Below are 142,061 nucleotides of genomic sequence, written 5' to 3'. Positions count from 1 at the left end.
TTAAAAAAATAATAGCAAACACATATAGAGTACTTACGTGTAACGATTTCTGTCAAAAACTTGTTAAAAATATTAGCTAATTAAAAATATATATTTTTAAAAATTTATTTCAGAGAGGAAAGGAGAGGGAGAGAGAGATAGAAACATCAATGATGAGAGAGAATCATTGACCAGCTACCTTCCGCACACCCCACACTGGGGATCTAGCCCACAACCTCAGCTAGGAATCGATTCATAGTTTGACACTCAACCACTGAGCCACATCAGTCTGGCATATATATTAGCTCATTTAATCTTCACACCATTCCTTCTGAGTTAGGTGCTATTATTATACCCGTTTTACAGATGGAGAAATTGAGACAGACATGGATTAAGTAACTTGCCTAACTCACATAGGCAGAAAATGGGAGGGCTTGGATTTGAACCCTAGCAACAAGACTTTGAAGCTCCATTTGAACTACTGTGCTACAATGCCAGCTTAAAGTTAGGTACTAATGTAAATATTCCTACCCTGCTCACAACTGCAGAGGCAGCCTAGCAAAGGGAAAGAGCTGGATTTGGAGATTGACTTGGGTTCAACACTCAGGACTGATGCTAATGAGCGCTGAGGCTGAACCTCACCTTTCTGAGCCTCAGTTTCCTCCTCTAGAAAGAACAGCATCTGCTTTAGAAGTCCGTGTGAGAGATGTATGGATGTATGTGAAGGGTCTGGCACAGAGCAGATTTCCATTAACAAGTTACTATTTGTACTTTTTCAGCTGACTTGGGGAGGTGGCCTGCCCAAAACTGAGACTTCAGAAGAGTATTTCTTAAAAGGGAAGCCCAGTCACCTCGCTCTGGGCACACAGGGGAGGGGTGGCATCTAGTTGAAGGGACGAGATGACTTCAGAGGAGGCAGCATGAGCGAGTGATTGGGACTTTGGCTTCAGAGTTTGGCAGACTTGAGTTCAAATTCCAAAACCCAGCACTTATTTGCTTGGCCTTGGGAGATTGCTTAACCACTTTGAGTCTGCAAAATGAGAACACTAATAGAACCTTCTCATAGGGTTATGAAGAATAGATGAGATCATTTCCGGAAAGGAACACTAGGCACAGTGACAGGCACGTAGTGAGTGCTCAGCAAATGCTGCTGCCATTATTATTCACTAGGAGCTCAATGCATGAATTTGTGCACCGTGAAAGGAACTGTGGGCCATGAGGCTGTGGTGGGCTCAGGGGCGGGTCTCAGCCTATCCTCTGTGCCCCTGCCCGGCCCCTCCCACCGTGGCCTGCTGGCAGCCTCCTCTCCTGCTGCTGCCACTCCCACGTGCTGATGATGCCAGCCCTGCTGGCGCAGAGCAATTGGGGCCGGCACCAGCAGCAGGTGCGAGCGCTGGGCAAGACCATGGCAGGTGGGAGCAAAGAATTTTCAGTAACCACCAGAGGCTCGCCCCGATGATAGCAACCAGCACCTCGCCTTGGTCTGGTGCCCCTGCTCACCTGCTCCACCATCCCACCACGGCTGACGCCCACCATGTTCTGCACGCACTCCCTGGTGATCAGCACACATCATAGTGACTGGTTGTTTGGTTGTTCTGCTGTTAGGTCTATCTGCATATTAGCCTTTTATTATATAGGATGGTGGTGGGGGTATGAGTGTGATAATGAGAATAATGACCCTCCCCCAAGATGTCCATGTTCTAGTTCCTGGAACCTGTAGTTATGTTAGATTACTGGGAATTAAGGTTGCTAATCAGTCGACCTTGAGATGGGAGATTATCCTGGATTATCTGGGTGGCCCAAACTAATCATAAGGGTCCTTAAGTTTATAAGTGGAAGAAGGAGGCTGAGGGAGTCAGTCAGAGTGATGAGAGAGAAGGACTCTACCAGCCATTCCTGACGTTGAATATGGATGAAGGGGCCATGAGCCGAGGCTTACAGGCTGCCCCTAGAAGCTGGAAAAGGCAAGGAAACGGCTTCTCCTTAGCAGGAAGGTATGCAGCCCTGCCAGTGCTCTCACTTTAGCCGAGTGACACCCATTCTGGACTTCAGGCTTTCAGAAATACAAGGTAATACAATTTGAATTGTTTTAAGCCATGAGATTCGTGGTAATTTGTGACAGCAACAAAAGGAAAACTAAGTGTAGTAATTTGTTATAGCAGCAAAAAAGGATGTGGCAGGATAACAGACAGAGATGGGGCCAGAACACACAGGAAGTGGGAACTGTGTACCCAAAGGCCCTTAGGCTAGAAAGCACGAGGCATTTGGGGGGACCAGTGGGAAACACTGTGGGTCTTTGCAAAAAAAATGGACATGATTCTCCACCCTTTCCAGTATCCTCTTTACAAGGTAACTGGGTAGCTCTTCGGATTAAGGGTTGGAGTCTATTTCCCCATCCCTTGGATCTGCATTTGGCCCTATAGCTTGCTTTTGCCAAACATATGCAAGTTCTGAGTGTAGCATTGCACAATTCTATACTCACCAATGCTCTTCCTGGAACCCTGCTGCCAGTGTATGACCAAGCCCAGGTGTGACAGGCAGCCTCTAAAATGGCCTCAATGATCCCCACCTTCTGGGATTAAATACTATGTAATCCTCTCCCGCTGAGTGCTGGATTGGACCTAGTGCCTTGCTTCTAATGAATAGAATACAACAAAAGACACAGGCTGACAGTTCTGATATTAAGTTATGAAAAGACTTTGTGATCTTCCTCTCCTTCTCCCTCTCTTTCTCCCTTTTTCTCTCCCTCTCTCTCTTTCTTTCCCTCTCCTTCTCCCTCTCCCTGGTAACCTTTGAGGAACCCCAGTTGCCATGCTGTGAATGGCCCATGGAGAGGCCCATGTGACATGGAGATGATGTCTCTGGTCCACAGCCAGTGAGCACCTGAGACCTGCCAAAAGCCACACAAGTGATCTTTAGAAGCAGATCATCCCCCATCTGAACCTTGAGATGACTGAAACCTCGTCAGTTCCTTGACTATGCCATGTGAGAGGCTCTGACCCAAAGATACCCAACTGAATGGCACTTGGATACTTGACCCACAGAAACTGAGAAAATAAGTTTGTTGTTTTTAGCCCTGTAATTTGTTACAGCAATAAATAACCAATACATTACCAGGCTAGTCTGCCAGATGATTAGTGACATGTGACCCGTCTTTCACCCAGCCAACAGTCAGACAACCACCAGACATGTGAGGCCATCCTAGACCACCCAACCCCAGTGAACCTGTTAGCTGCTTGTAGACATTGTGAGTGAGCCAAGTCCAGGTCTGCTGAGACTGGTTCAGATCAGCAGAACTTTTGGCTGACCTTAGACTTGTTAGCAATAAATACTACGTTGTTGTTTTAAGCTACTGAGACTTGGGGTGATATTTTTAACCCAGAAATAGCTGATATAACCTGCATAGCCAGAGGGTTTTGTGTGCAATACGAAGTGAGCTTGGGTAGCAGGGTAGGGGCCTGGATGTGGAGGGCTTTGATGTCAGATTAAGGCATTAATTTGCTGGCAGTGGGAGGAGGTACTTGAGCAGGAGACTAAGATCATGATCAGAGCTGTGGTTAAGGATTTTCCTGTGGCAGCATGGAGGCAGCACGGCATGACTCAGAGGCAGGGTAATCCTTTTGGAGGTTGCTGTCATGAGGCAGATAAGCAGAGATGAAGTCCTGGACTTGGGTGCAGGGTGAGGAATGGAATAGAGAGAGTAGAAGTGGAATCCATGGAACTTGCTCTGGATCGAATTGATGGCAGGGCAGTGGGAACGTGGAAGCTGACACCCAAATTTTGATCCTGAGAGGCTGAATGGTTGGTGATGCTGTTGACAGAGATGGGGAAGTCAGCATGTGGGGAGGGGGAGTAGGGAGAGGCATGGTATTTGGGACAGACTGAGGGTTAAGTGCTAACGGAACCTTCTGGAAAGAGGCCCAGGAGACAGTGATTCAAGACTGCAAAGGGAGCTTTATCCACAGCCTGGTATATCAGTCAGGTCTGGGGAAGGGTAGAGAATAGCACATTCAGACGGGGCAATTGAGAAGGGTGGATAAAGGACTACTTACAAAGGTGCACGAAGAGTTTGGGCATTTCAGGAGGGCGGTGGAGTAGCTCGGGGCTAGCAGTGGTGGGGAACTATTACCCCGTAGGTCTGAGGAGGCCCCAAGGGAGGGAGCAAGAACCAGAACCAAGCGAGGGCATGGTATGGAGAGTCTGGCTGCCATTCAGAAACTCTGGCCTACAGCAGAAAATGCAGAAATCCATGGCAACCTAGCAAGCAGGACACAGGGAAATCAATACCCTGACACAGGGAGCCCTCTTTCTGTTCTGGGCACACTTTCTGATCTCCCCCATTGGCTGAGTCCAACCTGAAGTTAGAGAGCAAGGTGACCTATTGCTGCAGGTACACGGCAGCCTCACAGGACACAGAGAGGGTGGAGAAGGGCAGGGATGAACAGATGATAGCCCCTAACAAATGACATTTCCTTAGCTTAAGTCCCTGGTCGGCAAACTCATTAGTCAGCAGAGCCAAATATCAACAGTACGATGATTGAAATTTCTTTTGAGAGCCAAATTTGTTAAACTTAAACTTCTTCTAACATCACGTCTTCAAAATAGACTCACCCAGGCCGTGGTATTTTGTGGAAGAGCCACACTCAAGGAGCCAAAGAGCCGCATGTGGCTCATGAGCCGTGGTTTGCTGACCACTGGCTTAAGTCTATCAGTGACCCTGTTCTGGCAAATGAGATTGGAGAGCACATCTGCTAGGGCGTTTCTGAGCAAAGGTCCTTTCTCTTAGGGAGTAGACAGCAGGACCGGTGTTCTTATTGTGTTTGATTTGGTGTTGGAAACTGAAGCAGCCATTTTGCATCTGTGAGGAAGACCAGCCCAAGGCCACACGGACCTGCTGAGGATGGATAAGCAAAGAGACGGAAAGAACTGGGTCCTTAAGGACTTTGTGGAACTTCTCCAAGAACCTGTCCTACCTATAAGTTATTTTTTATTTTTTAATGTATTTTATTGATTTTTTACAGAGAGGAAGGGAGAGGGAGAGAGAGTTAGAAACATCAGTGAGAGAGAAACATCAATCAGCTGCCTCTTGCACACCCCCTACTGGGGATGTGCCTGCAACCAAGATACATGCCCTTGACTAGAATCGAACCGGGGACTCTTCAGTCCACAGGCCAACACTCTATCCACTGAGCCAAACCAGTTAGGGCTATAAGTTATTTTTTTTAATGAAGTAATACATGTTCTTATTTTTTAACCACTTTGAGTTAGACTACTTGTAGCTCACAGCTTCCTAATGGGCACAACTGCCATCCACCATCTCCAAGCCCTCGGGCAGGCATTCTTGGCTCCCACAGACTCCCACTGACCAAGCCCTCCTGCTGACCATGAATTTGAATAGATTGCATCAAATTCAGTGCAGAGTTTTAAATGCTTTTCTGATCTGTGATGAAAGAATAAAAAATGGGAGATGGACCCTCTGCTAGGCTGCCCTGTAGCCAGAGATGTCTTCTGGTGGTGGCACTGACCACAGTGAAGAGACTTCCATGGAGGCAGGTGGTATAGAGTAGTTGTAGGGCACAGGCCTGCTGCTTGCCAACTGTGTGACTTGGGGGCGAGTTAGTTAATCTCTCTGAACCTTGGTTTTCTTACGGGAGGAGGTAAGGGTTGGATTATGTAAAAGAAACAAACTCTCATGCAAATCCTAGACCTGAGAGGCTGCCCACAAAGGATTTCATCTTTCTCTCCTTTTTCCTTTCTCCTGCTGGGTTGGATGTGAGGGAGCTTAGGAAGGGTCCAATGGGATATCAGAAAGATAAACAATCTAATCAGTAGAAGCATGAGCTCCCAGATAGCAGTGACTTGACTTAACTCATACAAGGGCCCTCCGTGGGTTTGAATATGAATGTATGAATGAAAGAAAGAACGAGTAAGAGGGCTAGAACATGGAGAAGTTTTACCCCCAAAAAAAAGGCTGAAGGACGGCTTCGTAAAATTCCACTGATCAATATTCAGGGTGCAGATGGCAGGCCACTCAGGACAGGCTAGGACCTAGCCGCTAGGTAATGTGGTAACAGACATCCTCAAGGCTCATGGCTTCACATTCATCTGTGTTTAGACACTAGTTGGTGGGTTATCAGGGTGCTCTGTTCTTCACAATCCCTCAAAGATCTAGATGAAGGAACCGCCATGTTTACAGGCTTCCATAATAACAGCAGCAGGGAAAAGAGTATGTTGCAAACCCAACACTGTTTCTTAAATCACCTTCCCAGGAGTGCTTCACATCACTGCTGCTCATATTTCATTGACCAGAGGAAGGCTCCTGGCCACGCTTGAGTTGGGGAGCAGCGGGGTGGCGGGGTTAAAATACATGTAATCCTACTATGTGCCCAGTAGGACTGACTGCTTGTCAACTGTCCTAATAACTGCCATAGATGGAATAGGCCAGACAGGCCCTTGGGCTGGGTGTGCCTCAGATGTGGTTTGTTTGGCCTGTTCAGTATTTTAAATCTTTTTATAAGGTTTCCAACATTTATGACCTTAGGTATGTCACCAGCAAATCTATATAAAAAGTTGGGTAATCTGGTGATAGTGAGCCCAGTTGTATTAAGATCAAGTTGAGCAGATGATAACAGAAAAACACCAAATACTAGTAACAGTAGCTTAAATAAAATAGATGCTTCTTTTTTACATAAAAGGATCCAGGAGATAAATAGGCAGTCCAGGCCTAGGGTGGTAGATTATAAAAGGTCATCAGGGACACCCTGGCCAGTGTTGCTCGATGGTTAGAACGTCAGTCTGAGGACTGAAGGGTCTGGGATTTAATTCCTAGTTCAATGGCCCCAGTCAGGGCGCATGTGTGGGAGGTAACCAATTGGTGTATGTCTCTCACATAGAAGTTTTCTCCCTCCCTCCCTTCTCCCTTTCCTCTCTTCCTCTCTCTTTAAAAGCAATGGGGGAAAAAAAAAATAGCCTCAGGTGAGGATTAGCAAAAAACAAGCAAATAAAATTTGCCCAGCTGAAAATATATCATCATTCTGCTATTAAAGAGAAAGGGGGAGAACTGAGGTTGCCATAGGCACTTAACAGTCTCTGTAGTCCTGATTGTCTGGAATGAAGTAACAGATGCCTTACTTACATTGGGCCTGAGTTCACCAACTTGCCACAAACCCCACCACTCCCTAATGCCTCTTCAGCACTCAGTGTCAGTAACTGTTTACCATTGGGTTTGTGCTGGCTTTTTTATTTCTTAGTGAAATTAAAAAGAGGAAAAATGCTTCTATACCCATGTCTCTATTAAAAATCAAAAGAACAAAAGATATACCAAGAGAGTCATGTGTTTTAAGAAAAATGAGAGTGGAAGTATACTTATTTGGGGAAGAGAAAAATATTCCTAGCTGTATATCATTCAAACAAGATATAGAAAAAAAAAAAAATACACCTTAACACACCATTATGAAACAGCTTTACTCATCACTCTGGCCTGGCAGGTGTTTTACTGGTTGTGCATTTCCCTGGGAGGACAGTGGGCCTCAGATTTCCCTGGTTCGGCACAGCTCACCCCTCTTCCTAGGAAAACAGTCTAATTTTGTCCAACCTCTCTTACCCTCATTTGGAATAATCTTGCCTTTCTTTGTATTCAGAGCTTTTTTGTGGGTTTTTTTTGAGCAAGTTCAAAACCGTCTCGCAAAGTTCAAGATCATTATAACAGGCAAAAATGCAGTGAAATAGCACACCACTGTCAGTTAATTACTAAAAATCCTTTAATAGCTGACATTATTATAAATTATATACCCATTATGACAGGGACAATTGGGCTCTCTGTTTTTCTTGCCCTGCATTGGAACCCCAAACAATGCCGTCTTGTTGGGGAGAATGACCTGGATGCACTTGGAACCAAGTGGGCAGTTTACATGGGCTACCTATGCTGACCACAGCAGCCTGCGGGCCTCTGGGGACACCCTGGTCCTGGGTGGGAGCGAGGCAGTGGCCTGACGAGGCTTCAGAAGCAACCTTCTCTCCATCCCCCCCGCCCCCCTCCCCGCCTCCCCACTGCCATGTCTACAAGAGTCTCTTCCCCCAGGGCCTCCAACTCTCTCTGCCCTGTTCTCTGCTCCTTCCCTGTCTGGGCCCAGCTCACAGAGCCCCTCTTCCAGGCAGCCTCCATTGATCTCCTTCAAGTTCCAGGCACATGGTAGGTTCGTTCTCTTTTGTTTTCATTTTCATTCTTTTTTTTAAAACCCTCACCTGAGGATATTTTCCCATTGATTTTTAGAGACAGTGGAAGTGAAACGGAAAGACGGAGAGAAATAACGATGTGAGACAAACATGTTGATTGGCTGTCTCCTGCATGAGCCCCAACCAGGGCTCAAGTGGGGGAGGAGCCTGCAACCCAGGCACAAGCCCTAGCCCAGAATCAAACCCGGGATGCTTAGGTCTGCAGGCCACTGAACTAAACTGGTTAGGGCTGTTTTCATTTGTTTTTGAATCAGATACACAAAGTATATATTTTAAGTGTAAACCTTGGACTATTGACTTATGTGTATGCTAGAGGACCAGTGCACGAAAATTGTGCACTCGGAGGGGTCCCTCAGCCTGGCCTGTGCCCTCTTGCAGTCCAGGAGCCCGTAGGGGATGTCCGACTGCCAGCTTACCTCCTGTGAGCCTGGCTTCTGGCTGAGCAGCACTCCCCCTATAGGAGCACACAGACTGCCAGGGGGCAGCTCCTGGATTGAGCGTCTTCCCCCTGGTGGTCAGTGCATGTCATAGCGACCAGTCATTCCACAATTTGGTCTATTTGCATACTGTGTTTCCCCAAAAATAAAACATCCGCCGAAAATAAGACCTACTTACGGGTTTCCTTCTGAGTGAAATATAAGGCATCCCCTGAAAATAAGGCCCCCCCTAGGCTCTGTCTCAGAATGAAAATTAATTTACCATAAACTGGTCACTAGGGCGGCCCCGACTGGCGTCTAGCAACCAGTGATGTTACACGGAGTCCTGATGTCACCGCTTTGTGGAGGCGGAGCGGAAGTTGGAGTGAGCAGTGAGCGTGGGGCGGGAGAGAGGAGGAGACTTTCGCAGATGCGTGTAAAAGAACAGGAGGATTAGAGCGGACAGGACTCTGAGAAGGTGGTGAGTGCTGGTCTGTCTTGGTAACACTACCTGATGCTCGTGGCCGCCCTCATGATGACTGAAGGTTCTCAGTCAGTGGCAGACCCTGCTCCAGCCCAGATCCAGGCCCCAGCAAGCCCAGTGACAGTCCCCAGGCAGGCCCCAAGGGGTAAATGTCTGATAAAGGGGTAGGGGGGATGTCTGGTGAAGGTGTTCAGTGGTTCAGGGGTGGGGGGAGGGGGATCACTTAAAATGACACAGGAGGATCAGAGAGGGCAATCAAAATGACACAGGAGGATCAAAAGCGGTTACTAAAATGGTAATCCCCCCTCTGATTCTCCTGTGCCATTTTGATTTCCCCCTCTGATCCCTCCTGTGTCATTTTAAGTGATCCTCCTCCCCCCACCTTGATACCCCAATTCCTTTTTTTTTACCCCTAGAAATGAGCGCAAAAAGAAAAAGCTACTCCATGTAGTACAAGAAAGGAATCCTGGAAGACTCTTGGGGCCAAAATCTTACTGGTTTCTGCAAAGAGAAGTTGTTGAGTATCCGATTGGTCTGAAAATGGCAAGCAGAGTATGGTAACCTCATTGAACAAGTGGACAAGGGAAATGCTAAAAACCGCAAGTGTGGATCAGGTCGGCAACCATTATTTTCCGAGCTGGAAGACCTGATCTGTGAATGGGTTGTTGACAGGAGAGCAAAGGCTTTGGTTGTGATTAGGGCTCAGATTTAAGAATTTGCCCTTGCAATGGCACTACAGTTTGACATAGCCCCCGAAGACTTCAAAGCATCACAACCCTGGCTGGATAATTTTCTTCAGCGAAGTGAACTGTCTTTAAGAAGATCTACAACATTGTTTAGGTTGGAAGATATTCAAATTATTAAGCGAGCACTTGCATTCAAATCCTTTATTGATGATGCTGACTTCTCTAAATACAATCTTTCCAACATGATTGCTATGGATGAAACTGCAGTGTTTATGGGCCAATCATCTCAAACAACAATTGAACAGCGGGGTGCCTCCTTAGTGTACATTCCCTCCACTGCTTACGAAAGTGCACATGATTTCTGTATTTTGGCAATTCGTCTGGATGGCACTAAAATCCCACCTTTAATCATTTCTAAGGGCAAGAAGGAAAAGATTGAACGTGTTTTGGGTGTTTTTATTCTTGTAACTGAAAAAGCCTGGGCTACACAAGCAGTTATAAGGAAGTGGGTTGATTTAATGCTGCCGCTTGTTATGCGAGGGAGCCAAAGAGGTCTACTAGTCTGGGATGCAGCCAGCACTCACCGCGCTAAAGACATGAAGACATTTCTTCACAAAAGAAAAATAGATCAGATAATGATTCCCGCAGGAATGACGGCCTATCTCCAGACTCTTGATATTGCAATTAACAAGCCACTCAAAGACAATTTGCGCATGGAAATTAATGACTACATTGAAAATAGAATGGAGAGAAATCAGCGTGGAAACTTTGTGAAACCTAAACTGCAAGAAGTTGTGACTTGGGTGAAGAATTCGTGGGAGAAAATCACTGACAGTTGCATTGCAAATGCACTGCGAGCAGGCTACCTTGACAAGAAGTACTCATTTAAAGACAGTGCTATTGCTAAACATGAGAGATTTGGTCCACTGATTCTGAAAGAAATGGAGTCACAAGAAATTCACCAGGAAATTCAGGAATTGGATTGTTATGATGATGTTCCAGAAGATGATGACATGATTGTCATTGAATAAATGAGTAAATTCTTGATACTATAGGATTCACAGTTTGTCTGGTTTGTGTTGACAACTACCGTACTACCGTACCCTATACAGGTAATAAATTTCCTTTATTTTCATTTAACAATAAATGTGTACTGTATTCTTCTTCATAGAAAAATAAGACATCCCCTGAAAATAAGACCTAGCGCATCTTTGGGAGCAAAAATTAATATAAGACACTGTCTTATTTTCGGGGAAACAGGGTATTAGCCTTTTATTATGTAGGATTGTGTAACCCCCCCTTCCTAACCAAGACGTAAAACATGGGTCCTCTCTTAACTAAAAAATGTTCCTGTGCATAAGAAACTCTGGTTTAGTGGGTCTGAGATAGCCCAGGAGGTCAGGTTTACTTGGTGGGGTAGGTCCGGTATCCTCTTCATTATTGCCTCTTTAGGTGAGGGTATAACCTTTAGAGGCCATCTGGTCCCTTTATCTCAAGAACCAGTAAGGTTCTGGGCACCCACAGGGGGTGGATCCAAGCTGGTACAGTTTGAAGCTATTTTTAAGGAAAATAATACTCTTTTGGGTGCAGAGCCTTGGACAGACCCCTCTACAAGTAACATTTGCCCTTTTTCCAATGCACCCCTGGCAACCAGTGAGAGTTTGTGGTCTTAGATGGTGACAGGGTGAGAAGCTGTCTGATGGACAAGACAGGTTATTCTCCAGCTCACCCCTCCATCCATAGGAATAGCCATGGGGATGTTTAGCCTTGCCCATATTAGGATCACTTGGGGGAGCTTAAAAAAGCAATATACCAGCCCATAGCAGTTATTCTGACTTATAATTGGTCTTGACGGAGGATTGAGTTTTAGTACTTTTCAAGCTCCTAGGAGATTCTAACATAGTTAAGGCCAGTGGTCGGCAAACCGCGGCTCTTTGGCCCCTTGAGTGTGGCTCTTCCACAAAATACCACGTGCGGGCATGCACGTACAGTATGTTTGAAACTTCGTGGCCCATGCACAGAAGTTGGTTTTCAGCCTGGGCGAGTCTATTTTGAAGAAGTGACGTTAGAACACTCAAGGGGCCAAAGAGCCGCATGTGGCTCACGAGCCACAGTTTGCCGACCACTGGTTAAGGCCAAGAACCCCCGAGCAGTGTCCTGACTCCACACTTATACCCAGAGAAGCCTAGTGACTACCTTCCACCACCACCACCTTCCTTCCCCTCTCCTTCTGAGGAGAGGACTCCTGGCTGTGGTGTCATCAACACCAGCCACATCCCTGGCCCACCTCTAGGGTGCTTCCTCCATCCTGGGGACAAATCAACTGATAATATTAGGGATTTATTAAGCACCTTACGTTCTTTTTTTTCTTTTTAAATATATTTTATTGATTTTTCACAGGGAGGAAGGGAGAGGGATAGAGAGCTAGAAACATCGATGGGAGAGAACCATCGATCAACTGCCTCCTGCACACTCCCCACTGGGGATGTGCCCACAACCAAGGTACATGCCCTTGACCAGAATCCAACCTGGAACCTTCAGTCCACAGGCTGATGTTCTATCCACTGAGCCAAACTGGCTTTGAGACGTTACATTATTTCTAATCCTTGCTGCAACACTGCATGTCAGCAGGGAGGAAACAGCTTGGGAAGCCTCGTGATTGCCTTCAGAGCCCCCGTGGGAATTGCTGGAGCCAGATGAAGCCCTTGTGTATTTCCCTGGCCAGGCTGCTCCTACTTATTGAACACCAGCCAAGCCCAGGTCCCAGGCCCAGGGCATAGTCCAGGGCATACCGATCCATTAGACACAGTGGACACAATGTATAGCATAGTATATACATTGTTGTTAGCCACCTAGGGCTCACGATAATTCTAGGGGGCCCATGAAATGTTGCAATTTTGTTTGAAACCAGAAGAAAAAACAACAACGAATAATAACAAGAAACTCAGCCTGGATTACTTTGATCTTTATGCGAATACACTTGTTAAAAAATATATGTATTTTTTAATGGAAGAGGGACCCATGTCGCCAAAACTGTCGAAAGCCCATGGAAGCCATGATGCAGCCCTGTACACAGTCATGGGTTCTGAAGGCCCTTCCCAGAGCATGGCTAGTGCTAGTGGGGATTAAGGCAAGAAATGTTTATCACATACCTCTGTTCACCCCGCTCTGGGAAGTAAACAAGAGCATAAAGCCTGCCTTGGTCTGGCTCGGAAGAGAAGATAAACACACAGGAAGCGAAGAGCAAGACAAGACAGGATTCACTCTCCAACTGTCGTCAGTTCTTCCATCTCTTCTCGTTTTTGTCATTTCATTTGTCACTTAGGTCCTGCTTGCAGGTGATCGAACTGTTTCATGTATGTAAGTATTCAGCCATTTAGTCTTTTGTTATTTATTCCTTTCTTCAACAAAGGTTTACTATTTTAAGAATATATATTTTTTTATTTTTAAACTTGATTTCTTTTGAATGGCTAGTTCAGCCGATGGTGCAAAACTTCAGAATGTACTGAAGAGTACACATCAAGAAGGCTGGAGGCAGGAGAGAAATGGAGGCTTCTTTTTGCTAACCCTTTGGTCCTGTTTGGACTTTGTATAAGGTGCAAGTATTACCTACTTAATAGAATGATTAAGACAAACAATCAAGCAAACAAAAAACCCAAAGTATGGGCTGAATGGTTAATCTCCCTCTGATCTGGTTTCTAGCAACCTGGTCCCACCCCAACAGACAATTATCTTTCCCAGTTTCCAGTGTATCTTTACAAAGACATTTTCTGCATACGCAAGCATATATGCTTTGTAAAAGGTTTACACAAATTGTAGCATAGTATATACATTGTTGTTAGCCACTTAGTGTTCTGATCTTTTGATACTGAGGGCTGCCTCTTTCTCAGTAGCTGGATGATCTAGCATAATTTATTAAACTTGGTCCTCTATTGATAAAGGTGATTTCTAGTTTCTTTCCTTTTATTATAAAGTAACATTCTGGAGCATAACTCCCACTCTTTAAGATGTGCATTATTTAAAGGTATAAAGACACGATGTCACTCCTGGGTAAGCACATCTGCATAGTGTATGTATTTATTAAGTGGAATTGCAGCATCAACAGGTGTGGGTGTTGCTGCAGGGACAGGATCTTCCTGTCCCTGGCACAACTTCTATAGAGAGACCAATTTGGCCCTATTTATCAAACATTAAAATCTCTTTCCCCGAACAATTTCCAAGTCCCTCCTGGGTGCTAGGCCAGGGGTTCGGACATGAGGAGCACTCAGGCTGTGCTCAGAGGCAGACTCATCATTTCCAGCCCTGGGAAGGAGGGATGTATAAATGCCAGGACAGTGCAAGGAAGACAGACTTGGGCCTGCCCTTGGGAAGAGAGAGAAAAATGTTTCTTAGAGGAAAAGAAGGAAGGGCATTCAGGTGAATGGACCAGCATGTGTGAAGGCAGAAAAGCAGGGTTCCCTGCACTCAATGCCTTTGGCCAGTAGCAAGGGCCCCAGAGAAACATAGCCAAGCACCAAGATGAGCCCATCCCTGGGCATCATCTCTTCAATGAGAGCTCCCGTATCACCCCGAGGTGGAGGGAGGGAGCCTCTTCCAGGGCAGGGGAAGGGGGAGTGGTCAGGTCAGGTCTGGGGTTGTGGTCTGATGCTACTCACAGCAACGGTGGCATTCTTTAGAAGTCTCTCATTTCTGTCCAAAACTCATAGGAACTTTGCATTCTATTCCCAAATATGTCTGGGTTAGCTTTAATATTACAAATGGAACATATTATAACTATAATATACAAATACATTTCCCAACATCTTTGGGTAAAATTAGTTCTCTAGAAAAATCTTTTGACTTTAAGAGCCACGCCCCCCAAGCCAGCCCAGATTGAGAAGGGTGCAGGTAATTCAATTTCACTGTAACAAATCCACAGCTCTCACCTTGACCTTTGTGCTACTGCTTCCAGCCCTCTCAACAACCAGGAGGCTCTATTTATCTCATCATTGGGTGTTGTCCTGGCCTGTGGCATCACAGCAGAATGACAACAGCAGCTTTAAATGCTTTACATTTTGTGAGTATCTCGATCAATACTCACAAAGACCCTACGAGGTAGGTACTATTATTATTAATCCTATTTTACAGATAGGGAAACTGAAACTCAGAAAGGATATGTAAAGTGACCAAGGCTACTGTGTAAGAAGCAGAGTCAGGATGAGGACCTAGGGGTGTCGAACTCAATCAGAGAAGGGGCCAAAATCTAAAATCCAGCCTAAATCGCGGGCCGAATGGTTTACTGAACAGTCATAAACTGACAATGTCATAAACTGACAGCGGAGTGCAGTGATGACAGCGCGGTGCGGGTCACATTGCAAGGCCTGGCGGGCTGGATTTGGCCCGCGGGCCTTGTGTTTGACACATGTGACTGACCTCCTGCACTACCTGCACTGCTCAGCTGGGGGCGAGAAGCCTTAAGAACTGCGATAAGGGGCAAAGAGCCTTGGGAGTCAGCAGACCTCTGCTCAGTTTGCTGCTCCCTCCAACTGACCCTGTGATCTTGGACAAGCCATTCTCCTTTCCTGGTCCTAGAATCTACCCAGGCTCCTCCTCTCCGCGCCATGGTGCCCTGCCCTCCTGAGAGGTTACATAGATAGTAGAGGGTGAAGTGCAGCCCAGGGGTGTGACCAGGAGCAGTTGGGAGGGAGGTTTCTGTTGGTTCCCTCACCTCGCCCACTTTCCTGCTCCAGGTGGCTTCCCACAATGAGCTGCTGAGTCCCACAGTGTGTTAGAACTTTACTGGTTTAACTCCCACCTCGGTCACATTTTATAGATGAGGAAATTGAGTCTCCTACATAGTAAGTAGTTTCCAGGGTTAGTTTAGTGGCTTAAACTGGTAATTAATGATGGACTGCATTCCATATAGCCAATCATAGCCACCATTTATTGAGCACTTATTAGATGCCAGACACTGTGCTAAGCATTTTAATCTTCAAAACAACGTCCCAATATTATTATTACCAGTTAAGTCTCAGGCTCCAACTCTGTAATCTACCACCTGGGAATAATAATAGTGCACTATTGGGGATTATTGTAGGAGGTGAAGGAAGTTGCCCAAGTCCATAAAGCTAAGAGGTGGCTAAGCAGGATTTGAACACAGGTCTGTTGGGTTTAACAAAGTAATGGTTCAGAACCATTCCTCTGGATTGCCCAAGCACAGGCTCTGTGGAGTGGCACTAGTGAACCAGAATCCATTCAGAGAGGCTATGGTAATGGTAATTTCCTCTGAGGGAAAGTAGTAAAAAGTCAAAAAATAAACAAACCTAAAAGTGGGTGAGATTAGGGGTTGGTTAAACCAGTATTCCCAACATTTCATGTATCCCGGTGGTTCCTAGGATAGTTTTAGGTGATGCAAAGATAAACATATTTCATATATTTATTTTAAAGTGATAAGTATAACTAGCACGTTTGTGACTTCATGGAGATCACTGCTTACGGTAAGGCTAAATACAGGTGGTGAGTTGATTTTAAAAATTAAGTGAATAAGCATCAATAACATGTGCATACTGTTCAGGTGTTCTCTCACACTCTCGGATATGTAACAGCAAATCATGCTGGTTCTCTCTTCAAATACATTCACTTCTCCCTAACCCAGTAGGGCCTCCCCTGGACCACAGCAACAGCCTCCTTCCTACGCCACTGGCCCTCTGCGGTCTATTCTTCACACGACCACTAGAGGGAGCCAATTAAAACAAAGAGGATCATGCCCCAGCCAGGAACCTTCAGGGGCTCCCCAGCCCACTCAGAGGACAAGCCAAAGACCCAACAACGTCCAGTATGAACCTACTGTCTGCCCTCCAGTCTTTCTTCCATCTCACCACATCTTTGTTAGTTTTGGAACATGCTGGGCATGCTACCATCTCAGGATCCTTGCTGTTCTCTGTGCCTGGAACATTCTCCAGATAGCATCATAGTGATTCGCCCATCACTGTCAAACCTTCCTCAAATGTCACCTTTTCAGAGAAGCATCCCTGAACCACACTTTCCCTGAACCACACATATCCTCTCCTAACAGTCCTCTCTCCCCTTCTCTGCTTTATTTTCGATCTTTGCACCTTGACCTTCCAAAATACTTTATACCTGATTACTTTGTTTATGGTCTGTCTGACCTCCCACTAGACCCCCTGGAGCTCAGGGATTTTGTGTGTGTGTGTGTGTGTGTGTGTGTGTGTGTGTGTGTTTGCTTAATGCAGGATTCCTAACACCTAGAACGCAGCCTGTCACACAATGGGAGCTCAATAAGTATTTGCTGAGTGAGTGAACATAAAGTTCCATTCATACACATATGCATTTTTCAAGAGAGAGCGAGAGGGTCCATAGCATTCACCAAAGTCTCAGAAGGGTAGTCTTACCACCCAAGGGGCTCCCAACTCCCCCATTTTGGCCCATGTTGGCCAAGTACATTTACCTTCCAAAGGGGCCGACTTAGTCAGTTGGGGCTCTGGTTATTTCGGACAAGAATGAATGAGTTGGGCCCTTGTTTATTCACCAGCCTCCTGTAAAGTGGGTTAGGGTGAATCAGTCTCCCTGCCCATCCATCTGACTGTAGTGAGCGGTGGCCTCGGCTCCCTCTGTGATAGCTCAGTTCATACCCGTGGCCCCTAGAGCCTGCCTCTTCCCACCAAGAAGTAAGTTCTGCCCTGCAAGTTTCTGTGCCACGCCTTTTATCTTCCCAGCTACAGTGGAAACTTCCCAAGGGCAAAGAACCGCATTTTCTTTTCTAGGAACAGGCAATAAGTAGTACACTTACCTCAAGTAGCCCTGGGTTCAAGTACCAACTCTGTCAACTATTGGCTGTGTGACCAGAGATGAATTCCTTCACCTCTCTGTTTCCTTCTCTAAAAAATCTGACTAGTAAGAATAACTTCCTCTTTATGTTGATGGGGGGATGTGATGAGATGGTGCCTGTAAGTGTTTGGTGCAGGATGATAATGAGCATGGAGCTTGGCGAAGGGAGGGATTTCAGTTCAACCACGCAACAAATATTTACTGAGTGCCCACTGTGTGACAGGCACGGTGCTAGTGACTGGGGGGGGGGGGCGGGGGGGGGAGAAAACAGATCAGGTGCTGTCCTTGTGAGTTAGCTTCTTTGAGGGTACAGACAGAATGGCATCCAATGGCCTGCTTCTGACTCCACTTCCTTAGTGCTGCTGTGGGGTGCCTGTGCCTGAGAGTTTCTGCGTCTCTCGGGGCTTGCTTTGTAGAAGCAGAGGAGAATGACAAGGAGTTGTATGGCTCTGAACTGTGAGAAGCACCGTCTAGGGGAAGCACAGGATGCTTTGGGGGGGAATGGAATAGTGGGAAGGGTGCGGATTTGAATCTGAGGGGTTAGAGTTACTTCTTTGTGTTTACTTTGTTAGTGACTTGCGGCAGGCACCTGAGGAGAGGCAGCTGGGACCCCACCTTCCACCTCTCCTACACCCCGGGGAATTGGAGCTTGTTCTCTGGAGGGTGCTGTGGAGCTGGAGGTCAGAGGCCCTGCCCTTCTGGGCCCCTGCGCACACACCCTCTACTGGCCATAATGCAGCCTGTGCTAGGCCGGATGGGCCCTGGGAATGCAAGGACCTTGGGCTGACTGTCACTGTTCTTCCCTTCCAGATGCTATCTCCCCTCAGAAGCAGTCTTCCTGTAAGCCTGTCCTAATTTTGGTAACCACCTCCAGCATGGTTCCTGTTCTCATTTCACAGAGGAGTACCCTAAGGCTTCAGAGCTGAGACAGGTTAAGTAGGCTCAGTACTGAACTTAGGCCTGGATGACTCTGGGTTCAGCACTCTTCCGGCTCATCCAGCTGGCACCCCCCCACCCCACCACCACCACATCTCTGGGTGAGCAAGTACTTGATCCGAGTTACTGCCCAGGGAAGAAGGCTGCTCTGCCAGGAAGGCCACTGCTTCAGACTCCACCGGACATCCCTCAGGGCAGTCCCTCAGGAACCCGGCAGAAAGGGATGCCACAGTATCTCAGGGAGTTATGGGGATGGAGGGGAAGGAGCCACAGTTCACAGATTTGCCCCCAGGGGTAGGTGCTGAGCATTTGTGTTAGCTGATCACCCACCTTTTGCCTGCTGTCCCATTTCCTTTGCTTCTCATTAGACACACACACACACACACACACACACCCTTTCTTCCAAACTGGCTGAGTTCAAATTACACCTCTGCCACTAACTACAAGCTTGGGCAAGTTCCTTAATGCCTTTGCACCTCAATGTTCTTATCTGAAAACTGGTGGAACAATTATACTTACCTCCAAAGCTGTGTTGTTCGGAGTCGGGGGCCTTACCCCGTAACACTGATTCAGCAGACCCAATGGATCGCATTTTGAAAAATCACTGCCCCAAAGCATGTGCTCTGACCACTTTCTAGCTGTCGGGGGTGCGAAGCCATACTAGCTTAGTATGCCCCTCTGGTTTTATCATTTTAGCATTCTCAACACTATTTTCATTTCAACAGCAAATTGAAAGGGCAAGTTCCTGTGCCCCGGTTTCCTCATCTGTAAAATAGAGATAATAGTTCCTAACCAGGGTTGTTGTGAGAATTAAATGACTAAAATCTTTGTAATGCTTCCAACATTGCCTTGCCCATAGTAATGACTCTATACAATGAGCTATTATTATTGTAATCAACAGCCAAAATAGCAAATGCCCTGATAAGAAAAATACTTTACATTACATTGAGTTTCTCCTTGTATTTTACCATGCATCAATTTCCCCTAGTACGGGAGGTGACTTAAAGGGGCTTCTGGAGTGTGCCCCCCCCATTACCTTGTCTTCTGGGTACTGGTTACACAGGCATTGTGTTCAATTGTGAAAAATTCATCCTGCTGATCACTTGCAATTTGTGTACTTAAAATGCACCATCTCCTAGGATCTATCTGTGTCTGTGAACAACGCTAGGCAGGCTTCATCCCCATTTTTACAAACAAGACACTGAGGCCAAGACAACTATTTTGATTTGGCCAAAGCAGTAGGGGATGATGAGGGTGGGGGAGCCTCTCAGCCCCGTGCTCCATTCGGGAGAGCAACTGCCTCTACCAGGGAGCGCGGGGCGAAAAGTACCTGGCCCCAGGTAAAGCTCGCCAAATGGTTCTGAGCCCTTCCTGCAAATCCCCCTCGGGCCCCAGTGTACACAGGCGCCGGATGCTCGCACGGACGCCCACTCGCAGGGTCAGCTCTTCGCGTGGGCAACCGGAAGGGAAACCCCCAAGCGGGAGCCCCGAGGGCGCCCAGCCCCGGGCCAATGGGAGTAGCGGAATTTCTTTCATTCAGAGAGGGGCGGGCCTCCGGCTCCTGCCCGGAAAGGGGCGGGGCGCTGTGCCGGGGGCGGGGCCGCCGCGCTCCGGAGAGAGGGCGGTGCCCGTCCCGCGGCCGGGCCAATCGGCGCCGCGCCCGGAGGGGGAGGGGGGACCAGGCCTTTTTTCCCTCCGCGCGGGGCCAATCCGGACTTTACAAGCTTGAACTTTTGCCACCCACGGACGAGCGAGCGCGCCCGAGGAGGTACCCCGCCGCGCCGGCTCCAGGGCCTGGAGCGGCCTTAACCCTTCCCGCGCCGGGCCCGCGGACGCCACCGCGCCCCCAAGCGCGTCCCTGACCCTGCAGGACCCTGTCCCCAAGGCCGTCCCCATCTCTGTGGCGAAATGTCGCTGGAGAAAGCACGACCTCCACCCACACCCCCTCCCCGGGGTGCGGAGAGTACACTGGGGAAGGGGGAGGAGGAAGCATCAGCCCGGAGGGGGCCCGGGAGCGCTGGCTCCGAGGCCGGGCGGGCTGTGGCGGCCAGAGGATCTCGGCCGACGGAGACGCTCCCGCCTCCACCCCACCACCCTCAGCAGCTCCTTACCCCGGGCCCCTGCGTGCGGAGCGGGCTACGGCACCCCGTTTGGCCCAGCAGAGCGACCCCTGACTTTGCTCAGGGGGTGTGGAGACCTCGGCCATCACGGAAGATCCCACTACCTCTCCCTCCCCCCCAAACCAGCACCCCCTGTTCCTAAGAGACGCAAGCCAGCAAGGCTCACACGCACACCCATTTTTATTGGCATTCCCCGGAATGGAGTTTGCATCAACTCTAACGTGCAAGGTGTGTTTGTAAAACTTGTGCCCCAGCCAGAGAAAGGCAAAGCGCCCCGTTTGCGTCCGAGACCCCGTGGGTTCGCGGAGCCCTCGCGTCCCCCGCCCGTGGTGTGTGTGACCGTGTGTGCTGGGTGTGTGCGCGCGCGTGTGCTCGCTCGCATCCGCGCCCGCGGCGCACCGCGAGCCCGCGGGCGGGCGGCGGGGGCGGGCAGGCCCGGGGCGGGGGTGCCGGGGCGAGCATGGGGCGGGGGGCGGGGGGCGGGGGCCGGGGTTCGGCCCGCCCCGGGAGCCGGCCCCTCGGAGCCGCGGGCCCTGCAATGGGACGTGTTCTCCTTTAAGAGTTAAGAAACTTGAAACCTTGTTTGCGCAACAATCAGCGCCGCGGAGCCGCCAAAGTGTCTAGACTGGCATATGATGGGAGGCAGCCAATGACTCCGCGGCGCTCCTCCGGGGGCCCTCAGTGTGCGTTTGAGGAGAACAAAAAAGAGAGCGAGAGAGAGAGAGCCGAGCGGGGGAGCGAGCGAGGGAGCCGCGCCGAGCAGAGAAAGAGCCGCCGGGCGCTGCCGCCTCGCTGGACGCCGCCGGGACCGCGGGGCCACCGGGAGGCACTTTTGGCGGCGGGGGGAGGGGGAGCGACCTCTGCAGCCGCGGCGCCCGGGCCGTCCGAGCGCCTGCGGGGTGGGCTGCGACCTCTGCCTCGGCGGATTGCATTTTTTAACTAAGGATTCCCAGCAGCTCTTTGGGATTTTTTTTTTCTTTTCAGTTTCCACTCATGTGTTGACACTCGTGCTCGGGAGAAACACTTTTAAGTGCATCTAGCGCCTGGGACCTGAGACGGAGTTGGCCTTCGTGCATGCAATTCCAAGGATTTTTTGGGTTTGTGTGGGGTTTTTCTTTTTCTTCTTTTTTTTTTTTTTTCCTTTTTGCAGGGAGTCAGACGAGAAAACAGAGTATCAGCAAGCCTGCCTTTCGGATCCTGCAGGGAAAGCCCATGTAGTTAAGCGCTTGAGTTTTTGCAGGCAGGGAGGGCTTCCCAGGCACACCTTTGGGGGGTTCGGCGCGAGCGAGCGCTTTGTGCTCATGGACCAGCCGCGCAACTTCTGAAGGCTCGCCGGCCCATGCGGGGACTTTCTGGCGGCGCGCCGCCCGCGGTCCCCCCCGAGCGCCGCCGGGGCTGGAGTTGCTGAGCAGCCCGGCCGCCGGGGTCCATGTAGCCGCGGGCCGGGCGCAGACTTCGGCTCGGCGTGCGCGCGTGTGCTCCTCGCCGGCCCCCCGCCCGGGGAGCTCCCTCATGTTGCAGCCCCGCGGCGCCCCTCCGACGACGGGCTGTGCGCGGTCTGCACGGCGGCGGTGCTTCATGTGGGGCTGCGGCCCGCGCAGCCGGCGCCTCGCTGAGGGAACGGACCCGCGGTAACCGGAGACCGCCTCCCTCCCACCCCCGGCGCCCAAGGATATCGTATGTTCAGGTCCAAACGCTCGGGGCTGGTGCGGCGACTTTGGCGAAGTCGTGTGGTCCCCGACCGGGAGGAAGGCGGCGGCGGCGGCGGCGGCGGCGGCGACGACGAGGATGGGAGCCTGGGCAGCCACGCTGAGCCGGCCCCGCGGGCACGAGAAGGCGGCGGAGGCTGCGGCCGCTCGGAGGTCCGCCCGGTAGCAGCCCCGCGGCGGCCCCGGGACGCGGCGGGACAGCGAGGCGCCCAGGGCGCGGCGAGGCGCCGGCGCGCGGGGGGCCCCCCGAGGCCCATGTCGGAGCCGGGGGCCGGCGCTGGCGGCTTCCCGCTGGACGTGGCGGAGCCGGGAGGCCCCGGCTGGCTGCCCGAAAGTGACTGCGAGACGGTGACCTGCTGTCTCTTCTCGGAGCGGGACGCCGCGGGCGCGCCCCGGGACGCCGGCGACCCCCTGGCCGGGGCGGCGGCCCCGGAGCCGGCGGGCGGCGGGCGGAGCCGCGAAGCCCGCTCGCGGCTGCTGCTGCTGGAGCAGGAACTCAAGACGGTCACGTACTCGCTGCTGAAGCGGCTCAAGGAGCGCTCGCTGGACACGCTGCTGGAGGCGGTGGAGTCCCGCGGCGGCGTGCCGGGCGGCTGCGTGCTGGTGCCGCGCGCCGACCTGCGCCTGGGCGGCCAGCCCGCGCCCCCGCAGCTGCTGCTCGGCCGCCTCTTCCGCTGGCCCGACCTGCAGCACGCGGTGGAGCTCAAGCCCCTGTGCGGCTGCCACAGCTTCGCCGCCGCGGCCGACGGCCCCACGGTGTGCTGCAACCCCTACCACTTCAGCCGGCTCTGCGGGCCAGGTGAGCGCGCCGCCCCGGGCGAGGGACGGGCTTGGGCTCGGGGTTCCCCCTCCGGTCCCCTCCCGTGGTCTTTTCATATCGGACCCCTCGGGTGGGCAGAGCTGGGGTGGTCCCGTGGGGGTGCCCCTGGGTGGTGGGAGCTTCAGTGGAGGCACCTCGCCCTGGCCCTGCCGGGGAGGGGATCTGGGCACACACATCAGATGGCAGCTTCATCGGCACCAGCAAACGTAAAAAGGGACACGGTGGAGTTTTCTTTATGTAGTTTCTCAGGCTCCAACTTTACAGGGAGAAAAGGTAGGCCCTAGGAGAAGCCAAAGATTGCGATGCGGCCCCTCATTGACCCCCAGTTTGTGCTCAGGCTGTAGCATTTGTGCGCATACGCCTCTATACCTAAGCTGTACTTTCTTACAACCAAGTGCAAGAGTTTGTTGTGAAGTTGGGTGTAGACAATCCGTGGCTTGAGTCAAAGTGTTTGCAAACTGTCCCATTTGTTCCTTTGGAGCAAAGCTTTTTCAGGGTAACCCCTCTCAAGGTGGGTACCACCCTCTTGACCCGATTGCTCCCAGCATCCCTTGCGTGTTAAGTGTGAGGGCTCTCCATCATCATCGTTCTCATTTCTGTGTCCAGCTTTCGTGTCCAGTTGAGGGTCCTGGGGGCATTTGCGAGCAGGGGAAGCCAGGTGTTTTATTACATCGGAGCAGTGCTCCCTGCCTTTGTTCTCTTCCTGGGACTTCCTGCACACACACACCCTCCCCCGCCCAGCTTACCTGGGGATGCCCTGGGTGCTTTAGCGGAGGTGAGGACAGGCGGAAGTTCTTAGCAGGTCAGAAGCTTGCAGGAACACACATTTTAACCTGTAGCATCTTTGAGGTGGCTTTGGAGGTTCTGCAGGGGTGTGCCTATCAAAGAGTTAATTGGATGTTGGAGGGCTCTGAGTTTCTCCAGTCTGGCCCCTCTGGAGCCAGCGAGCACCCAGCCTGAGGGTCCATAGGGGGTCAGATCACAGGTCTCCTGCCTCCCCATGTGGAAGGGAGGGGTGGGCCGGTGAGTGTGCCTGGCGGTAGTGGCTGGAGGGGAAAGAAGGTGCCCCAGTGGTTTACGGAAGGGGGTGGGTGGGGAAAGGCAGCATGATTCGGCTGCCCTGCTGCCCACATGGGTTGTCATCCCAGGCCTGATTGAGGAGCTTTGACTGTCCCTGTCCTGTGGCTCACGGCTTTCCGTGCCCCTGGTTCCTCTTTCTCACAGCATCCCCTGGAAGTGGCTTCCTCCCTTCTGCTAGCCTGTCTCCTCTCTGCCTCTGGGGAGGGGGCCCTGTCTGTGGTTGCCCTGTCCCTCTCTGGCCATCATTGTTTAGTGGGATATCACTGGTGGGGCCCACTCTGCTATTTTAGAAAGCCCTGGCAGGTATTTCCTCTCTCACCATGTCGGTCTGCCATCAGATATTTGTTGAGCACTTACTCTGTGCCAGACACCGTGCTGGATGCAGTAGCAGAGAGAGTGGAAATACGAGTAGGATCCCTGCCCTCGAGAAAGACGGTCTTCCTGGGGAGTTGGGGTGGAGATGGGGGAGAAGGGCCAGGTCGGGGGTGTGAACTATCAGAGCACTATGGGGTGTGTTTGTCACAGGGCCCCCTCCAGGAGCCTCCATAGTTCTAACCCGGAGCAGGCCTTGGAGAGTGGGTAAGGGGGTGGGCGTTGAGTAGGAGGAGGGGCAGCTGAGCATCAAGATGCCAGCCAGGCAAGCTCAGGTGTGTGTGTGGGTGGGAAGGTGGGGAGTGAAAAAGCTGGAGACAACGGAGAGGACCCCCCCTTACCAAGGATGATGGTGGGTTGTCCCCCCTCCTTGTCTGCGGAGTCGTCTTGGGCGTTGATTGAGTTCGGTGGACCTGGGCAGGTACACGTCGAGGGACACACTGCAGTGGGATGGTGCTTAACCACAGACTCGGTCCTAGGCTCGGCTTGGCCAGTGACAGGACTTGACCTTGGATGAGTAACCTGCCCTCCTCGTCCCTACTGGTCAGTGGGGGTGGCTCCAGGAATATTCTCCACCTCTAATTCTAGACTGAGCACTGGCATCTGACTCCCTTCCTGCTCCCAGAAGGAGGCACTATTGCAGGGGCTATGTCTGTTCTTTCTCTTCCCCAACCCAAGGGGCACCCCCTTTTAAGCTATCCTGGGGGCTTTTGGGAGGACGGGTGGTCTTGGAAGAGTTTCAGGTGGACCCCATCCTGTTGCTTCACTCCCCTGCCTAATGGCATGGGCCGAGGAGGAGACTGGGACCGAGGACTGGGGAACCCTTTGCTGCCCACCCCTCCCCCACCAGCTGGCCGCCAGCCTGGCTCCCAGAGCTGGGCGGGTGCATAGCTGGAGCTCAGTCGTGCGAGTCCTGATAAGGAGACTGCTCCTTCCAGGGCTCTGGGGGAGAGGGCTGGGGCAGACAGACAGACAGACAGAGAGTGCACTGGAACACCCAGCAGGCCAACGGAGGGGCATCCACCTGGTGCCAGTCACGTCAGTGCCCCCTCATCCAGACAGGGACCCCCAGTGACAGGACCTCCCTTTCTGGGCAGTGCAGGCCCTTGCTGCTCAGAGCAAACCCTGTTCCACTAGGAACTTGCTGTGGGTCATCGGGGCCAGTTCCCTTTGGGTGTCTTCCCGTCTGGGGCGTGGTGAGGGTAGGCAGAAGCCCCGAGGTCTGACAGGCAGATTTCAGATGACACTGGCCTACCTGCCCTGCCCTGCCCTGCCCTCTCCCTCATGGCTTGTCTCAGAAAGGGGGTTCCCTCTGCCCAGCTCTGGTGCCTCCCATCCCCCGTGGGAGTCGATCCCTAGCACCCCCCCCCCCCCCCCCCCCGGGTGTCTTGTGTGTGTCTTTCTGTCCAGGGAAAAAGCCCAGTCCACTGAGCTTGGTGCCTATGTGGACGGAAATGTGGAGAAATACTTTAATCACAGTTCCAACCTGTGTTTATAGAGCTCCTTTCTCCTGAAAGTATCCATTAACTTTGGAATAAATCTCCTGCTCTTTGCTTCACCACGTTTTTTTTTTTCGTTTTTTTTTTTTTTTCTGTAATTATATTCAGTAAATTACTATTATCCAAATTGCGCCAGGGAAAGAGACAGAGTGAGAGAGAGAACTTCTAAACGACTGTAGGAGGCCGCCTAGGAAAACACAGGGTTCCCAGGCCAGGACGACAGGAATTAGAACGGGCTAGAAAGTTTTCCTTTTATTTGGCCTGGCATTATCCCTTTGAAATGAGATCAATTTCAAGTTGGGCTTCCAAGCCCCCGCCCCACCCCTCTGGCCTGCCCGCCCCGCTCCTCGGAGCTCCTCCTTGGAGGTGAGGAAGGGGTGATAATGTGCAGTTTGCCTCTCGCTGGCGCCAGCCGGCCGCGCTGTTTATCTGGCTGCCGGGGGAATCTGGGCAATTAGGCTCCGCCGGCCTTAAAGCGCCAGGAGCTCCCTTTTTGTGTCTCCCCACCCTGGGGCTTGGGGCTGCGCCTAAGGCTTCTGGGGGAGGAGAGGACCGGCCCGGGAGGCTACCTCCCCGTCCGCAGCCACACTTGGTACGGTGGAGGCTGGGAGGCCCAGGGAGGTCTGTGCAGCCTTTCCTAAGCAAGAGGCTGAGCTGCAGGATGGGGGGTGGAAAGTAGTGCCCCAAACAGAAACTTGACCAGCCGCTGAGAGAGGCTGTGAACTTTGCTGGCTCTAGAATTCGATAGACACCAAAAGGCCAGGTATCCTCGGGGGACTGACCAGAGGCAGGCTGGGCTGAGCTGGGCTGAGCATTAGTCTCCTGGAACTGGCGGCCCCTGGCTGACTGCTCTCTCACTTCTGGAGGAAGTTGGAGGAGATTCCTGAAGTTGATGCCTGAGGCTAGATGTCTGAGAGAACTGCAGTTTCTGATCTTCCTGCCTCTCTTTCTCCTCCTTCCTCTCCTTTTCTCTCTTTCCCACCGCCCCTCCCCCCCCATGTTCATTTCTTTCATAGGGGTCTGCAGGACTCTTAAAAGTTACCATTTTTAAATAACACAACGTTTGCAAGCACTAAGCTTTTAAGAAGGGAGTGAGCAGAGGGCCTGAGGGCAGCCCCCACCTTTCTTGTCTAACCTTTTGTTTTACATATCAAGTGTCTGACCTGAGTGCCCACCTTGCTCACCTGATTTAATGTCCTGGAGCTCCATTCTCCCAGACCCCATGGGGCCTGGATATATGGAAGTGGAAGTGCCAGTTAAAGGTTACCCAGGCCTGGCCAGTGTGGCTCAGTGGTTCAGTCCTTTGAACCAGGAGGTCACAGTTTGATTCCCAGTGAGGGCACATGCCAGGGTTTTGGACTCCATCCCCAGTAGGGGGCGTGCAGAAGGCACCTGATCAGTTATTCTCTCTAGTCAGTAATGTTTCTGTCTCTCCCTTCCTCTATGAAATCAATAAAAAAAAAATATTTTTTTTTGAAAAGGTTTCCCAGTATTGTTCTTAGCACTATTCACAATAGCCCCAAAGTGGAAACAACCCAGATGTCCATTAGCTGATGAATGGATGAACAAAATATGATATATCCAATGGAATGTCATACAATGGAATATCATTCAGCCTTAAAAAAGAATGATATGCTACAACGTGAATGAACCTTGAACACATAATCCTAAGTGAAAGAAGCCAAGACACAAAAGGTCATCCATGTATACATTTGTGTGAAATGGTCAGAATAGGCAAAAATCCCCGAAGAGAGGAAGTCGATCATTTTTGATTGCCTGGATGTGAAGTTTGGGGGTGATGAAAACGTTCTATAATTAGGTAGTGGTGTTGGTCTCACAACTCTGAATATATTAAAAACCACTAACTTGTATACCTCAAAAGAGTGGAATCTTAAGAGTGTGGATGATGATACAATTTTTCAAGAAAAGGTAACTTGATACTGGTCCCCAACTGGCCTCCCCTTTTGTATAATTGAAAGAGTAACTTGTACTTTTCTATGTGGCCTTGGGCTGGTCCTTTATCTTGCTGGATCTCAGTTGCCCCATCATTTAAAAGAAGCTGAGTTGGGTGAACTCCAAGAAGTTGAGTAAGGCAAACCTCTGACATTCTAATTCCTCCTGCTGGGGGTGAAGTCTGTAGAAGTGAGTGCTTTTTCACTTTTCACTTGCCTGGTATAGAAGTGAGTAACTGGCTCCCAGTCCCCACAGTGGTTACAGTTCTGTGCAAATGGCCTTGCTGGTGTAAATGGGGGCCCGGGAAAGTCTTTCCGGGAGTTTTGCAGTTCCCTGAGGCTGGTGTGTGTGACATTTCAGGTTTGTAGATGCTTTCCGTCTCACTCATGGCGTTAGAACCCTTCCAGCTCAGGCGTGGCCATGGGTGGCATGTGGCTTCTGCAAGAGACACTGAGGTTGATGACGGACAGTGGCTTGACTCACCACTGTCCACTGCTGCCAAGTTGCACTTTTGGGGACATCTCTGGGGGGCAACTGTACAGAGCCTCCCACCTTGTGTGGCCTGGGCCTCAGCCTTTCAGATTTTTTGGTAAAAATATATTTTATTGATTTTTTTTTACAGGGGGGAAGGGAGAGGGAGAGAGAGCCAGAAACATCAATGAGAATCATCGATCAGCTGCCTCCTGCACACCCCCTACTGGGGATGAGCCCGCAACCAAGTTACATGCCCCTGCCCAGAATCAAACCCGGGACCCTTGAGTCCGCAGGCCGATGCTCTATCCACTGAGCCAAACCGGTCAGGGCAGTCTTTCCGATTTTTGCCAAAGGAACCTTAACACAGTGATTGCAGTCCTTCTGATAAGTTGGTGGGGTAGTGTGGAAAGGGCCTGAGGCCGGGGGTCAGGAGACCTGTCTTCTACAGCCAGCTCCCTCTCTGGCCCTGAGGGAGTCACTTCCACAGCCCAGGCCCCAGCCTTCTGTCCAGTGGGAGCACCAGCCTCATGTCTCCTTCCCCGTGGAATGCTTGCCCTACCTGTGCTTTGACCCTTGTCCTGAGAGGCTGCCTCTCACATCTGGTCTCTCCCTCCAAGTCCTGAGGACCAGTAGGTGACTCCTACTGAAGGCAAATAACTCGCCTCTTTGAGTCCTGGTTGGGGTCTCCCGTGATCACTTTGGCCCTTAAGTCCTCATTATCCACACCTTTGTCCACTGATGCCCCCAACCGGACCATTATCCTCATAACTGTTGTCTCGGTCCACAGATGCTCACTGAGCACTTTGTCTGCGGATGATGTGACTTAGCCGGGATGAAGGGGTGGACGATGGGGTGCCTTTTGATTACCTGTCTCGTTGGGGTGTAGAGCAGAGTCAGCCTGGACTCAGATCTTAGTTTTACTATGATGGGCTGGGAGACACTGGGCAAGTCAGTCTTCTCTGTAAAATGGGAATATTGACCATTTTGTCTCTGAGAAAGGATAAAATAAAAGTAAATGCCCGATGAGCAACTCTGTACCTAAGGTCCAAGAGAATAAAATACAATAAATGAAATTGAAAAGGCCTGGCATGGAGGCACAGGGCCGTCTTTCCCTCCTAGTAGCTACTCCATGATTCACTTCTCCTTCTCCCTGAATACTGTCCACAAAAGATGCCCTGTGTCTAGACCTCGGAGCCTCCACTTTGTTGAAATAATTTCTGACTGGAAAAGCCAGGGTGGGGAAGAGCTGAAGCTGCATAGGGTGTATGGAGCAAAACAAATGCTCCTACAGCTAATTGTGCCTTATTATAATTACGAAAAACACTTATTACCCCTTGTGTCATTACTGATACCTGCCTAATAATAGTTATTACCACTTTACTACCACTGAGAGTTTGTTTTAGTTTGCGATTTGATGGTGTTTAGTTTCATTTAGGGAAAATGAAGGGTCATTTCATTCATGCAAATTGTTACTTAGTTTAGCAAATTGTTACTTCCCCTAAAGCAAGAGGCTAAGGAATTCTTCTGAAGACAAAGTATATGTTTTCAAGGAGGAGTATTTTAGGCAAATGAAAGGAAACCAAAAGAAAAATGCCTTAGACAATAAGGAATCACACACGGCCTGAGCTGGAAGGCAGTAGAGAGCTTGTGTCCCACCCCTTGGCTAAGTGGGGGGACTGAGGCCGAGGGCTGGCAGTGACTGGTTTAAGGTCTCACATCTCGGTAACTGGCATGGCTTCTCTGGTCCCAACCAACCTTGCCCTCCTTGCCGCAAAGAATGGTACTTCTAAATATATATATTTTTATTGATTTTTTTTTAATTCTTTTATTTTTTTTAGAGAGAAAGGAATAGAGAGTTAGAAACATCGATGAGAGAGAATCATCAATCAGCTGCCTCCTGCACACCCCCTACTGGGGATGTGCCCGTAGCCAAGGTACATGCCCTTGACTGGAATCGAACCTGGGATCTTTCAGTCTGCAGACTGACGCTCTATCCACTGAGCCAAACCAGTTTCAGCAAGAATGCTACTTCTAATGCAGCTTATGGGAAACGAGCTTCTGTGTCAGAGCCTCTGCACTCAGGCTCCATTCTGCTTAGAGTTGCCAAATTTAGCAAAATAAAAATACAGAATGCCAGTTAAGTTTGAATTTTAGGTAAACAACACCTACCTTTTTAGTATAAGTATGTCCCAAATATTGTGAGGGACATACTTATACCAGAAGCTATGCCACGGAAATCCAAAATTCAAATTTACCTGAGCATCTGGTATTTTATCACGCAGCCCTGGCTCTGGCTTTTCCCTGCACCTGTGTTTCTCATTACAATAACAGCAGTTAAGTGTTTGCGGAGGTATTTTTCTACAGTACCAAGAGCTGTGCTAAGCGTTTTATATACATTATCTTCTTTCACCCACCTGGCAAACCTGGGAGGTCCATATGATTATTGTCACCGTTTTATTTATTTTTATTCATAAGAAATTTTTCTTATTGATTTTCTTTTCTTTTCTTTTTTTTAGAGAGAGAGGAAGGGAGAGGGAGAGAGAAACATCAATTGGCTGCCTCCTGCATGCCTCCTACTGGGGATCGATCCTGCAACCCGGGCATGTGCCCTGACTGGGAAATGAACCAGCAACCTTTTGGTGCACAGGACCATGCCTAACCAACTGAGCCACACACACTGGCCAGGGCGAGTGTCACCATTGTAGAGCCGAGGAAACAGGCTCCAGGAAGTCACTTGCCCAAGGCCGCACAGCCAGAGGTGGCGGAGCAGGGATTGACCCCAGGTCTGGGCAGGGATGCTCCAGTGGATTTGGGCAGCAGAGGTGATGGGAGGAAAGGAGGGCTTCCTGTGAGCTGGGTTTGTTACCGGAGGGAATCCATAATGAAAAGCTTGTAGAAGAATCCCCAGGGTGACCTCTCCCGCCCTGGCAGTGACATGCTGTCTCCTGTCTTCCAGAATCACCACCACCCCCCTACTCTCGGCTGTCTCCTCTCGACGAGTACAAGCCACTGGGTAAGTGTGTCCTCCTTCCGACCCTGGGGGGTGTGTCCGTCCAGGGTGCCCCTTCATTCCAGTGCCCAGCCTCCGAGCCCAAGGGCTGGAGGGGCGGGGGGAGGGGGCCGGGGGGCCAGGGGCGGGGCGGGGCGGGACAGGCCGGCCTGGCTGCTTCTGAAATGGGGAGAAGTATTACAAACACACCCTCAGTGGGGCGGACGCAGACAACCTCTCCAGTGGGCTATTTACATCTCAAAATTCCTCCGCTCGTCATTAACCTCTCTGTGACCTTTAGAAAGGGACCTGTGGGAGATGAATGGGTTTGGCCTTAAGCGTCTCATCGGAGGGGGGTTGGTATTGGTCTCTTTTCCTTTCTCTCCCTCCCCCAGTCTTAGGTTATTATCCTTTGGTGTGTATTAATTGTTACTATGACAGATAGGTTGAGCAAGAAGTCCCCGTGGAGAGGAGCTGTAAGGTTTTTTCCCCTTCCGAAGCCAAAAAGTTTACCTGGGCAGGCACCACAGTTGGGACATTTAAGAAAGCACTTGCCTTGGCACACGGAGCCCCTGGCACAGGTAGAATGTGTTCTCTGCAAACTGTGGGGCCAGGCAAGCTGCTGGTCTTCTGTGTGCATGTGTGTGGTTTCCAAAGTGGGGATGGCTTGTGTCCTGGCCCTCCTGTGTCCTCCAGGGGAGAAGGCTCGCGGTGTGGTGAGTCCATTTGGCCTCAATAGCACCAGGAGAACAGCTTGGTGACCCAGACAGTTCCCACGGGACTTGGTTAGACTTTAGAAGTCTGATGGCGTGGCAGTGATGCTAACACATTCCACCGAGTGACCACAAAAAGTGTGTGTTTTGTTTTGTTTTTGGTAAAGGCTCTTCTCAATAGCGTGTGTCAGCGTTATCTGGGAGGTCCCTTCTAAGTGTCCTCGGCGCTCGGGCACCCAGCCCCGTTTTCCTTCCAGGCCCTCCTGTGGAGGCACAAGGGCCCACCGGGTCCCTCCGGGAGTCTGACCTCCTCTGTCCGGGCGGACGGAGGGTGTCCCGTGATGGTGTGTGAGTCAGAGGTTCAACGACAGCATGCTCCTCTTTGTTTTTCTTGTCAGATGGTCGTCCCATGGACGGAGGAGCTTTGTTTAGCTTTCTGGGGAACAGGAAAGGCCATCTGGCTGGACTCGGTCATTTCATAGACGGGGAAATAAAGTGAGGGGTAGGGAGGGCCCCCCAGCTAACGAGCATCGACCCAGCGCCGCCCCCTTTTCGGCTCACTGTTCCCCCTTCTTCCCTCACAGGCTTGTCTCAGCATTTCCTACGTTAGCATAATTGCATGAGTCGCTTAGAAGGTCCCTAGTTTCATTAGAGGAAAAAAAAAAAAAAAGCACACCCTCCAATGTTCTTAGTAAAGTAGTAAACTCAGCTTGAATGTCAAGGATCATTGCCCTGAGGAATTGTGGGCTAGCCTGTGATGCAGGACGCCACTTAGCCCTGCAGAGTGACCATTTGGAAGTCAACAGGTGTCCCGGTTATTTTACGAATGGGACAACTGAGGCCTGGAGAGAGGAAGTGACACTTGCTGGTGGTCATATAGCTCAGGGGTCTGCAAACGACAGCTCGCCATCTGTTTTTGTAGGGCTTGCGAGCTGTAAGCATGGTTTTTTCCATTCTTAGATGGTTAAAAAAAATCAAAAGAAGAATAACATTTCATGACATGTGAAAATTGCACGAAATTCCAGTTTCAGTGTTTGCAATAAAGTTCTTCTGGAACACAGCCACACTGCCCCGTTACCACATTGTCTGCGGCCGCCTCCACGCTGCAGTGGCAGAGGTGAATAGTTGCAGGAGAGGTTGTGTGGCTCGCAGGTCTGAAAATACATGCCGTTGGGCCCTTTGTAGAAAAAGTTGGTGACCCCCGATTTTGCTAAGAGTGGAGGTGTGACTTGAACCTGGGGGTTCCGACTTCTAGCGGGGTCTGTCCTTGGGGCTGGAGCCGTGCTGGAGATGGGGAGTGTTCTTTTTCTACAGCAGCCCAAAGACACTTCAGACTTGTAGGGCCTCTCTTAGAAGCACAGATGTGAGGGTTTGCAGAGTGCATTATGGGGACTTACTAGCTGCAAAAGGTAGAAACTGCCGGTTGTTGTCCCTGGGAACCTCACAGAGCTGTCTGTGTCAGACGCACAGTGGTTCACTGAGAGATGGGGTTCAGCCTGTGATACTGGGACTCGGGGCGCTGCACTCTTTGGGAACATCAAGTATCAAAAGGAACAATCTTTTAAGAAGATCCTACTGAGGCATTGAGGCTATTTTTTTTTTTTTTAAAGAGATTTTCCCATCTGTCCTTATTTTCCTCCAGGTACGTTTTACCCGGATAACTTTTTCATGCCCTGATAAATAGCCCGAGTTATTTTTTGTATTATTTTCTTTTCCTTGCATTGTTGCTTGTTGGGAGCCAGCAGAGTTGAGGCAAGCAACTCAGTCTTAAGGAAATAGAATTAAGTTCCTTCTAGCAGAAGTTATGTGGTGCCCTGAGGGCTTGGCCAGAAGATAAAGATTAACCTGCAGCTTAGCATCTTCTGTCTTCCTGCCTCTTCCCCTTCCTGATCCTCCCCCCTAGATGGCCCAGCCTTGGAATGTTGCACCTTGGAATGTCACACCGCCCCTGGCAGTTAGCCAATCCTGTGTTGCCAGGTACCAAAGACCCCCCTGCATAGGCAACCCTGCCCCCCTTTGTTTCTGCTGTATAAATACAGCCATTTCAGAGAATAAAAATCGGAGCTTGATCAGAACCTTGTCTTGCTCCCATTCTTTCGCGTTCCTTGTTTGCCTCATTCTCTTAGGTGGTTCCTGCGTGCCCCCCGTTGTTGTCCCGCAGGCCAGGACAGTTGCTGTTGCATAAACAAAAAGTCAGTTCACTTCTAAGCCTCTGTGATCACATGATTCTAAAAACAAAATAAAACTCAGAACACCCAGTCAGCATCTGGCAAGTGGGAAATAAAAAAAAAAAAAAAAGAAAGAAAGAAAAGAAAGAAGAAAAAGAGGGCAAATTGGTTAATGTTTCATCTTCCCGCTCTCCCAAGCCATGTGGTAAAAGGAAAAAAAATCCTGCAGGATCGAATGGAATCCTAGCCAGCGAGGGCCCGGGCCCCAGGCTGGCCGCTTGTCCTCAGGAATCCCTAGCTTGGGCGCCTCTCCTGAGCCAGGTGCGACCGGCCCACCCAGCCCTGCGCTGTGCTGGGTGAGATGCCGAAAGTGCTGCAGACCTCTCAGGGCATGCCTCTTCCGACTCCTGGGCAGGCCTGTCCCTTCACAGGGACCAGCACCCCATCACTGGTAGCAGGAGGCACAGGCCCAGGGAAAATTTTCCAAGTCTGCCTGCCCCAAAAGGCATTGGCTTATTAAGCGAGCAGCTCAGTGTTCAAAAAAAAGAAGAAAAAAAAAACGTGCAAAAGATTTTCCTTTTCCCATCTAACGGCACTGCAGACTGGGGAAAACAAATAATGCACGCCATATGAAGCACTTAAAACTACTCACACAAAAATGAACCCCTTAAAAAAAACAACACACAGTCCGGGCATTGAAAGTCGCTCTGTGAGCAGGTTGGAATGTTAGGGAGTGGAGGTGAGGAGAGGAAAAAACTTAAATCTGGGAGCAAACGCTTGAGCCCTTAATTAGAGGGGTGTAAGCGGGACAGAGGGGGGTGGCTGGTAACTTGTTAAAACAGTTTCCCCAGCTCCAGCGAGAGGAAGGAAGGAAGGAAGGAAGGAAGGAAGCAAGAAGGAACAACTTCAAGAATTTTAATGGTTGTAATTAAGTATAGCAGCTATGAATTGTTTAGGGGCTTAATTTAACCGTACCCAGGGAGGCTCCAAGTTGCTACTTGCTCGGTCCCCAGAACTTGGGTTATTTCTGTGGTCAGAGCAGTTGCAACTTTTTCAGGTACCAGGGCTGCAGTCGTTGGCATTTTCCAGAAGAATTCCAGGGCGGGCTGGCTGGCTGGCTGGCTGGCCGGCCGGCCGGCCTGGTCTCGTACAAGTTTGGGACAGGGTCACAGAGTGGCATCCTTTGGGAGGGACACCCTGCCCCTTGCAAGCACTTGCGTGCACACACGTGCACACGGATGCATGAGAAAGCCGAGGGGGGAGGCACGCCCCAGCGCCAACTAAGTTTTCTTTCTCTTTCCTCCCGTAGATCTATCTGATTCCACATTGTCTTACACTGAAACGGAGGCCACCAACTCCCTCATCACTGCTCCGGGTGAATTCTCAGGTTGGCACTTTTTTTCTTTGCACGCTGCTGTTGTGTTGAACTTTGCAAGAGGGGGCCAGATGGGCGTGGTGCTGGATGGAGGCCCTTTTGATATCCCCACTCCTTTTCTTTCCCCCTTTCCTCTCAGCCCTTCGATGGGAAGACTGCCCATCTCTTCATCACTGGTGTTCTTGGGGTTAAGAATGAGACCTCAAAATGGTAACCTGAAATGTCTATCGATCCACCTTTTATCCAATTGTCTCTACCTTGTCTTGTGGGAGTGAGTAAGGCCCGGTACAGCTCTTCATCTCTCATCTTAGCAAGGATCTTGTTCTCCCAGCTGCTGTGAGGCAGCAAATGGGTGTGTGTGTGTACATTCTCTTTATGGGTTTCTCCTCTCGTCCGTCCCCCACTCTGGGGAAGGAGCCATGTGAGGTGTCAGGAGAGGGGGGAACGGCGTGGGGGGAACAAGCTTTCAGGAGGGTCTGGGAAGGAGGGCGTTTGGCAGAGGCCGGTGGTTTTCCCGTCCGTCCTTGAGCAGTGGATGCTGGGCTCCTTTGCAGAGAGAACACTAGTTTGGAGCTCCCACCCCTTGCAATTAAGAGTTGGCCATAGGGACATTCCAAGAATGTCTGAATCAAGCTTCCCATAGGAAATAAGAGGTTGGTGGTGACTTGGGGGGGCATGAAGGGCCAGGAGGGACTTGGGTGCCAAGGTCTGTGGGAGCCTTTGGGAAAATGGCAGGTGGTGCGCTATGAGGGCAGCTGGGCCTTGTGGCCTGGCCCTGCGCTCCATGCGGTGACAGCCCCCCAGGCTGGAGCTGCATGGCTGGATCTTGGCTTGAGGGTTTCTGCCTGCATCTGAGCTGTCTTTCCTCTACCCCACACCCAAGTCATAATAGCAGCCACAGTGACCAGAGCTGTTAAGTGTTTACTTTGGGCCATGGTCTGTGCTTGGGCCCTTTACCTGTATCATCTCCGAACAGCAGTAAAGGAACTTGGCCGGGGCACCTAATAGCAGAACCATTTGTCACTGTGCTCCTAACCACTGTCCTGTCTTGTCTCCCTCTACCACCCCCCCCCCCCCCCACACACACACTTTTCTGCATGCGCCTCTGATAAACTGAGTTTACACAAAGTTCTGTCTGTCGTTCTTGCCGCATTCTCCCCGTGACTCTACCCGAAGCTGGCTGCCTGGCCACTTCCCATCGGCAGACCCCTTCCCATCCATTCTCTGTTCCACCACAACCGCGCAAGATCACAAGACTGCATCTGTTTCCAGGATACAGAAACTAGACGCTGGAGCAGGAAGTGACTCGTGGAGGGTCACATCAGTGGGACGCGTGGCACAGCTGGCACTGGGGACGAGGTCCTCTGGATCTTCCTCGCCCTCTGGTTTCTGGTGGTCCCTCTAGTTGGGCCCCTTTGTTTTCTTCTCTGCCTTTTGGCCCTGTTTGGTTATACTGCCTTTTCCTGAAAGACCTAACCCGATGAACTCAAGGACTAAACATTGTGGATGTTAGGGAGTGGAGGAGAGGGCAGAGATGAACCCATCTTTTTTCCTCTGTGGCTGTGGGGATGAAAGCTACAGATAATTCTGAAGAAGAGGATTAAAAGTATGTCTGAATGCATGCTTCTGTGTCCCTGAGTGTGTTTAATTTTGTGGATCACATTAGCATTGGTTGGATGGATAGTAGGTAATTTTTTTTACTTCCCCCTACCCTCTATCATTAATGGTGGAAACTCCATTGTGTGAAAATGTGTTATAGTTCATGGTGTATTCATAGTCATAGTCTCTCTTAAAAAAACACACACAAAATATTTTGTTTGATTTCAGAAAGTAAGGGAGAGGGGGAGAGAGAGAGAGATGGAAACATCAAGAAGAATCATTAATCGGCTGCCTCCTGCAGGCCTCCTGCTGGGGATCGGTTCCGCAACTGCGGCCTGTGTTCCGACAGGAATCAAACCCTGATCTCTCGGTTCATAGGTCAGTGCTTCACCACTGAATCAGTGCGGCCGAACAGTCGTAGTCTCTTGATCTCTGTCTCCCCAGAGCGGGCCTGGTGTGTGGCTCAGGCAGGAAGGAGCAGACTCCGTAGCACCTGCTCGAGGCCCTGCACCCATCTGGTTTCCAGGAGAGGGCGCTCTGGGGGCTGGAGATGGGGGACGGGAGGAGGGGTCTTTGGAGACCCTGGGGCCATTGTGTTTGGCTGCCTTTGGGGTCCAGTGGGTCCCTGTTAGTTATCCCAGAGCAGTTTTTGGTCCTGGCCACAGAGAAAGCCCCTGCTGCTCTCCCCTGTGGGCCAGGACTCCATGGTTCTCATGAGAAAATTTGGCATGCAGTGGCTCTCTAATTCTAAGGGGTGGTGGAATTGGGGAGGAAGTTTGGGATATCTGGTGGGGGAATGATTACATGGGGCCTGATGGGGGTCATCCAGACCCCTCCCAGGGACCACATGCATCTCCTCCTGCTCCGGGTTTCACTTCACTGTTCAGCTTTGCCAGTTGACTTGTGCTGTGAGACTCTGGGGACTAATGGCCTGGCACCGCCCTGCCTCCAGGGAGATCACAGACTTGGGGCTGTGGTGGCGGTCACACGGAAGGACAGGTCACACGGAAGGACAGGCTCCGGTTGGGAAAAGGCCCAGAGCTGTGCTGGTCTCCGGGTGATGAAGGCAGGAGTCATCCAGCAAAGATGGAATGCACGGTTGTGCCCAAGGGCAGGGTGGGAGGGGAGATGGCAAAGGTGAGGGGAGGAATGTGTGGGCCAGGGCCAGGGACAAGGTGTCTGATATTCAAGGACAGATAATACTGCTGTTGGTGACATTTATTGACTCACTACTTATCACCTTGCTAAGTGCTGATCATTCTTCATCTCTTGGACTCTGTCACAACTCAAGAGACTCAGATGTGATTCTCCCTATTTTATAGGCGAGGAAACTGAGGCTCATTGTTGGGCCAGCTGCCCAAATTCACACATTTGTAAGTGGCAGATGTGGGATGGGAGCCTGAGCAGTGACTGCCCAGCTCTCCCGCCCTGAGGGCCCTGCCTAGCATTCTACAGCACGGGTTCCCATCCCCTACTGGGAGTCACACGGAGAAGGGGGGGGGGGCAATATAGAGTGATCAAAGGAGCCTGGGGGCACCCAGGCCCAATTGAAGTACCAAGGATAAGAGCGAGGAGCTGGCTAGAGGTCCAGACTCTGCTCTTCAATGTGATCACCAGGCAAACCTTGCAGACCGCCCAGAGAGCTGCCTCCGCCCCCTCCGCTGCCCAGCCCACCCTGTCTCCCTTTGTCCGGAGAGCCTGCCCGGTCTCAGGGCCTCGGGATGGGTGTCCTACTGGAGTGGGTGTTTGCGACACCACGATGGAGCGGCCCTTGTTTGTCTCGCACAATGACCGTCCCAGCGCCTGGGTGGGGGCTGTCTATTTTTATCCATCCCAAGGTCTCTGCTTCACTTTCCCGTCCTGTTGTTGAGGCCACTTCAGAAGGAATGGTGGGAATTTTGAGGCTCAGTCACAGCCGGGTGGGCAGGAACGCATCAGTGGCGGGTGGGCAGAGCAGGGGTGGCAGACGGGAGACACTCTTGTTTTAGCTCTCTGCTGAATATGGACACAATATTCTCACCTCATATCTACATCACCTCCAAATTTAAATCCTAGAGCTTTGACACTCTGGGTTCCTTGCCTAAACTGTCTAATGTCTCCTCCAGCCATTTTGCTCTCTGCAAAATCTCCACCCCTTTCCTATTTCTTTGATTTCAGATTAGCTCCAGGAGGAAAAGCAAGCTTAGCTAGTTAAATTCATACTAAGGTGTAAGTGGCTGGTAGGCAGCCCTTCTTAGCAATTTAAAGGCAGACTGTGCCACGATTCAATGAATTCCAGGATGAAGGGCCATGTGGGAATGGCCATTCTGAGGAGGAGGGCTGAGGGAAGAAGGCAGGTCCCCTCAGCTCTTCAGTGCTCTAGGCTAGAAAAGCAGAAGGAGCAGAACACAGGAGCTTTGTGCTCTGTGCGACAAGGAGCAGCCAGGCCAGGCTGGGTGCTGGGTGCTGGGTGCTGAGCGAATGAGTTCTGGGTCCTTCAGTGAGAGGCTGAGCAGAGGGGCTGCTTTAGAAGCTAGACCTGCCTGACTCGGTGGTGGTGGTGCAGGCCTCCTCAGGATCCAGTGACTTATCGCTGGCATCCTATTCTAGTGCTTACAGGGTGACAGTTCCGGGGCTTTATTAAGCAGCTATTGCGTGCCAGCCATGTGTAAGCTGCTTGTCCTGCGGACCGGGCTGTCCCTTTTGCTGACCTAGGATGTGAGAACTGGATCTCAGTCTGTGCAGCATACTGGTTTCTTTAGAGCCTCCTCAGCAGGGCAAGCCCCTCACTTTAAAGGGAAGGCCTGGGGAAGGAAGGGGGCTGTGCAGGTACACGGGGAGAGTGGCGTCCCAGCTGGATTTCCTCCACCAGCCAGACTGGAAGTTCCTTGAGGGCACAGATCCTTCTCTAAGGATTCTTACGTTTTGTAGGTTGACAGAGTTTGGGAAAACAGAGGCTCAGGTTAGGAGAGTGGCTGAGGGCCACACAGCAAGCATAAGCAAGCAGAGCCAGTTAACAACCGAGGTGACTCCATGCTGCCCACCCACCTGCCACCTTTCCTCCCCGTGGTCCCTAAACAGGTACCTTCTGGAGTCCATGCTGTCTGATGTTCATCTTTAGTGCCTACAGGAGCTAGGAGCAGAGCATTGAGCAGTATTGTCTCCTGCTGCTTCCTGAGTCTGCGGCCCGAGCACGCTCACCTCAGATGCCCTCATCTATCAGGTCCTTGAGCTCTTCGTTCTCCAAAGCGTTCAGTTCAGTTCAGTCAGTATGTGCCGAGCCTCCATAGCAAGGTGGACTGAAGAGCATGGACTGTGCACCAGAGGGCCCTGGGTTCAGGTCCCAGCTGTGCCTTTTCCTGTTGTAGGAATTTGGGGCAGCCAGGCCCTGTGCTTAGGTCTGGGGGCACAGAGATAAAAATTATGTCATCTCTGCCCTCAAGGTACTCACGGACAGGTAAAGACAAACGATAGTAAGGAGACGTAGTGTAGAAACGGGCTAGAGGAAGAGGGGATTAGTGATTGGCTCGGTGTGGTGGGGAGGTCGTCCGGGAAGCCTCCCTGGAAGAGATGACATCCAAGTTGGTTTTTACAGGATGAATAGGAGTCTCCCAAAGAGACAAGGTTTGGGTGTGGGAGATGTTCCAGGCCCAAGAAACAGCACTTGCAGAGGCCTGGAGGTGTGAAAAGCCTGCTGTTAGAAGCCCGAGGACGTCAGATGGGTTGCAAAGCAAAGCACCGGTGTTGATGGGAGACAAGGCAAGAGGAGGCCAGGGCCTGGGTAAATCTGTTCAACACAGTAATACCCAGAGTGCACAGGTAGGCGTCCAGCTCGGTGAATTTTTACAGACTGTTCGCACCCTGGACAACTCTGCTGTGCGCGATCATGCTCAATCCTGACACGTGAGCGTGCTCATTGCCCGTGGGCCTACGGCTGCTGCATGTCCAGGGAGTAGGGCAGGGGGTAAAGGTTTAGGTAAAAAGAGGGTTTTGCTTGGTTTTGGAGGGCAAGAAGGATGTTGTGCTTGGAGTTTGGGCCTTCTGGTGTCCTGACACAATTAGATATGAACCTAGATCAGTCGCCCTGGGTTAGGAGCTGACCCTTGGGGATGGCCCATACCCGCTCTCTCTGCCCAAGTCAGGCTCCGGTCTAGGGGTGGTGGACCCTGAGCTCCTGGCCAGGACCAGCTTGCCGCTTCCAGTTCAGAAATGGTCTCAGACTCCTTGCCACCTCTTAGGGCGGGGGTGGGGGAGAAGGAGCCTAAAGTAGTAGCATTTGAAACTTGCATCAAGCCTCTGCCTTGCGTTTTTTAGCTTTGACCAACCAAAGGAAAAAAGAGCCTTCGTCCCTCCTTAAGACCTCCTGGTGTTTCACAAAGGGACCTGTTCTTCCTGGGCCGGCTGTGTGAAGTTGGAGCAGAGGTGGTGAGGGTGAAGGGCAGGAGTGACAGAGGTGACCTCAGCAGTCCTGGGAGGCACAGGTGGTGATGGAGGGGTTCTGGGCATCCTGGTTGGCCATGAAGCATATGGGGTTTGCCACAAAGCCAGAAGGGGTTCCAGGCCTGTTCCCCTGCTGTGATCTCGGGTAAGCTCCTCACTCTCTCATCTCAGTTTGCTCAACTGTACATGGGGGGGCCATTGGGTCACTGATCTCAGGGGCTCCTCGATACTTGTGTGTTCTAGGCCCAGGGTACCAGGTCCTGAGCCCTGAGGGGTGTGGAGAACTGGGGCTTCTGGCCTACAGCATCTTAGCTTGTCGTCATTGACCCAAAGCAAAACTAAAGTCTGGGACAAGACCATGTGGAGGGAGGGGAGGATTGGTGTCCTGGATTTCCGCCTTTTCTAAAACGCAAAAGCTTGGGGAATGGAGTTGGGGGTACCCTGGACCGATGAAGAATCCAAGGCTCAGAGAGGGAGATGGACTCGCCAGAGGTCACCAGCTTTTACATCCTCTGGGATCTGACAGAGACCCCAGGGCTGGTATGTTTCCTGACTATAGGCTTTGGGGTGACAGGCCCATGTGTTGAACATTTGTTAAGAACCTACTGTATGCCGGTATCAGGTGATACAAAGTGAAGTACGCCTGGACCTTACCCTGGAGGAGCTGACGGTCTAGAAGGGGAAGTAGACAGAAGCAAAGAATCGTGAGTGATTGTGTTAACTGCTGTGGAACTGTGGGCGTGGGTTAGCACCGGCACAGACATGAGAGCAGGGGACTCTGTTGGGGTGGGAACGGCAAGAAGACCACGGAATAGACAGCTGTCAGAGCAAAGGAACAGCTTGTGCAGAAGCAGGGCATGTGTTCTTAGTTTGTTTGTGGCTAGAAGGTTAATATGTGCGAAACAGGAGAACAGGAAAAGGTGAATCCAGGGAGCGTGTCTTGAACTGGTTGGAGTGGGCTGGATGAGGGGGACTGTCATTGGGGCCAGGGAGACTCTGGGATGTACTTGGTCCTGAAGGGCCTTGGACCTTGTCAGGCATCCAGCATAGGGCCCACTCCCTAGACAGAGGTCACTGTGGAATAAACGAATGACTCTTTGCCTGGGACAAAGGATGGTTGCTGAGAGATCCAGAGAGAGACAACATAAAAAGATAAAGATAGAGAGATCATAGCACGTATTAAAGAATCATAACCAACACAGCTCTGTGCCAGATACTCTCCAAGTGCATGTCATACACGCATTCATTCATGAAATTCTCCACACAGCTCTTAAGAAGTAGTTACTTTTTTTAAAAAAAGATTTTAAAAATTGATTTTTAGAGAGTAAGACACACACACACACACACACACACACACACACACACACACCATCGGCTGCCTCTTGCATGCTCCTTGCCAGGGATGGAGCCAACAACCCAGGCATGTATCCTGACTGGGAATCGAACCGGCAACACCTTGGTGCCCAGGATGATGCCCAACCAACTGAGCCACCTCAGCCAGAACTTGAAGTAGCCACTTTTATTAGCCATGTTAGAGGAGAAGTGATTGAGGCCCAGAGAAGTTAAATAACTTGCCCGAAGTCACCCAGCCAGAAATCAGTAGGACTAGGATTTGAACCTAGTTAGTCTGGCCCCTGTTGGGTTCCCTAGTGTCTGGCATGGTGCCCTCTGTGTCCCTGCAAGATGTAGGACTCACACAGTTCTGGCTCCCCGGGGGCTTCTGAGTCCCTGGTTACCCGGATGCAGTGTGTGCCGTTGTCACCAGGCCTCTTAGCAGCTCTGCTCGCAGGATGGTTGCTGGATGAATACCTGAATCCCTCGTGAGACGGTGGGTGGGTGGGTGGGCTTCGGAGAGGGAGCTGTTGGGCTGAGGGGGAGCCTGTTCCTGCCCAGGGCTGCTTGACTCTGAGTTGGAGGCAGATGGCCCTACACTTTGGGCGGCCTCCATCACGGGGGGAACCGGCAGGTTTTCTCAGGAGACCTGAAATTCCAGAAAATGCACTTGGTTGCATCCAGCCTAATCACAACCATCTGTCTGCCAGGCCCCCTGGCTCGCCCTCCTCCTGTCTCTGCTGGCACGCTTTCCTGGGCGTCTGTAACAATCGGGAGCTGCGCTCGAAAGTTTCCCTGTCGGGGTAGAGCGGCTGTTGCCAAGAGCTTCTTCTTTGATGCAAAAAATATATCCCGAAGGTACTTTGTCAGATGTTTTTATATTAAACATTCTCCCTCCGTGGTCCTTGGCCGCCAAGGGAAGCAGAGATACATGGCTTTTCCAGTTGCCCTGTGTCCACAGGCCTTCCCTCACACACCCCCAGAAGTCAGGGGCTGGTACTTCTGCAAAGCAGGGGCTGCGCTGGCCTGAGGGACGGATGCTACCCTCACCCTGGGGTAGAACAGGTCTCAGGTCTGGAGCAGACATCCAAGCCACCCTCTCAGACTGTAAAGCGAATCACTGCTGAGAGATTCTTAAAAGGAGAGGGTAGCTCAGAGATAGGAGCCTGGGAGCCATCTCGACCTCCCTGAGTGCCCAGGGTTGTGCCAGCACTGGGCAGAGCTGGGAGAGCTGGGCGCTGTCACACAGTCACGTGGCCTGAAATCAGGAGGGATTGGGCCAGGGGGCTCTGTGGCTCCTCAGCAGCCCTGGGAAGCAGCTAAGGGGAGGGGCTTTGCTAGCCAGATGTGATCAGCGGGGGATGTGGGGAGAGGGATGGAGGCAGAGTACAGCTGTTCTGGCTCACACTCCGGTTCCAGCCTTTTGGGCTGAACGGGGTGAAATGGGGCATCCAGCAGGCGCCTTTGTAGACAGGCTGTGTCCGCATCAGCCATCAGGGTGTGTGAGCCCCTGGAAGTCCCCAGCTGTCTCCCCTCTGCCTGTCTTTACTCATCCCCTCAGCCCTCTGTCCACTCTGCATGTCGGGCTCGGAGGGCCTACCTTTCTCAGCCTCTGTGCTGGGGCCCAGCCTTCCACTCAGGGGCGGAGTGGTTTTCTGCCAACATGTCAGCTCTGGGCCTTCGATTCTCGGCCCCTCCCAGGCCTGCCCGCAGGATCACAGGGGAAGAGGGAACACTGTTGCTAAAACAAGGACTCCAGGTTGCTCTCCGAGGGCAGATGTTGGGAATGGGGCTGGGGGGAGGGGGGGCTTGATGCTGAGGGCACAGGCAGCGTCTTCCCCACGTGGCGCCCAGCTCAGAGCCTGGTGTGCAGCGGATGTTGGGGTTGTGTTTGTGATTCATAGAGAGGCCGAAGCTTCTCCACACCCCGTGACTCTCAGCTCACGTTATCTGTCTCAGGCTCAAGGAGACCCTGATTTTTCAAGGTGGAGGAGCCCTATCTCCAGAGTCTCTGCTGCTCTTTGATCCGAGAGAGGACCTGAGGAGGGTAGAGAGGGCACAGGTGTGAGGGTCATGGTCTCAGCCCCTTCCTCACAGGACAAAGGCTGGAGAGAACCCCAGGGGCTTCCTCTTAAGGAGTGACACACCTGGGGCCAGGAGACCCAGGTCCCAGGCCTGGCTCTGCCTCACGTCTTTTTGGTGATCTCAGATTGTTCCCATGCAGCTCCTCCATCTGCAAATGGGCCGGTCAGTCTTATTTATCCTCAGCCCTCTTTGCCCAGAGTCCCGCGAAGGCTTTTTAAATGGCTGAGACCCCATTCCAGAAGTGGTTGGGGAAGACTGGGCTTCAGGATTTAAAAAATTTCCCGTGTGATTCTTAATATGCAGCCAGAGCTGAAGACACAGGTCTGAATGGACCCAGAACCTGGAACCTAGAGCTTCCAGCCATCTTCCCCTCCAGGCAGGAGCCTTTTCTGGGCCCCAGCCTGTACTTTGTCATTTCTGGGTACAGGCACACATGGCATCTTAGGGCAGCCTGCTTTGTGAGCTGCCCGGCTCTGGTCCCTTCCGCTGTGATGCGTGTTTTGGGGGTTTGGTGGTATGTGAGTACCTGTAAGGTCACGTCGGACTGTCCCTCTGAGCGTCACCAGGTCCCTGCATGTTTGATTCTTGCCACAACCTGGTGTTGCACTTGCAGTTTTCCGGGGAGAAAGCTCAGCCTGGAGGGTGGTGAAGTGATTGCTCAGAAGGTGGGCGTGTGGAGATGTGGCTTTTGTCTCCGCAGGAGGGCGGGCTCTCTGTGATTGCTCTCGGAAGTGGAGCCAGCCCCACCTGAGCTCTTACGCCCTCCTTGTTATCCTGACACCTCCCCTGGGTCTCAGTAGCTTTACTAAGAATTGAATGAGCCACTCCGCTCTGTCCAGACCTGCTTCTAGCCTTTGGAGTAGTAGGGTGTGTAGTAAAAGGTACAGGTGACAGGGGGGTGCTGGGGATTCAAGACGCCAGGGGTGGAAAGCCCAGGCTTTGGGGCCAGACAGACCTGTGGTCTAAACCACACAGCCTTCGTTTTGCAGCCTCACTTCAGCCCACTCCTGACACGTGGGCTGGGGAACACCTCACGGGTGCTTTGGAGACCCCACAAGTGCCGTCGACAGCACAGTGCCTGGCACACACCCAGCTCCCAGCAGGTGGTAACTGAGTGAATCGGTAACTAGGTATTAGCATGAGGAAGAGAATGGCATGAAGGAGAAGATACCTTGGGATCTAATGTAGCCCTAGAGAGAGGCGGGTGAATGCTGCTTCCAAAGTGAAACGTGTGGGCCGGGGCAGAGCTGGAACTGATGGAGGAGGGTTTCACCAGGCTGAGAGGGAAGGGCACCCTACGCCCGAGGAACTGCTGGGCAAAGGCAGGGTGAGGCGAGATGGTGGTTGTAGGAAGGGGAGCGATCCTGGCAGGGCCGGAAGGAGGAAGGGCCTTGAATGCCCTCTCAGGAAGGTCCAGACTTTCCTCTGGGGAGGGCCACAGCGACATGCCCCAGAAGTCCTTTTGATTGATAGGTAGACTGACTGCAGCCTTGGAGAACAGGTTTGTATGACCCCAGAGGGTAGAGTTCTGTAAACTCTTTATTGATGTACAAGCATGTCAAGCTCTTGGCTGCATGCGACCCACGAGTATTTTTGCGGCCCAGCCCAATATAACAGTCTATAAGAAGCGTTTTAGCAAAAATTTTGTAACTTAATTTTTACAATATCCTGTTACACATAATTATTAATCACGAACTACAATGTTCGCTAGTGACTGATTACTATAATGGTGTTGCATTCATTTCCCTCCACCATTTCTCTCCACTAATACTGGCAGCAAATATTTTAGCAGCCAATGGCCATGTCATTAGTCTTGTACTGACTTGTTTGGTGTGTGCAACAGGGACTTTTGCTTTTGGAGAACAAGAAAAAGAGGTTTATTTGCATTGCACTTATTAATTTGTGCAGTTATTCAGTGTCTGGTAAGTCAGTGTTCAGGAAATAATGTTAATTTTTATTAAAATGTTCTCTTTTGTGTTAACTATTACTCATTGACTTCAGCTCTTTGTATTCAGCATGTCTCTATTGAAATAAACCTATGCTTCTACGAAAATGGAAAATCTTGTTTTTTGCGGCCCACATAAACTTAAACCTTGTTTATTTGGCCCGTGTCAGCCTTTGAGTTTGACATGTTTGATGTACAATGTGCAGAAAGCACAAACATCGCAAGTAAACAGTGTTTTCATACCAGACGTATTTGTGTGACTGCTGCCAGATCGAGAAACAGAACGCTGTGTCGGAAGCCCCCTCTCGGGTCCCCTTCCAGCCGCTCCCCAGCACCCGCCCCCCGCCCTCCCTGGGCAGCTAAGCTCCGTTCTGACCTGGAGCACACCAGAGATGAGTTTTCCTGTTTTTGAGCCTGGTACAAATGGAAGTATACACCATGTTCTTATTTTTTTCTTTTATTTGTGACATAATTGGCATGATGTTGTATTAATTTCAGGGGTACAAAATCATGATTTGATATCTTACATATTGCAAAATGATTACCATAATAAGTTAGCTGCCATCACTACACAGATACAATTATTTTCTTGTGATAAGATCTCTTAGGATCTACTCTTAACAGCTTTCGTATATACCAAACATCTGCGCTAACTGTAGTCACCGTGCTGTCGATTAGAACCCCAGAACATACTTACCTTATTCCTGGCAATGTGCACCTCACACACACCATTCCCTACCCCACCGCTGGCAACACCGATCCTCTGGGCTCTTGTATGTTTGCAACGCCCCTCCGAATGGTTGGGGCGTCTGTGACAGCTCACTGCTGGGTAATGTTCTCTGGGCACTGACCACGGTTCTCCTACTCTCATCTATGCATTTCACTCCTAAAGGGCCCTTGGGGGTGGGTCCCATTTTCTGGCTTCTATCCATGATGCTACAGTAACCATTCCTGGGCAGGCCTTTCTGTGGACATGAGGACACGCTTCTCTTGGGTGTGTGCTTGGGACTGGATGCTCTGGGCTCCCCGTTAATCATGAGGTCGGCTTTAGTCCACGCTGGGCCGCTGTCCAAGGCCACGGTGTTCAGTCAGGAACACTTCTAGGGGCGCTTCAGTTCATTCCGCCCGCTTTACCGAGACCTTGAGAGGGGCAGGGCCTGCCTGTCCTCGGCCCCACAGCTCCCAACGGCAGAGCTCAGCCTAGACCTGGGGTTTCCACCGCAGTGTCCAGAGCCTCTGCCCACATGGAGGTGGTGCCTGGAGCAGCCGCGCCGCTCCGAGGGATTCTGGTCCTGGACTCCTCCTCCGTCCTTCACCCCGAGGCTGGATTTTAGCTCCACATCCTTTTGGAAGGCCCTGGGCAGTGCACTCTGGAAAAAAACAAAAAGGAGAAAAGAGCGAAAGGAAACCAAACATGAGAAGAGAAGCGTGTTTCCAATAAACCGGGCCTTTCCCCGGGAGCCAAAACATGACCTTCCTGGGCCCCGGAAGGGAGCAGCCGGCCGGTGTGCTTCTCTGGGTGCACCTCTTGCTGGGTGTCGGGTCGGGCCTCTCCTCCTGCACCACCCCCAGGACACACAGACAGGCATTGTCTCTTGGGGCTTCGGGTCCCTGGACTTTGGGGTGGCATGCCATTTTTCCGGCGGGGCTGGCTCGGCCCCGGGGGGCGCCTCTGACAGCAGGCGGCCCGGGCCCTTCGGAGGGAGAACAGTGTGTGAGTTACTGTAAGAGATTTTCTCCGCGCGCCCACCCCCTTCCTTTCTTGGGTGCTTTGATGGGTTGGAGGTGTTTATAGGCTTGATCCACAACGGAGTTACCAGGGTTTTCCACGGAAATAACTTATTAAAGGGGCCGTGCACACAGCGGCATTGAAGTCTGGGGAGGGGTGCGCATCAAAGGCGGCCGGCGGCCCGGCCAGGCAGCGGCCCGCCGGACTGGCACTCCAGACGAGGCCAGGAGGGGCAGGGAGGGGGCGGCCGGGGCTGCAGGAAAAACACTTGGGCTTAAGAAAACACTCGCCAGACAAACCCAAATTCAGATCCATGGGGAAAAAAGGTGTGTGTGTGGGGGGGGCGGGGGGGGGGGAGTGAAAGCCCAGCATCCCAGGCCAGCCCTCTGCCGGAGCCTCCTGTCCAGATGTGGGCACACATGTGGGTGCCTGGCTGGCGTGCGGTGCCTGGCTTCGTGCTGTCATGCCCGGCCCAGCCCTTGGCCCTGGGCTGTTCCTTGGGAGGAAATGCTAAGGCTGAGGGCTGCCTGCTGCCTTTTGCCAGGGAAGGGGGGGGGAGAAGTGAGGGGTAGAGAGGTTTTCTGATGTCCTGCCTTCCTGATAGCTCCTCTCCTTTGATGTCATCACACCTGATTTGCCCCTTGGAGCTCATTAAAAGCCTTCCTCTTCCAGGAAGCTGTCAGGAATTGCACAGCCCCCAGTGGCTTCTCTCTTTTCTGAACTTACAGTATTTTTCATCTCTCTACCACTCCCTTTGCAGTAAGTTAACTGCATTGAGTTTATCCGCTGCCCCAGCCAGACGGAACGAATGCCTTCCGGTCAGGGCCTGGGCCCGCCCATGCCCCTCAGGGAAACTGCTGCCCTGGTGCCCGGCAGTGCCCTACCCTCTGCAGGAAAACACGGACTGGAACCTGCAACTCAGTCTAGGCTCTTTCACAGCGATAATGGCAGTAGCAGTAGGAGAAGTAATAAAAATGGCTAAAATCTGAAAGCAAAGCATGTGGCGGACACCGTGTTTTTTATTCGTGCCGCCCATGCAGTCCCAATAAGGTAGGTTCTGTTAATTACTTACACACGTTTTTCGGATGAGAAAACCGAGTCTTAGAGAGGAGACGTAATTTGCCCAGGGTGCCAAGCTGGTAAGTGGCAAAGGCGGGGTTGACTCTAGGACTTGTGTCCTTGGACAGGTCGCTCTGCCTGTTTGGGCCTGAATCACCCTCACATTCTTTCAGTGAGTTTGCAGGCCGATTGGAGAAACAAGACAAGGCCTCATGAGGCTGCATATGGTTTGTTTTGTTGGGTTTCCTAAGATACAATCTACATACAGTAACACTTTTTGGAAGTGCATCATTTTGTGGATTTTGATGGTTGTGTTATCAAGATGGTGGACATTTCCATTGCCCCAGAAAGTTCCTGGTGTCCATTTATGGTCAGCCCTCACCCCAACCTTTAGCTCCTGGTAACTACCATCTCATTTCCATCTTGATGATTTTGCCTTTTCTTGAATATCCTACAAGTGTCATCATACAGCAAGTAACTTTTATTTTTTTCAAATAGATGTTTATTGATATCAGAGAGGAAGGGAGAGGGAGAGAGAGATAGAAATATCAGCAAGGAGCAAGAATTATTGATTGGCTGCCTCCTGCATGCCGCACACTGGGGATGGAGCCTACAACCTGGATATGTGCCCTGACCAGGAATCGAACCATGACCTCCAGGTTCATAGGTCGACTTTCAACCACTGAGCCATACTGGCTAGTTAGCAAGTAACTTTTATTATGCTCTTTAAAAAAACATAACTCAGAGTAATAATTTGAGATTTATCTGTGTTGTATGGATGAATGTTGATGTTATTTCCAGTGTTTTTGGTTATAACCATTTGTGTTTAGGTTTTTGAGTGAACCTAAGTTTGAATCACTTGAGTAAATACCTAGGAGTAGGATTGCTGGGTTTATGGTTAAAGGTATGCTTCACTTTATCAAAAACGGCCCCATTGTTTTCCAAAGCGATTGTACCATTTTGCAAACTCATCCACAGTGTGTGAGAGTTCCAGTTACTCCATATTCTCACCAGCATTTTTAAAAAAAAAATATTTTTTACTGTTGATAGTATTACAGGTATCTCCCATCCTCCCTCCCCCATTACTCCCCTTACCAGCATTGGATAGGGCCAGTTTTTTTTTATTGGGGTTATTGTAACAGATGTGTAGTGGTATTTCATTGTGGTTTTAATTCACATTTTCCTAATGACTAATGAGGGGGAACATCTTTTCAGATACTTATTTGCCAGCTGTACTGTACATCTTTGGTGAAGTGTCTGTTTAGATCTTAGCACATTTTTTATATTGGGTTGATTTCTTATTAAATTTTGAAAGTTCTTTACATATTCTGTCTATCAGTACTTTAAAAGATATGTTTTATAACTATTTTCTCCCAGTCCATTTTCATAATGGAGACTTCTGAAGAACAGAAGTTTTTAAATTTTCTGAAGTCCAATTTATTATTAATAGTTGTTTCTTTTCATGCTTTTTGTGTTGTATGAAGAACATTGCCAAACCTAGGGTCACAAAGATTTTTCTCATAGAAATGAGAAACTTTTCTCATAGAAATGAGAAACTTTTACCAATACTGCACTATCTTGCTTACTGCTGCTTCACTCCATTAGCATGAGTCCTCTTTTTCAAAGTTGTTTTGGTTATCTTAGGCATTTTCATTTCCATATTAATTTTAGTGTCAGCTGTGGATTTATACAAAAAGCCTGCTGGAATTTTGATTGGGTTTGCATTGAATCTATATAACAATGGGCAGAATTGACATCTTGACAATATTGAGTTTTCAACTCAATGAGTATGGTACAGGCTCTATACATTTAGGTCTTTGATTTCTCTCATCAGAGAATATAGGTCTTGCACATTATCGCTACATTTATACCAGTGTGGTTCACGCTTTGTGGTACTAGTGTACGTTGGAAAACATACTGTAGTTATTTACTAGAATATAGACATACACTTAATTTTTATATATTGGCCTTGGGTGCATGTGGTTTATTTTATTTTTATATGCATGGGATTTTAATGGCTCTGGTGCTTTGCATTGGGCGCCATGTTTCAGGGGAAGAGTTACAAAATGGAGAATTTTTTCTCCTTGACTCTCAGAAACATCACTTCTGCCTCCTGCCATTCCCTAAGACAGTGTTTCCCAACCTTCTCTCATGATGAGAATCACCTGGTGGAGTTGTTAAAACACAGATTCCTGAATCCCAACTAAGAAGTGCTAAACTAGAATTTTTGAGAACATATAGGTAAAATTGCATACCTAACTTAGTGCTCTGTATATAAAATCTGTCTTAGAGCACTAGTTAAGTATACAATTTTACCTATATGTTCCCAAAAATTCTAGTTTAGCACTTCTTAGTTGGGATTCAGGAATCTGTGTTTTAACAACTCCACCAGGTGATTCTCATCATGAGAGAAGGTTGGGAAACATTGCCCTAAGATAGTCAAGTGTGAATTTGTCCTACCGAGTCAGATGTGACGTGTGGGGTGAGTTGCTTAAGGCTTTGGGTGTCAGTTTCCTGTCTGTACAATGGAAGGCAGTGGAGAGAAGTGGATCAGATGACCTGGTGGTGAGGTCCCTTCCAGCTCTGAGCTTGGTGTTCACCTCAACTCCAGGCTGGGAGGTCGAGAAGAGAGCTGAGTCTGTCTCAGGGAGCCCTCTCATTTCACAGCACTGAGAGTGTACAGCACTGGCCTGGGCTCGCACAGGCCCCCTGATTGGACGGGGAAAGACGGCACAGCGTGGTGCGTGGGAGGTGACACCACTGCCACAGCCAGGAGGGAGGTGGGGAGCAGGGGGAGAGGCTGGAGAGGCAGCCGTCCGTGCTGCTGCCAGAAGGCGGCCGGGAGCTGTGACCCTCAGGCGCGGCCAGTTCACGTTTGGCTGTTTTCAAAGTGGAAGAGCACTGTGCTCGGGTTTTGGCTGACCTCACCCCAAGTGTGGGGTTTAAAGGCCTTTGTGACTCTTTGGTTTGGAACAGGGTCTGGGCATGGCCAGGGGAAAACACTGGAAGCCAGGAGTGCTCATTCCCAGTGCTCTGCCTCTGGGAGGGGGAAGCAGCCTCCTCTCCCCCTGGTCACTGCGGGGGACCCGGGAGCCTGCAGAGTCTGACCCGGGAGGAGAGGGGAGGGAGGGCAAGAGCCGTCTCGGCCATAGAGGCCCCTGTGGCCATTACCTAATAGAGCCAGGAGCAGCGCTTGGCATTTAGTGCTCATTATCTTTGGTTTTCTGGCACCTCTGCGCCTCTGTGAGTTATCACCCCATTTTACAGATTAAGAAACAGACTCAAGTTTCACTTATTTACTCGAGTCACAGAGGTAGCAAGTGAAGGAACTAAAAAGCGAGTGTGGATGGGGAAGGATTACCGATGAGCACAGGGTTTCCGATGAACTAGGTAGTGGGGAGGTCTGCATAAATTGTGAGTGACTTAATGCCACTGAACTGTACACTTCGAAGTGGTAATTTTTATATTATGTGTATTTCATTAACATCATAACAAGTTGGTGTGCCCTTTTCCTCAATCTGTGGTACCTCCTGCCATAGCAGGCTCTTAGGCATGGACAGTGTGGGCCCTGGCAGCTATGCCTCCTGGTTGGTGGGACTGCCCAGGGTCCAGGCAGAAGGGCGGGCAGGGCCTTTGGCCAGTGGGTAGCCATGACTGGGCTGGCCTTCCCACATCAGCCCCCTCTTTAAGGATAGAGAGAAACGTAGACCCCGACCGCATCCCCAAGAGGATGCTGGGACCTGGCCCGAGAGCTCTTGATCCACACAGAAGAGGTGGGACCTGGGGTGACCAGGGCCTGCTGGCCACCAAGGCCATGCCATAGTCCAGGGCTGGGCCGGAGCCAGAGCGGATGGCCTTGTGCCGCCTGGTTGGCCTCTGGTCCCTGTTCCTTGGCATGGATGGGAGCTCTGACTCTTTCCCCCACAAGAGCCTTCCTTCCCCTTTGGGAGGAAAAATCCGGGAAGGAAGTCAGAGCCCAACTGCCCATATTTTTTTTTAGAGATGTGTAATGAAGGATGTAGGGGGAAATGATATGAGGTACGTATTTCAGCCAAACAACAGGCAAATAACTACATACAGGGGGCTAAATGAAGCAACCCATGTGATTGTTAAACGAGTGAACTTTAATTAGGTTGAGTTCTTAAAAGCAGAGTATGAGATGCAGATTTGGATGCATGTGATTTACTGGGAAGGGGATGGGGGTGTTTGCAGGGGAAGCCGATGAGGGGAGCAGGATGGGGCAGCGGGCATTTGGTTTCAGCTGGAGTCCAGCTCAGCCTGACCCACGGGGAGCTGGTCACACCTTGAGGCAGGGGTCAGCCGTTTGCTCCCATGTTGGTGGGGGAGGGGTGGGAGCGCTATAATCACCTGACCCAGGACAGTTCTCCCATAAAGGGCATCTGTGAACCAGTGGCAGCCTAACCTCCTGGTAGCTGGGGCTAAAGGGAACCTGGGTGGGGCATGTAACAGCATCCACTACATGGATTTATATAGAACTTGATTTTTACTATTAATTTTTAGTGTGTTCTTAAAATTTTTTCAAAATGAAAAATAAAATCTTGCCCAGCCTGGGTGGCACAGTGGTTGAGCATTGACCTATGAACCAGGAAGTCACGGTTCGATTCCTGGTCAGGGCACATGCAGGGGATGTGGGCTCCATCCCCAGTGTGAGGCATGCAGGAGGCAGCTGATCAATGATTCTCTCTCATCATTGATGTTTCTCTCTCTTTCCTTCTCCCTGCCTCTCTGAAATCAATAAAAATATATTAAGTATATGTTTATATATGTATATCTATCTATCTATCTATACATAGATATATCTCTATCTATCTGTCTATCTATCTATATGTTGTTTTTAAAAGAAAGAAAAAGAAAGTCTTTACTGAAACAAGGTTCTGAGAAGGAAGGAAGGAAAAGGTAACTTCCACCCACTGAGTGCCGGCTTTATGCCAAACAGCTCACTGCGTTCTCTCACCTGGCTTATTTTCCTGCGACAGATGGGGAAGTTGAGACTCAGAGAAATTAAATAACCAGCCCTAAGTCTAGGATTGGCAGATTTAGCAAATAAAAACACAGGATTCCAGTTATATTTGAAATTCGGATAAACAACAAATTTGGGCTATACATTGAAAAGTTTTTCACTGTTTATCTGAAATTCAGATTTTAACTGGGCATCTTGTATTTTATCTGACAGTCCTACCTAAGGCACTTCGTTGTAAGTGGTGGAGAATCAAGATTCATAGACACTAAAGCTTCTGTTTTTTCAACCCTAATGGGTTCGACACTAACCAGAGGTTTTGGAGGGAGTTCTGGCCAGGGCCTCCGTAAGGTGCTGCCTGAAAGCAGACTCCGTCAGGATCCTCTGGGCCGCTTTGAAGATCACTGATGCCTGAGCGCCCCGACCGGTGAAATGAGAGCCTCTGTCGGACAACCCCCTCCTGCCCGCAGTCGTTTTTAAAAGCTCCGCAGGTGAATCTGACATGCAGCCGGGGCCAAGAATCACTGGCCCAGACTGCCAGGTCCCCTTGTTCCTCACGTGGGAAGGAGCCCACCAGAGACCGAGAGCGAACCCCCGTGCCTGGACAGTCCGCAGAGCCCCGCCCTGGCGTGGCCCAGCAGCTGGGGGAAGCAGGGAGCCCCTTCGTCACCCTCTCCAAGTCAGCATCCTCCCGTGGCCGGAGCAAGTCCAGCCTGGCACCAGGTCCCGCCCCACACTGCCAACACGCTGGGGCTGGGCTCTGTTCCGGAGGTCCGGCTCCCGCCCCTCCTCACGGAGCCTGCTCTGACCCTCACGCGGAGCTGTCCTCTGTCCTCCACGGACTGACGGCGTAAACTCCGCGACGGCGCTTCGTTCCTTTGCAGGAATGAGTGAGGGGCCCGCTGGCCCCTGCATTGCTACCTTGGTACGTCTCCACGTCTGAGGGTGGAGCCTGGCATGGGCAGGCACTTGGCCCATGGGGATTGCATTGGAGAAAAATGGCAGGATCTTGTGAGAACGGGATCCCGTCTTGCCTCCTTCCCCTCTTGTCTCCAGTAGAGTTCCCCGTTCCCGCTGCTGCTCCCCTGGGCTGGCATCTGCGTGTGTTTGCCCGGAGCCTAGGCCCCGTGCAGCCCGAAGGTAAACAGGTTTATAAGGACTTGAGGGAAGAAAAAAGCCATGAGCCAGGATGTTGTGCAGTGCCAGCGCTGGGCCTGGGTAGCTGGAAAAAGGCCCCTTTGGCAAACCCGGAGCCTTGGAGCCAGGCCCCGGCCAGCCTGGGCCGATCCGCCGCTTCCCAGAACTCCGCCGGATAAACACGGAAGCGGCGAGCGAAGCCTCCGCCTTCTGGAAGGGACCACGGCCCAGGAGGAGGCCGAGGGGCTGGGGAAGAGGAGGAGTGGGGGACTGGGGACTTGTTTTCGGCGTATTAAAAGAATTGCTTTTTAAAAAAGAATTGTGATAAAATACACATACCATAAAATTTACCACTTGAACCTAAGTGTACAGCCTATTGGCATCAAGCACATTCACCTTGTTCTGCAGCCATTACCACCGTCCATTCACAGAACTGTCTTCATCTTGCAAAAGGAGAATGGTTTTTTTGTTCGTTTGTTTTGTTTTGTTTTGTTTTAAAGGAAAATGGTTTTTTAATGCCTCGTATTAACTTCTGTTGAAAATATTACAGTGAGGCTACTTTACACTGGCTGGGGGCACACAAGGCTAAGGGGCTCTCATTCTTGTGGGACAGATCGGGCCAAGGAGCCAAGGAAAGCTGAACGTGCGTGAATGTGGAGGGCCCAGGTGGATGTGTGCCGGGGAGGGGGCTTACCGGATGGGATAAGAGTGATGGCACACACGGGCCACTTATGTAAATCTATCTGTTCATGCCATTCCCGTGAAAACAGCGCGTGAAACAAGTGCCGCGGTGATCCAGGAGGTTTTCAGAAAATAGAAAAAGGGCTCATTCCATACGGACGGCCACGCTCAGTTCTCTCTCTGTCCCTCCGGAGCCTGTCTCCATCGTATTTTCACACTGTCTCCATGCAGTGGCGTAGAAGATGACATTTTCCTCTCTGCCCTTCTCACCTAACGTCTTCCTGGAACCACTTTTCCATTTCCACCCCCGGGCTTCCCAGTGTTCACACAGCTCTGCTTTGTCCAGGGAGCCTTCCTACCACTCATCCTCTCCGAGGGGCCGGCGGGTGTGGGAGTGCCGGCCACACTGGGGGCCAGCCAGCAGGCTCAGCTGGGTGGGCTGAAATGGTGACATAGGCCAGACACTTCGGCAGCTTGTGGGCATCTCCGTTCTTGAGCAGGGTTGTGGACAGTGGATGCTGGATTATTTTCGTCCATGAATTACATTCACAGGCATCCCTCTCTGGGTCCTGAATCACCGATGGGGAGTTAAGGCTCTCATCTGGCTGCAGATAGAACTCCGGTGTGGATTGTTCAACCAGCTGCCTTCCAGTCAGGAGAGGTGGCCAGTGAACCCGTGGCCTGTGTGTCCATCTTCCCGAGGCCTCCGATGGCCACTCCGAAGTCCTCCTGGGGAGAGGCTTCCCCGGGCTGTCTGTCTCCCTCATTCTCTGCACAGCTGGGAGGGCAGGCCAGCTAGGAGCTGCTTGGGGATGCAGGTGTGCAGAGCTCGGGACCCTTGGGGGGAGAGAGGGCTCCAGCAGGGGCATCATTTTGGTTCATGCGAACTACACCTACGTTTCTCAGAGCAGCATCTGGCTCATCGTGGGAAATTTGGAAAGCATGGAGAAGTGCAAGGAGGAAACTCCCATCATCCTACCGTCTAGAGAGAACCACTGTTAACATTTTGGCTTACTCTGTTTAAATCTTTTTATTTCTGTTAAAAAAAAAAAATACGATTTTGTATCCTGTCTTTCCCCCTCAGCATTACATAAATATTTCCCGTGTCATGAACGCTCTTCGTAAACATGGTTTTCGATGGCTGCGTTCTAGTCCGGCCTATGGATTGAGCAGGGCTGACTTACTAGCTCGGCCGTTGGACACCTGGCCTCCCAGGTGGGAAGATGGACCCAGGCCGGGAGGAGGGCTCAGCCCCGGGGCCTCCCTGACCACTCCCTCTGGGCTGTGCTGCTGCCCGCCGGGCCTGGCCAGGGAGAGGTGGACACCCGCCGTGGGCGGCGCTAACCACTCCCTCCTGTAAGCGTTGGCAGCCCCGGGCATGGACGGGACGGCCCCTCCAGAAAGCCTTCTCTGGCCACTCCAGCGTGGGGTGGCCCGTGGGCATGGGCCCTCCTCTCCGAACGCCCACTGAGGAGGAGCCCTCACCCATGCTGCCTGGATTGTGTGTGCGTGCGGGGCGGGCATCGTCCCTGCTCCGCTGGGCCTCCCTCCCTCCCGCCCTCCCTCCCCCTCCCTCTCTCTCTCTCTCTCTCTCTCTCGCTCGCTCGCTCGCTCGCTCGCTTTGTAGAGGACCGGCTTCCGAGGAAGGCCTTGCCCTTCACTCACTGGGCGACCGGGCAAGTTCCTTGAACACTCCGCGTCTTGGTGTCTGTAAAGGCAGGTGATAAAAATGTATCCTGTTTGCCAGCGTGCTGTGTAAACGAAGAGAGAGAGTGTATGCCCGGTGCCTCGTGGTGTCCAGGGACCCGGCGGGCGCTTGATACGTTGGTGAGGGTTATTCTTAGTGGCAGCAGCGAGATTGTGCCGCCCTGTCAGCTCCCCTCCCGCCCACGGCAGCCAGCCGCCCCGCGGGGGGAAGTTAACCTGCGCCGCGTACGGTGGGCGCAGCTACCATGGAGCGAACCGTCTCTGCTCCCCTTCCTCCTGCCACGCTCCGGCTGGGGAAACTGAGGCCGCCCTGAAGCTCCGCCCACACTCCGTGGCTCTTGGCAGAGCCCGGGAGGGTGGCGTAGGAAACTTGTCTTTGGAGATTCGGGAACACACTGGATACATCAGTTGGCGAGCCAAGGAAATTAGCAGTAACGAGCTCATTTCGATAGCAACGAGCTGAGTCTCCCTCCAGCTGCCAGACATTTACGAGGCTGGCGGGGTGCCGGCGGCCGGAGGCCTCCAATGGCCCTCATCCCTCTGCCTTCCGGCTGGAAAGAATTCGTATTTAAAAAATAACAATAATAAAACAAAAACAAAAACCCTCCATCTCCTTTTGCCTTCTGGTTCCTCGGGTCCCAGGTGGCGCGGTGGCGGGTGTCCCTGCCCCACGCAGGGCAGTCTGACAGAAAGGGGTCCCCTCCCCACCTCATCTGCTGGAAGGTCCGGCCACACCTCCCCACGCTGGCCGAGGGGCTTGGCCTCGCAGGGACTCTCTTAGGGAAGGATTACTAGAACTTCATTGGGATCCTGCAGGAGCCTCGGGTCCTTTTCCTGCTCTGGACCTCAGTTTTCCCATCTGCACAATGGGGATGTATAACTGTGGGGAACCAGGGTCCAGGGTTGAGGGCTTCCAGTCCTGGACAGGAACCATGTATTAAGTGCAGATGCTCAGTCCCCTGAATCAGAATCTTCAGGGCAGGGCCTAGTAGAGGACGCTTTGAGGGCAATTTTAAAAGTGAAGTAAAATTCACATACTAACATAGAACTCACCATTTTAAAGTGCATAGTTTGGTGCTTTTTGGTGTATTCTCAGTGGCATGCACCCATCACTGATACAGAATTCCAGAAGGAATGTTGTTGTTGTTGTTCTTCTTCTTTTTAAGAATTAAGGGAGAGTTTAGATTTTAGGATTTGTTTGTTTTGAATTTTTTTTTTTTTTAAATTTGTTTCAGAGAGCAAGGGAAAGGGAGAGAGAGATAGAAACATCAGTGATGAGAGAGAATCATTGATTGGCTGCCTTCTGCACACTCCCTCCTGGGGATCAAGCACACAACCTGGGCATGTGCCTTTGACCAGAATCAAACCTGGGACCCTTCTGTCTACAGGCTAACGCTTTACCCACTGAGCTAAACCGGCTAGGGCAGGAATGTACATTTTGAACAAGAGATTCCAGGGCCGCAAAGCGTCCTGAGGCGCGGGCGGTGGGCGGACCTGGAGCAGATGAGGCTGCTTGCTGCTCGGTCCCCCTGGGAGAAGCAGCAGAGGTCCCGGGTCTCTGAACTGGGGTGGGGGGTCTCAGAGAGGAGGGGCCAGGTCCTCAGAGGGGTGGTCCTGTTTCCCCCCAACTTCCCAGGGAGCAGAGGCTCCCTCCCATCCGTGGGCAGTGCGCCCACATCCTGCTATCCAGTTAGCCTGGGATTCTGAGGGCAGCTTGAGCATCTTGGGCTCACAGCCAGGACACACACAGAGATGACCCTGGATATCCTCACCCCCCCCACCCCCCGCCCCTCCCCGGACACCCTTCTCCACTTCCTCAGCCTACCCCGAAGGGCGTCGGTGTCCTCTGTGGCCCCTTCTCCGGGCATTAAGGGTGAAGTTCTTGGAATCCCACCCATGTCGCACCCTTCGAGAGTTCCCCTCCAAGCCACTTGGGGCACCTGGAAACTTTACCCCCTAGCAGAAAGGTCTTTGTGAGGGCCCCAGAATGGAACTGGGGGGGGGGGGCAGGAGAAAAGTTACTGTAGTTGCCACTGTAGTAGTTGTCAGTAAAGGGGCACGTTCTCTCGGGGGTTCCCTCGCTTCCCTGAAGATGTGCTGCCCTGGAGAAGGGTGTGTCCGGTGTCTTAGGCAGGCCCCTCCCCCGGGTGTCTGGAGAAGGGTGTGTCCGGTGTCTTAGGCAGGCCCCTCCCCCGGGTGTCTGGAGGAGGGTGTGTCCGGTGTCTTAGGCCCCTCCCCCGGGTGTCTGGAGGAGGGTGTGTCCGGTGTCTTAGGCAGGCCCCTCCCCCGGGTGTCTGGAGGAGGGTGTGTCCGGTGTCTTAGGCCCCTCCCCCGGGTGTCTGGAGGAGGGTGTGTCCGGTGTCTTAGGCAGGCCCCTCCCCCCGGTGTCTGGAGGAGGGTGTGTCCGGTGTCTTAGGCCCCTCCCCCCGGGTGTCTGGAGGAGGGTGTGTCCGGTGTCTTAGGCCCCTCCCCCGGGTGTCTGGAGGAGGGTGTGTCCGGTGTCTTAGGCCCCTCCCCCCGGGTGTCTGGAGGAGGGTGTGTCCGGTGTCTTAGGCAGGCCCCTCCCCCGGGTGTCTGGAGGAGGGTGTGTCCGGTGTCTTAGGCCCCTCCCCCGGGTGTCTGGAGGAGGGTGTGTCCGGTGTCTTAGGCAGGCCCCTCCCCCCGGTGTCTGGAGGAGGGTGTGTCCGGTGTCTTAGGCCCCTCCCCCCGGGTGTCTGGAGGAGGGTGTGTCCGGTGTCTTAGGCCCCTCCCCCGGGTGTCTGGAGGAGGGTGTGTCCGGTGTCTTAGGCCCCTCCCCCCGGGTGTCTGGAGGAGGGTGTGTCCGGTGTCTTAGGCAGGCCCCTCCCCCGGGTGTCTGGAGGAGGGTGTGTCCGGTGTCTTAGGCAGGCCCCTCCCCCCGGTGTCTCCAGGCCGTGAGACCCCGCGCAGGGTTCTGCAGCGCTGGTGTTTGTGGTCTCGGGGCCCCATGGGCTGTGCGGCCAGCCCCTGGACAGGAATTGGCAGCCTCAGGAATGGCACCCGGCCATAGGGCTCTTGCTGGTTGACCCTTCCCCCAGGGCAGGGGTGGCAGGCTGGCGCTCTGCCCTCTCCTGAGGCAGCGCTTGGCTCTCAGGGTCACCATCGGTATGTCTGACCCTGGCCACGGCCGGTTTCCCTATTTATGAAGCCCTGTGGGTCAGAGGACAGGGCCTTTGCTTCGGACTGCCGGCCGGGATCCCCGGCCTGAGACCTGGCTTGGCCTCTGGGCCTGGGTGCTTTCACTGAGCTCTTGCCTGAAGCCTTGGTCCTGGGGGTCTTTTCCTTGGATTCCCCCTCCTGGAGGTCTGGCATGTCGGAGGGGCTGCCCCTCCACGGTCAGCATGTGGCAGGCCACACCCTGGCTGTGTGACCTTTTCCTCTTGGGACCCCAGTTCCCAAACCAGGTCATAGCTGGCACCTTCCATGAGTCACCGCTGATCTGGATGCGGTGGCTGCCCAGGGAAGGCTGAGTGAATGGATGGATGTGAGCCAGAGACCCTGCGTTCCTATTCCCGTGTGGTTATGAGTCCCCTGCAGTTTGCAGTGAGAATGTAGCAGCTGCGAGTTTGCTTTTAGAAGGCTTGGTGGCTCGGTGGCGGGGCAGTTTTCTCCCGGGGTTCTATGAGCCATTCCCACTAGGTTGATGTGGGGTGGCTGGTGCTGGGGTGGATGCTGGCCAGGGACCTCTGGGCTGGCATGGAGTCAGTTTCTGCATCTACCTGATGAGGCTTTTGTGACTGAAATGAGATGATTACACTTAACACCTGTGCAGGTATTATCTTTCTAGCTGTCAATCTCACTGATGTCCTCCTCATACAGATGAGGAAAGGAGGTTCCCAAAGACATTAAAAGGCTTGTTAATACCGCCAGTTAGCGAAGGAGTAAAGACCCACCCCAATTGCATTTCTTCTCTCTCTCTCTCTCTCTCTCTCTCCCTCTCTCTCTCTCTCTCTCTCTCTTTTTTAAAGTAATACATGATTAGTGCAGAATATTTAGAAAACAAGAAAAGCACAAAAGAGAAACAAACTACCCTTAACACTTCCACCCTGAAAGAAACTCATTTTTATTTTTTAATTATCTTAGAATATTAATTTTCCTGTGACCCTCTTCCTCAACAAAAAAGCGGGAAGTAGAAATCAGCCATATGCATATATACACCAGAGGCCCGTTGCACAGTGTTTCATGCAATCGGCCTTCCTTCCTCGGCTTCCAGCACCGGTTTTCCTCCGGCACCCAGGACCCAGGCCTTCACTCCTGCCAGAGTCTGCCATCTCCGTCTTCGCTGCAGGCTCTGGCAGGCTGGTCTTTGCTGCAGAGTCCGGAGTCTGCAATCTTGTCTTCGCTGTTCACTCCACTCCTGTAGATCCCTTCGATTGTCTCTTCCACCTCCCATAGCAGGCGCCCTGCCCCGCCTGGTCTCTCCGCACCTAGAGCAGCTGGGCAGCCACCATCTTTGACCTTCTAATTTGCATACTCACTCTGATTGGCTGTGGGCATGTCGGAGGTACTGTCGATTTACATGTTTGACTATTCTTAGGTAAGATGGTATTGCCAGATGTGAAGAAGGGCATTATTAAAAGTGATACATATGACTGTTTGTAGCTCCCTTTCTTTCTCTTAGCAATATTGAGAACATACCCTCAATTCAACAAGTATTCTGTGATCTTTAATGGCTTCTTAGTTACACCGTCTCACGGATGTGCCGTTTACTTACCAACCCCCCAGGGGCCAGGACATTTAGGTTTTAACGCGTCGCAAACGCTTGTGCTTTCTTGGTGAGCATCCTCACGCGTGCACCTCCTCCTGCGTCCCTGGCTGCTTCTTAGGATGAATTCCTAGAAGTGGGACCGCTAGGTCAGAGGCCATGCACACGTAAGGTCAGAGAGCCCTCCGGAAAGGCTGCATCCGTTTTCCCTCCCAGCAGCCGTGCAAGAGAGGGCCCGGATCTCGTAACTCACAACCCTTGGCTGTTTCCAAACCGCGAGCCCAGAAAGAGTTGGGGAAAAAAATAAAAAAATAAAAACCACCGTGCTGGGAGCGACTTCCTGCCAGAGGAAGGGAGGCATTTGGTAAATAGTCCACTCCCAGCTCCTGAGTGGATGCTCTCCGGCCTGCCTGGGTCAGGCCGTGTGGGAACACGCAGGAGAGCCGAGCCTTCCCCGCGGCCCGGCCTCCCTGGACGGGGAAGGGGCTGGACACCCGAGCGGCGACGGGGGCGTGAGCCCGGGGCCCGCGAGGTCAGGCCGGGGGCAGGGCCGCGCCGCCCCGCCGCCTCCGTCCCTGGCACCTGGCTCGGGGCTCTCTCGGTGCTCGGGGACCAGCAGTGTGGTGAATGCTGTTGAATAACAAAAAGCAGTTTCTTAGCCGTGGAAGCCTACGCGAGCGCTCTGGAGTAGGGCCTGAGTCTTGTTCGCAGCTGGCTGCACCCCGAGCCTAGAACAGCGACCCTTTCCCACAAACACTGGCCGGGACCCAGTCCGAAGGCTCCGTGGGACAAAGGACTCCAAGGGACTCCAAGGAAGTGATGCAGGAGTGGTCCAGATCACCCCGGAACATGGGATGCGGTTTTTTTTTTTGCTTTTTGTACACCCTCCACCCTTCTCGTGGATGCCGGGGTGCACCCGACAGGGAGTCTGGGTGTCGATTTCCTCCCCTGTTCCTGTGTGTGACCGGGGCAGTTGCCTCACGCTCTGAGCCTCATGTTCCTTAAGGGACTAGATTTTGTTCTCAGGGCCCCCTTCTGGCTCTCAGGCCAAGAATCTGGGTACCTCTGGCCAGGAGGGTGCCAGGTGGCAAGACTGTGGCCCCACACATCCAGCAAGAGCGGGGCCCCCCCTCCGGGTGACCTCTGGGCCAAGGACCGCCGCTTCCCAGCCGGATCCCCACCACTGCCGCCCATCCCAGCCCTCCGCGGGGCTGGTGTCATGTCCCTGGGGAGGGGATATGGAAATAAGGTGATCCAGCTTTTCCCCAGCCCTGACCCTCTGTTTTGAATAAGATTGCGGATTGTTTATTTGAGAGGAGAGGCCCCAGCCAAACATCCTGCTTTCAGAATCCGAGCTCCAGTCTCAGTCCCTCCACCCCGCCCCCTCCCCGGGAGGCCCTTCTTGTGCAGCCCCCAGCCTGGCAGGCCTCTGCCCCCACCCCACCCACTTCCTGGGCCTGACAGTAAAACAGCTCTGGGTGGCTCCCTTCTCTCTTCTGTCCTGTTCCCCTCCACTTGGTTCCTTAAGTTCCCCCTCGGCTGAGGTTAAGAGAAGGGCTTCCCCCTCCAGGAGGGCGCTTTTCCTTGGTCAGAAAACACTGTCCCATTTTGGACTTGTATCCTCAAGGTCTCAGTGCTGAAGCCGTTTTGTTGGTGTGGACGCCGAGCACCAGAAAAGTGCAGCTACTGGCTCAGGGTGCATGGCACAGAGCCGCCTAGCCGCCTAGCCCCAGCCACGCCTCCCCTCCCCTCCAGCGTGCTGTGTGACCTTGGACAAGTCCCTTTCCCTCTCTGGGCCTCAGCTTGCTGCGCCACACAGTGGGTGGGTGGTGGATGACCTCTCAAGTTCCTTTCCTCCTTGCTTGTCCCTCGCTATGTGAGTATCCCGTGGCATCAGGTGAGGAAGGAGGCCCCTTGCAGTGCCTCCAGGGCCCTGTGGCACCCCCACCCCTCCCTCGCGCCCCACTTCCCGCAGCCAGTTTGGAGCCGGAGACAAAGGCCTGCTCTGGGAGGAAGGTGCGGCCGGCAGGGATGTGTGCTGGTGCCTGGCTGGCGGGGCCCTGATAAGAAGCCGTGGCTCCCTGTGAATCAGCTGGAGGTGTTGGGGGCAGGGGGCAGATAGAGCTGGCTGGCACTGGTCTCACCAGCCTGCTGGGCCCGCCCCGCCAAGGCCTCCCCAAGCTCTGTCACACAGGGGAGAGAGAAGGTCGCATGACAAATGCTGGACTTGCAGAGAGCAAGGGAGCGGCCGCTGTGCCGCTTGTGTGACTCCTGCACTGTTACGCGCGTGCAGGCCTGGGGCTTTTCTGGCCTCCACAAACCTGGGGCTGCCTGGCAGGCATGCGACCCCGGGCTCCCCCCGGCACGTGGCGCAGTGTGTGGATGGGACGGGTGCAGCTTCTGGAAGTTAAAGGTCTCCCTTCCCAGCGAGCCAGCTTTGTTGCACATCTTCAGGGACCCCCTGACTTCAGCTTATTGTTCCTGCTGCTGACACCGAGGCTCCCAGTGCCTCTCTGGATTTGCACTGGGGTGGGAGGGGAGTTCCTGGTATTGGTGGAGAGGGGGAAGGGCGGGCTGGGGACTGGGATCTGTGCATACTTGCTTACAAAAAGTTGTTGGCTCATTCAGGGAAAATGTCATTTTGGGACACCCTCTTGCTATGTGGGATGCTCAGACAGTGACTGCCACTTCTGGCTCTTGCTGATTTCATGCTCTTGTTGGGTACGATCATCAAACTGCTCAGGTTCAGTTCGACAGGAGCTGACAGGTAAGGCAGAGAGGGCTGGCTTCTGGCTTCTGATGTGAATGGTTACGATGATCCCCCAGTGAACTCCGCCCAGTGTAGGGCATTCTGATCAGCATTCAGTGTGAAGAACTGAGGACCCCGGAGGTGGGCGTGGGGTTGGGTTCCTGGAATCTGAAGATACTGGCTCTGAGGGTTAATCTTGTTCCAAAGCATAAATAAGGGAAGGGTACATTTAAGCTACTTTCTGAGAGATACTATGCATTTGGGTATTCACTATGTCAGTTAAGGGCATGATGGTACCAATACACCAAATTATCTCTGCCCTGACTTTCCGTTTACAAAGAACAGTCCAGTTGGTCTTCCTTAAGAGGGCCCAGCCAGGAAAACAGAAATTCTTTTAAAAAAAATATACTTTATTGATTTTTTTTTTTTTTAGAGAGAGAAAGGGAGAGAGATAGAGAGCTAGAAACATGGATGAGAAAGAGACATCGACCAGCTGCCTCCTGTACACCCCCCAAAGGGGATGTGCCCGCAGCCAGTGTACGTGCCCTTGACAGGAATCGAACCTGGGACCCCTCAGTCCACAGACCGACGCTCCATCCACTGAGCCAAACCGGTTTCAGCAAGGCAGACATTCTTAGCTCCAGTTGGCAAGTGGGGAAGACTGAGGCTTGGCTGAGGTTGCCTGCCTTGCCGAGGTCATGAGACATTGGGGTGTGGAGGGGCCTTGGGACTCTGGCTGCGGAGGCCTGGCCCTTGCTGCCACATGGGCCCTTCCCTTGAGAGCCTGCCTCATCTGCTCCTGCTGATAAGCCTGTTCTTTTTTTAAAAAAATTTTTATTTTATTTTATTGATTTTTTTAGAGGAAGGGAGAGAGATAGAGAGCTAGAAATGTCGATGAGAGAGAAACATCGATCAACTGCCTCCTGCACACTCCCTACTGGGGATGTGCCTGCAACCAAGGCACATGCCCTTGACTGGAATCGAACCCGGGACCTTTCAGTCCGCAGGCCGCTCTATCCACTGAGCCAAACTGGTATAGAGCCAAACTGGTTTCGGCAGTAAGCCTGTTCTTGACTCCCCCCCACCCCACCCCCATCAGCTCCTGAGCTGCCCCAGGCGGGATCCAGCTGGTGTTGGGAGATCTGTGGCCCAGTCTGCCGGGTGTTCCCTGGGGGGCCGAGGGGCTCGTGGTCAGGGATTCACAGAGATGCTGTTGGCGGAGCCCACCGGGCCCTCGGCCCCTCCCGGCTGCCCACCGGCACTGCTGCTTCCCCTGAACGGTGTCCATGGAGGTGGTTAATCCAGGCCAGCCTTCCTCCTCCACCGCGGTTTTCCCTCCGTCACATGCACTTACTAAAAGCTGGGAAGTGAGCAGTGTACCTTTGAGGATGGTTGAGCAAAACACCCGACCTTAGAATGCAAGGCAAAAGTGGGTGACTTGGGGATCCGTGGACACCGGGAGTTTCTGGAGCGGCCACTTCTGATCCAACCACTGTTTTCCTTCAAGGGCTGGCTGCCTGTGCAGGAACCATTCACTCACCCTTCTCTCCCCTGCGGAGACGGCCTAAGAGTCTTGGAAGTCATCCGGGTCCCCCTCCCTTTTGCCCTAGCACTATTTGCGGGGGAGGGGCACACATAGCTACCCCCATATCCTAACCTCCTCCATTGCAGCCGGACCCCTCCCTGAAGGATGGGTCCTGCCTAGACTCCATAAATCACCCTGAGAGCACATTCCGTGGGGGATTTGTAAAATAATCAAAATATTTTGGGGAAAAGACCTTAAGATTACTTATGGCTATTAGTGCAATCCCATATATTTTGGCACCAAACATGGCTTAATTGAAAAAATGTGTGTGCTTGGTGATTTCTTTCTTTCTCTTTTTTTTTTTTTTTTTTTTTTTTTTTATAAGGAGTAGGCCCAGAGAGAAGAGTGGTTAGGAAAAAAAGCAGGGAGTAATTAAATATCAAAAGGGTTTGTGTGGAGGAGCTGTTTACGGAATTGTGGAAAATATAATGCTAAATGGAAAGTAAGCCCTGCCTATACAGTCCGGGATTATTAATAGAACAGAGTTACCACGGACATAATGAACCTTTTAAGGGACCTGGGACAACTTTCCCCGCTGCAAAACAAGCTTCCTTCGAATAGCACCATTCACGCCGCCAGGGCATTGGGTTACAACAATAAATAAAAACGAACAGTGCCCCAAGAAATTCAAGGAATGCGCAAACGTTTCAGTGATTTAGTATGAGAAAACACTACTTAAACATTTAATTGAATCGCATACTTTCATCTTTAAAAAAAACGCGAGCTTTTGAACTGCCACCTGAAGGGATCTCTCCCTCCGCTTCATTAGATGGCGGGGCTGGGGGGGGGGGGGGGGCACGCCGCCCGGCCCCTCCCGGGTTTTTCCCCTTCCCTGCTGCGCCCTCACTCACTCTCCCCGGGCGATGTCAGGAAAAGGCAGTTGGACTGGAGTTTCCTCGTAAAGCTATCCGGGGAGGCCCGTTTGCGGTGTGCTTTTCCGAACGCCGTGCCTGCCAGGGTACGGTGTTAGCTTTGGGTGAGTCCCCGCCCCTCCCCGGGACTCAGTTTCTCCCACAGGGCTTGGATGGGAGCCTTGGGAGAACTTTGTCACGACACACACGCTCGGTGCCCGGTCTGATTCAGCAGGTTCTCCGGGTGCCAAGGTTGTGCCTTCCTGGTTAAAGATTACTGGAGTCGCTGCTCTTCCGGGTCTAGGAATCCAGAGGGTAGGGACACAGTGGCCATTGGGCACCTCCTGGGGCTGGGCCATGTGCTGGGGGGCGGGGGAGGGGAGGGAGGAGGGCACTAGCTGTGGGTTACCTCATTGGATCCTCTAGGATCTAGGGACTTGGCCGTTGTAAGTGCGGGAGGTGGGCTGGACCGATCCCTGCCGAAGGGGCCTTTGCGGTGTGTCCCGGCGTGGGGTCTGTGTGGTGTGTGGACAGCGGAGCGGGTGAGGCCTGCTGACAGGCTGGGTTTGGCGTCTGTGAGGAGGAGAAGATCATGGGTCGGCGGCACATTCTCAGACTTGGCCCGGGGCTGTTCTTCGAGGTTAATGTGTACACAGGGGAAGAGGCACGGCACTCCCTCCCAGGTTCACCGCAGCGGGGACTCCAGGTCTCCCCTTAAAAATTAACCGGTGGCCCTTTGTCGATTGCCTGCTGTGAGCCGCTGCGGGAGAGAGACACGGGGGCCTCTCAGCCCTGCCCTCGAGGGGCTTGTCTTCTGTTTTCACACACAAGACAGAAGAGCTGTGTGACCTTGGGCAGTCGTTTCTCAGTAAGAATCATGACCTTTGTATCTAGATGCCTCGGAAAAACCCCTGGTGCCCAACGCCTCCTTTTTTTCTGAGTATATTCATCCACTGTTTCATGTTTCCTCTTCCAGCCAGACGGGGGGCTCCTCGGGACAGGATGAGTGCTCCGTGTGGCCAGTGAGTCCGCAGTGAACGAGGCAGCTTAGGTTCGTTCTGCTCCGTTTGCGGGCACCTCCTGGGAGCCAGCCTGGGCCCAGGGCCGGGGAGGAGACCCAGCCCCTGCACTGTGGCACCTCCTGTCTCTAGGAGTGCGGGCTGGGGACCAGCTACTGTAAGTTACGATTTGTTTGGTGCCGGGGCAAGGTATCCTTAGTCTGGGTGTTCCTAGAAGCAGACCCTGAGACGAAGAGTTGGGTGCCGTTGATTGGGACAGGGGGCTGACTCAGGAGACAGCAGGGGGAGCGTAGGGAGGGGAAGGAAAAGAGTGGGAAGACCAGTATAGGGAGTGTTATGAAGCCAGTTAACCTCTGGGGGCACTTGGAGCTAAAGCCTGCAGGGGACTTTGGGAAACAATGTAATTCACCTCAGCATGGTCCCATGTGAGAGGCGAGGGAGCCGGGGTGTTAATTCACCACGCCTGGGCCCTATTCCTGGCCCTTCCCGGCTCTCAGGGCATGTCCTCGGACAAAAGCAGGTGCTGGAGTTTGAAAGCTGGGTCGTGCTCTGAATTGGTGAGGGCTGAGCGCCCTCCATATCCCTGGCCCCAAGCGGCCCAGCGAGCCCAGCCACTGGCCTCCCAGGGCGGTAGTTTCTTCTGAGCAAAGAGAGCCTGGCAGCCCCTGCCCTTCGCAGCACACGCGTGAGACTGGCCCTGTGTTCGAGGTCCTCCGGGGGGAAATGCTTTGCCAGTTCTGGGCTCTGTGCTGTGGGCGGTCAGAGGATGACGGTGGTGACCGCAGCGCTGCACTGTGCTCTGGGACCAGGCGCCAGGGCCTGGAGGTCGTCTTGGCCCCAAGGAAGCCACCGAACCCACCTTGCTGGCTTATTGTGACCCTAGAATTAAAGGGTAGGCCACCTGGTACCAGGCACATAGATGCCCACGAGATGGCTGCTCCCACTCCCGTCCCTCACAGGCTGACCACACGTACGGTACCCTTCCATCGGACTCCCGACGTGCCATGTGTGTCCCTGCCTCTCTCACAGCAGGACACGGAGGCCCCTAGGAGCCAAGACCAAGACGAGGGTCTGTCTCCCGAGTCCCTGGGCGACATTGCTTTCCTGACACGACAGGTGTGTGCCCAAGGTCAAGGCGGACGGCAGAGCCTGCCTGGGGAGGGGTGCACCAGCCGAGCTCTCTGCCCGTGGCTCTCACCCCCCTGGAGCAGGCTGTCGCATCAAGATGCTTAGACTCGTCAGAACTGGAGGTTGTGACCTGTGTCCTCCGCGTGCTCAGTGCCAGGCCTGGGTATCCGTGCTTGTGGGGCTCTGGCCGTCGGCCACTCAAACCTTTGTTTTGTTGAGAAGAGGAAACAGTCCCAGAGACACCAGTGACTTCCTCAGGCCACAGAGTGACTTCAAAAAAAAAAATAAAATTATTTATTGATTTGAGAGAGGAAGAGAGATTTGTTGTTCCACTTACTTTATGCATTTATTGGTTGATTCTTTTTTTCTTTTTTTAAATATATTTTATTGACTTTTTACAGAGAGGAAGAGAGAGGGATAGAGTGCTAGAAACATCGATGAGAGAGAATCATCGATCAGCTGCCTCTTGCACACCCCTTACTGGGGATGTGCCCGCAACCAAGGTACATGCTCTTGACGGGAATTGAACCAGGGACCTTTCAGTCCGCAGAGCGATGCTCTATCCACTGAGCCAAACCAGTTTCGGCTATTGGTTTATTATTGTATGTGCTCTGATCGGGGATCGAACCTGCCACCTTTGGTGTGTGGGGATGATGGCCAGGGCACACGGTGATTTATTGACGACTAGAGCTGCAGCTGGGCCCCTCGTGGCCAGCTTGCTTTTCTTCCTACTCCTTCCATCGGAGGCTGCTGTGTCGGATACATTTTATTATAGTTGCTTATAAACATAATAAAAACCCCTTCTGTTTAATGGTTCCTTTTTTATAAAAGCAGTTTACAACCCAGCTTTTCACTCGGTTCTAGGAAAACCTTGGAAGGATGAGCAGTGTCACCCATTTTCAGGCTGGACTCACTGAGGCCCGGGGAGTTTGCCAGAGCAGGGATCTCTCCTGCCCTCCAAGGGACTCTCGTGGGTCAGTGAGGGGCACCTCTGGCTTGCTGGTCACTGCTAGAAGCCACACCCCCTCTCTGGACATGGTCTCTGCCCTGAGTTCTTTCACTATGGTAGATGTCTCAGGTCACTCCACCAGTCAAGTCTCTTTTCTCAGCATGCTCACAGTTTAATGGAAGTAGACGCTTATTGAAAAATTACATTTTCAGAAATCTATACTAACGTGCTGAACAGATTGCTATGGGATTGCAGCGGAAATTGCCATGGTAAGTGTGGGAGAGCTTCATGGAGGAGGTGACGTTTATCGCTGAAGAGGGACACAAAGGAGAAGGTGCAGGGGGTGACAGTAGCATTCGCCAAACACATACCATGTACACTGTGCTTTACGTATGTTGTTTATTGAGTTCCTGCAACAGACAGGCTCGGGGGGGCTGTGTAATTATTGCCATTTGGCAGGTGAGGTTGTTGGGCCTTAGATGGCTGCTTTGGATTGCCTTCAAAGCCCCTTGTCTTCCCTCCACCTTCTGCAGCCTCCCATACCCCCGCCACAAAGGCCCCAAGGCCTGAGCAGATCTTCCCAGCCCTCTTAGGATCTGAGAACTGCCAAAGGGGATGAGGCTGACAGTCCCATCAGAGGGTGTGCACAGGGTGGGAGTGGGCGATCTCATGGCCAACAGCCTTGTCTCCTCCCCGCCCGCCCCCCCCCCCCCCCCCCCCCCCCCCCCGCCCTGAGTCGTCTCCACTGCGGGATCTGGGCCTTCAGTGAGTTGGGCGTCTTTAAGGATTCCCAGGGTCTCCTTGATCCCAGAACCTCAGCATTGCCCTCTGGCACCATCTCGCCACCTCTCCCCTCCTCCTGCCTTAGCTTCCTTGGGAGGCCTCTGACACATGCACCCAGGGCAAGCAGGTGTGGCCAGGGTAGTCTCGGCATGTCCTCTCACAATCTGGGACCACTGGCTCCTAATTTCTCACCTGCTTGCCTGTCTGATCCCCCCTAACTGCCTCCCCTCTCTCCCACCAGCCTGATCACCCCTAACTGCCCCCCCCCCCCCCGGCCTGGTTGCCCCCAACTGCCCCCCCTCCCCCCCAAGCCTGGTTGCCCCACACAGCCTGTTGTTCAGTTGTTACTGTGATGGTGTCCTGGGCAATTTGCATATCCCTCTATTACTATATAGATGTTTTTCTTTTCCTGCAAGGGCTTTTGGAGATTTGTGGGGAAGGGAAGGGGCCCCAGTTGGGTGATGCTGAGGCTTCATTTCCTGGCCCAGCCTGAAGGCCCTCCTGCCTTCACCATCAGAGCTGTGGAAGGCAGCATTTGGAGGGGGAAGGAGTTAGGGGCTCCAGCTCTGGGTCAAATGACATCCCTGCCACACTCACCTCCATGGACATGGTCTCGTGTGTCCTGCTCTGTAAAGGTGGGGATAATGGCAGTCCTACCTCAGGGGAACGAGTTATGCACATAGAGTACATGTTTCATAAATGGGTGATGCTGCTGTCTGGTCCTCAGAGACAAGGGGGCGCTTCTCATCCCTCCTTTTCTCTATCTGACTGTTCTGGCACCCTCAGCCGCTCTTACTAAGTGGGCCGGCCGCTGGCTTGTGCTCTCAGTAAAGGCAGGGGTTGAGATCAAACTCTTACAGAAAGAAAGGTCAGCGTTGGCCAGGCTGCAGGTGACACTGCCTGGGGGTGGGCAGGCTCTGGTTGGGCTGCAGAAAGGTGTGGCCGTGGTTTGTAGTTTGCAGAGGTCACACTCACTTCTCCCGACCCCTTCTGTTTATACACCAGCACACACAGTCCACCCACATGCCTCTTGTGCTGTACGACTGGTGGTGCTCGGTAGGAGCTCAGTAATGCATGTGCCCATCTTATTCTCTATCCCTCTGCAGTGCTGTTACCAGGTGGGTGCCCTCTCTGCTGGGCATTGTGGTGTGGTGCGGAGTACGTGCCTGCTAGCTGTTCAACACAGAGTTGGGCACTTTTCAAAGATTCTCTTTCATAATCCTTGTTACATTAGGGGAATACAGCATAGTTCGTTACAATCCCCATTTTACAGGTGGGTTCACTGAGGCTCAGAGAAAAGGCACGTATCAATTTAAGGAAACAGTTCAGGGCTTAGAAGTCCATTTAGGACAATAGTGCAAGGGACAAGATGGGTCCTTAAGGCTCCCTACAAAAGTAGCATGGGGAACGGGGCCGGGGAGGGATGGCGCTGTGGTTTGGGGGCACAGGGAGTTTTACCTCATCAAGGAGGTATGACTTCATTTCGGGCTAGGGGTAGGCGGCTTTATTCTTGTCCCTAGTCCCCCTTCTGCCACTTGCTTGCTGTGTGACTTTAGGCAAACGTCTTTCCCTCTCTGGGCCTATAAGGACTGTACACTTAGTCCATCTATGGATTTTGGCAGCAGATCAGTGTGCAGAAAGGAGCTCTCTCTATTAGTTTCAGCACAGTCCTCACTCTTCCAAAGCTCCTTAAGGGAGTGGGGATCATGGCCTAGCTCTAAGGGTCACCTTGTGTTATGCAGTCACCACCAGGCTAGGAATCTGACAGGCATTCCTGTTTGCTCATTGCCTGGAGGAACCAGGCAGACCCCACCTGCCCTGAACCCGACAAACTATGATTACTCCTGTACCTGGGCCTTGGGTCCCCTTTTGGAGGAGAGGAGAGGAGAAGAGGGAGGGGGGGGGAGGGGAGGGGAGGGGAGACAACTTGGATCTGTGGTTTTCAAACTGTCAGGTGCTGCTACAAAGCATGAGGCATGGGGTAGCTGCTGAACTTTTCCTTATTTTATTTTTAAATTGTTTTTTATTGATTTCAGAGAGAGAGAGAGAGAGAGAGAGAGAGAGAGAGAAACATCAATGAAGAGAGAGAATTATTGATTGGCTGCCTCCTGCATGCCCCACACTCAAGATCAAGCCCGCAACCCCTGGAATATGCCCTGATCAGGAATCGAACTGGGACCTCCTGGTCCATAGGTCAATGCTCAACCATTGAGCCACATCAGCTGGGCCCGTATTTTCTGTCGTATAAGACGACCCCCCCTAATTTTAATAGACCGCCTCTCTGACTCTGGCCAATCTGAGCAGGCTTTTTTCCGTTTCAAAAGTCGTCTTATATGCAGGAAAATACGGTACTTTTCCCTATTTTAGATCCTGGAACTAATGGCGAGATTCTGTATGGTGAAGAAAGAGGAGTGCGTATTCCACCTGCTAACTAAGAGAACAAATTTCAAGAACCAAGTACATGATCCATGAGGACATTACGATGCTAAGGTCACCCTTGGATGACCCTCAAGGGAACCTCCGAGGGGAAAGATGGCGTGCTGGGTAGAGGATGAAAGGCTGGATTCTGAGTGTTAGAGGCCGGGTCTGCAGTAACGCACCAGCCCATGAAGCTCCCACTGCAGCCATCTGATGGCCTGCAGTCCTGGTCCTCCCTGGGCTCAGGAGGAGGAGCCCACACACAGCGCCTCCCTGGGCGTCGCGGGTGCTCTGTGTTTTGCAGGGTGCTCACAAATGGCTTCCCAGCACTGCCTGGGCAGGGGTGCTGCTGTGACCACCCCATTTTGAGGATGAGGAACTGAGGCTCGGGAAGGAGACCCGCCGGAAGTGAGGGACTAAGGGAGTGGCCGAGCAGTGGGGATGGTGAGGTTAGGGGGAGGGGAGATGGGGGGGGGTAGGCCTGGGCTTGGCTCCCACCACAGAATGGGGTTTCAAGCTTGGGGGACCCAGAGTGGGGTTAAACGGAAAGGTCTACTGGAGGAAGGAAAAGATTCCCAGAATTCTGTGCTTCAAGCCATTTTGGTTAAAAAAAAAAAAAAAACTAATTAGAGGTGACAATGGTGACTTTGTGTGCTCACTTTTTCCTCCCTTTTCCCCACACCTCCCCCTTCTTTCGGCCCCTCGTTTGTTATATCCATGGGAAAACTAGGTAACGTTATAATTACTGAAAATATTGTGGGTCTGTGGAAGCTAGGGGGAGGGGCGTGCCCAGAAGTGCAGGAGGCCGTTTAAAGAAGAAAAAAAAATTTTTTTTTTTTTTTTTTTTTAGGTTTTATTTTTTTCCTTTCGTTTGGAAACGGAGCTCTTTGCAGTCATGCTGTCACAGTTAAAATAGGGTTTAAATTACAGGCCAGCCCGTGGCTTTTCCCCTTTCTTTCAGAATTTTTGCCAACTTGCAATTTACTTAATGAAATCCTGCTATTCCGTTTAACGGGGATATTTTTTGCAGATGTTGATTTAACTTAGCTTTGCAAAATATGTGAACTGTACCGTTTCTTTTCCTATTTTTAACGGTTTCGGGATTCTAGTTCAGCAGCTCCACCGGCTCTGCCATGCCAACGGCGGTGTTTACTCCCGTCCCTTGAAAATATTTGTTTTCCATTGCTCTGTCTGCCTTCCCCTCCAGCCCACATACCCTCCAGGAGGAGAGGTCCCCTGCACTCTAGAATCTTCCAGTGGAGACGTAGTCAGGTTTAGTCATGGGTGGAATTGGAGCTGAAGGAGCTGGGAGGGACACCAGAGCTGCTTACAGTCTAACTCCCTTCCTTGTTTTGGAAATGGAGGGTCAGAGTGGGAAAGTCACTTGCCTAAGTCACACAGCAAACTGGGAACAGAGTGGGTGTATCAGGTGGGTCCTCTGGACCGAAGTGCACGCTGGGGGTATTCTTGCTGTTTGTTCTCCCTGTGAAGAGACCTCCTCCTCCTCCTCCCAGGGAGCTTTGAGTGTGACCCTCATGCTGGGAGGGGAGTTCTGCTTTATGTCTGTCTGAGGCAGCTATGGCATAGTGGGAGCCTCTGACCCCCCCACCGAGAGTCACGAGACTAGCTCCTGTGACCTGGTTGAATTGTGTGATCTTCCTGAGCCTCAGTTTCCCCACTTGTAAAGCATCGGTGATAAGTGTCGTCTTTGCCTGTTGTGAGGATCTAATGGAGAGGGTGGTGTCTGGAGGGCTATGTCCAGGGAATGCCTTTGTAAAAACAACTCTGACCCCCAGGGGGGCACCGGAGAGGAGAGAGAGTCTGGTGCCCCTGACCCGTGTCAGACATGGCAGGAAATGCCCGTTCCTCCTCCAGCCGCCCTTTCCTTAGCCAGGAGTCCACCCGGAACCACGGGGACAGGCGTCGGGAAAGAGTGGACCGGTTGTTTAGCTTAGCTGCGGGGCCAAGGCCCAGAGATGGCAGGAGACACGCCAGGGCAGAGCCTGAACCCAGGGCCTCCCTCCTCCTGGCTGCTGAGGGGAACCCAAGCCCTCGGGGTGGGTCTGACCCTACCTCCCAGGCTGGGGCTGCTTCCTCTTAATCCGGGCCCCTCTCGGGCCACGTCCCCAGTCTCTCCGAGGTCTTGCCTGGCCCCGGCATCACTGGAAAGGGCTGGAGGAAACTGGAGGTGGGGCTGCAGGGAGCGCGGGGTGGCCTCGGTGCCGGAGGGCGCCCGGCGGGGCCTGCCCAGCACTGCATTCCGCACACACTCCCTGGATGCCGGAACGGCCGCCGAGCTGTGAAGGAAGTGCTGGCAGGACAACAGAGCCTCTGGTGGAACTCGATGGGCCCGGGCACTGGGGATTAGGTCTCTGTAAACGTGGAGCGGGCCTGGCCGGGGCCAGGAAGGGGGCGGGGGCAGGGGGGGGGGCTGCCTGGGCGCTTGGTGACCTCAGGGAGCAGTTTCCGTGGCCAGAGGGGCTGGTCTCTGGTTCGTCTGAGAAGGTCGGGGACACTCCTTGAAGCAAACTCCATGTTATATAAACTCTATTTATATAAAGTTGTTGTCTTTGTGTGTGTGTGTGTCTGGGGGTGGAGGTGGTGGGAAGGAAAGTGTGACTGGAACTTTTTTTGACTGAAGCATTCGTCATACAGATCCTTGTGTACCCTTGGCTCCTACTCCTTTAAAACTCTCCTTTTTATTATTGAGTATAAAGTAGTATGCCTTTATGCAAGTACTATAGTTATATTCTCTTTCTGTAGAATGCAAGATGTGCGGATAAAGCAGAAGCCTCTTTTTCTTACCCATCAGTACAGTTAACTATATTCTAAAACGCAACAGGGTGAAAAATCAACAAAGCGTGGTAGATTTAAAAATATATATGGCAAGTGCAGACACTGGTGACAGTAAATGTGACAGAAGCTCTTAGGCTGTGTTTCTGTAAACCCAGCTACATGCTGGATGTCCAGAGGAGAGACACCTAAACAGAATTACATAGACAGTTGAAACTAAAGAGAATGGAGGAAGGGGAGATATACTAGTCAGTGCTGAACAAAAGCAAGCAAGTGCAGTAATATTAATAGGAGGTAAAATAATTCCAGCATTATTAATGCAGAACAGCATTGAAAGGAACAAAGAGGTACACTTTGTATAGATCAAGGTTGTCAGGCTTTTCTATAAAGGGCCAGGTAGTAAACATTTGGGGCTTTACAGGCTGTACAGTCTCTGTCCAAACTGCTCAAAGCTGCCGTTGTGTCATCCACAGACAACACAAAAAAAAAAAAAATGAGCTTGGCTGTTCCAATAAAACTTTATTTATAAGAACAAGTGGCGGGCCAAATTTGGCTTTGGCTGACTCCTGGCATAGATCAAAGCTAAAATGTTCAGGAAGATACAATAATCAAGGATTTTCACATACCTAACAACATAGCTTTGAAACATCTAAGTCAAAAATGAATAGAAATAAGAAAAGAACTTGAGAAACCCCCAGAAGAATGGGACTTTATAACACAGTGCTTCCAAAAGTTGACAGATCAGTAGACAGAGAGGATTAGGAACACTGTAAACTTGTTGGTAGGTGTGTATTTGTAGATGCTTGTCCCACTGTACTATGTGAGATCTTTGATCACCTGTTGAGTAATTTTTTTTTTAAACTAGAGTAATCTATCTCTAAATGGGCTTGACAAATAAAGATAAGGACAAAACAAAATAGAATTCTGCTTTCTCAAGATTGCTATGACTATTTGGGGTCTTTTTTGGTTCCATGTAAACGTTTGGAGCAGATCTGTAAAATATGCCATTAGTGTTTTAATAAGGATTGCGTTGAATCTATAGATTGCTTTGGGTAGTATGGACATTTTAATGATAATTCTAGCAATCCATGAACACACTATATTCTCCCATTTGTTTATATCTTTCTCTATCTCTTTTTTCAATGTCCTGTAGTTTTCCGAGTACGGTCTTTTATCTCCTCCTTGGTTAAGTCTATTCCAAAGCATCTTATTTTTATTTTTGCAATGGTAAACGGGATTGTTTCTTCAGTTTCTCTTTCTAAGAGGTCATTATTGGTGAATAAAAATGCCATGTATTCCTGGATGTTAACTTTGTATCCTGCTACATTGCCAAATTCATTTATTAAATCTAGTAGGGGTTTTTTTTTGTTTTGTTTTGTTTTTTTTTTGAGTCTTTAAGGGTTTTCTATGTACCATATCATGTCATCTGTGAATAATGTTAGTTTTACTTCCTCCTTTCCAATTTGGATGCCTTTTATTTCTTTTTGTCTGATCGCTGTGGCTAGGACTTCCAGTATTTTCTTGAATAAGAGTGGTGAAAGCCACAGATATCCCTGTGTGGTTCCTGTTATTAGCAAAACAAAAATAGGTATCTTGAGTGTTGGGTGCTTCCCACTGTCCTAGAGTTCCCACTTCTAAGATTCACTTGTCTTTTAGTATTACTCACACCCAGCTGTATATCATCCTCAATGAGCTAATGGTCAGCTGGAATGTGCACCCACGGAACAGTGCAGTACTGGTTGGGCCCTGACCCTTTTCGCCCAGCACCTTCCCATGCCTCCCTGTGCACACTGCACAGCACAAGGGCTCAGACCCCGTCAGACAGCCAAGGTCTTGCATGGTCTGGCCCTCTTCACCATCTGAGACTCCTCTTTCTCCACGAGCGCTTCCCTGTTCTGTTGTCTGGCCGCAGCGCGCTGTTTTCTCCTTGTCTTCTCCTGCCCCTGCGCCTTTGCCCGGGCTGTTCGGGACCATCACTTTCCCTCCCCTCCCCTTCCACGCCCTCTGCATGGCGCTCCCCTGCCCTCCCCAGGTGGCTTTGTGGCCTGCCTTTCCTCGGCTCGCTGCTCCTTACTGAGAATGCCCTTTTGCAGTTGTGTCCTTTCTTCCCCTGGGCTCAGAGCTCTGAGGGCAGAGCTGTTGTCTGGCGCCTGGGGAGCCGCGCTGTGTGCAGCTTAAGCTCTGGGCAGTGCCTGTGGGAGGAAGGCAGCCTCCGAGGGGGGGCGCCCGGCCTTCCTCCCGCAGGAAGGTCCGGCTGGATGTGTGAGCGCCCCAGGACCACCCTCTTCACCAGGGGGTGACCTTGGGTTGGTCAGGAGGCTTCCGTTTTCTCCCTCATCTGTAAAATGGGATAATCGTTGGGATGACCAGTTATTAAGTTGTGTAGTATCTGGTCACTGGGGTGTAAAAAAAAAAGTCATTAAATAACATCTACCTCCTAGGGTTGTTGCGGGAACTAGATGTACCTCATAAATGGTGAGCTTGCTGGACATGTCAGCTATTCTTAGCAGGGTAGTCCCCTTCTAACGATGCTTTGTTACGATGCTTTGTTACGGGTGCTTTTGATCCCATTCCAAGGAGAACCCGAGGCCCAGGGTGGCTAAGGCCACTCTTCCCAGACACACAGCCAGAAAGCGGCAAAGTGGGGACTTGAACTGAGGTCCTTGATTCCAAATCTCACGGAGAGAGGGGCACACTGTCCGAAAGGCCCGTCCTCAGACACACCAGACACCCTGAGGCAGGGCCATCGCGGTGGCTCCAGCGTGTCGCTCTCCCTGCGGCCTCCTGGCCTGGCGCTGGGACCGCCACGTCCGTCTCACTCTAGGAAGTCGGTTTGGTTTGGTCTCCTTCCTGCCCCTGTCGTTCCTCCCTCGAGGAAGCCAGCGCTCCCGCTAACATGCCAGGCTGTTGAACCCTCCACTTGTGGGATGGTGACCTATCGGAGCCAGAAAAGGGGCCTCTTAAATCTTGTTAAAAACAGAGGTTCCTGGGCTCCACCCAGGACCATGAATCAGAGTCTCCAGGGGTGGGGCCTGGGAATCTGGACTCAAGGGCCTGGAGTTGGGGAATGGGGATCACTGGCTCTCTTAACCCTTCTCTCTTCCTGCTATAGAAGCCCCGCCTGGGGGAGGCCCGGGGGGTCTGGGGAGCCTGAGAGCCCTCTGTGGACTCTCACCTGGGCTGCACCTCCCCAGCACAGTCCCCGCCTCTCCCCCCCACCCCCGCCGGGAGCTCCAGAAACCCCGTACAATGGACGCGTTTGCGAATGGGTGTGCAGAGACCTTCTGGAAACGCAGGCTCCGCTTGCAGACTTCCTGTGTCTTACAATGTTATCTTCAAAATAGGAAACTTTGCCCCGTTTTTGCAACGCACATCCTTTGCCTGAGAGTCTGTGGCGGCGCTGGCCAGCTGGGGCGGGTCACTTCGCAGGCAGAGGCGGGGAGTCGTTCCGACAGCGACGCAGGAAGACACTCTCCCTGCCGCTGCCCACAGGCACCAGCACACAGGCCCTTCTGCGAAAATAGTTCACGTCGGGCAGACGCGCCGGCCTTATTTGTTGTTCCTTGAGCCCAGTGGTGTTCAGGACCAAGTCATTCCTCAAGAGACAGGAGTGGCCCGGCCCTGGGCTCTGGCAAGCGACTTCTGCCCCCTGAGCCTTTGTTTCCCTTTCTGTAAAGGGAAGAGGTGGGGGGTGAATGATCTCTAGCTCTGACATTTAGCAATTCCCCAAGAATCCTTTAGATTCCCCTAAGTTTCCTTTGGAAATAAACATGATGCTGCTGTTAGTGTGTTCCACAACACCCTGTAATTTTCAGGAGTAGCATGCCTCTCTCACCCTCAACTCTAAGATACTCGCTCCCATGACCCACTGGGGTGGCGGGTGGATTCCCCAGGTGCCAGAGTCTGTTTTGAACGGGAGCAGGGAACTGAGCCTCAGAGCTCACAGTCTAGTGCCCACTTCCTGTAGGCCAGCTACCAAGAATATGTATGCTGTTTCTTTTATTCCCCTCAGACTGGAAATCTCAGGGAGGGCGGTTTTTGTTTGGGGGGAGAAAATATATGTGTATAGCCCACCTAATAATTTGGAACTGACCTGAAGGAATGATGATTTAAAAAAAAAAAAACAAGACTCTCTTCGATTTCCTTTGACATCTCTGTTCGTTTCTGTTGACTTCAGCCTCCGGCCCTTCCCTCGCCACAGGATTAAATTCCTCCAGGAAGCCTATGGGCCTGTGGGGGCTGGAGCCAGGCCAGGGAGACCCAGAGCCACCAGTCTCCCCAGAGTGCCTCTGTCCGGGCGCTACCCCGAAGCCGCCGGCACTGGGACCCCTGGGGAAGGCAGAGCCCCTCCAAGTGGCACTGACTTTGAGCAAGGAGCCAGGCCCAGCCTCTGGGCCAGAAGGTATTCTCCCTCCACCTTCCATCCCCTGGTTTTGGAGGTGCTCAGCACACAGTAGGCGTTTAGTGAGCCTGAGAGAGGTGCCTCCTAAACAAATGTTCTTCTTGCATCTCAGTGGCACTTCTGTTGGCTGGACCCCAAACCCACAATGAGCGGTTCCTGAAAACATCCTGCCCACTCTTTCCCCTCAGGGAATTCGCTCCCAGGGTTCCAGGGTGGGGCTCTCTGTGTCCAAGGCCTGGGCAGGGCAGTGCTTGTGGCTGGGTCAGAGCAGTCAGGAGGGGGCGCCTCGGAAAGGTAGAGGTGGTCAGATGCTGGCGTGAATGACCTGCTAGGCTGTGGTTCTTGGTGGGTCTTTGTAAATGAGTGAGTCGGTGTGTCTGTTTTATCGTAAAAGCCATGAGGAGGGAGAGGGTTGAACCTAGTGGATGGATGCTCAGATTCCATATGAACAGAAAAGATCCTTTAGATCAAACTGTGGGTCAACTACCAAACCCATGGTGTATGTGGTCCATCTGGTGGCAGGATGCATGATGTGACAAGCCCCAGCCTCAGTGTTTTAAATAAATATATACATATACACATTTATGTATATTTATTTATTGTTGTTTTCAGAGAGGAAGGGAGAGGGGGAGATAGAAACATCAATGAAGTGAGAAAATCATTGATCAGCTGCCCCCTACTGGGGATTGAGCCTGCAACCCAGGCATGTGCCCTGATCTCCAGGTTAACTGGTCAATGCTCAACCACTGAGCCATACCAGCCGGGCCTCAGTGCTTTTGTTGTTCTTACCTAATAGCGGTTTTTGAAGCCCAAAGAAGTTGGTGGGGGAGGGAGGAAGAGGAGCTGCTGGGACACCCGGCTTCCCTGCCTCACAAGGTGAGTCTGCCCCCAGGGACATGAGCTGGGGAGCAGCTCGGAGGCTGCTTCTGTAGCCCAGTGGATCCTGGTAGTACAGACGAGGTCTGAAATGCCCACGAATTAGAAGGTGGAGGGTGAATAAACTTCTGACTCTCTGCCTGAGGGCAGGGCCACTTGGAGAGAGGCTCTGCCTTCCCCAGGGGTCCCTGTGCCGGCGGGCTTCGGGGTAGTGCCAGGACAGAGGCACCCCGGGGAGACTGGCGGCTCTGGGTCTCCCTGGCACGGCTCCAGCCCCCACGTGCCCCAAGACTCGGGCGGTTGCTCCTGCCTCGGTGGCCTTGGGGACCTGCCCAGCCGGAACCTGCCATTCCCCCGTCAGTGCCGCCTCCCCAACTTGGCAGGGCCTTCTCCTCGCGCTGGAGCAGCCCTCGGCATTTCCAGCTTGGCCCGCCGCCCGCCGCTGGGGCCTTGCAGTCTGTCCGTCGCAGGCCAGGACCAACACACCCTCTCAGCTGATGGCCGGCTTCCCCGCTCGCCTGGGGCCTCTTCCGGCCACCCCACGCTCCCCCAGCTTGTCTGTGGGCCTCTCACCTTGCTTGCTCCTCCAAAAAATTTAAGTGTCGCTTTCTCCGGGGGAGAGAACGTGGGGCCTGGCGAATCTGTGCATCACCAAGGAGGCCATGCACGTCCCTGCCGCATCTCCTGCAGTTGACGCCCGAGGGGCCTCTCTCTCGGAGATGCCCCAGTTGGCTGGGTGCCCTGGACACATGCCCTGGGAAGCGCTGCTTCTTTAAGGTGGGTTTAGAGATAACCGGGTGGCGTGTTGGTGTGCAGGAGCAGCCAAGGGCTACCCTACCGGTCTTTCCCGGGGACACTGGAGGCTCAGCCATCCAGGCGGCTGCCTTTGCAGTCACACTGCACGGGGCCCTGACCACTCAGCGACTCCTCACCAGTTCTGGGGAATTGGGCGGACGGTTGCGGAGAACACTGTCTCATAAACCACGTTTTGGGATTTTTCAAATACTGTAAACTATGATGCTAACCGTTAGAGGTCATTCGGAGATCTGCTGTAGTGAACAGATAAGAGCAATTTGTAATTGGTTGGTCCATTGTTTATACAGCGCTAGTAGGATAAACAGTTCTCCTGAACCTTGTTTATATTTTGCATTTGTTTATCGAAACTATTTTTTTTTTTAAACTTGAACCCAGCTGCTTTCGGAATTATTACAGTCTGGATTTATGAGTCCTAATTAATGGTGCTTTATTGTATGTGTACAATAATTTATCTTGGCAGTATGCGTGCTTTATCCAAAAGCAGCCTCGGTGCTTCCCGGCCCCTGTGGCTCAGTGGTTGAGCGTCACCTATGAACGGTTCAGTTCCCAGTCCGGGTACATGCCGGGCTGCGGCCTCGATCCCTAGTAAGGGGCGTACAGGGAACATCATTGGTGTTTCTGTCTCTCCCTCTGCCTTCCTCTCTGACATGAATAAAAATAGATTTAAAAGATAAAAACAAGAGTGTCACTGTTATAGGAAGACTGGGGGGACAAGTTATTTGTCCTACCAGATCAAAAGTAGACCTGTTGCAGGGAAGATAAAGCATGAGGTTTGTAAGGTCTTTCCTGGACCTTAAGAGTTTGAGTCCCCGGGCTTGACTGGCTCAGTGGACACTCCAGGGGAGGTTCACGTACGGAGGGTGTGTATGGATCCGGTGGGGGATACTTGGTGGCAATTTCCAATAACAGACATTTATCCTTTTTTATGACCTGATATATTCCTTCTTCCATTTTTGTCTTACATTGGGTTATATCTTGCCTTTGATATTCATCCAGCTAGCACCGACATCAACCTTTTAGCATTACTTCTAACTAGGAATTAAAGATCCTAATTATTTTTTTAAAATATATTTTATTGAATTTTTATAGAGAGGAAGGGAGAGAGATAGAGAGCTAGAAACGTCAATCGACGGCTGCCTCTTGCACACCCCCTACCGGGGATGTGCCCGCAACCAACGCACATGCCCTTGACCGGAATCGAACCTGGGACCTTTCAGTCCGCAGACCGACGCTCTACCACTGAGCCAAACCGGTTTCGGCAAAGATCCTACTTATTACCCCATATCAGCCAAGGGTTCAGCACTGGTGTTAGGAAAATTGTGCTCTGATTTCATGAGTGTGGTCCCTCACAAACCTGGTTTGTGGGGAGTGGAGGGGTAGTATCTTTCACACCATGGCGGGTCACCTAGTTCTGTTGATCCCAAATTTCTCCTGGGTGTTTGTCCATGCAAAGGCCTCCCAGAGACTCGACCCAGACATAGAGGGGCTCACACATCCATCCTTCCCCTTACTACCCCGAAGACACCACAACAGCTTTAATAGCCCTGACCTCCCCGTAGCCTCGCCTTCCCTCCGCTCACCAACTGCCCGTCACTTCTTCACCCAGTGAGGATAGTGAGCCATGTAGTGAGAGATGGCTGGCCTCTCTCTGCCTGGCCTCTGGGTTTGCCTCTTAGCTTTGTTTAAATATTGGTGTCTCCCTTTGTGGCTAGTGAGAAGTATCAGGGGGGAAGGGTGTACCAGGTACCCCCTTCCCACACACACACACACACACACACACACACACACACACACACACGCAGGTCAGGGGATGGATCCCCCATTTCACTGACTTCCAGAAACAGGCATGTTGTGGTTTTATGATGATAATGGCACACATGTTGGATCGGTCCTGTGGGATGGATTTGGGGAAAGGAGGCTTCTGGGTATTTGGATTTTCTGCTGTTATTTTAAACCGGTTTTAAGTGTCCTTTATTGCAGCCATGGCCACAAGATAGGGCTGGGGTGTTGTGAGATGTTTGATGTAACTGAAAGGGCCTGGCCTGCGAGCTCCCCACTGAGGAGGAAGTGGTTAGGTGGCCAGGAATGTAACCTGTGCCTCCCAGATTAATTAATAATTGGGAGCTGGCCCCCAGCCAGGCGGCGGGAGATACAGTGAACAAAGAGTGGTTAACTGCAGTGGGGGAAGGAAAAGTTTGACTTTGCCTGTGGCTAAGAGGGAAGTTCACAATGGCCATGATTTATGGGCTGAATTACTTGGGATTCTCCTTCGTGGCCCCAACGTGGGCCTGTGCTCCAGGAATGCTGACAGGGGGCCTGCAGGGCCGTTTGTGCCTGCTGGGAAGGAAGGAGGAGAGGGTGGGGGCGGCGTGGCAGGCGCCAGCCTCGGTGGAGGAGGGCAGTCACACCCGGGGGAGGGGCTGCCTGCCTGCCGTGACTGGGTTAGGCGGGCAGTGTGGTGCCTCCCGGGCACACTCTGCATGGGGAATGGAAGGAGGAGTGGCTGTGGACTGGCTGCTCTGGGTTCACACTCCTCCTCATGGGCTGTGTGCCCTGGACAAGGGGCTTATCCCCTGCACCTTCAGTCCTCCTTCGTAAGATCATACCTGCCTTTTAGGATTGTCCTCGGGGTTCAATGTATGGGTAGTTGGTGCTCAATAGCAGCTGGATTCCCATACAGTGTTTCCCAAACGTTTGACATATGTGTACCCCTTCTATAATTTTCGTAACCCCCTCGTACTCATGAGAACATAGAATTAGGCGCAGCTAAGCACGGTGCAGTGCATATCCCCACCAAACCCCGGTGCAACGCGTACCCCCACCAAACTCCTCCCGTGCCCCTGGGGGTGTGCCTACCACACTTTGGGAAACACTGCGGATAGAATAACTGGAAAGGGCACCTGCAGCCACTCTACAAACAGGATCCTTACGTAGCAAATCTCTGCCAGTGTTTGCTGGCCCGTGCACACCAGGTGCACGCTGCTTTGTACGTAGACCCGAGACTTTTCTACCCTGTCAGGAAAGGCAGGCATTCTGTGGATTTGGGGGTTGAGGCATGGGGCTCAGGTTTGTGTCTCTGCTAGCCGGAGGGACCTGACGGACTGGCTGGCTCCCTTTCTCCTCTGCACCTCCCTCCCCAGATCAGGCAGGCCATCCCTTTTCAGGCGTCTTGGAACTTGGGCAGGGATGGCCCCGCAGCTTTAAGCCGCTTCCACTGTGCACAGTAGCACAGCCACAAACAGGAGGCGGGGTCACCGAGGGTCACGGGGTGAGCTTCTGCCAAGCCCGTGGGTCATTTTGCAACACTTTTGCATGGAACATTTGAATTTTATGTCACTGCATTGTTTACAGCAAATATTAGTGTTTAATTGTGGCTTAATGATCTCTCCAGTCAATATTAGCTTTCTGGTTATTATAAAGTACTCCTGTGTGTTCCAGAAATACACAAGCATGATCTAGGCAACCCTCACTTGTAAGAAAAACCCAGGTGGAGAAGTCTGCCTTCACTGGCGTGGAATATGCACTTTTGTGTCATAAAAGGACATTTTAAAGGAAATGATTTAACGCAAGGTTTATTAAAATTGAATTTCTTTGCCGCTGGGACTTTAATTTGGGGTTGTTTTCCCCGAAGTGCATCTTTAATGTAAATAAGGCAGGTGTATTTTGACTTGCAAAGGTCACAGGACACTGTCTTGTTGGTAAGCGACAACAGGCCAGTGTCGGATAAGGCATATTTTTGAGAGCTTTGCAAGCAAGAAAGCCAGCCCCCCACATTCTTCTTGGTTTTCCACTCAGAGACAACATGCTCCCTGTTCCTTCCCCCTCACAGACATAGCAAAGCAGAGAAATGAAACCACCCCCATCGCCAGAGGAGATGGCTGCAGGCTGTAGGTGATTTTTTTTTTCCTCCCAGCCGCTGAAACAAACCTTGCCTATAGTGCGCTCATCCTGTGTCCCATGGGCCAGGCTGCTTCTCCCTCCCTGCCTGTGTCCTGGCACTGAGCATCAGGGGTCACATCTGTGGATGGGAGCAGTACTGCTGCTGCACCTTTTTCAAACACAGGGACAACCTATGACTTCCCATGTTAAGACCACCCTTGTCAGGCGGCACAGCCCCCGGTCCCAGGGGAGCAGGGACAGAGGTGAGAGCAGCCTGATCTCAGGCCAGCCTGCCCCTGTGGGGGGTGGAGACACCCTCCCGATGGCGGCATCCATGAGAAGATCACGGAGGGGATTCAGACCCAGGGACTGCGGGAGGCTTTTCAGACGAGGTGACATCGGGGTCTTGCCGGTTGAGTAAGCTCTGAAAACAGGGGAGGAAGCTCATGTTCCTGGAGTGCTGGTTACCGTGTTGGGCCTTTTACTAATCCCCGCCATCCCTCTGGGTGAGGAATGAAGTGAGAGGAAACCAGTGCTGAGCAGGGCCTGCGCAGCAGGTAGGCCACACGTGCCTCCCGCAGGCCGGCGCTCAGAGCCGCCTCCCCTCAGTTAAATGCTCTGCTTTCACCGTTGAAATTCTGGATGGTTTTCAAACAAAGAGCCTGCTGCACTTCCCCCTCTACCTCCCACTCACCTTCCCGCGGTAACAGAGCTGTGAAGATTTGCACCAGTTCGCCTCTCTGCTGCCTTTGGTCTTGGGGAGCCTTACAGATCCAGAGACAGTGGGATGGACAAAGTGCACGCAGAGTGGGGTGCTAAGGGACCCTGATAGCAGGAGATGACGAGGCCAGGGATTCGTGGGGGCCTCCCCTGGTCATCCGCTGGGATGTTTGTCTACTATTATACTGTGGCAGGTTCCTGTCCCTCAGCATTGAGACAGGCTGATGGAGGGCGATTTTGAGGTACTTTGCTTTTATGGCTCTATACTGGGTCCAAGTAGAAGTCTGAGGCAGGAGGTTTGCTAATGAAACTCAAATTGTATTGGGGAATTAAAAGAAAAATTGAAGTGTCCCAAGTTGTCCTAACTCTGGGAACCTGCAGAGCAGGAATGTTCCTTGAAGCACAACACTGCTGTCTGCCACCGACCTGCATCCATCCCTGCCCCTCCTGCCTGCACTGTCCCCATCTGAACCCCCAGAGGGCCAGCTTTGTTCTCTGTGGTCTGGGAGTCAGCAGGGAAGTCAAAGTTGGATTGAATCCGTGAACTTTGGCACTTAGAGCCTAAGATGAAAACCCAGACTCAACTCAGCACCCAGAAGACCAGCCAGGGGCCTGGTTTGTGTGTGAATTCAGGAATTCAGCCATCCAGTGCAGACCCCCAGGCAGGGAAGGTCTGGAGCCCCTCCCCTGATGGGGACCAACGTCCTTAGCTTTATCAACTTCTCTTTCCCAGCCCCTGGGGCCAGAGGGTCTCTGGGTAGGAAAACAAACAAACACACCGAGTCTGACTTTCTGATAAAACAAAAGAGGACTTGGAATGGGAGCAAAGTTCAGTGAGGCCTTTTGTTGCTGAAACTGGTTCTAAAAATGGGGGCTGATTTTATAAGCTGTTTATCCCCGTCTCTTCCCTCAGACACTTGTCACCATCCTTCCCTCCCAGCGCACAGGAACCCGGCAGTCCTCTGGGGTTTTGCAGTCCACAGGTTGCACCCAGGGGAGAAATGCAAAGGCCCCTGTCTCTAAGCCTAGATAAACGTGAGTTCAAATCCCAGCTTTGCAGCTTCCTAGCTGAGGACTATGGATGTGGAACGTGACTTTCAGGCCTCGGCGCCTTAAAATGGGAAATGACTGAGATGAGTAATTTAAAGTGCTTCATACTCTGCCTGGTATTTGCTAAAGGTTTATTAAATGTCAGCTGACATTATTATTATTGTTGTTGTTGTTGTTGTTATTATTATGATTATTACTGGCTGGTTGGTTTTATCATCACCACCACTACTACCACTGTTACGATTTCCCCTTGGTTCTCAACTCCGTTGATACATCTTATCTTTGCAGGTATTGTTACCTAATATGAATACCCTTATGAAGCCAAACAAGCTGAATCAATCTAGTAAATAATTTACACAAATAATATATAGAGGTAGGTGTACAGTGGTAATAATATTAGTAAAAACAATAGTAGCTGTTACTTATGGAGTGCTTTGCTTTTTTGAACCAGGCATTATTAGACACACTTGAGGTAAGCACTGATTGCACTCCCATTTTACAGATTAGGACACTGAGGCCCCAGGGGCGAAGTCACTTGCCCAAGACTTCACAGCTGGCGAGTGGCAGAGCTGAGCTTTATATGCAGGCAGTTTGGCTCCCGGGCCCACGTTAATCCAGCCCTGTGCAGGAGATAACCAACCGATGGTCCTAGCCATGTGGCTAATTTCTACTGTGACCTTGGGAAATCACTTTAGCTCTTTGGGCCTCCGTTTGTGCATTTGCAGTGAATTTTGGCCACATGGACTGCACCATTTTTGGCCTTCCTCCTCCCTCCCCTCTGCTCACTGACATTCTCCTTTTGCATTTCTGTTTACTCTCTGTCTTGGGGCAAACCCTGCCACCAGCACATTTGCGGCTGGTTGACTGTCTGGTAAGCATCATCCTTGGCCTCAGGTGACCAGTGGCTGGAAGAACCCCCAAGGTGGACCCTGTGTATGCGGCCGTGGTGGCCAGACCGCCCGTGATGTAATGACCGATTAGGAACTTCCTCTTGGAAGCCTGGCTTCCTCCAGGAGCCAAAGGTGCTGGCTCTGAGGTGGGGGGTTGGGGGCGGGGGGCGGGAGCAATCAGAGGAAACTCCTGTCAGCTGGGCCCTGCTTTTGGAGAGAGTTCAGCAGAGAGGCTTGGTCTAAGAGCTGTTGACCATTAATGGGGCCTGTGTACATTCCTTCTGCTTTTACTGCGGGAGCCCAGCGAATAAAGGTCTGATCGCCCCCTCCCTTCACAAAGAAAAAAAGAAAAGAGCCTTTAATGTTGCATCTTTGGACTCACTGCAAAACCTGAAGCCGTTTCTGCAGCTTAAAATGACAAAAGAAGTTTAAGTGGAAACTCCTCCCCCCCCCCCCCCTTTAAGTGTGATAACAAAAACTACTTATCTACAGGGGCGTTAGGTTAACCAGATGCAGGGCCCCGTAACTATTCCCAGGCCTGGGCGCCCTGGATGAAAAAGCTGCCGGTGGGACTGGAACTTGAAGCCACAGGCATGACGGGGGACAGAAGAAAGGCGTTTTCCAGGGGGACCGGAGCCCCAGCCGGGCTTGTGGAAAGGGGACTGGACGAGCCAGCCCTGGGTTTCCCTCAGGCTCTGCCACCGCCTTGCTGGATGATCCAGGGCAGGTCACTGACCTCTTTGAGCTTCTGTCTCTGAATCTCCCTTCCCAGCTCCCCGAGGGGTCTGGGGCCGCTCTGCCCTCGCTTCCTGCTCATTGAGGTGCGGCTGGGCCGACCCTTTCCACCCAGACCTGGGAGGGGCAGGGGGGCTCCTGGGGCCCAAGTGGGGCATGGAGCTGCGGCCCAGGCTGTGGACATAGAGGAGCATGGGGTGAGGTGGAGAGGCCAGGACCCTGGAGACCGAGAGGACTCTGGCTGGCCTCCTGCAAACACTGAGCCTTTCTGTCTAGCTCCCTTAGAGTCAGTCTACTCTAAGGGATCAGAAACAATCTCGGCACGTCTTAGGTTCCCTCCACAGGATGGCGGGGGCCAAGGCGGTCTGGCCAAAGGGAAAGGGGGCGGGGGGGGGGCGGGGGATCCAGAGGAAAACAAGCTGCACGCGTGTGCTCCAGCGTTTGGAGCGTGCGGCCCACGGGGGAGCACACAGGAACGCTCCTGCCCTTTGTTTTGACAGAAAACTGCTGATTCGAAGAAGCTACAGGCTTTTCTTGGGATTTCAGCTCTCCCCGCCTCCCCCAGACGGCACTCGGCCCCCTTGGTGCCTCAGCACCCCCACAAAATTACATGTTGGGCTCACAGCACCCTCCCCGGGCAGGGCAGAGCGGCCAAGAGGAAGGAATGCCAGCCCTCGGAGGGGCTGGCTCCAGTTGAGGGGAGCGGGCCTATTGTGAGCCTGTCTCCTCCGGCCCACCACAGCCAGCCACCTCCCTCTGGTGGCAGGAATGTGGGCACCACCAGGAAGCTGAGCCACCCCTGCCCTGCGGCCTGGAAACTCAGGGCTGTCCCCTCCCGGGCGGCCACAGAGCCCTGCTGAGCCCCTCCACCACCGGAGCTGGCCTGGGCAGAACAGTTTTACTTTTTAAATTTTAGTTCTTTCCTGGCCTCATACCCACGGTGAAATCCACAGCTCTTAGGTGTCTAGGTCGTGGTTTTTTACAGTGTGTATACCTGCGTTCCCAATGTACCAATCGGGATTTCAGACATGTCCATCACCCCACCCACCCACGCATGCTCCTTCCCACTCATCCCTGCTCCTCAGAGGTCATCCCTGTGCTGATTTCTGTCACTGTCGGTTAGTGTTGTCTATTGGAGAATTTCATACGCATGGACACAAATAGCACTTCTGTGGGCTGCCGGCGACCCAGGCTTCTGCTGTGCATTGTTATATGTTTCAGCAGTTTTTTCCTTTTTATTGGTTAGTCACACCCTATTGTATGGATGTACCTTGCTCTTTGTGTTTTTTTATTTTTTATTTTTTATTTCACTCTTTTGTTTTCTTTTTAACGTTTGTTTTGCAATGACAGTTTATATTCAGTATTATTTTGTATTGGTTTCAGGGGTACAGCATAGTGGTTAGACAATCAGATACTTTACAGAGTGACCCTCAGGTGGTTCAGGTACTCACCTGGCACCATGCATAGTTATTACAATACTAGGGGCCCGGTGCACGGATTCGTGCATGTAGTGGGGGGGTGGGGTGTAGGGTGAGGGAGGAGGTCCTTCAGCCTGGCCTGCACCCTCTTGCAATTCAGGTTCCCTCAGGGGATGTCCAGCTGCCTGGTCCCGGAATTGGCAGTCCGACACCCCCCAAGGGATGTAGCAGTGTGTCCAGCTGCAGGCTGCCAGGGAGGAGCCCGAGCCGGGGCCAGGAGCCGCACTGCTCACACTCATCCGGCCTGCTACCACCTCCCAGTAGTGCTGCTGCAGAGTCAGGAAAGGCTCCTTGTCGCTGCAGCTGTGCTCGCAAGCCGTGAGCCTGGCTTCTGGCTGAGCAGTGCCCCCCTGTGGGAGTGCACTGACTACCAGGGGGCAGCTTCTGCATTGAGCGTCTGCCTCCTGGTGGTCAGTGTGTGTATTAGCGACTGGTCAACCAGTCGTTCCAGTAATTCGGTTGTAATAGTCACTTAGGCTTTTATATATATAGATTATTGACTATATTCTCTATGCTGTACTTTACATCCCTGTGACTTTTTTGTAAATACCAACCTATACTTCTTAATCCACTTACCTTTTTACCCAGCCCCCCAAGCCCACTCCCCTCTGATAGCCATCAGTTTGATCTCTGTATCTATGAGTCTGTTTCTATTGTATTTGTTACTTTGTTCTTTAGATTCCATATATAAGTGAAATATGGCATTTGTCTTTCTCTGTCTGATTCATTTCACTTAGCATAATACCTTGTAGGTCCATTCATGCTGTCACAGATGGTAAGATTTATTTATGTTTTTTAAGACATGCTTAGAGAGAGGAAAGAAGGGAAGGGAGAGAGAGAAACATTGATGTGAGAGACACTATTATTTGCCTCCTGTATCTGCCCCAGTCAAGGATTGAACTCACAATTTAGGTTATGTGCCCTGTCCAGGACTTGACTGGTATCCTTTCCTTCTGTGCACAGGACAACACTCAACCAACTGGCAAGGCAAATTTCATTCTTTATGACCAATGCTGCATTGTATATTTGTACCACAACTTTTTATCCACTTGTCTGTTTACATATCTTGGGTTCTATATAATAAAGAGGTAATATGCTAATTAATTGTCACGCCCTCAAAGATGGTGGTGCCCAGTCCCCTCAGCCCCGCTGTGTGCTCTGGAATCCCTCAGTCCTCTCAGTCCCCCAGCCACCCAGGGCTGCCAGAGGATCAGGTAACCAGGGCTGGCCGAGGCTTGCACTGCCGGCAGTGGCAGCAGTAGAGGTGTGATGGGGGGTCGCCTTCCCCTGATTGCCGGGTCACCTCCCACCCCTGAGGGCTCCCAGACTGTGAGAGGGGGCAGGCCGGACTGAGGGGACTCCCCCTCATCTAGTGCATGAATTTTCCTGCCCGGGGCCTCTAGTTATAAATAACGCTGCAGTGAACATAGGGGTGCAGATATTCTTCTGAATTGGTGTTTCGGGTTTCTTCAGATCTATATCCAGAAGTGGAAACGCCGGGTCATATGGCAGCTCCATATTTAATTTTTTTGAGGAAACTCCATACTGTTTTCCACAGTGGCTGCACCAGTCTGCATCCCCACCAACAGTGCACAATGGTTCCCTTTTCCCCACATCCTCACCAATGCTTGTTGCTTGTTGATTTATTGATGATAGCCATTCTGACAGGTGTGAGGTAACATCTCATTGTGGTTTTAATTTGCATTTCTATGATGATTAGTGACATTGAGTGTCTTGTCATATCTATTGTGCATCTGTGTGTCCTCTTTGGAGTAGTGTCTATTCAGGTCCTCTGCCTATTTTTTAATTGGATTGGTCCTTTCTGTTCATTTGTTTGTTTTTTGTTGTATTTGAGTTGTATGAGTTCTTTGTAAGTTCTGGATATTAACCCATTATCAGATGTATCATAGGCGAATATGTTCTTCCATTTGGTAGACTGTCTTTTCATGTTGATGGTTTCCTTTGCCGTGCAAAAACTTTTTAATTTGATGTCGTCTGTTTGCTTATTTTTTCTTTTGTTTCCCTTGCTTTAGGAGATAATATCAGAACAAAATACTGCCAAGAGAAATGTCAGCGATTTTACTGCCTGTTTTCTTCTAGGCATTTTATAGTTTCGAGGGGCACATTTAAATCTTTAATCCATTTTGAGTTTATTCCTATATATGGTGCAAGAAGGTGGTCTGGTTTGTTTGTTTTGTTCAATTTTCCTAACACCATTGATTGAATAGACTGTCTTTACCCCATGATACGGTCTTGCCTCCTTTGGCATATGTTAATTGACCATGTACTATATTGGTGTGGGTTTATTTCTGGGCTCTGTTGTGTTTCTTTGAGCTCTGTGTCTGTTTTTATGCCAAGGATGTACTTTACCACCTTAGTCCATTTGAGCTGCTGTAACAAAATACCGTAGACTGACTGGGTGGCTTAAGTAGCACATTTATTTCTCACCGTTCTGGAGGCTAGGAAGTCCAAGGTCAGGGTGCCAGCAGATTTGGTGTGTAGTAGGGGCCCATGTCTAGGTCATAGATGGCTCTTGTTGTTGCTCCTCACATTCCGAAGGGTCAGAGAGCTCTGCATGCCTTCTACAAGGGCACTGATCCCGTTCACGACCCTCAGGACCTCCCAAAGGCCCCACCTTTCCAAACGCCATCACACTGGCGTTAGGATTTCAACATGTGAATTTGAAAGGGACATACATGTGCAGTCTGTAGCATCCATTCTTCTGTTGGACATCTGCGCAGTTTTCCAAGATTGGGTGATGATGAGTAGAATTGCTGTGAACATCCACTAAGTCACAGAAACTTAGAGCTGACTGTTTCGGAGGGAAGACTGTAGCCAGGAGAAGGAGGTCGCCTTCCTGATCAGAGCCAGGAGGCGGGACACCTGGCAGATGAGCACCAGACTGCGCCTCTCCTCTCCTCCTCCCCCCGGAACCGTCCCAGCCGGGACCCAGCGTCTGGCTGGGAATTAGGCCAGGCCCCGAGCAGGGGTGGTGAGCAGGAGTTTCGGTCAGAGCTCGGTCATCTTTGATGTTGTTCACTCGAGTCTGACTCCCCAGCATTTATTTGCAATTAAGGAGCTGGTTCCTAATTAGGCTGATGGCTAGACCGCAGCCTTGGAGCCAGGAGGAGAAAAAGATCTTCTGCAAGAGACTGTCCCCCTGCGCCCTGAGTGGCAGCTCCGGCTGCAGATGGGAGGTGAGGTGTGGAGGGCGGAATGGGGCTTTGTTTCATTTTGGGGGTGCCTGCCCTCTCACTCAAAGACAGCGTGCCAGCTTCTGTCAGACACTGCAGGAGATATGAATACACACACGTATGTATGTACATGTGTGTGCAGTGAAATAGTGCCTCAGCAGTACACCTTTGTTCTAGACATTTACTCATTGCTTCATTATGTTGCTTCTGAATACCCATACCCAGGCTGGGAGCTAAACCTTACCAGTTCCCAAAGGGCATTGCTGTCCCCGGTCCTATGGTCACCTCCATGGTGGTGACTGGGGGCGGGTCATACTCCCAATGCCCCTGGGGATCCCTGGTCTCTGAAGAGTCAGGCCGGTGCTGGGACCAGTAAACAGCCGGCTACTTCTTTCTGCACCCAGTTGTCTGCTGCTGGGAGTTTCCAGAAAACCCACAGATAGGCTGTGTGCATGAGGCACTCAGTGATGGATAAGCCTGTTTCCAAATGGGGAGACTGAGGCTTGTCCACAGCCACACATGTAGTCCGTGGTGAGAGCCTTATGTAGGTCTGCCTCAAGGCAGTCTATCGCAATTCCGAAACCTTTAGATCCTGTGACAGCATTAGCTTAGAATTCTGAGGTGCCAAGTTCTGGTCCCCGTTCTGCCACACCCTACTGCATGTCCTAAGGCGAGTCACCCTGCACCCAGGGGCGCCATCTTTCGGGCACAAGGACATTGGATTCAATCAGTGGTTCACACAGGCTAGTTTTAGGACTAAGTTTTCATTGGTCAATCATGAAAGAAATAAGAAAATTTCTTATAATCTAAATGCAGTGATTTTCAATCCTTTTCATCTCATGGCGCACATAAATCAATTACTAAAATACTGCGGCATACCAAAAATATACATATATACCCAATATATCCAAAATAGGTGTAATTTTGATGCCCTTTTTGCTCCAAAGTGACTTTAAAAAAAAAAAAAATCAGGTGCCTATACTTATATATAAAGGTTTATAGCATCAAGAATTAACTAATCAGATGCAACCTTATTATGCAATGTGATCAATAATATGCAACTCTATTATATGACCTATATGGTTCAAGAAAGGGCATTCACACCGGTTGGCTATTGTCACTTTTGTTTTGACAATCTAAAGGAAAATAGGTCAGTGCCCCTGACTAAATAGTTGGGTAGTGCATGTTTTTAAAATTGTTGTAGCACATTGGTTGAAAATTGCTGATCTAAAGGTATTAACTTTAAAATTTCTGACTTTTTTTAATATCAAATTATACTTCTGTAATTTTGTTAGGGTTAAGTTACACTTTTAAAAAATATTCCCCCCCGTTGATTTCAGAGAGGAAGGGAGAGCGAGAGACAAACAGAAAACCAATGATGAGAGAGAATCATTGACCCATTGCCTCCTGCACACCCCGCACTGGGAATCAAGCTCTAAACCCGGGAATGTGCCTGACTGGGAATCGAACCACGACCTCCCCATGCTGGCTGGGCAAATTGCACTTCCTTTTGTGCTAGTGATATTAGATGGGGATTCTTAATGTCATGACAAAATAAAAATCTTGGGAATTTTTAATATCATGACAAAATAAAGCATTCCCAACCTCTCTGTTACACAGTGTATTGGTTTGGGGCTCCCTGGATAAGATGCTGTCACGGGGGAGCCCTGAGACCCCAAGAGCTGGATGGGGATGGGGATTTCCCCAGAACATGGTGCTGGCTCACCAGTTGGCTTGTTCTCAGATCAGACCTGCAACTCAAGGCCTTGCCCACCATCCCCTTCGGCCCGGGCCATGGCCCCCACCTGCTGAGCAGGATTCTGATGGGGGTGAGGATGGGGGTGAGGACAGTGTGCCAGCAGTTGAGATGTATTTTATCTCTTTCCCTTTTAGTGGCTCCGAGAGCACAGTAGGGACACATGCAGCCTTGGGCCAGACACAGAGAGAACTGAGACCCACGCCTTCCCGCGGGAGAGTCTAGCCTAGCCAGGGCAGTGACACCTGCTCAGGCCGAGGAGGGGCTGAGCCTGTCATTGCACAGGAGGGAGGGGTCAGAGGGCTTTTCTGGGGCCTCAGTCCATCTCCTGGAATTTGGAAGACTTGGCCGGGAGCCCAAGCCTGAGGAGGTGTCCCCTAGTCTGCTCAGCCAGAGGCCGGGGGTGTCCAGGCAGGGTCCCTGAGCCAGGGAGCTGGGGCGGGCAGGTCGGACCCTCGGCAGCCCTGTGAGGTTTGTCCCCAAACCTCACATTTCACCATCCCTGTGAGGGAGGTAAAGCCACGAACACAGGTCTTGATTGGGGGGGGGGGGGGGGGGGGTTACAAATGATCAGGGGGCATTTGGCTTGGCTGGTGGGAAGAGGGGACAGAAAGTCCCATCTGGCCTCGGATGGAAAGCCTTATGGGAGATGGGAGAGAGGAAGTTCCCACCCCCACCCCGTCCCAGGATCCTCACCCGGACTCCCCTCCCTCCAACGGGAACCTGCTTCTCTCTCTTGTACAGTGGAGCAGCTCACGCTGGGGCAGAGGTGGCTTTTCCTGAGCCTTATCTGGGGAAGGGGGGTGGCGTGGCAGGAATCCTGCACTCTGACACTGCAGGGAGTCCTTGGGGAGGGAAGGACTTTGTTTGGGGGCGGGGCGGAGTGACTCACAGGCTGTGGGTAAGCACCTCTGGGGCACACAGACCATGAGAACGGTCACGGTTACAGATAGGGACACTGAGGCTTAGGGAAGGGGGGACCTGTTCAGTGTACATGGGATTTTGGGGGGAGTCTGCCTGGGGTGTGGAGAAGCACTCCAGCCTGGAACTGGTGCTGGCTACAGGACTCAACAGTGTGTGCCCTCCGCCTGTGAGGGCACCTCCCCGGGCCTCAGTTGCTGTGCCTGTGAAATGGGGTGATAACAGAGGCGAACCAAGGCTGTTGTGCAGAAGGCGCCCAGCTTACGGGAGGCACTGAGGGGCTCCTGTTGCCTGTCCTGTTGCCCAGAGTTCTCCAGACAAAGCTGCTTTGCTTCTTCACCTCTTTCTGCCGAGAGCACCATGACATTCTTTGCTTGGTGAGGAGGTCAGTGCTAGAGTTTGATGGCCAGGCTGGGATGGTGCTCGGGAACTCCCAACCAGTGCCAGACGGGCAGGTGGGTGGGTGGATGGAGAGGAGCAAAGGCTTGGGTGTTCCTGGCTGCCCACCTGCTGGGACTGGCCTCGTGCCCACAGCTTGGTCATTCACCATGGGATCGAGGTGTCTGTCCGCTGGCTAAGGGGCAGGTCAGCGAGGGCAGAGAGTAGGGCCTCTTTCCCCACGTGACAATCAGCCGGACCCATCGGGCCCTGGACGGAGGGTGTGAGGTAAAACGATGCTGCCTCAGGAGCTGGGCTGGGACCTGAAGCCAGTCCTAGAAGGAGGGGCCTGCCCTTTGGGGCTGTGCCCAGCACAAGGCTGCAGCAGAGCTTCCTGCTGGGTAGCTGGGTGGAGGAGGTGTCGGGGGGCCTGTCACCCTGCTGCCCGGGGCTTGTGGGTAGGGCTGAGCTGACTGTCAGAGCTGACCTCGCTCGGGCTCCTTGGTGAGGTTGTTAGCAGGGTTTTTTCTCTGGTTTAGTTGGACTTTGGTCAGTGTCTCTTGGAGAACAGGAGCCATAGAGCGAGCGCATTTGCTGTGTTCTCACCAGGCCTCCAGCAGAATTCTCCCTCTGAGCGAAAGCCCTGGCCAGGGCCCGAGTGGGGAAATGTCACCTGGCCGGGCATCCTGGGTGCCCACCTGCTCCTCAGAGCTGTGAGCTCAAAGGAAAGGAGCAGATGCTAAAGGGCTTCTGAACCTGAGAAGCTGCCCGCTCAGGAGAGCAGCGAGGATGGGGCTGCGCTTCAAGGCAGACTGCAGCGTGCGTGTGTGTGTGTGTGTGTGTGTGTGTGTGTGTGTGTGTGTGTAGGGGGCGGCGCCCTCCTGTGTGTTAAACTTCAGGACAGCCTGGCACACAGCACGTGCTGCTGACGTCTGTGTTGACGGCTAGAAACACCCCCCAGCCCCCACCGTCCAGGCAGGAGCGCCAGCTCCGCCCCCGCTTCCCCAGCCCGAATAACTGACACCCCGCGCCCTGTGCTTGCCCCGCAGACGCCAGCATGTCTCCGGACGCCACCAAGCCGAGCCACTGGTGCAGCGTGGCCTACTGGGAGCACCGAACGCGCGTGGGCCGCCTCTACGCGGTGTACGACCAGGCCGTCAGCATCTTCTACGACCTACCTCAGGGCAGCGGCTTCTGCCTGGGCCAGCTCAACCTGGAGCAGCGCAGCGAGTCGGTGCGGCGGACGCGCAGCAAGATCGGCTTCGGCATCCTGCTCAGCAAGGAGCCCGACGGCGTGTGGGCCTACAACCGGGGTGAGCACCCCATCTTCGTCAACTCGCCGACGCTGGACGCCCCCGGCGGCCGCGCCCTCGTGGTGCGCAAGGTGCCGCCCGGCTACTCCATCAAGGTGTTCGACTTCGAGCGCTCGGGCCTGCTCCAGCACGGGCCCGAGCCCGACGCCGCCGACGGCCCCTACGACCCCAACAGCGTGCGCATCAGCTTCGCCAAGGGCTGGGGGCCCTGCTACTCGCGGCAGTTCATCACCTCCTGCCCCTGCTGGCTGGAGATCCTGCTCAACAACCACAGATAGCGGCCGCCGCCGCCGGGAGGGCCCCTGCCAGAGACACAGCCCCCACGGACGAAAACCCCCCCCCCCCCCCAAATATCATCTACCTAGATTTAATATAAAGTTTTATATATTATATGGAAATATATATTATACTTGTAATTATGGAGTCATTTTTACAATGTAATTATTTATGTATGGTGCAATGTGTGTATATGGACAAAACAAGAAAGACGCACTTTGGCTTATAATTCTTTCAATACAGATATATTTTCTTTCTTTTCCTCCTCCTCCCTCTTCTTTTTTTTTTAAGAAAATGATACAGCAGAGCTAGGTGGGAAAGCCTGGGTTTGGTGTATGGTTTCTGAAATATTAACGCCCAGACAAAATGCTAATACCAGTCACTCATTGATAATAAAGTATTCGCATTATAGGTTTTTTTTTTTTTTTTTTTTTAAACTGTCTTCTTTGTAACAGAGAGGGACATGCATGGTGGGTTTCTGGCCCATCAGACATTCTGAACTTGGACCGGTCCCTTTGCCAGGTAAAGAGCAGAGGGGATAAACTGAAGAGGGAGGAAGGGCATGCTTTCTTTGAAGACCACAGGAGTTCCGTTGTTCCTTCTTCCCCGTGGCTGTGGTGTGTGTACAGGGTGGGGGGGAGGAGGAGGGAAAGGGGGCGGTGTTGGGGCCCCATCCCAGACGGAGGATGGAGGCGCCTGCGCTGGCCCAGAGGAACGTCCGGTCGGATGGTGGGGACTCAGGCCCACGCCTCCCGTCTCTGAGCACACACAGGCCGGAGAACACTACTCTGAGGGGGAAGCAGGTGGTGGCCTTAGGCTCTCTTCCCACCATGGCGAACCCCGGGTGATGCTCCTCCCCGAGCCGCCCTCCCACCCGCCTCTGGGCAGCTCAGCGTCTGCCCACTGGGGTACACTCGTGAGGTATGCAAAGGCAGGTAGGTGGCTGCTTTTCACTCCATTACGGGAACGAGCTGAGGTTCCGGAGGGGGAATGGCTCACTCACGAGGCAGATCTAGGTTAGAAGTTGCATCTCCCTGTAGGCCCAGAGCCATGTCCCATCAGTTTCCTCTGATGAAGAAGATTCAGAAGGAAAGCCTCCTTGGCCAAATAAGAAGGGGAGTGTTACGTTGTACAGTACATCCTCCTTGGAGAGTTACACAGCGTAGTAAATGCTCCGAGGAGTCCCGTGGCTTCTCTGTTGCTGTGTAATAAATTGTCCTAAAACTTTGCAGCTTGAAACAGCTAACATTTTTTTATCTCACACAGTCTCTGCTCTGGGGAGGTGGGAGCAGCTCGGCCGGGTGGCTCTGGTTCAGGGTTTCGGGAGGTGGTGGTGGTCTGAGGTTGAGTGGGGGCTGCAGGACCCATTTCCAAGCTTATTCCTGGGGCTGTTGGCTGAGGCCTCACCATGGAAGCCTCTCCATCTGGCCTCTCAGGAGATGGCTTCCCCCTGAGCACCCGACCCCAAAGAGACCAAGAGCAGAGCTGTCACCTCTTACAACCGCATCTCGGATGTGACATTCCATCACTCCTGCCTATTCTGCTGGTCACCCAGGCCATTCCTGCTAACGTGGAAGAGGTTACACAGGAGTGTGAATGCCAAGAGGTGGGGGTCAGAGCCACTGTGTCCAAAGAAATGGCTCATTTCACTTCGTTTCCGAAAGTGATTTGCCAGCAGACCCCACCCCTGTCCCTCCTGTCCCCATAGGAAGGCGCAGGAGTGTTGGTTACTGCTGACAGCTGGCATGCCAGGGCCCCTCATCAAACCCTGCCCTGAAGATGCTCATCCAGATGCCTGCCTCGCTGGTGTGCCCTTGGTGTGGGGTCCGTGGAGGCACCCCGGGCTCACACAGCAGGATCCCGGGCGAGACTGAACCAGGAGCCAGTTCCGTGGGGGAGCTGAGGAAAGGGAGCGGGGCCTCCCGGGAAGACTCGGTACTTCAGGCAAGTTGACAGGCAAGGAGAGGCAGAGGGGGCAGGAGCAAAGGGGCAGTGCCTTAGGAGTGGCAGAAAGCAGGAGGCATCCATTGTGTAGAGGAGGCAGGAGAGGGGAGCCTTCAGACACGTGTGCCTGCACTCAGATTCCAGCTCCACCGTTGACAGGGTGACTTCAGAGACTTCTTACGGTGCCTCGGTGTTCAGAGAGTAAGATTATTCCCAGCGGAGGAGGAGGTGTGAATCGGAAGAATTAAGCACATCACGTGGTACCTGGTTCATCAACAGTGCCCGTCATCTGTTACCAGTACAGGGCCCGGGCTGGAAGGGCGGTGGATGTCATGGACGCGGGTGTGTGTTTTATAAATGCTAACGGACTAAGCAGGCACCCACGGTGTGTGTGTGTGTGTGTGTGTGAATTAGTATCTGTGTCTCCATGACAGCCCCCAGCTGGCTTCCCTTACAGGCCCTCAGAACCCTCCCCCTCTCCCCTCTCCTCGGGCCCTGGGCTCTGGGGGCTCTTCTGCAGCGTATTCTGCCCTCTCAAGAGTGTGGCAGCAAGAATGCCTGGCTGGGGTGGTGTCCCCTTGATATTGTAGCACAGAGTCAGAGAACATCCCCCTGGGAAAGGTTCTTAGAGTGCACCTAGTTCCATTTCTCAGCCTTGGTGTGAGGGCGTGATGATAATTTGCATATTAGCTCTTTATTATATAGGATAATTGAGTAATGGACACAATAAAGCTTTAGGGATGTCTAGAAAAAACACACACAATCATACATACAGGCGAGTCCAAGATGCACTTTCCTTAACATCTTATCAAACAAAAAAAACCACAAAAACCTATTCATGAGTTTTTGTAGAGGAGAGAAAAAAATCTCTTCCAGAGTTGGCCAGATTCATTAGGTTGTAAAAATGGGCCGCAGTTTGATGTTTTCTAAGGATTGTATTAGAAGCAAACCCTTGAAAATGGCTTCATCACCCCCACCCCTGCTCCGTCTTTCCTTTCCTGCTCTACCTATGGAACTAGGGTGGTTGTGATTAATGGTCATGATGACAATTATTTAGACTCCTTAAGAATCCCCTGCTTTGTGCCGCCCCAGATAGAATATCATTGAATGTCAAACCCACATCAGAAAACACACACAACCCAAAACACATCCGACCTCCAGAAAGCCGAGTGGCACCTGGTCTGGCTCCCGGGCCCTCTTTAGTCTGGGGATCTGAAGTGGGGGTGGGGAGCCGATGTCAGCTGACCCCTGGGGTCACTCGGCTCACCTGGGCCCAAGCCAGCATCCCTGCCACACCCCCAGCCGGTCTTGCTGAGGGAGCTCTTGCCACAGTTCGCATGGAAGAAGAACAGGCTTGAGCCACATGGGGTTTGAAGTGAGAGATTGTCAGTCCACATGTTTGGGATCCGTTATGAGTCAGATTCTGGAGATTCCCAGGGTGCTCCTCAAGGGTGGAGGGCTCTGGCTGGCCTGGACCTCGCCCAGTGGATGATGTCATCAGAGCCCTCTGTGGTAATTTCTAGGCCGTAGGGGTGGGCTCCCAAGGGACTATGAGAAGCCAAAGCCTTTTGAGCCGAGTCTGTTCTTGAATTTGCCGTGATTGGGGGAAGAGGAGATGCGGGGAGCTGAAGTCCACAGAGCCACTGAAAACCAACTTGGCACAGAGAGATTTCCCCGCCTCTCCCGTCAACCTTACGCCCAGGCTGCTGCGAAGGAGGATGCAGGGGTCAGCTCTGGAGAGAAGTGCAAGGCTGCGGACGTAGGTTTGAATCCTGCCTCCACCATGTTCCACAATGTATAAACGGGGGCATGTTATGTGTTTCCTCTGGGCCTTGGTGTTCTCATCTGTAAAATGGGGATGGCGTCCTCTACCATGGAGGGACCAGATGAGAAAGACTGTAGTGTTGGGAGACTATTCTCCATGGGCCTCTCGGCAGGTCTTAAAAGCAGAGGTGCCGAAACTGGTTTGGCTCGGTGGATAGAACATTGGTCTGCGGACTGAAGGGTCCCAGGTTCGATTCCTGTCAAGGGCATGTATCTTGGCTGCGGTCACATTCCCAGTAGGGGGTGTACAGGAGGCAGCTGATCAATTATTCGCTCTCATCGATGTTTCTGACTCTCTATCCCTCTCTCTTCCTCTTTGTAAAAAAAAAAAAAAAAAAAAGATCAATAAAATATATTTTAAAAAAATAAATAAAAACAGAGGTATTGACGGCCTGTGTTCTGGGATGTATCTTCAAGGATATTTGGTAGCCAACAGCCTTAGAAGACAGACAGACAGTGTTTCCCTCTGGTGCAAAGGGCAGGCACGTTTACTGCCTATTATAAAAGATGTGAGTTCCCTAAGCTAAGGCTTCCCTCCCAGAAAGCACTCCGCCAAGCGTACCCGTGTCACCTGTCTCCCATGCTGCTGGCTGTGCCATGAGTGAGAGAAGTCTGTTGTCTCGGTCCCAGGAGTCTGTGTCTTCGGCCAGCTTCCAGGAAACAGGGCAGGCTAGCTTGTCATCTTGGAGCTGGGTGAAATCTCAGATCCTTCACAGATCCTGGCCACTTCGGGGATGCAGATGAAATGCTGACACAGACGTGGCTTTCTGGAAGAGGAATGAGGAGGACCTCGCAGGCCAAATAATGACATTTGGAGGGACGTCCATGGAAATCGGTAGCAAATATGTTGGCCAAACTGTATGACCCAGTGGGCAGTAAATGGCTCTCCCTTGTCTTTTCATGAGGAGGTGTGGGGAGGTGGCTGCAGGCTGAGAGCTGGGAAGCAGGTTCAGAGACAGCTACCCACAGAGTACCCTCGGTGTGGCCACCTCACCTCCTGGTGGGAGGACTCCCTCACCAATGTGGAGGCCAGCCTCAGTGCCTCGCCTGCAGCAGACCAGCACGGGGGTTCGCCCGGGCGGGCAGAGAGGCTGCTGTTTGTCAGACAGCAGCCACCAAGACGGACACCCCCACGGAGCACGGTTAGAGGGACATTTACGACGGCTCCGGGCAGACACCCGAGGGGCCACTGGAACGTTTGAAACATCGGGACTTTTTAAAAACGCCGCGGGACACGGGACAAATTGTTAAAAATAGTGAAAAATCACTGAAACCGGTTTTGCTCAGTGGATAGAGTGTCTGCCTGCGGACTGAAAGGTCCCAGGTTCGATTCCGGTCAAGGGCATGTACATTGGTTGCGGGCACATCCCCAGTGGTGGGTGTGCAGGAGGCAGCTGATAAATGATTCTTTCTCATCGATGTTTCTAGCTCTCTATCCCTCTCTCTTCCTCTCTGGAAGAATAAAAAAAATTAAAAAAAATTAAAAAAATCAATAAAATATATTTTTTTAAAATCATTAAAAATTGAGACTGTCCCGCCAGAAGTGGGACGTCTGGTCACCTTATTCTTGGGGAAATTTCCCTGAGACAACTTCTCAGAGAAGAACATCGGTGGAGAACGGACTGGGATTGGGGCTCTTTCTGCTCCAGCGTGGGTTTGTCCTGATGGTGTTCACGAGGTCTCTGTGCCTGTCCCACCACCGTGTCGGTTCTGCAGAACCCAAAACGGGCGTGGCCGCTCTGCTGAGAGGACAGAGACCAGGGCTGTTCTCACAGCGCTGGCCAACACTGTCCTCGGTGCCGCTTGCTACGTTTGTACTGCCTCTCAGGTACAGCCAATGACCTGGCTGCTGTGTCTGCCACGCGGAAAGCAGGCGGGCACCCTGAAAACACCCCCCTCCCCCCCAATAGGGTCACAATCTGTGAGAATGAGGTGAGGCTGCTGATTGAACTGCGCCGGTCACTCCTCTGGGTGCCATTGTAGGCGTTTATTCTCTTCTGAGACCAACTGGCATGCCCTCCCCCATTGCTGCCTGGACCTGGCACCCGGGCAGACGGAGCCATGCCTGTGCCCCGAGAGACCCGCCCAGGTAAGGGACTCCCTGTTTCCACGCTGCCGTAGCTCCTGCCGAGAGCTGGCCTGGCTGTCTCCCGGTGGCCCGGCCCTGCCGGCTGAGAGCAGATGGACTCCCATGGGTGGGGGCCTCTCTGCTGCAGACACATGTTCAGGTTACGGTGTGGCTGTCCGGTCTGTTCAGCGTATTCCAGCCACAACACCGTGGCCCTGGGAGCTAACCTGGGCCGTGTTCTCAGCTTTCTGGATCACGTGCAGTCTGTTTATCAGCCACGATGGGCTGACAGTCGCGGTGCTGGACCACCTTCCCTGCTCCCTGCTGTCTACACAGGGATGGGCTTGTCAAGTCTCAGTTCTCAGCTCCGCAGCCTTCACCTCCTCTCTGTCCGCACACCGGAGGAAGGCAGCTTGGTCACTGAGATCACCCACCCTGGGCCGCCTCCTGCGTGGCTGTCAGAGAGGGATGAGGGGGGTGCGGTTTATACAGACCTACTTGGAAAACTGGAGGCTCCTCCCTACCGTTCCTGAGCATTCCCTGAGTGGCCAGCCTCATTCATGCCGACTATGCTTACTAGTTTGGTCAAAAGAGGATTCAAACTGAACTCTGGTTATATATATATATATATATATATATATATATATATATATATATATATATATATATATATATATATATATATATATATATAAAATGTCCTATCACTCTGGTGCCCAGGCCTTCTGGGAGAAAGTTCTGTATAGAAGTGGGGTTGCCTGGGGAAAGGGTGAAGTTGTAGCCACTGGAAGGGAGCACACTGCTTCTGTGGCTGTTTAGGAAGAGGAATAACCCAGCAGCCAGGGTGGGAACATCTTAGATGTCAGGGCTTCCTCACAGAGGACAGCGCCCCGGGCAGGTGGTGGGTGGTACGAGTGCCTTCCATTTAGCTGACTGCTGGCTTGGTCATCCCTGGCCAGACAGCTCTGACATGACTTGGTTGCCATTTCCCTTAACCTTCCCCCAGACCGAATTTATGAGAAACAGCATGAGGTGACCCCAATTCCTGCACTTCTGATGCAAAACACCTGTCAGCAGCACTTCTGGACGCCTACCCCACCCCACGCCCATCGCTCACGCCCGCTTTGGGGCTGAAAAGTGCCGCCTGAACGGCAGCATTGCCAACAGGATGGATTGGGCGGATGGGTTTTTGGGGGGTAGTCCCTCCAAAGACAAAGTAGCTTGTTACCGACAGTAGAGAGCTGATATGCCATCAGTTCTCTTGTTGCACGTCACATTAATGCCTTAGTATTAGTGGGATGACGCCTGCTTTGGAGATGGAAAACAAAAGTTCAGAGAAGTCAAGCGTTTGCCCAAGGTCACACAGGCAAGTGGTGGTACTGAGTTGCAACCAGTTTGCCTGACTCCTGTTCCGGTGCTAAGCTCCGCCTCACTGTCTTTCCCGCACCCAGCGTGCTGGGTCCTTCCACGAACCTCACAGACCCGGGGCCGCAGCCTGTCATGCCTTTTCACCTGTGCCCTGGCTCTGGATGTGTGGCTGGGAGGCTTAGAAGTCTGAGGGAGCGTGAAGCAGCCGGTGGGCTCACTACCACCTTCTCCCCATAGTGGGGTCTTCGTTTCTTCATCTGTGAAATGGATCTGAGACCTGCTCAACAGACTCGTTGCACGGAACAAATGAACCCAGGAGCTGGAAAGGGCTGTGGGAAACTGGAGGTCCTGCTGTGACCAGTGATGACATGGCCCAGGAGGAGAGAATAAAGGCTTGATGGAGGGCCTGGGCTAGAAAGAGAGTAAGAGGAAAGGGCCAGCCAGACACAGAGCCTTGTTCAGGGCTCCCTTATGCGTTGTTTGTCAGTTGCAATGTTGCCTGCCTTCCTGTGTCCGAAATCCTGGACATTCCTTTGGGTGAAGCAGTGCCTTTTCTAGACACTCATCCTCCCCCGGCCCGTGTGGCTCAGTGGTTGAGTGCCGACCTATGGACCAAGAGGTCACGGTTCAATTCCTAGTCAGGGCACATGCCCGGGGTGTAGGCTCGATCCCCAGTAGGGGATGTGCAGGGGGCAGCCAATCAATGATGCTCTCTCATCATTGATGCTTCTATCTCTCTTTCCCCCTCCCTTCCTCTCTGAAATAAATAAAAGTATAATTTATTTTATTTTATTAGGGAAAGAATGGGAGGGAGGGGGAGACATACATTGATGTGAGAGAGACACATCAGTTGGTTGCCTCTGGCACTGGCTCCAACCAGGGCCAGGATGGCACCTGCAGCCCAGGTGCATGCCCTTGACCAGCATCGAACCCGGGACCCTTCAGTCTGTGGGCTGAACACTCTAGCCACTGAGCCAAATGGGCTAGAGCTAAAATTATATTTTAAAAAATAAATAAAACATTCATCCTCTGTAGAGCGGTATTGTACGGTACAAACTGGTATAACATGCCCCTCTCAGGTGCCGGGAGCCTTCCACACACCGTCTGATGGAATGCTCACCCTGGACAATCACACTCACCCTTTGGGTCCCTCTTGGTAGATATGGAAGCATGAGGCTCAGGGGAGCTCAGTGATTTGCCTAAGATCTCATGGGAGAGAAGGGACAGAACAGAGCTTTGACTGCGATGGCTCTTATCTCAGGGCCTGGTTGCCTTTGGATGCCTTGGTGTTTTTATATCTTTAGGTTTTACCCCAGGGAAGCCAAGCACTCCGAAGCTGGGGCCTTTCTAGGGGGCTTCCTAGCCCAGGGAAGCCTCCCCCTCCCCAATGGGTGGAATCCCAAAGCGACCAGAGATTGAGCTCCTTTAAGGAGAGGCTTGCAGACTAAGGGCAGCCGCAGCCCATGGCGCTGGGAACACCATGGTCTCCCTGTGGCATTACCACGGCTGCCTCCATGCTCCGCCGCCTGCCGCTGGAGCACTCCTTCGGTTCTCTCTGAGCTGCGGCCAGACGGACCTGCCCAAAGGCAGCCCTGGCCGCGCCGTCCTCCTGGCTAAGCCACCGGCTGGCTGCCCATGACGTTCAAGCCCCTTGGGGGACACGTGAGGCCCTCCTTAGCCTGCAGCCCTCATGCGCCCTCAGCCCAGCCAGCCACGTCCCCTAACCGGGCCCAGCTTATTGTGGCTTCACCAGGTCCTTGCTTGGGCTGGGTCCTCTTCCTAGGTGCCCTTCGCCCACTCTGATGCTTAATCATCAGACTCCTTCCTGTTCATTTACAGTAGTGATCCTTGTGAACACTTACTGTATTTGTGACGAAATGTATGCATGTGGCACAACATGGCATGGACTAGCAACTGTCTCCTCCCGGGCAGGTCCCGGCCACACAGACCTCCTCGGGCACCCTGGTGCTTTTGTACCTTTTTTTTTTTTTTTTTTTTTTTTAAATTAAATATATTTTATTGATTTTTTACAGAGAGGGAGAGGGATAGAGAGTTTGAAACGTTGATGAGAGAGAATCATCGACCAGTTGCCTCTTGCACACCCCCCCACTGGGGTTATTCCTGCAACCAATGTACATGCCCTTGACTGGAATCAAACCTGGGACCTTTCAGTCCGCAGGCCGACGCTCTATCCACTGAGCCAAACTGGTTTCAGCACTTTTGTATCTTTTAATACGTCCACTTCTGAGTGCTCTGGCTCCCGTGTTTTTTCCCTGGGACCCACCCCTAATGGCTGTTCTCTCCACCGGCACCGATCACCTGCCCCCTGAGCCCCACACACACCAGACGCCTCTCCAGGGGAGCCCTGGGCACATGGGCTGTGATTGTCTGTTGACCGGCCCGATTTCTGCTGTGTTGGTTTCCGTGTTTCCGGTGGGAGACAGAGGCCCTGATACATGGTGGAAATATGTTAAAGGAATCGCTGGAGGACTGGGATGTCTTCGGGGGGTGACGGCATAGCAGCATGAGGGAATATTTGCTTAATGAGTGGTGCTGGGGGAGCGGAGGAGATGGGGGGTGGGGTGGGGAGAGCATAGCTACGTCTTCACCTCACACTACAGAGCAGAATAAATCCCAGATGGATGAGCCTGGAAATGTGAAAACAGTGCAGTGACTGGTATACAATGTTCATGGTGCTGCTCTCTGGATGGCCAGGGCCTCTCTAAGCTCAGCAGTAAGGAAAGAAGTCATCAAGGACAAGCTGTGTGTATTTGTGCACTTAAAAATGGAAACTTCTGTGCATCAAAACGTCCATAAATAGAATCATATAAAACAAATGTGTAAAGAGTGCATGAAAATAAAAAAAAAAAAATTCTGAAAACCTCCATAGAAAAAAACAGGGGGGACAGTGGACATGAAAATTAATAACAGGAAAGTGTAAGTGTGTAAGTATATGAAAATACGTTTAACCTCATTGGAAAACAAGAGATTCCATTAAAATAGTGAGAAGTTATTTCTCACGTATTAGTTTGGCCAAACTATTAAAAATAAAAATGTGGAGCCTGATGGGGCCGAGATAAAGCGAGAGGAGACAGACGGTGTTTTCCTGTGCGGATGGCTCTGTGCACAAGGCGGCTTTCAGGACGCCTGTTTCTCAGTGCAGATCAGAAGCCTCAACAATGCTCATGCTTGCCTGGCTGGTGTGGCTCAGTGGTTGAGCATCGATCTGGAAACCAGGTCACCCATTAGATTCCTGGTCAGGCCACATGCCCCAACTGTGGGCCCAATCCCCAATGGGGGGCGGCAGGAGACAGCTGATCCATGTTTTTATGTCTCTATCCTTCCATCCTTCCTCTCTTAAAAACCAGTAAGAACATTTTTAAAAAGGCGTATGCCCTTTGTTCCAGTAATTATGCCTCTGGGGATATTTCCTGAGAAATATTCTTTTTTTTTTTTTTTTTTTAAGTAACAACAAAATTCAGAAACAGTCTAAGCATCCAATAATGGGGAGTTACAGAAATGATGGCATACCTATGTAATGAAATACTATGCACCTTTAAAAATCATGTTTAACTATTAATAGCTGTGCCTTGGAGAATGGGAGGCGGTATCAAGGTGCCACTGCTCTTTTTTCTCTTTCCGCTTTCTATTTTCCTGGACTATCCGCCTTACCATAAGCATGTGTTATTTTTATAAAGAAAACGATCATGCTTTAGAATATTTTAAATTGCAGGCTTCCCCCACTCTCTGAAAGGACAGCGTTCCTATGAAACCTTCCACAAGCCTAAATGGCATACAGCAAAGCAGCAGTCACTACTGATTTAAATGAAAATGTTTTGAGAGTTCCCAGGCCCAACATTCAAGGCTCGCACAATGTCTTAATTTTGTTCACCGTGATCAAAACACTTAATTACATCCTTACGAGCTCATTTAGGCTTTTCAGATACCTTAAGACACATCGCGCTAGCGGAGGCACCAATCAATAAAGCCCAGATGCTCGCAGACCCAGTTCAAAGCTGTCTGTCTTGGTGCTGAGACTCTGTGTGGTCCAGGCAAGGGGCTTGGCGGGGCCACGCTCGCTGCTCTGGATGCTTCTGCTTCTATCACAGCTGCTGCAAAACCAACACGGATCACTACCTTTACCTTTTTTTTGTTTTTGTAAAAGTAAAAATCCTCTTTGGATTTCTTTTGGTTAGCAAAAACAGGTAGTAATGTCATTCATAAAAGTGAGGTGGCATAAAGCAAACTTTTGAAAAGCAGGGGCATACCTGCATAGGGAAACATTATCATGATGCTGGATGGAATGAAAGCAGATAATAGCCGAAACCGGTTTAGCTCAATGGATAGAGAGTTGGCTTGGGGACTGAAAGGTCCCGGGTTCGATTCCGGTCAAGGGCATGTACCTTGGTTGCGGGCATATCCCCAGTAGGGGGTGTGCAAGAGGCAGCTGATCGATGACTCTCTCTCATTGATGTTTCTAACTCTCTATCTCTCTCCCTTCCTTTCTGTACAAAATCAATAAAATATATTAAAAAAAAAAGAAAGCAGATAATAAACCTACATGTACATACTATAGTACTTCATTTACATGTGTGTAGATCATGAGTGAGCACTGGATTCAGTCCTTGTACATATAAAGTGCTGAATATATTATTCATCTCTATATTTTAATAGTAATGCATATATATGTATGTAAAATGTAAGCAGTCAATATATCTGGGAATATGGTGGAGTTAGGGATGCTATTCACATTAAAAAAAACAAAACAAAACAAAAAAAAACCTTTCTCACATTTTTTAAATTTTCTACAATGAATATGTAATATCTTTATTACACTAAGTTTGTTGTAAGTTATAGTTAAGAACACACACAGATTCTCCACAGTAAATATTGAACCAAAAGGGATTTGGTGTTAAAGCTCAATTAAACTTTTATAACTGCCAGTGTTCAGATTAACTGAAGTTTGTCTGTATCAAGTGACACTAAATGGACCCTCACATTTGTATCATTTAATAGTGCACGTCCACACCCGGCTGCCTCCCTCACCCTCTGCAGCAGCCCTGTAAGGCACTGAGATACGGGAACTCAGCAAGGCATGATGGGAAAAGTATACTCACACACACACATGCACACACACCTGGCACACACACCTGCTGTGACCGTGGGCAAGTCACAGTGTGCAAGGGCTTCGACCTCATATCTAGATGACCCGGACACAGCACGGCTTTCCCAGGGGCTTCCTGGCCTCCAGGGCTTGGTAGGCACAGAAGGGAGTTGGCAGGTTTCCCTGCGGAGGAAAGGAGGAGAGGAGAGGGAAGGAGCACGCCCACAGGCCGCAAGAGCGGACGGGGGTGTCTCATCTCGTCTATGTGGCTTTCAGAGAGGCCTTCTGGCTGCTGTCCCTGAAGACCCCATAGTGACTAGCGAGGCCCCTGCTGCTCCTGAGACCATAGAACCGCCTTTCTCACCCCCAAAGCGGATCTGGCCAAGAGGTTACCTTTTCCTGGAAGAACGAAAGAGAAAACCATGTTCTACAGATGCTTCCAGGCTGACTGCTTTCTGTGCCTTCAGTCATTGGCCTATGTGTGTCTTGTTTCTGGGGGCTCAGGAGGCAGAGGGTCTCAGAGCCTCCGTGAGAATTCCCCCAGCCCACAGAGAGACTAAGAAATCCTTGGGGGGAGCAGGAACAGCACAAGCAAGATTATGGGGGCGGCACTGCACTGGACATGTTGGTCATATACATGGGAGGCCAAGCCATAGAAGAGATTTGGAAAGAATAACAACAACAATACTAAATAACAACTGTCATTTATTGAGCACCTATGATAGGCCGTCTCTTATTTCACCTAATTATCCCATCACCCCTGTGAACTAGATAACGTCATGTCCATTTTATAGATGGTGAAGCTGAGGTTCAGAGAGGTGAAACAACCTGTTCGGATACTTGGCAAGAGATGAATGGCAGAGTTGGGATTCAAATAGCAGGGCTGGTTCTCCCTCCCAAGCTAATACCCAGGCCTTACCCAGCGTAGGATATCCTAGTGGGAGGTTTCAAAATGATTGGATTGAATGAGTACCTACCGAATGCCAAACCCTGGCTTTGGTGATCTGTATATGGTGATCTCATTTAATTTTCAGAACAGGCTTTGTGGGGCATGTACGATTATTCTCATTTTACAAACAAGAAAAGTGGAGGCTCAGAGGTTTGTCCAAGGTCACACTGAGACAAATAAAGGCCTTTTGAGGGAAGCACTGATGGGGAGATTGAATCTGGAGTAACCTGGGCCCAGGACCAGGGCCCCAGAGCCAGAAAGGACTAGGGAAGGGGTGGGGTGATTGGGTGGATCCTGTCTCCACCCACAGGAGGCAGCAGAGTGTCCAGGGGTAGCTATGATTTCAGACAAGCCACCAACCCAACCTCAATGTCCTCGTCTGAAAAATGGGGCCACCAACACCTACCGTGCAGGGTGGTCATAAGACTAAATGGGATGATGCCCATGGCGTTCTCAGAGCACTCCTCAGAGGTGCCTGACAAAAGCGAGGTCCCTCTCCTCCTCCCCCCCACTTTGCCTTTCCTGCTGGTCTCTGTCTGTCAGTCCGCACTCTGGGGGCCTTTGTAGAACCAGCCTGGCGTTCTACCCTGGCTCTCCCTGACCTCGCACCCGTGTGCCACAGGCTTTACAGGGCGAGAGTCAGCTGAGCTGCTCCCTGACTCGGTGACCTTGTGAGCTCACTTACCTTCTCTGGGCCTCAGCTGCACTGCCTGAGTGGGCGGGGAGCAGGCGGTGCCGATTGGACCGTCTCTGGGGCTTCCCATCCCCATGTGAGCTCCTCCCCAGCTCTCGCTTAGCCTGCACCACCTTCCTCCTGAGCCTGCCCACAGCGGCTGGGGGCTCACGCCCTGCCCACTGCCCAGGCACTGCCCCTGAAGGCTTCTCCGAGGGTCCCTCCCCACCACGATTCAGGTGACAGACCCGCCCTTCGTTCTCCTACAGCCCCGGGTAGAGGCCCTCCCACTCGGGCAGGGGACAGGGCAGTGACTCAGCCCCACCACCCCCTCCTCAGACTCACACACTCACAGTCTTGCTTTTGAAAAAGGGAGGTTTTCATTTCTTTCTTTCCTTCTTTCTTTTTTCCTTTAAGCACTCTTACTTATCCGCCCCTGGGCTGTCTCGTCCATGGGCCTCTGAGGACTGGGCCAGGAGGGTCCCACCATCAAGGCAGTCTGTGTGGCCCTACTATGTGTGGTGGGAAAGAGGGCAACCTCTGGAGGCCCTCGCTGGCCCCCTATTATATTGGCTTCTATTAACTCGAAACACATAGCACATCTATTACACAATAAACCACAGCTATTTCATGGATCAAATTAAGTTTTATTTGGGCAAATTACAACCTTTCCTACAGTCGTGCCTTTGTGAGGCCATTCCTTTTTAATAAAAGCAAGCGTTTCTGGGGCTGGCCTGCCCGGACCAGCACTCCGTGGTGGGTTGGGGGCTTAGGCCAAGGCTGGCAAGAGGATGGAAGTTATGCGTGCAAGTGTGTGTGTGTGTGTGTGTGTGTGTGTGAGTGTGACCGTGTGTGAGATGGGAATTTGGGGGGCCCTCCTTGGGAATGGGTTTGTCCACTTTCTCCCCATCCTGACGTTGCCATGGAAGCCTGCGGAGAAGTTCTCATTAAACAAGAAAAAAGCATCAGCGACAGCAGCAGGAACGCATTTCCCGGAATCCGGGAGGAAGCGTGAGTCACCGGCCTGCTAAGTGAGCTCTGCGTGGCCACTGTGGCCCCGAGCCCGGGAGGCCTGGAGCCTGGGGCCCGCCAGCAGGACTGCGCCAGGCTGCCCGCATAGACATGCCTGCTGCCCAGGCTGACGCAGGCCCCAGGAATGCAAACAAAGCTGGGCGGAGGGGCCTGCTGAGGGCTGGGGCACCGGGCCAGGCAGGAGGGAGCAAGCCTGGAGAAGAGGCCTGCGGAGGGGCCTCGGCCTGGCAGGCTCCTCTCCCGTGTCCTTGGAGCCTGGGTGCTGGGAAGGCCCCGGCCTCTTGGTGTGACCCGGCCCATCACTGCAAGCTCAGGCCTGGCCTCGAGGCTTCTCCTCGTGGGGCAGAGGCTGGAGCTCCCTGCATCAGAGGTGCTCAGCATCAGTCCTGGGACCAGCGGCGTCCAAATCAGCTGGGACCTGGTCAGAGACGCAGATTTGCAGGCCAGATCCCAGACCTACTAAACCAGACGCTCTGGGGGTCGAGTCCAGAGGTCCGTGTTTTAACAAGCCCTCCGGGATGGATGCACACTGTACCTAGAGATCTGTACGTCAGCTTCCAACTCACAGCTGCTGGTTATTCATTCAGAAAACTGGGAGGTGATTGATATTCCCCGGGGCCTGGGGCTGGGCTGTCTGCTTCACACCCGCTGAGTCCACCCTGAGGTCAGGCTCTGTGATAACTGCTCCACTTTACAGGTGGCATCAGTGCTATGTTTCGGCCAGAAGCCAGCATTCTTGGGCCTTGGAGGTGATGGGAGATGCTGGGCTCAACTGGTACAGTTGGTCCATGCGGGGTAACTGGTTTTGTAGCCGACCTTTCCCTGGGTAGCTTTCCTTAAATGCTCTTCCGAGGCAGCCCTGCCCCCGAGAGGTGGCAGCAGGGGAAACTCTGCCTCTGGAAGTGGGGAGCACAGAGGCGATTAGGCAGGGGAGTGAGAGGAAGAAGAAGAGAACAAGCCAGGCTGAGAGACCCAGGGGCCTCTTGAGCAAACAGGTCCAACTTGAAGGCTGCCCCGGCCAAGGAAACAAGGTTGAATTGTATGTGGGCCGCAAAAAGACAGAAGCTCCAATTTTCATAGAAACGTAGGTTTATTTCGATAGAGACGTGCTGAATACAAAGGGCTGCAATAAATGAGTCATCCTTAACATAAAATAGTAGGAAGTTTTAATAAAAATCAATATTTTTTTTCTTGAACATGAACTTACCAGACACCAAATAACTGCACAAATTAATAAGCGTAACGCAAATAAAGTTATTTTTCTTGTTCTCCGAAAGCGAAATATTTCCTGTTGTGCACCCCAGACAAGTCAGTCCAAGACTAATGACGTGGCCATCGACTGCTAAGATATTCGCTGCTAGCCCTGGCTGGTTTGGCTTAGTGGATAGAGCATCAGCCTGCGGACCAAAGGATCCTGGGTTCGATTCCAATCAAGGGCATGCCAGGCCAGCTGAGTCTGAATCTGCATTTTAACAGGATCATGTGCACTTTCTTTCTTTCTTTCTTTCTATCTTTTTTTTTTTTTTTTAATATATTTTATTGATTTTACACAGAGAGGAATTGAGAAGGATAGAGAGCTAGAAACATAGACCAGCTGCCTCTTGCACACCCTCCACTGGAGATGTGCCTGCAGTCAAGGTACATGCCCTCGACCGGAATCGAACCCCGGACCTTTCAGTCCACAGGTCAACGCTCTATCCACTGAGCCAAACTGGTTTCGGCAGATCATGTGCACTTTCAAGTTCGAGAAGCATAGGCTGGGGCACATACGTACATTTATCCCAGAGTCTCTTCTTGCCTCAGAGAGGGAAGGGTAACGGGGTCTGGGATCTGCACCAGCCACAGCCCAGCAGCCTTTGGGCTTGGGCTCCCACATTAGCACAAGCATCCCTTCAGACCCCTCTGGAGCCCAAGGGCACTGGAGGGAGCCTGCAGCCCTGAAAGCTCAGAGCCAAACTAACGCAGCGGGAGGGCCTCTCCCTGGGCCGGTCTGCTCTCCCCAAGACCAAGGGTCTCTACTTCCTCTATTCTCTCCCTAGAAGGTGGGGTCCGGGCTCCACCTCAGGCTCTGCCATTGAGACAGACTGATTCTTCTTATAACCTTGTTGGTGCCTCAACCTTCCTTTTTTTTCAGTAGGGTAACAGTATTTCCTAGGTCACGCATTTTGGGCGGCTAATTAAATTAGTGAATATACATAAAGTGCTGAGGACAGTGTTTGGCACATAACTCCATTAACATTAGCTACCTGCTTTCAGCTTCCTGCTCGCCCTCTTCTGGTGGCCCTTGGGCTGAGGCAGGCTGGAGAAAAGTTAGTCCTGACCTGTGAAGAGTTGGTGCTAAGGCAGGCTCCTGTGATGGGGAAGAAATGATACCCCGTTTCCCCGAAAATAAGACAGTGTCTTATAATTAATTTTTGCTCCCAAAGATGTGCTAGGTCTTATTTTCAGGGGATGTCTTATTTTTCCACAAAGAAGAATACGGCACACATTTATTGTTAAATGAAAATAAAGGAAATTTATTACCTGTATAGGGTACGGTAGTACGGTAGTTGTCAACACAAACCAGACAAACTGTGAATCCTACAGTATCAAGAATTTACTCATTTATTCAATGACAATCATGTCATCATCTTCTGGAACATCATCATAACAATCCAATTCCTGAATTTCCTGGTGAATTTCTTGTGACTCCATTTCTTTCAGAATCAGTGGACCAAATCTCTCATGTTTAGCAATAGCACTGTCTTTAAATGAGTACTTCTTGTCAAGGTAGCCTGCTCACAGTGCATTTGCAATGCAACTGTCAGTGATTTTCTCCCATGAATTCTTCACCCAAGTCACAACTTCTTGCAGTTTAGGTTTCACAAAGTTTCCACGCTGATTTCTCTCCATTCTATTTTCAATGTAGTCATTAATTTCCATGCGCAAATTGTCTTTGAATGGCTTGTTAATTGCAATATCAAGAGTCTGGATATAGGCCGTCATTCCTGCGGGAATCATTATCTGATCTATTTTTCTTTCGTGAAGAAATGTCTTCATGTCTTTAGCGCGGTGAGTGCTGGCTGCATCCCAGACTAGCAGACCTCTTTGGCTCCCTCGCATAACAAGTGGCAGCATTAAATCGACCCACTTCCTTATAACTGCTTGTGTGGCCCAGGCTTTTTCAGTTTCAAGAATAAAAACACCCAAAACATGTTCAATCTTTTCCTTCTTGCCCTTAGAAATGATTAAAGGTGGGATTTTAGTGCCACCCAGACAAATTGCCAAAATACAGGAAACACATGCACTTTTGTAAGCAGTGGAGGGAATGTACACTAAGGAGGCACCCCGCTGTTCAATTGTTGTTTGAGATGATTGGCCCATAAACACTGCAGTTTCATCCATAGCAATCATGTTGGAAAGATTGTATTTAGAGAAATCAGCATCATCAATAAAGGACTTGAATGCAAGTGCTTGAGTATCTTCCAACCTAAACAATGTTGTAGATCTTCTTAAAGACAGTTCACTTCACTGAAGGAAATTATCCAGCCAGTGTTGTGATGCTTTGAAGTCTTCGGGGACTATGTCAAACTGTGGTGCCATTGCAAGGGCAAATTCTTGAATCTGAGCCCTATTCACAACCAAAGCCTCTGCTCTCCTGTCAACAACCCATTCACAGATCAGGTCTTCCAGCTCGGAAAATAATGGTTGCCGACCTGATCCACACTTGCACTTTTTAGCATTTCCCTTGTCCACTTGTTCAATGAGGTTACCATACTCTGCTTGTCATTTTCGGACCAATCTGATACTCAACATCTTCTCTTTGCAGAAAGCAGTAAGATTTTGGCCCCATGAGTCTTCCACGATTCCTTTCTTGTATTCCACGGAGCAGCTTTTTGTTTTTGCACTCATTTCTAGGGGTAAAAAAAAGGAATTGGGGTATCAAGGTGGGGGGAGGGGATCACTTAAAATGACACAGGAGAATCAGAGGGGGGATTACCATTTTAGTAACCCATTTTGATCCTTCTGTGTCATTTTAAGTGATCCCCCTCCCCCCACCCCTGTGCCACTGAACGCCTTCACCAGACATTCCCCCTACCCCTTTATCAGATATTTACCCCCTGGGGCCTGCCTGGGGACTGTCACTGGGCTTGCTGGGGCCTGGATCTGGGCTGGAGCAGGGTCTGCCACTGACTGAGAACCTTCAGTCATCATGAGGGCGGCCATGAGCATCAGGTAGTGTTACCAGAGACAGACCAGCACTCACCACCTTTGCCTCGTCCTGTCTGCTCTAATCCTCCTGTTCTTCTACACGCATCTGCGAAAGTCTCCTCCTCTCTCCCGCCCCACGCTCACTGCTCACTCCGACCTCCGCTCCGCCTCCACACAGCAGTGACGTCAGGACTCCGCGTAACGTCACTGGTTGCTAGACGCCAGTCGGGGCGGCCCTAGTGACCAGTTTATGGTAAATTAATTTTTATTCTGAGACAGAGCCTGGGGGGGGGGGCCTTATTTTCGGGGGGGATGCCTTATATTTCACTCAGAAGGAAACCTGTAAGTATGTCTTATTTTTGGAGGATGTTTTATTTTCGGGGAAACACGGTACCTTGTCCTGACTGGTTTGGCTCAATGGGTAGAGCGTCTGCCTGTGGACTCAAGGGTCCCACGTTCGATTCTGGTCAAGGGCATGTACCTTAGTAGCAGGCACATCCCCAGTAGAGAGTGTGCAGGAGGCAGCTGATCGATGTTTCTCTCTCATTGATGCTTCTAACTCTCTATCCCTCTCCCTTCCTCTTTGTAAAAAAATCAATTAAAAAAATAGAAATTTTTTTTCTGTACAATGTCATTGCATTTTCCTCCTGTCCACACTAGCACCTGGAAAGCAGTGTTATTTTCTGAGCTTACAGATGAGGGTTGAGGTTCCAGAGCACGGTGACCAGCCTAAGGACACAGCTATTTAAGGGCAGAGCTAGTGTGTGGTGGGCGGCCTGGGCAACCTCCACTTAGTCCCATACTCATTTCACACGACCCCCTGCTTTTGCCTCCATTACAGCCAAGCCCTGGCCCCAAGGAGATCCGGGATCTAGGAGGCCAGAGCTGGCAGAGGTGTGTGTGTGTGAGCGGGGGAGGGGGGCCCCACCTCAGGACATGCTCCTGGCTCTTTCTCCAGGGCCTCCGTCTCCTTAACTGATGCTTCCTTCTTGCAGGTGGCCGGGCAGGTCTGCCGAGTGGACTTGGAGGGATTTAGCTGCTCCTGGCCTTGCCCCTTCAGCACTTTGCCCATCCCTCTGTCCTGTGACTAGAAGGCAGGCCTTTGGGGGGATATGTGACCACCAAGCAAAGGAGGACTCTGGTTTCGACGCCGGTGCATAAAGGCCTGGAAAGTGGTCATTCCACACGAACCACAAGAAAAACGGAACAAGCGGAAAGTCGACACCTTTTCTTAGATCCATCAGAGAATTCACGTCACAGGTACAGGTCCACTCTGAAATCTGGAGAAATGGGAGAAGACAGAGAATCATAACTAAGATCAAGTTACTTGCAGCAGAAGCCTCCGGAGCCAGTAACTATTAGAAAACACCCAGCCGAAACCAGTATGGCTCAGTGGATAGAGCATCGGCCTGTGGACTGAAAGGTCCCGGGTTCGATTCCGGTCAAGGGCATGTACCTTGGTTGCAGGCACATCCCCAGTGGGGGGAGTGCAAGAGGCAGCTGATCGATGATTCTCTCTCATCGATGTTTCTAACTCTCTATCCCTCTCTCTTCCTCTCTGTAAAAAATTAATAAAATATATTAAAAAAAAAAGAAAAAGAAAACACCCAAATGATCATTTTGAAAACTACCTGTATGCCAACCGTCACTGAGGGACGGTTGGCATACAGAAAAGCTGTACATGCTTAATGTTTACAACTTGGTGAGGCTGCGGGAAAGTAAAGACCCGTGCAGTCTCTGCCATAAACGGAGCGTGGGCTAGCTCGAGAGTTACACGTTTCTGGGGGCCCAGCTCAAACTTGCCATTTATCATGGGTTTTATGCCCAGGAGCCCCGCCAGGTTCACATGGCAAAGATCGGGGAAGAACCCTCTGTTTTGGGAAGGAAGAGAGGGAAAATAAACATTTTGAAATATGCCCAGTGCTTTCTCCATAACAAAGGCCCAGCCTTCGGAGAAACGACTTGGCCGGAGCCTTGTCTGACCTGGGGCAGGGCAATTAGGCAACTCCAGCCTCTTAGGCTTCCTGTCTCATTGAAGGGAAGGAAAAAAGGGTTAAGGCAGGCTTCTGAAGGTCACAGCCCAGGGACTCAGGTCAACTAAAACCCTGAGATTTAATGTGAGGGTACACCCCCCCCCTCCCCCCCTCACACACATCTTACCACCAACAGCAGGACTTTAGTAGAATGGCAGTGAATTACAAGTGACAGAGCTGCCAGGCACAGACTCCCTCTAAGAAGGAGTTCTTAGGAAAACCCAAAGATAACAAGGGAGGAAAACAAACAATTCTAGGAAACTGAAGCCTCTGGCACCTATAGTTAACAGCAAACCTTACGCACAGCCCGGCTCCTAGTAACATTAATATGAAATCTCACATTAGAAGCCCAATTACCTCAGTCCCCATAATTCAATATGTCATGTCTGCCTTTCAACAGAAAATTATTGCCAAAAGGCAAGAAAAAGCAGCCTGAAGAGAGAAAGCAATCATTAGAACCAGACTCAGATCTCACAAAGATTTTTTTGAAATTAAACAAGCAATTTAAAATAACCATGATTAATATTTCAGTGGAAAAATATATATAACATGCACAAACACCTGGGTCATATAAGCAGAGACATGGGAACTCCAAGAAAAAAATCAAAAGGAAATATGAAAAATAAAAAACACCCTGACAAAATGAAGAATGCCTTTGATGGGCTCATCAGTGGACTGGATATGGCCACGGAGAGAGTCAGTGAGCATAAAGAAATATCAATAGAAACTTCCCAAACGGAAATGCAAAGAGAAAAGAAAAAGAAAAAGTGATAGGATATACAAGAAGTGTGGGACAGCCCTAACCGGTTTGGCTCAGAGTGTAGGCCTGTGAACTGAAAGGTCCCAGGTTTGATTCCGGTCAAGGGCATGTACCTTGGTTGTGGGCACATCCCTAGTAGGATGTGTGTAGGAGGCAGCTGATCGATATTTCTCTCTCATCAGTGTTTCTAACTCTCTATCTCTCTTCCTTCCTTTCTGTAAAAAATCAATAAAATATATATATATTTAAAAAAGAAGTGTGGTACAATTATAAAAAGTATGACACACGTGTAATGGGAATATCAGAGGAAGAAGAAAGAAGCCAAAGAAATAATGGCTGGGACTTTTCCAAAATCAATGACAGATCTCAAACCATAGATCTAGGAAACTCATAGACTACCGAACAGGATAAATACAAAAATACCTATACTTAAGCATATCATGTTCAAACTGCAGGAAAGCAAAGACAAAATTTTGGAAGGAGCCAGAGGAAAAATACATTTTACCCACAGAGCAATAAGAATAAGAATTATAACAGACTTCTCATCTGAATCCATGCAATGAAGAGAATAGAGTGAAATTTTTAAAGTAGTGAAATTAAAGTACCTATCAACCTAGAATTCTGTGTCCAGCAAAATTATATTTAAAAGTGAAAGAGAAATAAAGACTTTCTCAGACAAACAAAAATTGATTTGTCACCCATAGGCTTGCCTTCCCAGAAATGTTAAAAGGAGTTCTTTGGAGAGAAAGACAATGATGTAGGTCAGAAATCTGGAAGTACATAAAGAAAGGCTGAGTATCAAAGAAGGAATAATAAAGATAAAATAAAACTTTTTGTCTTTTATTCTTAGTTGATTTAAAAGGTAACTGTTGGCTTAAAGTAATAGCAAAAACATAGTAAAAAGTATTGGGTGATTCTAGCACGTGGGTAAGTGAAAGGAATGTCAGCATTGTTCTCAGGGACAGAGGAGGAATTGGGACTATTCTGCTACATGCACCACAATATGACATAGAATTGAAAAATGGACGTAGATCAGTCGTAGATGTATACTGCAAAGTTCAGGACAACAACTAAAATTTTTTAAAAGAAATGTAATTGGTATAATTAAGAGAGGGTAGAAAATCATGTCTCCAGATAAGGCAGAAAAAGTGCAGCATATAAAAATAGTTAAAACATGGTAGATATTAATCAAACTATATTAGTAGTCACCTTAAATGTGAATTATGTATATACATCAATTAAAAAATAGACTATGGCCCTAGTTGGTTTTTCTCTGTGCATAGAGCATTGGCCTGCAAACGGAAGGGTCCTGGGTTCGATTCCAGACAAGGGCACATGCCCAGATTACAGGCTCGATTTCCAGTAGGGGGCGTGTGGGAGGCAGCTAATCACGGTGATTCTCTGCCACCATTGATGTTTCTATCTCTCTCCCTCTTCCTCTCTGAAATCAATTAGATAAATAAATAAATAAATAAATAAATAACAGACTATTAGAGAAATAAAAAACAAGACTTAACTATCTGTTGTCGAAAAGAAGCCACTTTAAAAATAAAGATACAGATAAATTAAAGGCATGGAGAAAGATAAACCATGCTAACACTAATCAGGAATCTGGAGTAGCTACATTAATTTCACAAAAAACAGACTTCAAAACAGGAAAAGTATGAAGGATGAAGTGGGGCATTATGTAACGACCAAGGGATGCAGTTTCTAAGAAGTGATAACGATCCTTAAGGTACCGAGAGAGCAGCAACGCACGTGAGGCCAGACGCTGATAGACCTGCAACGAGGAACGGACAAAAGCGCTATTTGGTGACTTTGACACCCGACTTCCTTCCCGTCACTGAGGCCCATCAGGCAGAAAACCAGTGCGAACATAGTTGAACGAAACAGCACCATCGATCAACTGGATCTAATTGACAAAGTACATCACCCAACAACGGGAAAATGCAACAACGGGAAAATTTTCCCGTTTTGAAGTCTGTTTTTTGTGAAATTAATGTAGCTACTCCAGATTCCTGATTAGTGTTAGCATGGTTTATTTCTCCTCAAGTTCACATGGAACATTAGCCAAGACTGACCACATGCCGGGCCATATAAACCACCTTAGCAAATTAGAAAGAACAGGAGCATACAAAGTGTGCTCTCGGGTCACAAAGAAATAAAACTAGAAATCAGTAACAGAGAGGTAGTAGGTCTATTGTCTGTTGCAAAGTGAAAAAATAAACAAACTAAGTGTGTGTGTGCATGTGTGTGTGTACAGTTCTGTGTGGAGGCATGCATGTGTGTGTGTATGTGTGTGTGTGTGTGTATGTTAGATTATAATATGATGGTAGGAGTAGTGGCAATTTACTTTCCCAGTCTTCTCAAAATTTCTAACTTTGTTCAGAAGCATAATGGAAAAATAAAAACTATATATATAGTCAAAGGTTTAGAGAATTAACGTTAGGCAGGGTCACCTGCCCTGAGAACCTCCTCTGGTGGAGCAGGGCGTCCACAGCGTTCTGTACTCCTGCTACGCAAGCTGTGCAGCGTCAGTGCTTCCTCTTGGTCTCCGTTCTGTGCTTCCATGAGTTTGGAGACATTTACATTTGCCCTCCCTCCCTCCCTCCCTCTTTTCTTCCTTCCTCATTCTCTCTTTTTCTTTCTTCCTCTCACTCCTTTCTTTTTGGGGTGTGCTTGGAGAAGTGACAATAGAATTGGTTCTTAAAATAAGCCCCCTTCTTTCCTGTTTATGTAATACGTACTCTCCTGTGAAGGCTTCCAGGGGCCGAAGAACAAGCACACACACAGACCCAGGTCCTGACCGTTCCGCTGCCTGCCCCTCGCCAAGCTGGGCCCAGGTGGAGCCCCAAGCAAAGGTCTGCGGGGCACAGGAAGCAGCCCAGCACACCCAGGAGGGGTCCCCCTCCCCCCCTGCACGCCCTGGCTCAGGCTCAGGAGAACAGCAGGCAGATTTCCCCCCCCCCCCGCCCCCGCCCCCAGCACAGGGTCCGTGCTCAGAGAGGAGAGGCCTGTGCCCTCCGCTGTGAAAGGGCAGTGCTGTGAGCGACCTCTGGGGTGACACAGGGGCTCCGTGGGAGGAGGACCGGGCTCGGCCGGAGCGGGGCTGAGCCCAGAGCGGGGAGATGGGCCTGGGGTGGGAGGAAGCTTGTGCAGGTTGACAAGCATGTGCTCTGAGAAACCCTCTCTCCATGTTTGGCTTGGGAGTTCGTGCCGCCTGTGAACCACTTCACCTTGCAGTGTTGGTGTTTTCCCTGCCTCTCTCCGAGTCATGTGAGCCCCTGGTGCCAGTGTCTGCTTCCTCCTGGGCTGGCGGCCAGCAGCTGCCCGTCTGTGCCATCTTGAGGCCGCAAGACGGACAGACAAGGAGGCTGCGGGCAGCCTCCCCCTCCTGAGAGAAGGCCCTGCCCCGGGCTTGCCAGGGTTTAAGCATCTGGCACGGGGCAGTGGAAAGAACTCTGGATTGGCGTCAGAAGCCCCGAATGCCTCGTGGCCCTGCCACGGAGCTGCCGGTGGCACCGCACTTCAGCGTCCGCCCTCAGAAAGGGAGGCCTGACCATCTCCCAGGGCCTTCTCCACCCGAGAGGGGTGGGGGCAGTGGAGGCAGCTCCCGGAGGCTGAGCCCGCTCCGCAGGGTCCTCCGGGAGGTTCCCATCCAGCCCCGCTCCCCGACATGGTTCAGGGCAGTGGCAGCTACTGGGTAACGCGGACCAGATGCAGCCCTTTCCCCAGACACGCTCAGCGGCCTCCTCCGCCGGGGCCTGGGGATACTGGAAACTCCACGGAGCCTGGCTTCGAGGGGAAACCACAGCTCCATTACGTGGGCCTCCCCGGGAGGAGAGGCAACTGGCCCCAGGAAATGGGAGGCCGGCCGGAGGGCCTGCTCTCTGGAGAACACTCTGCCTTCCCTCTCAGGGCGCAGGGAGGGCAAGTCCAGGGTGCTCTGCCAGAATGGAGGGGTGACCCAGGGCCCTGGGCTCCCGATACCAGAGGAGGGGAGCCAAGGCCAGGCCTTCAGAGCGGAGACCTGAGCCCCTGGGAGAGCCGGACTCCCACCAGGAGCCGTTCTCCCTTTCTCCTCACGCGGCCACGTGCGCTGAAAGCTTTGTCTGCCAGACAGGTCCCTGAGGAGAGGAACTTCCATTGAAGGGGCACCACCACCTGCCATTCTCCCGCCCTCGGGCGGCCCACAGCACGAAGTTCGCACCGGTGAGTGAGAGAGGATCCCAGAGCCACTGCCAGCGTAAGACACCCCAGCTTCTCTCGCTGCCTCGTTGGGTAAGTTGGGGACAATCAGTTAACATCTCCAGCCTCAAATGTAAGGCGCCTGCCCGGGAGGCGGTGCTGCTGAAGGTGTGCATGGGAAGGGCCAGGCCAAGGCTCAGAGCGAGTCAGTGTGACTCCTAGAGGAACTTCATTAAATCGTCATTCCTACCGAAACCGGTTTGGCTCAGTGGCTAGCACGTCAACCTGCGGACTGTAGGGTCCCAGGTTCGATTCCGGTCAAGGGCGTGTACCTTGGTTGCGGGCACATCCCCAGTAGGGAGTGTGCAAGAGGCAGCTGATCGATGTTATCTCTCTCATTAATGTTTCTAACTCTCTATCCCTCTCTCTTCCTCTCTGTAAGAAATCAATAAAATATATTTAAAAAAATAAATAAATCATTATTCCCATCTATAATAATAAAAGGGTAATATATAAATCGACCAAACGGCTGAACAGCAGAACAACTGTCCGGACGGCCTTCTGGACAACCTTCTGGATGAAGCTGGTGCTGAAGCTACAATCCAGGCAGCTACAGTGGCTGCCAAGGCCTACTCTTGCAAGAATTTAGTACATCAGGCCTCTAGTTTCCAAATAACCGAGACCTAGGTAAGAACTGCCCATCAGCACTGTGGTTGGCAACCTGCTCACCCCAAACCCTCTCCTCCTTTCCTGCCCTGAGCTATCCCTGGGGATGGCTGGTCAGCCAGCTTCATCAGTATGCACTTTGGGCTTAAGTGATGGTCTGGGGTGGGCACTTTGAAAGCTGCTGACATGACCCTTTTTTAAACTGAGGTAACACTGGTTTATAACATTACTAGAGGCCTGGTGCATAAAATTCATGCACGGGTAGGGCCCCCAGGCCTGGCTGGCGATCAGGGCCGATCAGGTTCCCCGCCTCCCGTCCTCCCTGCCTTCTCCTTCCCTGGCTCCCTCAGTGTCCTGCTGCTGCCACTGGTAGCCCACCATGTTCCACGCCACCCCTGGTGGTCAGCGCACATCATAGCGAGCGAGTGAATTCCAGGTCTCCCAGTTGAACTCCGGAGAGGACGATTTGCATATTAGCCTTTTATTATATAGGATATAGGTTTCAGGTGTACAACATTATAATTCCACATCTACATACACTGCATTGTGCTCACCACAACATGTCTATTCATCACCACACAGTTGATACCCTTTACCATTTTGCCCTCTCTCGACACCACTCCTTCTGGTCACCACCAACCCGTTGGTTACATCTGTGAGTTTGTTTTTGTTTTGTTTTTAGATTCCACACATGAGTAAGATCATATGGTATTTGTCTTTCTCCATCTGACTTATTCCACTAAGCATAATACCCTCAAGGTCCATACACATTGTCCCAAATGCCACAATTTTATCTTTTTTATGTCTGAGTAGTATTCCATTGTGTATATGTGCCACATCTTCTTACACAGAAGTAGAATTACTGGACCATATGGTAGTTTGGGTCTTAATTTTTTGAGGAACCTCCATAATATTTTCCATAATGACTATACCAGCTTACATTCCCACCAATAAGGAACAAAGTTTCCCTTTTCTCCACAACCTCTTCAACACTTGTTATTTCATGGTTTGTTTGTTTGTTTGTTTGTTTGTTGTTTTTTTTTTAAATTGCCATTCTAACAGGTGTGAGGCAATAACTCATTGTGGCTTTGACTTGCGTTTCCCGAATGATTATGATGTTGAGCATCTTTTCATGTGCCTGTTGCCCATCTGTATGTCTGCTTTAGAAAAACGTCTGTTCAGATTCTCTGCCAATTTTTAAATCCAATAATGTTTTCGTTCTTGTTGTGGAGTTGCATGAGTTCTTTATATATTTTGGATATTAAGCCCTTATTAGATACGTAATTTGAAAATATATTTTTCCATTCAGTGGGTTGCCTTTTACCTAGTTGTTTATTTCTTTTTTACCCATCCAATGATAAAAATGTTTATTATTGAGAGAGAGAGAGAGCGAGAGAGAGAGAGAGAGAGAGAGCGCGAGCGAGCACAAGAGAGGGAGAGAGAGATTACCTCCCAGGTATGCCTTGACAGGGCATCGAACCCACAATCTTACCGTGTATGGGATGATACTTTAATCAACTGAGACACCCAGCCACGGTGCCTTTTTGTTTTGTTAATGGTTTCCTTTGCCATGCAGAAGCTTTCTGTAATTCCATTTGTTTATTTTTGCTTTTGTTTCCACTGTCATTGGAGTCAAATCCACAGAAACATTGTTAAGACCAATGTCGAGGAGCTTGCTGCCCATGTATTTTATAGTCAGGCTCCTGGGATGTAAGTTTCAGCACTGCCAATTTCTAGCTGTGTGACTTTGCGCAACTTACTTAACCTCTCTGTGCATCAGTATTCTAATTTGTAAAAAGAAGTCAATGCTGTGCCCGTCTCATAAAGTTCCTTAAGGATTAAGTGAGTTAATATATACAAACTCTTAAAATAGTGCCTGACTCATTATAGGCTCTCAATAAATGTTACCTATCGTTCTAATCCTCCTCCTCTACCACTATTATTACTATGTCCCAGGGGTTCCAAGCTGGATATTTCAGTATTCTTGACCTGAAGGAGTTCACAGTCTCACAAACTAGAGGTATGGCTGACATCTAAATAGGTAAGGTGTAATTTAGAGGGATCAAAATAAGAATAAGTATGGACAAAAATAAAATAAGAATGGTTAAGTCTGGGGACGGTGTATTTTGCCTGGAAATTAGGAAGGCTTCCCAAGAGAGGTGGCAGTCGAATTGGGTTTTAAGACTGACAAGGAGCGTGCTGGCTTTCCCGGTTAGGTTTACATGTGACTCCGAGTAAAAGCAACAACCACCATCCTCACAAAACCAAAACACATAAACTCAAAAATAACAGTAGCTTAAACAAGAGAGATGCTTATTTCTGACTCAAGCAGAAACCTGGCGGCGGAAGGCTCAGGGCTCACAGGGTGCTCCTCAGGGACAGGCCTCTTGATGCTCCGAGAGATCTGGAAGCACGGCCTCCATCCCACACGTCTTCCTGGTTCGAGGAAGTCGCCAGAGTTCCAGCAACCTGGTGTCTTTGTAAGGTGACCAGATGTCCCCCTTTTGGCGGGACAAATTGTTAAAAATCGGGATGATCTGGTCACCTTACTTTAAGGGAACTCCTGAAAGTTGCACCAAGTACCGATAAGCCATTGTCAAGACTTCATTCATGGCAAAGGCCACTGAGAAATCTATTTACTAGGTTGGGTGGCCACGTGACCAGCTAGCCAAGAATTGGGAGGATTTGAGGAACAGACACTGCAAGTCATACCTGGCCACGTTGGCGCACTCAGGACAGGAGATAGGGAAGGTGTTCTCCGAGCAGGAGCAGCCTGTGCACCCGAGGCATCTGAAGTGGCCAGCTCTGTGCCCTCGCAGCCTTCAAGGATCTCCACTCTTCTCTCCGGAGGTTCATCGTGGCTACTCCTGCGGACTTACCTTTAGTCTAGCCTCTCCCCATCCCCTGAACTCAGAATCAAAAGGCTTCGGCTAAGGCTGGCTGTCTTCCCCTCGTAGGTCAGGCCAACCCAGGAGCTGGTTTGTGGACGGAGGAGAGGAAACAGCACAGCCCTGACGGCAGCCTTTTCTGAGTCAGACAAGGCCCTGACCTGCGATTCTAGGAGATACCCGGGCTCCTTTCAATAACTTCCTATCTCCTCCCGCCCCCACTCTTCCCAACATCTCCTTTTCCTGTGTTTGGTATAGCTAGTTTAGTTGAGTTTCTGTTGTAACTGACCCAGTCGCACCTGCTATACAGAAAAGCCCAGGAGACCTGGTTTTGAGTGACTGTTGCTGAGTTAGCAGCGTCACCTGCATTATTGCACTTGTTCCTTATGATGACTCTGTGAGGTCGGTGTTGTTATTATTCCATTGGACAGATGAGAACACTGAGGCCCAGAGAGGATAAGCACCTTGCGTACAGTCACACAGCTGACGGGACACTGAGCCTGGGCTGGTGATTCCGGCGGCCAGCTCAGCCGTCCTCTGGTGCGCTTACACACTTTGCAGTCGTGGTTGTATTGGGAGTCACTGGCCTGCGGGTTCTGTCGGGCCTCGTGCAGAGCCCGGGATGCGTTGGGCTTATTGGATGCTGTCCTATTAAATAGGTTCGTGCATCTGAGGAAAAGCCAGGCTGGTTGGGCTTCATGTTTTTAGTTCTGGGCTGGAGGTGGCCTCCTTGGGAAGCCCAGCCCGAGCCTGGCCGAGCCCCCACATCCTGCCACAGCTCTGAGGCCTGCCTGTGAGTCATGGGTCCGGGCAGCCTGGGGCACACATGGTTCTCCCCCGGACACTGAGCCGCCCCTTCCAAGAGACTTTGAGGGCCCACGTGACAGAGATCTTCTTCCCTCTGTTCTCCCGAACACTCATGTGGGAGCCCTTGGCTGGGTTCTCCTGCTGAATGACCACGAAGGACAAAGCTAAGACCTGGGGTAACTTGGCCCCCGTCCCCATGGGTAGGTGATTGCTCTTGGAGGGTCAGACGGAGAGAGAAGACCCAGCATTGGCTGAGCCATGGGAAGCCATGGGTCCCAGGGAAAATAGCAGAGGACCTGACTGTTCATCTGCAAAATGAAGTGCAGGCAAATATTAAAAATGTAATGCATTAAAATGGAAAAACATGGTGGACACCCCCCACCCTGACCCTTGAATCACAGCGAAAACCCACCTGAGAAGCTCACAGCAGGAAGGCACCTGCTGAAAACATGAAGCCTGAATTGAGTCACGAGGAAGCAAATCAAACAGAGTGACATTGTACAAAGAATCTGGTCTGGACTTTTAAAAATGTCAGTGGCATCCGATCCATGAGGGGCGCACAGGAGGCAGCCGATGAATGATTCTCTCTCATTGTTGATGTTTCTATCTCTCTCTCCCTCTTTCTTCCTCTCTGAATCAATAAACATATATTTAAAAAAAAAAAAAAAGAAGTAAAAAAACAAAAATGTCAATGGCATGAAAGCAATAGAGAAAGAACAAGTTTGGGGAACTATTCTAGACTAAAGGAGATGCAAGGGACGATCCTGGCCTGGGTCCTGGGCAGGAGGGGGAGCTATACAGGACATTATTGAGACAGTCGGGCACATTGCATATAGTCAGTGCATGAGATTGTAGTATGGCCATGTTAAAGCTGCTGAGTGTCATCGCTGTATACAGGGATTGTGCAGGAAAATGTCCTAATTCATAAGAGAGAACTGCTGAAATACATAGAGTAAAATACTATGATGTCTGCAACTAACTCCCCAATGGTTCAGAGATAAAGTAAACATAACAAAAATTAAATGCCTGGCACAGGCCAGACCTCAATAATCATGAGCCATTACTCCATCTGGCCTAGAGCTGCCTCTGCCCTGCCTCCTCCTGGAGAGCCCCCTTTCCTTCCAGTCCTTCCTCTGACTCTCCTCTCCCAGAGGAGGTGGCCACAGGGAAGGCTCTGGGAGACGAGCAGGAATCAGCTACAACCATCTCCCTGAAATTCAAGTCTTCCCCAGACTCATGCTCCAAACAGCCTAGTCCCACCTCCAACAACATGCCGTGAAAACTTCATTCATTACACAACACACCTGGGTCGTCTCCCTCCTCCAATCTGCTCATGTAGTGCCCTTGGCCTAGAATGCCATCCTTCCCTTTCCTGTCACTGAGTCATCTTATCCTTCAAAGACCTCCCTCCCTTCCCTGGGAGGAGGCATCCTTTGGTGGAATGACCTTTGTGCTCTTAGTCCACCCTGCAATGCACTAGTCATTCGTTTGCTTGCATGAACCCAGAAGCTCCAATTCACACAGATAGGTCACAACTTTCCCCGATGTCCTGAGCACCTGAGATGTAGTAGACACTCTACACATGTCTATTAACAAAAGCTGAGGTGCCGGTATGAATCTGCCGCCATTTTGGAAACTAGTGAAATACCTGTTGGTATCTATATTAATAATAGAGGAATATGCAAATTGTCTGGGATGGCGATGGGGCTGCAGCCGAGTGCTCTCAGCATGCCTGCGCTGGGGTTCTGAAGGGCATGGAGAGGAAGGGAGAGCAGATAGACAGTTAGGGCGATCAGGTTGGCAGGGGAGGGCAGTTAGGGAGATCAGATTGGCAGAAGGAAGCAGTTAGGCAGTTAGGGAGATCAGGCCAGGAGGGTTAAAGAAGTTAGGGCCATCAGGCCAGCAGGGGAGCAGTTAGGGGCATTAGGAAGGCAGGCAAGTGAGCAGTTAGGAGACAGTGGTTCTGGGTTGTGAGAGGGATCCCAGATTGGAGAGGGTGCAGGTCAGGCTGAGGGACTCCCCCTGTCCCTGTGCACAAATTTCATACACGGAGCCTCTAGTATTCATATAATAGGATACTATGAAGGTATCAAAAGACTGCCATGGATTGTTATGGATAATACCAAATGTAACAATAAGTGAAAGAAGCAAGGTGACCTACTGTGAATGCACAGTAAGCTATATGCATCAGAAGAAAAAGCATGTATACTTGTACCAGCACAGGTTACTTTAGGGTGGGGGATCGGGTGGTAAGGGCATGGGGAGGGAGTGAGAGATTTTGCCATTTGTATGTGAACCTATTTAATAAATTACATGATTTATATTCATAATAGAGTCCTACTCCTTGAGGGAGGTTGAGGGAATCCCTGGAGTTGGGTGCTGAGGAAAAAGGGGAGAATCGGGGGAGCTTTGCTCCTGGGGGGAGGACACACCTAAGCTGCCTGCCTATGGTTCTTGCTGGAGGACCCTGACAAAGAGCCTGGGCAGTGAAGGGGTGCAGCAGCTTTCCCAGAATCCTCAGCACCACATTTATGTGTTCTTCCATCCCCTGGGTCCTGCAGCAGCTCATGCCACACACTTCTATGCCTCTGTCAAGCTTGTGCCTGCACTAGAAATGCCCTGACTCCATTTTCACATGCTGAGTCCCACTGTGCTTTCAAGGCTCCACACAATTCCTGCCTCTCTCACACCATCTTGCTCCCTTAGCTCCCAGTACTTGCTCTAAAGACCTCAGAGCTGAGCAGACACAATTATGAGAGTAGGAGAAGGTGGGAAGGGTGTCCAGAGAATTCTGTCCCCACTGGCCTTTCCCATGCCCCAGGCCTCCTGCTGCCTAAGTTCCTGGTGTTGGGACACAGGGCTACCCGTTCCAGGCCTATACTCCTCTTTCACCACCCAAGGAGTAATGGGAATGCTGTGCCTACTGGGACCCCTTTACATGGGGAAGGAACTGGAACTTCTACACTAATAAAAGAGAAAGATGCAAATTGACCCTCACTTCATGATGTCCACCAGCCAATCAGGAGTGAGTATGCAAATTAACCCAACAAAGATGGAGGGTTAATTTGCATACACAGGCACTGAGCAGCTGGGGGTGAGGTGGCTGCTTGCATGCGCACTGGCACCAAGTGGCCTGACTCCTGGGGACGGGTGTCCTCACAACCCAGGCCACTCTGAGCCTATGGGTCCACATGTAGGCCTGGAACACTCCCGGCCACCCTGGGCCTACACACACAGGTGCCAAGTAGCCAGGGGCAGTGTGGGAACATCCCCAGGGCCCAGGTGTTCTGAGCTGGCACACACGCAAGTGGCCAGGGGTGGGGCGGGAACGTTCCCCGCAGCAAGCGAGCAGACAGCAGGGCCCCCTCAGAGAGCAGACACCAGGGCCTGCAGTGGCATCAAGCAGGACCACAGAGAGCAGAGAACCATGGGGAGCAGGCCTATGCCATCAGAAGACATCCCCTGAGGGCTCCCAGATTGGAGAGGGTGCAGGTTGAGGTAAGGGACTCTGCCTCCCCATGCATGAATTTCATGCACCGGGCCCCTGGTATATAATAGGGTGCATGTGTTAAAGAAAAACATATCCTGCCACTTGTTAAAACAGTAAATAAAGAAGACTTTATGCATGACTAGATTATCACAGTAGGGGTAGATATTAGACTCTGGATTCAGCAAAAACAGTTGGGAACTTATAGCCAACAACCAGAATGAGGAGGTTAGTGGATGGAAACTTACTAAGAGGTGGCATCAAGGGTATAGGGATGCTAACAACCAGTAAACCAACTTCACAGGATTCTTGCTGAATGCAGGCCAGGGTGAGCAGATACCAAGGTGGGGGGATTGTCACCAAACTGATATAGGGTTCTTGTTAAAACTGGGCTCGACAGGCCCAAGACAAGGCCTGAGGACTAGGCCTAATCAAAAACTGAGCTCAGAGGAGTCTGTGTGAAGTTTGTTCAAGGAGAGGTCGTTGTCACATGTTAAGGGACATTGGGAAAGTTCACCTTTTTATGGGTGAGGAAACAGACTCTGAGAAGTAGGCCTTTGCTTGAAGTCTGCCTTAGTTCCCTCAACCCCAGGAGGCTCAGCCCCAGGCGCATGCTACACCTGCCCGTTGCCCACAGCGGTGGGTAAACAGACCTGGGCTCCAGCCCCTGTGTTTTCACTGATCCTGTGCTGTGTGACCCGGGCCTTTCAGTGTGACCCAGGAACAAAGCCCGGAGAGTCCTCTGGCCAAGCCTGGGAACTCAGGGGAGCCGGGTGGTCCGGGCCTGGGCTGGGCAAGGCAATAATTAGCTGAGAGCTCCTCTGGAATGTTAAGTACTTAGCCCTGGAATGCAGCTCCTGCTGCTGCAAATAACCCCCCTCATCAGACAGGCCCTGCAGTAAAGATAAATATCAGGGTGGGCAGGCAGGGGGACCCTGTCTTGGGAGTCCCCCCCCCCCCCAATAAAGCAGCACATTTCCTGGCCTCTCTCAGGATGTCCCTCCTTCAGAACTCTTTGCTTGGAACTAGGCTTTGCAGGTGTGGTAGGGAGCCTCTGATGACCCCCATTCTCCCTATCTCGTGGTATCAATGCCCTGTGTAACCCCCTCTCCTGCAGTAGGGGCTAGACTTAATGACCGCTGTTAACAGACAGAACACAGCGCAAACGATGGGATGCCATTCCCGGAATCAGCTTACAAAGAACCACGCATTTCATCACGGGCACCCTTTTGCTCTCTCTGCGTGAAGCCAGGCTGCCATGTTGCGAGCTGTGCAGTGGAGGGGCCCATGCGGCAAGGAGCTGAGGGAGGCCTCCGGCCAGCAGCCAGAGAGGCCAGAAAGGCAGGGGAAGTGCCGAGGATTCTGGGAGGCGGATGCACCCTTCCGCTGAGGCCTGCGGTCCAGCACCCAGGGGGCACTGAATCCTGCCAACAAGCACGCAATGAATGAGCTTGGACACAGATGCCTCCCCAGTGGAGTTCAAGGTTAAGCAGCCTCCCCCTCTAGCTGGGACCTGGGACTAACAGATTTTTGGGGCTTGGGCCCAGACATAAACAACTTCCCAGAGCACTCACCAGCTCCAGATTCAGACGTGTGGCTGGTCTAAGTGTGCACTGAGAACCCTCATCCTTCTCAGACTGCAAAGAGGCCATGTGAGGGCGGGACAGCTGGCACCGCATCTCAGGTTGGGACACTCAAGGGACTCTGATGGGATCCCACTTTCCACGTTCCTGTGCCCAGAGTCCTTTGGAGGGAGTGCCTCTCCCTCCAAAGAAAGCACAATTTCCTGTTTCAAGGCCTAGGACCCCACTCCTCACTGTCTGAGCCAGGGGGGCCCCCCTCCGTCTCCCAGGGCAAGCTCACCCATTTCCACCTATAAACTCAGAGGCCCAGAGAGGGGGCCTGACTCGCCCGAGGTCCCAGAGCCTGGGATTGACAGGTGCAGGGTTAGAACCAGTGTTTTCCGACTCTCAGCCCCGTGTGCGGGGCCCTAGGCCAGGACTTCTTACGCTGCGGCTGGTCTCAGCATCGTCTGGAGGGCCTGTGAAAGCCCAGGGAGCTGGGCCGCACCCCCGGAGTTTCTGATTCCGTAGGCCTGGGCGGGGCCTGCGAAGTTGCATTTCTGATATTTTCGGGAGAGGCTGATGTGGCTGGGGGAGGACCACACTTTGAGAATCAGTGCTCTGGACTGTCTCCCGATGGTCCCCAAAGCATGGACGGAAGGCAACTTGCAGCGTCCCCTCTGAGGGAGCGGGTGTGGCTGAAAGAACCGTGAAGGGCAGTGCCCTGTCTTGTTCATCTTTGCAACTATTTGCCCAGCAGCTCCCATATTTGCTGACCCATAAAACCCACAAATATAAATGACACACCTCAATTTTATAAGGAAACGCTTTTGAAAAAAAAAAATTTCTTTTTTTTTTCTCATCACAACCATTCGGAAAGTGTTTTATTTTGGCCAGGTAAATGGAGCATCTTGTGTAGGAAGTGACACGAATATCTCCGCTGTCATATTTTCTAGACCTCACCACTAGGATCTGGTTTCATCGATCATTGTATTTTACTTTTTTGGCACTGAAGTGTCTAGCCTTAGAGCTGATGCTTTCACTACTGGGTGATTAGTGGATCTGTTGATAGAGGCATAGATTCATCTGTGGATGTGGATTTGGGTGCAGGTACAGATATTGACAAAGATGTCGAAGTGGTGTTCCCTAAGGAGAATGAATACCCTTCCTTTCCTCTGCCCAGAAGGGGGATGTGGAGGAGAGCCAACTGGGACAATAAAGATGGCAGAGCAACAGGTGGGAGGGGCCGGGATGCCTGGACAACCTCGTGAAGAGGGATCACTGTCCCAGTCCTGAGCCATCTCCCTGGGGCGCCGGAGGGGAGTGAAGTGAACTCTGACCAATACATGCCACCCTCGTCCCTAGCGGACAACAAGCTCCTAGAGGGAGGGACAGCGCCTCCCTCTCTCTCACTACAGTTCCCCGAACAGGGCTCAGCTCTGGTTCTGCCCCTTCGTGACAGGTGACCCGGGGCAGATAACCTCCCTGGCCCTTCCCTCCTCTATAAAATGGGACTATGAACCGTTCTCACTAGACTGTCACCAAGTTTAGTGAGCTGCATGTGAAACACTTAGCCCAGTGCTGGCACAAAATGGGAGCTGTAAACCATTACTCCCTCTTTCCCTGAAAATGAAGTCTCAACTCCCTACCAGGACCCAGAAGATCCTTTTTTATTTTACTTTTTTATTTTTCAAAAATACGTTTTTGTTGATTTCTGAGAGAGGAAGGGAGAGAGAGAGAATCATTGACCGGTTGCCTCCTGCACGCCCCCTCCTGGGGATTGCGCCTGCAACCCACAACCTGGGCATGTGCCTGGCCAGAATCAAACAGTTCATAGGTCGATACTCAACCACTGAGCCACATGGGCCAGGTCATACGATCCTGTATGTTCCAATCCTGCTCACCTCCCTATAGTCTTCCAGCTCAGACTTTGAGCAATAAGGCCGGGTAGAGTGGCTCCAGCTCCCCATCTCTCCCGGGGCGTCGTCCTAAGGTCAGAGGGGAAGGTGAGAAACGTGGGAAGTCCGGTGGCCCATGGAAACCCCTTCCGCTGCCCTTAGGTTCGGTCTCCGGACCGGGAGCCTCTCAGCCAGTCCGCCCAGTGTGGGAACAGGAGGCTGCCTCTCCAGCTGAGCACCAGATAAAGGAGCTGGCTTGTTAGGGGCCTCCTGGGATCAGAAGCATGTCTTTAATCAGTGGCGTCACAGTCAGATTACAAGTTCATGTGCTGCTTCCCTCCGCACTGTCAGTTCTTGGACAGACTACGTGCTGTCCTCTTACCTGCAAGCCTCCATCCCCCAGGCCAGGGGTCCTCAAACTTTTTAAAGTGGGGGTCAGATCACGGTCCCTCAGAGAGCTGGAGGGCCGGACTATATGAACTACTAATTCCTACTGTAACACCTCGGCTGCGCTCACTGCCCAAAAAACCTGGCGGGCAGGATCAGACTCCTCTGCGGGCCGCATGTGGCCCGCGGGCCGTAGTTTGAAGACCCATGCCACAGGCCCTTCCTGCCGCCCCTGCAGGGGCCTGGCCAGTCGCATTCCCTGGCCATCCCGTTGTGTTCAGGCCTCTGCACAGGTGCCGCTCCCTGGAGGAAGCCTTCCCTCCTTGCTGCCTCCCTCCCGCTCTGGGCAAGCATGGCCCCCTGAGAGTCCTCGGCCCCACGAGGTGGTTTTCCTGCTGTGTGTATATATTTTTTATTTTTTAAAAATATATTTTATTGATTTTTCACAGAGAGGAAGGGAGAGGGATAGAGAGCTAGAAACATCCATGAGAGAGAAACATCGACCAGCTGCCTCCTGCACACCCCCCACCGGGGATGTGCTCGCAACCAATGTACATGCCCCTGACCGGAATCGAACCCGGGACCTCTCAGTCCACAGACTGACGCTCTACCGCTGAGCCAAACCGGTTTCGGCTATATTTTTAATTTATTTTTTATTAAGTCCTGCTGTGTATGAATGGCACGGCTGCCCGCAGGGCTCTCCTACAGAGTCCTTCCTCCTCTTTTGTTCAGTGCCCAGGCCCAGGCGGCCGGCACAGACTGTGGCCCCATACAGGCTTGAATGAATGGACACAGGAGTGAATGGTGGACGGGGTCAGGGGTGCCATTGTCTCTGCGGGCTGGCATCGCGGGGAGGGAGGGCGGGCGGGGGCCAGGGCGCCCGGCGAGGGCCGCTCCTTCCCCGTCCGCCTCCCAGACCCCTTCCCTGCCCATCAGGGCGCCACCGGGCTGTCCCACACCCTCTCTGCCGCCTGCCCAGTGACCTAATTATTGTTTTTTCTTCCAGCCCCGCGGAGGGGAAAACAGAAATTCCTGGTGGATGACACAGGCTCGGCGGCCGCCCGAGAGCCGAGCACGGGACCGGCTGGGCCGGCTCTGCCCGCCGCCCGCCCCGCCGCCCGCCGGGGCGCGAACCCGTCATCAGGCGGAGGGCGGAGCGGCTGGGCGCCGGCGGCGGGCCACGCCGGTCCCTCTGCCCGGCCCGCGGCGCCCCGGGTCTGGGGGTCACGGGCGGCCCCGGCGGCTCCCGGTCCTCACCCGGGGCCCCCGCGGGGAGCCGCGCCCGGGAGGGGCGGGCGGGGTGGGGGTGGCACCGGGCGGGGCGGCGCCGGGCCAGGGCGGGGCGGGAGGCGTTCGGAGCCGGCCAGGCCCAGGGCGCGGCCCCAAGACGGAGCGTGAGCTGGATGGAGGGCTCTGGGGACCTTTGCCCGCCTCCCCCCTTCCAGGGCCCTGCCCTGCTGTGAGAAGGGGCCCTGGGCTCCCAGCCAGACCGCCGCGGGGCTGAGCTGCCTCAGCGCCCCTGGAGGCATTGAGCTCTCACTCGCCATCCATGGGCTTTGGAGGCTGGAGGGGGCCTCGGTCCTCCCATCCATGAAATGGGTTAACAACAGCTACGGATGGATGAAATGAGATGCGCCTGGGCCACCCTCTCCTCCAGGCCTAGCCTGTGATGAGCGCTCCATTCCCTTCCCTGGCCAGGGAAGCAAGCTCTCAGGCACTCCTGCCTTCTGTCTGCAAGTGTGGGTCGCACACCTGTGCGCCAGGCCCTGCGGGAGGCCCGATAGTGATGAGTAAGACAGACGAACCTGACATTCTCAGTGGGGACCAACAATACACCGACAAATACACACACCGGATAAGACCGTGCCTCCGATGGTGGCGGGTGTTAAAACGAAGGCGCAGGGAAGGCCCGTGGGAGGGGGAGGGTTGTTCTAGTCCAGACTCAGTGGTCCGGGGAGGAAGGTCCTCATGGAAAAGTGCCCTTTGAACGGGGAGCTGAGTGAAGTGTGGCAGAGAGCAGGGCAGCGGGCCATTCGTTATCCAGGGGAGGCCCTTTTAGAAAAAGCACATGGCGGGGGCAAAGGCCCTGGCTCCCCCGCCTGCCCGTGTGGGCAGGCTTCATCCCTCAGGGTCCTGGGCTCCCCTCTCTCCACCCACCTGCAGGAGGGAAGCGTGAAGGGTGGACCTGGAGCGAGGCCTGGTGTTAAGTCCTGGCCCTGCTGCTCATTGGCTGGGTGAGCTTGCACGGGTCGCTTAACCTCGCTGAGTGGGGGTTCTCCCATCTGCCAAACAGGAGGACAGTGGTCTGTTCCTCAGAGGTTTGTGGGAGGCTCTGGGGAGCTGCCGCTGCTCCAGTTTATCTCAGAACCCGAACATAGCAGCCAGGTCTGGCACCAAAAGCCCCACGTGGCCTGTAACTTTTGCCACATCATTCATTCATTCATTCATTCATTCTTCACTCAACAAGTATTTCTGGAGAGCCCATCAGGCGCCAGGCCTTGCTCCACACATTGAAGAGGGAGCAGCAAACAAGATGATGAGGCCCGGCCCCTGGAGCTCACCGTCCAGACCGGGGACGGGCAGTAAACAACATGCACAGAGTATCAGGTCAGGTGAGGGGAAAGGTGAGGGGACCGGGTGCGATGGGGGTGCTCTCTTAGGCTGGGTCACGGAGCAGAGGCCACGGGGAGGGCGGGTGCAGAAGCTCTGAGGCAGAGGTTCTGAAGGAGGGAGCGAAAGGAAGAGAGGGCATGAGGCGGAACATGGCTGGCATTTTCAGGGGATGGAGTCGGGGTGGGGGGCAGGAAGGGGAGGACATGAGACTGGAGAGCAGAGGGGCTGGACTGTGAGTGCCCTTTAGGCTCTGAGTGGGCCGGCTTGTTCCGTGTCTGCCCTGCGGGGAGCCGTGCCCTCCCGAGGCAGCCTGGCCGTCCTGAGGAAGTGATCACAGAGCAGTCACCCCTGTGGGCGTCCCTTCATCCTCGCACCCTTCTCCTGCTCTAAGAACCAGGGTTAGAAGGGGCAGCAAGAAAGCTGACCTCCCCAGAACAGAATGTGGAGTCAGAAATCCCTGGATTCCAGACCAGGCTCCACTGCTTCGTAATCGTGTGAGTTTGGATGAGACCCTTAGACTCTCTAAGCTTCCACCTCCATATCTGCCAAGTGGGGCTCAGCACACCTCCTGCCTAAGCAGTGTTAGAAGCTGAGCGCCCCCCGCTGGCCCAGCAGGGGCACTCCTAGGCCCGTCAGCCAGGGGAGCAAAGGCACGGGCCAGCTGCTCCTGGGGCGTTCCCGTGGCCTCACGTGGACTCAACGCTGAGTCCTTCAGTGAAGAACAGCTACATGAGGCCTGGTGGAGCATGCGGTGGGTGGTACATAGCCATGCCATAAACCAGGGGTCTTCAAACTACGGCCCGCGGGCCACATGCAGCCCCCAGGGGAGTCTGATCCGGCCCGCCAGGTTTTTTGGGCAGTGAGCGCAGCCGAGGTGTTACAGTAGGAATTAGTAGTTCATATAGTCCGGCCCTCCAGCTCTCTGAGAGACCGTGATCTGGCCCCCACTTTAAAAAGTTTGAGGACCCCTGCCATAAACAAACACACGGTACACATCATTCCACTCACATGAAGTTCAGGGAAAGCTGACCGATGGTGAAAGAGGTCACCCCTGTGGGGTGCTCACTGGCCGGGGACGGGAGGGGACTTTCTGGCACTCTGTGTTCTATCTCATGATCCGGGTAGCGTCGCACAGGGTTATGTGCATGTCAAAGTTCACTGGATTTGAAGTCCGCGAACAATCTGAGAGTCGTGTGCGCTGTTACATTGCAATGAAAGGCAGAGAGGGGAGAAGCAGACTGCCTGCGTAGCTGGTGAGGGGTATGTGAGGCTGAGGTTGTGGTTGTGTCTGTCTCGGAACAGGCACTTGGGAACATTCCCTGCTTCCCCGGTGTCGCTCTGAGGGACCCGGAGAGCCCTCCGGCATCCAGGCCCTGCCTAGCCGGTCCCCCCTGGACCAAACGCGAGCCTGGGCCAGAGGACGCTGTGCTG

General features: G+C 51.8%; 1 protein-coding gene across 2 annotated transcripts; it reads left to right on the top strand.

The window, feature by feature from the left end:
• Positions 1–21,310: 21,310 nt before the first annotated feature.
• Positions 21,311–100,456, top strand: SMAD6 (SMAD family member 6). 2 transcript variants are annotated; one of them, XM_084887379.1, is made up of 4 exons: positions 21,315–23,191; positions 31,547–31,603; positions 35,770–35,847; positions 99,649–100,456. In XM_084887379.1, exons 1-4 carry the CDS (start codon positions 22,363–22,365, stop codon positions 100,188–100,190), a joined length of 1,506 nt encoding a protein of 501 aa, XP_084743505.1. In that variant the 5' UTR covers positions 21,315–22,362; the 3' UTR covers positions 100,191–100,456. The 2 variants fall into 2 exon arrangements, with proteins under 2 accessions (XP_084743506.1, XP_084743505.1); XM_084887380.1 differs by lacking the exon at positions 35,770–35,847 and having other exon boundaries at positions 21,311–23,191.
• Positions 100,457–142,061: the final 41,605 nt, after the last annotated feature.

This window comes from Pipistrellus hanaki (assembly GCF_964339955.1).
Source record: "Pipistrellus hanaki genome assembly, chromosome: 1".
Lineage (NCBI taxonomy): Eukaryota > Metazoa > Chordata > Mammalia > Chiroptera > Vespertilionidae > Pipistrellus > Pipistrellus hanaki.
Note: the sequence above shows the minus strand (reverse complement) of the source record. Positions and strands in the feature narration are given on the sequence as shown.

Excerpts from the sequence above, each read along its gene's own strand:
- SMAD6 (XM_084887379.1), top strand. The coding sequence starts at position 22,363 with ATGTTCAGGTCCAAACGCTCGGGGCTGGTGCGGCGACTTTGGCGAAGT. Across the intron at positions 23,192-31,546 it reads CAGCCGGCTCTGCGGGCCAG|AATCACCACCACCCCCCTAC; the intron begins GTGAGCGCGCCG and ends CCTGTCTTCCAG. Across the intron at positions 31,604-35,769 it reads CGACGAGTACAAGCCACTGG|ATCTATCTGATTCCACATTG; the intron begins GTAAGTGTGTCC and ends TTCCTCCCGTAG.